The 126,516-nt window shown below is 45.6% G+C and overlaps 1 protein-coding gene across 2 annotated transcripts; it reads right to left on the minus strand.

The window, feature by feature from the left end:
• Positions 1-23,269: 23,269 nt before the first annotated feature.
• On the minus strand, positions 23,270-118,563 carry tbc1d22a (TBC1 domain family, member 22a). Of its 2 annotated transcripts, none has more exons than XM_079183548.1 (14): positions 118,421-118,563; positions 117,887-117,943; positions 115,925-116,108; positions 115,566-115,806; positions 112,202-112,384; positions 99,547-99,617; positions 91,836-91,964; positions 89,416-89,481; positions 85,442-85,556; positions 69,878-69,984; positions 60,123-60,198; positions 51,595-51,722; positions 40,764-40,859; positions 23,270-25,349 (listed from the first exon to the last, which is right to left on the minus strand). In XM_079183548.1, exons 1-14 carry the CDS (start codon positions 118,480-118,482, stop codon positions 25,221-25,223), a joined length of 1,644 nt encoding a protein of 547 aa, XP_079039674.1. In that variant the 5' UTR covers positions 118,483-118,563; the 3' UTR covers positions 23,270-25,220. The 2 variants fall into 2 exon arrangements, with proteins under 2 accessions (XP_079039674.1, XP_079039675.1); XM_079183549.1 differs by lacking the exon at positions 89,416-89,481 and adding an exon at positions 90,010-90,072.
• Between the last annotated feature and the right edge of the window lie 7,953 nt (positions 118,564-126,516).

The raw sequence follows: 126,516 nt of genomic DNA on the forward strand, positions 1-126,516 counted from the left end.
AATATGTGTAATCATCCTAATGTGAACACATACAATAGCTTTAATTTAAGAGACCCCTATAGAGCCATGAGACAAAACGAAAAGTTAGTTCACAAATGTTGAGAGAGTGAGTCCCCAAATTTGACCAGGTTGGAGTGTCCACCATCATTTTCTCGGTGTCTACAGAGGCAGTGGTCTTCACAGGTTTGGAGCCTTTATGCCACTCCCACCGGCTCCGCCGCACTGACCAAAGCCGAAGTGGAGGGCGCTTGGATCGGTGCCAGGAGTGTCATGCATGTCCTGTACTGTTCTAGCAACAGCACTCACACAGCAGGGAAAAAAGCCTTCCTTCCGAAAAACCTCCCAGCAGCACAACTTCCAGCTGTCGAGCTTGAGCCGAGTGGGCCAGAGTGCAGAGGTCTCTTTCTGGGGGGGGCGCTCGCTCCCGCTGGATGCTTCCGGTTACACACATTACTCACTCAGCACAGATTATGCCCACACGGAATGAAGAAGTTCACGGAACAACGAGCCAAACCTACATCAAATAATCAAATATTGGAAAATGAGAAGGTTCCCTGCACCAAGAAACTAAAAGGCTCTTCTACTAGCAAGTCAAATGAAATCCCACCCCCCCAAAAATAAAATCCTGGCTCAAGAAATGTGTCAAAATAAAACGTCACTTTCTGGTGTCTTTCACATTTCTAAAATAACCCGAGGAAATCTGCATTTTGCTGCGTCTTAGAAAGCCACTTTTTTGAATTATGCCCATAAGGACAAAGTGTGACATTTATAATGGCATTTACAGAAAGTAAGGGTGTGGCAGATACGACGGTGTACTTCGAAATAATAAAAGAAATGTTACCTTTATCACCTGTGACATTGGGTTTGTATCCCATCTCACAGCAGACGCCTTTGACAGTTTTATTATGCCGTAAAAAAAGAAAAAAAATGCTGCAGCTTTGCACACGTCACCTTTACTTCTCCCGTGTGTAACTACGTCTGTCTGTGGAAATGGGCTCTGCAGGGCCTGTCCCCTGTGATCATGGCAGCTGATGTCACACTGTAATTAAACTGAAATTAGCAGCTTTCTTCCTGTAAAGTGACAGCAAGACAGGCAGCTCATCAAGCGACTGCAACACTTCCGGTCACACTAGGGATGTCAGTGGCTGGACCAGCCTACTATTGCAGAGTTTATCATTTCAAGCCCTCTATAATATTACTACAATAGTCCTATCATGTCTCTCTGTCTGGGACAAGCGTGGTGCAGTTACAATGAGCTGAAAACACGTCATTTCTGCACATATTCATATCGTAACTGAGCATATGATCTTGCTTTGTTGTATTTACAGCTCCTATACCTTGTGGTGTATCTTTGATTCATCATATAATGAAATATGTTCTTTTGTAGCTACTCAAAGTGAGTTTATGATGCTTTTTTTCATATTATATGATGGGGGACTGCCAGTCTGCCCAGAGCCTCTCCAGATAAGGGGAAGATATTTGTCTGCTGATGTGTATTCATAAAGCACCCACATCAGGATCACTATGCACACCCAGACCGGTGTTACTGGCCTTTTGAGTTAGTAAACCACTGGGAAACAAGAGGCCATGCATGGCAGTAATCCACACAGTGATCTACCAAACGCTACGGAAATCAACCTCAGTACAGTACCAATCAATAAACACGATTTTTTAAAAATACATATTTGTGTGACAGTAAGGAGGAGACGTTTAAAATGGCTTCAAACTGTTCTGCTAATCTTAGTGCGAGGAATAAACCTGCTGTAGTCAAGTCGGTGACAGCGAGGACGATATTTGTGTTAAGAAAAAAAACATATATTTAGAAAAAAAACATGCTGTAGAAAAACTAAATACATACTTGACAAACAAACTCAAACTCGCTGCAAATACAGAAACGCTGCAAAGTGAATAAACCCCCGAAAGAAAAATGTCACAGAAAAACGCTGGATATGCAGTCGCCACACTGGAAATCCTCCAGACGTCTTCGCTTCTGTGCGAGTGCAGCTTGAGCCTGAAAGCAGACGAGCACGCCATGATTTGCGGGGAAAAAAAAGAAGCTTCTCTGCCGTCACGCCTGGCACCAGATTTGCAGATTTGCAGATTTGCCCTTGTAGACTGTATGCACAGTGGAGGCAACTATCCCTGGAAAATCCCATCTGGCACTTATTCAAAGGGGCACTCAGATCTCTGTCGAATGTATTCTGGGAAGTATTTAACTGACAAATTCAAGTAATTATAAAATTAGCCGTTTCCTTTTCTCTCTCTCAGTGTTTTTAGAAATGAATTTAAAAGACTAAATCAACACAATCTGTCAAAACAACAAATGCTAAATGAAGGTCGGTGGACCCTTCAAGGGGTACCAGACAGACCGCATGGTAGGAAGGAGACAATGGTATAAGATGCAAAGCAAAGCCCACTCCTTATAATACATATTTTAAATATATATCCTGCCTTACAGAATACAGTAGTGGGATGTGCTTTTATGGGCTCCTGAATGGGGCCCCTTGGCCCTTGTGAGCTGATTGACAGACCTATATACTTTATGTAGATGAAAGTGTACTCCATCTGGATTTCATCCAGATATGGGACGCTTGAAATCACAGGTATAAATGGGGCAGCATATCAATCTCCTCCTGCTATTAAAAAGTATATAAGTGAATGACTTTGTATTGCATTATCTATCTCTAAACCCCGGTGGTTTTTGAGTGCCATACATCTTATCTGCCAAATGTATCTGGAATCTGTCCAGTGGAGAGTACATTTATCAAACCCTGAAGAACTCTATAGAGCTGACGGAACACCGGAGAGATTTTAAAAAGAATCTCCCTTCAAACATCAGTGTTTGCTAACGGCTTAAATCAATCCTTGAATGATGCGCGTAGGGTTGGGAGGTGAAGCTGGTTATGTGTCTCGAGCAAGGTTTTTTTTTGTTTGCCCTGCGTCAGACGTTTGTACTAAAGCATATCACCAACAGGAAGGAGGATCAGAACGAGCATTCTAAAAGTTTCACCCTCTGGACTGAAACTGTGCTCGGCCACAGAGAGACGGGGAGTGTCTCCATGGTTACTGCGGCTGCTGTCGCCTTCAATCCGGTGACCTTTTACACGCCGCAGATCAATAATAGCGAGGTATAGTCTCCGAGGTAAACAAAGGAATAGGAAGACGGCTGACAGGAGTAATTGCTGACATTTCTCAGGCAGATTATCTTCAGTCGGTAAAGCTCTTGGCTTCAGAATACAGTAGAGACTTATGTAAGGAACTCGGAGGCTCTCTTTTTGCTCTCCGTCTGCTCCAAAAATCTGACGCCAGACCAGTCGGGCAAACTTGTTCTGCTCATTTGTTGTGCTGCTCATTGGACGAAGGTGCGATTAAAAAAAACGAAAAAAAAGAAGAAAAGTCACAGAACTTTAATCTGCTGTCAGTTGTGTCGCACAATCTTAAGACTTAGCTCAGAATTAACTGTAGTTTTCAGCGCACAGTGTCGGAGACGGAAACAAATCCATAGTCAAATGAAAGGGAGATTATAAATGTGGCCATGCTATAGCCCTCTTTATAACACCAAAAGCCTTCAGACGGAGCTCGCGCTTATTCAAACCCTTCTCACGGGCTGTCGCAGAGCCGAGCGGGGCAAACCCTTGGCAGGAGAGTACAGGGGTTGCCTTGGTGAGGCTCCGTTTGAAGTTGTGAACTCCTAATTTGTTTTCCGTCCGGGGCCTGCCGAGCCAAGCCTTGTCAAGATGCCTTTTCAAGCTCGCCATGGACCAAAGTTGCTTCGGTGCAAGATGCTAGGCCGGAAAGAGGACAATGCGGAGAGAGATGGAAGGCAAGAAAGGGAGGAGAGGTTATAGGCACGGCTAAGACGGAGACACTAATGGAATCGCTTCTGGTTTTCTAAAAGATACAAAGAGCAAAAAGGGGACACCAAGCTGTTACTTTCATTCATTCTTTTGTAAGAAGGCTATATTTTTTTTATTGGCTTTTTCTTCTTCATTTGTCATATTTATTTCATATTTCCTGGTAATCGTCCAAACAGTCCAATCATTTTAGAAACGTGAACCTGACGGTGGCCTTAGAGGAAAAGTCAAGGAATCACCAGGGTCATGAGGGTTCATCCTCTGGCAACCATGAATGTCCGTGCAGGCGGTGCGTCAAATATTTATTAAGACATTTCAGTCTGGAAACAAAGTGGCTAATAATCGTGTCTCTGTGTACATACATGTAATAAATAAATAGTCACAGAAAAAAAAACTCCAGTGGGCTACTAAATGTTATAACTTTAATGAGAATATAGGTCTATATATTTGTATTTTTTCATTTAGCAGCACATTTGTTTTATTCAAAATGGCCACAGAACACACGGTTGTATACATATGAGTTTGGCTGATACATGAGGGAAAATAATCATAATAACTTTTGATTAATTGTTAAATCATAGAATTCCTATTCCCATAGAGTGTTCTTGTGTCCACGGCAGCCCTCCGACAGCAACGAGGCCTCAGCAAACACCAGGTTAATACTTGCACACGTCACTTCTGTCCAACACTACATTGCCGCCGATCTCCATGATAATGGTCTGAAGAATTAAGTACTAGCTTGACTGCATTGCCTTGGCAACTGGTATTTCATATTCAAATTGCTTTGAGTTCTCACCCCCCCCCAGTACTTTCTCCATATATTTCTTTTTTCCATAAATGGAACACATTAAACCACAGGTATCGCACGCACATTCACATTGGTACACGCAAGCCACTGCAGCACAGCGTGAGTCCTGCCAGCCGGGAGCACAAGTACAACAGGAAGGAAGAGATGAGTGAGAGCGTAAGAGGCGGGTTTATTCAAGAAAGCGGGGTTCGAGGCCGGAATAAGAGTTTAATACCTCATTTCAATTTCAGGGGAGAGACAGGGGGACTCGGCGGGGAGCCGGAAACCTGGCAGGAAAAAAAAAAAAAAAGAGGCAACAAGAGGAGCAGAGCGGAGCGGTGCGGCGCCGCAGACAGAGGAGGGTCAAGCTGCTGTTATGCTCCACTCCTAAACCCCTCTCAGTGAGGGGCCGCAGTCACTCTGAAGCCCCGGCCGCAGAGACACTCACGCAATTAGTGCTGGAGTTTAGAGAGAGGTCAAGAGACTAGAAGGCTACTTTGATGAAAATAACTAAAGTAAATGCCATACTTCTTAACTACGAATTCTGCAGTCGAGAACAATTAACTAAAAAAAAAGAAAAAGACCTTTGTAGGTGCTGTAATTGATTGTTCGAGCTTCAGTTAAAAGGCCCTGAAAATGTTGTAAGCCGTAAGCAAAGGGCTCCGACACAAACGTACTATTTATCTGCCAGTGTTTATTTTCATGCTTTTTCTTATGGATTTTCTGTATTTTCTTTGCGTTCTTCTCACTGGTCTTTAAATGGATGGGACTCTGTTGGGGAAGAGTGACGTCACAGCGGTCAGGATTTAGCAACAGAATCTGTCGACAATGATGTGGTGTTGGATGTGGAATCCGACCAAACTACACCAACAATGTCATGAGCTGGCTTTTTAAGACATCCACGTGGCATTTCTATCTAGTCTAGAAACTACAACACCTGGTCTGAATTCTTCCACACACTGAGTTCCTCCAATATAATGAATCCCATGTGAATAAAAACACCAATATTCTTGGCAATGCTTCATACTGCTATACTGCTAAAACTCGACCATGAATGGTCGAACATGTGGTTGCCCTTCTCATATATCTGCTTGGGTTCCTTTCCTTTCTGGAGCTGGGTGTGCTATTTGCTATGCTCTGTGAAGTCATGTATGCCTGACTCATGTTTTTTTTTGTGGCTGTATGTGAGCTCCATATAAAACGTGGCTCTGACTCAGACTTATTGCATCACTGGTCTCAAAAAAATGATCCTAGGAGGAACCCGAAGCTCGCTCTTCGTCAACACCGCCGCACAACATGTGACGTAAAATCACGAGGAAAATACAGACAAGGCAAAAAAAAAGAAAAGAAATCTCAATAAAAGAACTAAAATGTTCCTTTTTGAGTGAATGGTAACTGAGGCAGTGGATGAAGTCACGAAGTGTGGCAATGGATTGCCCAAACTCTTGTGCAACCCAGTGGGGTGCCTGAACAAATTGGCCTCTGCAGTGTGGAAATCCACGGCACAAATGAATAAGAGGTAATCTGGTGGGTTGCGTGCTGCACACTTGCGCAGAGGAAGCGCTGTGAAATCTTGTTCGTTACCCTTTGCTCTCTCTTTACTTTTGAACCACCTTTCTCTAACAACGTCCTCACTCGACGTTATCGTCTCTTCCAGCCCGCATTTCCTTCTCATTTCTCCCACACTCCTTCTTTCTCTTCGCCGCTCAAATCTTCATTTATTTTTCTTCTTCTTCCTCCTGCTCGAGCCTGCAAACGAAACAGGCAGCGTCTCGGCGGGAGGCTGCCGGTGGTGTTGAAATCTGCCTTGCTTCCCTCCCACAATCTCCTCCCTGCTCCCACCTTCTCCTCCCTCCAGTCATCCACAATTTACACACAGCTCACTGAAATGTTAATCCAACGAAGTGATTCCGCATGCAACATTCATGGGACCCCCTACCAAGAACAGAGGAGACGGCTTCCTCGTGACTTCATAGAACACTGTACTACGTTCAACTCCGCCGTTGGATGTTCTCTTATCCTGGAGCAGATTGACTCCATGCGACTGACAACGTGTCTCTTTGCGTTCATCCATGTGGCCTCATTTGTACTGATCTATATTACATAAACTATTCCAGTTTGTTACATTACAAAACACACTTCATTATTAATGTCATTTTATTCAGCGTTCAATTTTTTTTTAACCATGTTTTTTTTATTTACATTCGTTTTTCTGGACAGAATCTTTTTTTTTTCTTCAGAATTTTCTCTTCTGTTTTGTAAGAAGTATTTCTCGTGCAGGGACATCGATACATTCCCGTCACGTTCTTGGTGGAAATATAGCAAACAAAAAAGGTGAGACAAGAGAACTTTTGTATTTTGGAAGAACGACACTGTATAATGCTAAAATCAAGTGAAATCCATCAGAATAAAGATTGTATTGTTTTTCAAATAGCAATCCCTAACGTCTCATTAAAAAAAAAGGTTTGTTCGTTTTTTTTCATCTCTAATCAGAGAATTCTTTTTCTGAGACATGGCACATCCTGGCAAAAGTCTTGTAATCTGCACTGGCAGTTTTTCCCACTCAGCTGCCGGATCATTAAACTCTAATCCACTGAACTGGTCCACAAGCCTCCTGCATAAATTAATGGACACTCATCTTTACTTTGATTGATGTGCAAAAGTTGCAAAACGTGTATTTTTCTGTCCTGTCAAAAAAAACAAAAAAACGCTCCTCCATGTGGCTTGTGAGACGATTCCCCAGTGGGCAAATCAGAAGTCTGGTCTCATGCCATGTCCATCTTTTGCATTTGCCCACAGCAGCCCTGTTCTCACCGTCTCCCTCCTGCAGCTCCCTGACATGAAGGGAGGACCCCTCTGAGGATTACCCAGCAAGTCTCATCAAAGCCAGACAGCCAGACTGCTGACTGTCGGACATCGCCACCGCTCAGATAAAGACAAAAAAAAAAAAGAAAGCAAGAAAGTTTTCATTAGGGCACTACACTTGCTGACTAAAGCGGTGAAGAGCCGGGGTAATGAGTACAGTAGGGACCACATAACCAGTGGTGTTATACAGAAAACACGGCTTGAAGAGTTTGAATTTGTTGTAGTGTTTTAGATTATAAATGGTAGATGTTCTAAATGTGCCTTTGTTCTTGGTAAAGGTCTGAAAAGGCATGAAGTCGCACAACACAGTGATACCCAAAACAATGAATAAACATAACCCCAAATAATGTTTTTAATAAGAAAAGATGCACTTTGTTGTTCCCAAGTTGAGTCTCGGCTTGGGGAATAGTGCTCCACACAGCTGCAATCAAAATGCGGAGCCAACAAGAACAGCACAGTGGTACACCGAAGACAAAAGAAAGAAATGTTAAATATTGCACATGCCCTGTGAGTGGAAGGATATAAACTCATGGGCATTAGAAAAATCTGGAGAGTATCGAAAAAGCCATAAAACCATAATCGTGTATCAAACCAAATTCAAAATTCAAAAGAATCCCTGAACAGGGGGTGCCGATGACAATATAACATTTACTAAGATTGAATATGAAGTGAATGACAAACACAGAAACCCTCACCCATGCGTTGTGTTCAGGCACATACAGATAAAGAGGCTATAAGGGGCTCAAGCCTCCTCAATGGCAACCTTTCCTCTTGTGCTCACGTGGTTCTTTTGAATGCCCACTTGTTGGAGAACGGGGAGTGCGCCCCCGTGGCAGGAAGGTGAAGTGTGTGGAACCGGTAGTGTATATAACATGTGTGAGGTCAGTATACCACAAGGATGCAGACAAGTGCATGTGTTTGACTCATCTCGTCTTTATTATCGCATGTTTTTTGTACATGTTATTCTTACGCAACTCTTAACAGCTGCATGCCCAGCGTCTCCGCTCACAGCCACATGACATGACCTCAACAACTCCATACTTGTTTCCATTTCGAAGTGGTGCGCCAAAGCAGAGAGGCTTTCTGGAGAGAGATGGAAAAAAACACATTAGTCCTCTCTAATTAGTCAGACATGACGGCGTTCAAACACCAGGCTTTTACGCTTGATCAACCAATCAAGTCGCCAACATTCCATTTCATTAAAAACTAAAAAAGAAAAAAACATCATTATTGAAACATAGAAGTGCACGTTTGAATTAGTGCTCCTTTTGTCACAGCTAACAAGGCTCTTTGCTTCAAAACAATGCATGCACAGTTGTCTTCTAACTTAAGCATCTGCTTGTTAATTGTCTCGTGGGAAATGTACCTGGAAAGACGGAGTAAATGTACGAGTACGAAGGTGTTTCTGTGCCACTGCTGATATCTGGTTCTGTGTTGAAGTTAAGCAGAGGGGGAAGACTGTAAAAGTGTGTGACGTAAAGAGAACATAAAGAATAACTGAGAAACGACGCTAAGTCTACAGCCGTGTGAGGCACAGCGATGCTTCGAGCTAAATGCTAAAGTTGACGCGCTAACGTGCTCACAATCATATGCGCCTGCGAAAATCTCGTTGCGTAAAATAGTTTTTGAGAGCCCCGATAGTCAATCCAACAATGTAGTTACAATATCAATACCAAGGTATTTCCTCCACATCTCCCATCCTCAGCCTGTTAGCATGCAAACGTGGCTAATTAGCACAAAACACAAAGTAAAGCTGAGGCTGATGGGAATGTAATTTGGTATTTGGTCCTAAAACCAAAGTATTGGACAGATGTTACGGTAACGCATCCAGTAGTTGTTGAGATATTTCAGTCTGAACCAAAGCCGTAGATCAACCGACCAGCGGACCACCACTGCCATCCCCAGAGCATCGCCGCTAGCTAAAAAGTCACCAATGGGAAGATCAATAAACATAATTTGGGCAAACTGACAGACAACGAAGGATTAAAACAGACTCAAACAGTAATACCTTCAAACTAAAATCGTACAAGGCCCCAGTGTAGCTGTCAGAAAATAAGCCTAGCATTTGGAAATGTAAGCAATCTGCTGAGAAATCAAGTGCCAAAGTAGATGCATCACTTCAATTAGCTCAGCAGCTCCAGAATAATTGCTCTACAGAGCAGCCGAGCAGCTGCCTCGCACTCACAACAAGTCTTGAGGTTTTATCCCTCTGATGCCAGATTTTTCTGAGCAAAGCTTGTTCCACCGTAATAAAGTGGAGGAGACGTACTGTACCAACAAGGTATCACAGAGGATTTATTTTGACATTGCAGCCTCCTTCTCAATCCAAATGAGTGTGGCTGTGTATTGAAGTGAATGCACTCCCCGCCAGTTAAAGCGACACACCTGTCAACACCCTGGAGGACAGATTTCCTTCTGCTCCGGGGTTCAGTCCAAAATTGACAAGTGAGTGTTTAAAAGCAAAATAAAGTAATAAAACATCGTCGCAAATATTCAGCGATGTTTTCTTTTTTTATATATATTTATAGGAGATATATAATTTTTTTTTTTTTTCATTTTCACTTCAAGTGAGCCAGCGCCACAGGGCGTCTTCCTTCATACTAAAGAAATAACTGATGTGGAACAAATTCAACAGATTGGGCAACAGAAAGTATGGCTCCAGAGGTATGGATGCTGAAGGCAATTACAGACGGACTTCGCTGACATTTTCACCGATTGTGCTTTCAGACGTCTGAATTGTTGCCCACATCTTGGTCGCTGATTAAAAGAAAAAGTCGGAGCGGTGGCTGCATTTATGCAATGTCAGCAGAATGGGAAGAACAGGAGAAGCTCTCATTTATTTGACTTTCGTCCCATATTTTCCATGTGGTTTCCCCTTAAGTCACACAGCATAAAACAGGTTTTTGTTTTTGTATCACGTTACATATTAGTAGCAGGCCCTGCGTTATGGCCGGGGCCCTGGGGGCCAAAATCAGCAGGTTTAAAATCTCTTTCGTTGACTGTCACTTCCCTCTCGTTTCCCTTCTAATACAGAGCCGAAAGTTCAATTTGCAACCATGAAAAGCCAGCAGGCTCAGAAAACCATGTCAGTCTGTCAATCGATCTCCACCCCCCTCCCCTCCCTTTCCTTCAGTCCTCTGGACAGCACCTCCATTAAATAAGCACCGTCAACGGCGCTGTCTATGGGCCTGACAGCGCTGAGTGACACAAGTTACAGTAGAGAAGAAATGGCAAAGCGAGCATATTTACTACCTCACAATTATTCTGGAACCTTGTTTGATGTAGCGCAGACATTTCAGTTTTTCCAAACGATTAAAAGACACGTAGGTGACTTTTTGTACGTATATAAAGTGCCAGAGTGCATAAAAAACAAAGAAGCATCAAAGTAGAGCTTGCTTATCTAAAACAGGTTTACATTAAGCCCGGATGTATGCTGCCGGGTCTATTAAAAGGCAAGAAACAACAATCAAACAGCATTTAGCTCCTTATTGAGCTAAACTCATTCTATTTAGTTTTATTTAGAGGCAATTCTGGCTTTGCAGATATTTTGCCACTATAGTCATTCTGTTTGCCAAGTGGAAGATAATAGGGCTGTCACCCCCCCCCCCCCCCACACACACACACACCTCCCCTTTGATAGACGAGGGAATTACCGTTAATCAACACTAATGTTACAGATGCTATACGATAAAACACAGTTAAATCTCCTTGTAAGAAACATGACAAAGACAGCCAGAGCAGAAGCTTACGAGCTCACCGAGCTATAGGCAGCTCTTTAAGAACCCCAGGAAAGAGAACCCGTTTTAGCATTGGATCAGAGAAACTGGGACTAAAAGCCTTTTTTCTTTTTTCTTTTTTTTTTTTTTAAAGAGTCGTTTCTGAATTCAAGGTCTACAGTTTTGCAGAAAACACAAACGGTCGGTTCCACTTTGGCAAGCCCTGAGGTTTCAAGACTCTTCAGGGAAGAGCAGGATCAGAAAAATACAAAAAGGTTGCCCTTTGTGGAGAGAATGAACCTCTTTGTTGTCAGACTCCTGTCAGTGTGTGGTCCACTGGACAGAAGAGGAGGCCGGTACTTGAAATAGCCCCCCCCCCCTTGAACCTGGACCACGAGGCTAATATGTGCTGAGCCACACTGACCACTAACGGAAGCCTCGTCTATACTGAGGTACCGTTGTCTACAAATAATGAACATGCTCCAATATCTTAATTGTCTCTTTGCCTCTACTCTTTACAACGGTATTCAATCATCTCAAAGCTTCTTCTCTCACTCCGTCACATAGGTCTGAACAAATCCTCGCCAATCCCAAAAAACCAAGATCTCCATAAAAAAGCAGGCCTGCTCTGTAATTCAAATAAAGATTAATCAACACTGCTAGAAAAAAAAAAGAAAAAAAAAAGCCAGCTTGAGTATCAAGCTCTGCAACGGCTGTGTGGTTCAAAAGAGAGAGAAGAGGAGGACGACAAAGAGAAAAAAGAGGGGAGAGAAAGAAGTGAGGTGAGAAAGCCGCATCAATAGATGGAGATGAGGTGGTGGCACCCAGCAGCGTCATTTGAAGTCTAATTGGCCAGCTCACAATGAGACAAGGATTACGTGTTTGAAAGTATATATATATATATATATATATATATATATATATATATATATATATATATGTATAATGTGTGTCCAGATTATGATGGTATAATATAGGATTTTATCACAGATTGCGATGATAATCAAACACTAAATTGGTGGTGAATTTCCATTATCAGGATAATAAGGAGTATTGTCACATGAGTAGGAGAAGAAAAAAGCTGTCTAGCTTGCTTTCATAGAGAAGTGATTTTAACATAACAGGATTTTTAATTGAAGACAGAACAGTGTCGCTATTTATTCATTTCATCCATCCGTCGTTTATGCAGAAGGAACTAATGATTCATTGTTTTTCACTAAAAAGTATCTGTCATGCTATCAAAATATCTGTTTCTACCAGACTGTAAGGTAACAATATTTCCTATGTTTTATTATAGTTAATTATATTTCATTTTCATATTGTCTCATGCCTTGTCCACATGTTTAAACAGCAGCTACTCTGACGAGGAAAACATCTTGTTAGATGCTGTTCTTGTGTGGAATGGGTGACAAACGGTGACATCTTTTATTTTAAAGGCACAGGTGAAAATGAATGAAATGCTTCCGGTGAAAGAAAAAAAAAAAAAGAAGAAAAATCAAATGCTGCAACACCACACAACAGAGATACAGGGCCTTTCTCAATACCCAAGTTCACAAGTACAGAGAAGTACGCATATTGAGAAAGGCCCACAGACTCAGAACAACAACAACCACACCAGCTTTCCTGCCAAAGACTCCTTTCTTATAACTTACAAACAGCAACACGCGTCTCCTGCTGCACCTGAACGCGCCACCGACGCACTCACGTCAGTTTGCGGGCGAGAAAGCTCGTTAAACAGCATGTAAACACACCTGCTAATGTCACTTCTGGGTCCTGCCGGATGCTGTCGCGTTCCTCACTCTTCAACAGCGCCAACAACAAGGTGTCTGCACACACACAGCAGCACGTTTGTTTCCTTCATGTCCGGGCAATACGTCATCCTGCCAGCTGCTGTCAATCAAACACAGACACGCGGCCGTCTTTTCTTTTTCTTTTTTTTACTGTGAAAAGCACCTCCAGGAAGCGATTGAAGACCTTGTTTCCCACTTATCCTTCCTCAGTCTTCTGTTTGTGATGCTTGCACTTGCTTGCAGCCTCCGTGGCGCTCTGGGTCTGCAGTTTGAAGGACTAAAGAAAGGTTAATGCTGTTACATTAACTGCCTTATTATTTTCAGCTCTGCTCCGGCCTTGTTGAAGAAACATCTGAGTGGTGTTGCCTTTTCGTGAGTTATTTGCTCTCGTTGTCAGAGTGCCGTTTCCCACGTTTTCTTTTCATTTTTACCAGACGAAGGGTTGCAGCTATACACTCGCCAGACCTGTATGGTACTTCACACTCAAGGTGATCTATAAAGACTCAACAATCCTCCCGAAGTACCCAAAGAACATTTACAGTAGCTCGGCCTTTTGAAGGCCGCTGTAGATTAATCCTCTTTAGGCCATCTTTTCTCCTCAGTGGCCCAGTGGGAGTGAAGGGGTGGTAACTTGATGATCACAAACTGTCCCAGGAAGCTGCTCACTGCCCCTCCGATGGCTCTACTAGCCCCGGTAGAGAAGGGAACCGAGTCAAATATGTATTCCTGCTTGCATGTTTGTCCCCGTGCAAGCGTCCCTGGGTTCCAGTCGAACCTCTGTGACTAAACTAAAGGGGCAAACACCTTCTAACTCAGCTCACAGCCCCTCCTCACCTGCTGGCTGCTTTGGTCGGCTTCGGCCTGACTCGTCGGCAGTGTCGCAGCCTTCGGCGGGTAGACAGACATTTCTCCGAGCGATTGAGGGAGAACGTGTCATTAACGGATGACAGCGAAGCGATCCGAGACTCACCTTGTGGTTCGGCTGCACAGAGAACATTTCATTAAAAAAATGACTTCCAGCAGCGTTATCAGGAAGATGGTCACCAGATGTCTGCTTTTCAGCAGCACCAGCTGGTATATCTCAAAGTGGTCAAATAAAACACGTTGATCGATTTGCTTTTCATTTAGTCTGTTACTTCTTTTTGGTTGAATATTTTAGTTGAAGGTTGTCATTTTGTTTATGTTTAAAGTTTTCTCGTGCTATAATTGAATGTTGCATTACTTCCATTAATACCACATTTATACTTTTCAGCTCTGAAGACGAGATCATCCATCCTGCCAAACTGAATGTGACAGAAAAATCTAACCTTCATTTTAAGTTGCAGCACTTTTAAGTAGAGGAACCTCAATTCATACTGAATGAACATTTTCGAAAGTGAAAAACACAATATAGCGCTTTGTAACACGTAGGTAAACACACCTTGAACACATGTATCACGGGCCGCAGCCTTCAGCGTGACGCTTGTGCTTCACTAAAGAAAATATGCTCTGATGACATCACAGGACAAAAATGTCTGCATGAAAAAACTGCCATAAGATTATATATTAACATTATTTTCTACTTTCACTAAATTAAATGTTTAACCAGCAACAGTCCAGAACATAACAACCAAAAGTGTATTCATACATCAATGCCAGTTTGTTTCCCTGTACTATTTTTCAGTGGGATTCAATGGGGACATTTTTGTCCTTAAGGGTCTGTATTTTGGCTCCAAAGTTTATTTTAGAATTATTGGAGAAGCTGAGAGGTTGAACCAAAATAAAAAAAATCAGTAATAATAAAAATAAAACATCACAACCATGCCAACATGTTTGCCATACGCATTAACAGAATGAGGGGGAAAATGAAAAAGCCCAGAAATTACAGTTAAACCCTCTTTGTCCCTCTCTTTCCTTTTCACACACACACACACACACACACACACACACACACACACACACACACACACACACACACACACACACACAATGGCAACATGCCAGGTGGCACATTTTCACAGCAGGAGGTTTTGTGGTGCTAAAGGCGATGCAGCACGGCGGACTGTAAACTGTCATTTGGCAGAAGACATGTCAAGAGTGGATTAAACCGAGGAAGATCTTTCACTCCCTCACTCACACACACACACACACACACACACACACACACACACACACACACACACACACACACACACACACACACACACACACACACACACACACAGAGCTCGGCCAGTGCTCCTGAGATTCAAACCACGACGCTCTACGTACCCCTCTAGCGTCAGTGACGGCTTGTCAATATACGCTCGTTAAATGCATCGTGTCTTTTTAAAATACATTTACATCCGTGAATATCCTTTAATTTATCAGTTTAACCTAAATCTAATTCAACAAAGACCAATAAGAGTATTTCCCAATAGTGTGTGTGTGCGTGTGTGTGTGTGTGTTACTGAATCTACTGTCCAGGATTGAATTATTTAAGCTGAAGAGCAGGCGTAACAGTAGCACAGTAGCACACACAAACACACACACACACACAGCAGTTAATTACATATCGTAGTGTGTCGTTGCTAACCACTCTGTCTTTATCGCCACAGAGTCACTTAGGCTTAGGCCGGCGGGGTCGGCTGCTATTTCCGCTAACACAGCAGCTCGGTGGTCTGTGATAGAGGGTGTGCACACATGCACACATTCACACACATTCACACACACACACGAACACACACACAGAGAAACCACAGCGTGGGAGGGTTAAGACATTCGTATTGCAGTTTTTAAATTGATGTGGGCCTCAAATGCTAGGTATTCCTGCTCGAAGCCACTCTTACCCAATCACCTCCAAAAAAAAAAACAGCCACCGCAGCACTGAAGGGATGAGAGCAACTTCTACTGTAGCTGCTGTAAATCTCGGTAGCTTATCCGATGGAAAGGCTTCATTGCAAAAACAGAAAAAAAGCCGTGTCTATTTTGGGAAGATTGCAAACATTTCTCACTGAAACCAGGTAACACGCACAAGCCCTCACATGAACTCTAGTTACGAGCCCTTCATCGACACCTCCCAAGTTTTCATGGTCCAAAAGTGTTCAAGAATCTTCAACTGGCTTGTTATTAACTCTTGAAATACACGAGAGAGGATATTGTTCCAACAATGTTTTTGGCGCAGTCAACCATTGATCCATTAGGCTACTTTTAGCTTAACCATTTGTGCTGTTTATCCATTAACTTTAAGCTAATGGTTTGAACTATGGGGGAAGAAAAACATGGAGATTAAAGTAGCAAATGTACACAATGTTATAGTGTAGTGGACTCTCTCCATCCATCCATCCTCATCATCTTATGCGAGGCCGGGTCGCAGGAGGAGCAGCTCATTACAGACCTTCCCTCTCGCCAGCAAACTACAAGAACAAAATTCACCACATAGTTCAACACAAGCAGTGGCCCCTTAAAAGCGCCGGTGTGAAACTATGGAAAAAACGCAGTGTGTCATAGTAACTTCCTCTCAACGGAGGTCTTTGACACACACCTTCACGTAGTCAATGACAGAAGTTGTGTGTCTCTACTTCCCTGTAACTTCTACAATATTCATATTTATTTATATAATGTGTTCGTAAAAGAACACAGAAAGAACATGAAAGAAACCGCGTGTATGCATCTTTCAGAACCGTCGCGGTTCCCCCCAGAGGCCATCCTTACCATAATAACACTACCGTCGGTTTTTTTTGGAAATACTCCCCTACTCCCCTGGCGCCGTTATTATTTTTGTTTTATCTACAATTGCACTAAAACACAGAGACTCATTTTTGGAAGGTGATGCAGCATATCCGTATTGAACAAATGAGACCCGACACCACGGTTCATCTGTAAAACCTCTCAGTCTCCTTTGCTGTCAGTCTCCTCCGTGGAATACATGCGCAGCCTGAAAAAGGCGCGTTAGACGGGCACAGATTGCGAGGCGCCGGTGTGGCACGCCTAGGCGTGTTGCAGTATGGTTTAGACCTTTTTCTCTTCAGCTTCCAGAGGTGTCAAGGTGCGACACAGCATCAGTCAGTTTACTGCTTGCTGAATTTTCTGAAAAAAAGAAGAAAAACACACACAGACGCATGCATCACAGATCTAAAGCCCCTGAGAATACAGCTCGAGCTATATCATCAGCTGTAGCAGACACATAATCCACGGTGGAGCTTCCTGCGGTTGTAGCGGAGGATAACAAATATTTATCAAGACTGAAGTGAACATCTGTATTGGTGTAAAAAGAGTCACCTCTTTGATGGCACTCGTGAACACTTGAGCAGCAGTTCTGGCAAATTAGAATCAATTACAAATTGGTAACCAGGTGTGTGCAGTGGACTCTGGAGCATGGCAACTGGGAATGCAGCGATTTGTGTGATTCACTCAGAGATTTCCGTTTGCTAAGAGAAGCATCGCACTATCAAACGAGGTCGGCGAATCAAAGCACAATGCAGCGCTTAACTGTGCTGAATTCCATATTTAGAGCTCTTTTTTGTTGTTGTTGCCTCCACGCGGCTCTTAACATGACGACAAGCGAGCCGCTGGCTAGCAGCTAACGGTGCTAACCGCAGCAACAGTGCAGATAACGGCAACAGTGCAGCAAACAGTGTTAGCCTGAAGGGGAACCGGAGGGTGGGGTGTGGGGGGGGGGAGGGCTACGCTTCTGTGATGACGTCGTGAGTCGGGATGCTGTTGTCAGCGGTAAGCGCCGTATGAGCGCAGCGCAGAGTGGCGGCCATTAGCTAGCCAGTGGGGCACGCTCACTGGGCCTCACACACGCTAGCATATCAAACTAGCTACGTAAACACACACACACACACAAAGGGAATGTGAATTAATTCTCCGCTCAGCATGACATCTCCACCACGTCTTTTACAGCAGTCACTTTATCCTCTAGTGATATGAATAGCATAATTACCCTGATCACGTTACAAAGTAATGTACCAGGGTAGGGGGGGGGGTGCGCTTGCGCCTGCATGCTGACCCGATGCAGCGCTAATGTCTGTCTGAACGCGGTCAGACCCTGGGGACGGATTCAGAGTGACACGCGTGTAAAAGTCAAGTCGATCCCGGTCACCGCGACGCCGTCAGTGTTGATGAGGAGACATTCAGTGGATCTGATGGGAGCTCAGTCACGCTGAAGTTCATCTCGATGTGATGGCTAAAGAGTCAAAGTTAATTTGGTAAATGTATTCCTCACAGGTCTCCTGAGCCTCTAGTCATGCTCTAATTGTGTGAAGTATAAATATTCACTTCCTGTGTAAATCCGCGTTACTGACAGTGAGCAGCTCTCACCCACTTACGGTAAAACAGATGCCATGTCGAAGTTCATAGCCGCTCAGCTCCGTAATTGTCTGCACACAGCTCTTCATTCGAGTCGTCTGACGCTCCGATTTGAAAATGTGACGGAAGACATTAAAGGACAGATCAGCTCTTTGTTGCAGGAGTTCAGATGGAGTGCATTCTTTAAATATCCCTCCAATGTAATCTCCCAGGAACACACTGTTCCACATCTTAAGAGCAGGGAACTTTTTCAGCAGTGTCAGTGTCCCGGTATTACAAAGCTTTTACTATTGTACCAACGGTCTCAAATAAAACACGTCTCTTAAAGTATTAAAATACCATGAATCCAGTTTTTTCAACACGTGGGCAGCAGCCAAGTGTCTCATCGACATTGGTTTTCTTACTCAAGTCCAGTGAGAAGAGTCTACTACGCTTTTTCACACTGTTTTTGAGAATGTGTTGGTTCCTGATTCCACACGGTGGCATTTTCCATGCCAGAGTAACCCAACAGCACACGTTGGGTAAACCAAAACACACCTGCACGGCGGCCACGCTAATCTCTCTGCTAACATCGGGTGTGCCTGCTGCGTTTCTTAGCCGACGGATTATCAGGGTCAGTGTGCAGGAGTTCTGATCCATCCTCTCAGCTGGAGGAGATGATCGAACGATTACAACAGAAAACATATTTCTATTGTCAAGAACGATCGCATCACCTGATTTGACCTGGAGGCCTCAGGCTGAAAATCACATACTGCTATCCATTCTATTCAATATATTTTGTATAGCTCAAAATCACAAATTTGCCTCAGAGGGCTTTACAATCTGTACACATGCGACATCCTCTGTCCCGGGACCCTCACATCGGGACAGGACAACCCCCCCAAAAAACCTTTAACGGGGAGAAAAGAGGAAGAAACCTGAGAGAGAGCAACAGAGGAGGAACCCCTCCATCAGGATGGACAGAAGTGTAATATGTCATGTGTACAGCATGAACAACATAACAGTTACAACACATTAAATGCACATGACAGAAATTATTCATATAATGAGAGAAGTGAGCAGAATAATGATGGAAAAAGTACGACTGCTAGTGAGAACAGCGTAAGTGGATATAGTAGAATAACGTGGCAAAAGCAGTAATGGTATCGGCATTAACAACCAATGCGACTACTACTAATAATGATGGTAGCAGTGTGCGTCAGGCAGGCAGGACCACAGCAGGAGGCAAGACCAGGGTCCAGAAATAACCACGATCCACGGAAACCTGCGAGGCGAGAAAGCACAAAGACTCGGGGGAAGAAGCAAAGTTAGCAATGTGCGTTAATGGGACATGAATTCAGACCGAAGGCGCGAGAGACGAGGAGAGAGGAGCTCAGTGTATCCTAGGAGGTCCCCTGGCAGTCTGGGCCTATAGCAGCATATCTAAGGGCTGGTCCAAGGCAGACTTGAGCCAGCCCTAATTATAAGCACTATCAAAAAGGAAGAGTGGTGAGTGTGTCTGCCCCCTCCGGGACTGAAACGTGAAGCTGGTTCCACAGAAGAGGAGCTTGACAACTAAACCACGCATGTGCACAGCTGGACTTTAGTATTGTCGGGTTAATCTGATTCAGTCCCATGTATCGGTGCAATGCGATATCTCAGGAGCAGGAGAAGTTTGATTTATTTGATGCTTGTCACAGACCCAGAATGAGTATGCGCTCTCGTCTGCATCCCACACAAGGCCTGTAAAAAAAAAAGAAAAAAATAGTTTGGCCTCCAAAAGATCCATTCAATTACTATCACTCCCTCTGACAGAGTGGAAGCATGTGTCTCTGTCTAAATACCATCTTCTGGCAGCTCCGAACACAGTTAGCGGAGCTTTCCTCAATTCTAGCAGAGAGAGGAATCGTTCTCCAAATTAACATTTCTTTTCCTCCTAAAAGTGCGACCCTATACGTGCGTTAACCCGAGGACTTTGGGCCTCTCGGGACCGACCCAGTCAGGAGCTGTAGTTCTCTAACAGACCTACTTTGTGGATATAATGGAGACACATTTTTTTACTCCTTGAGAAAAGGTGCAGAATGACTTGAAGGGGCTGGAACCGGTACAAAGACGGCGTTGGCGCGTATGTATGTATTTTGTGCCAACTGTAAAAACATTAAATAAGCAGCCAGGAGTCATTTTTCCATTCACCGCCCCAGCGCGCCTGCTCCCCTCCGTTGCCTCGGCACAAACTTGAAATTGAAACGGATTTGCATCACAGTTGCCAGTGTCTCCGCAGTGCATCTGAAATCCTCTCCGGAGACATCCTCAATCTGCGTGTTATCCTTCATTGTGACAATAACGCCGTCGCCGTGCAGCTCCTTCTCTTTCAGAAAATGAATCAGGAAATTGATTTTCAGGGGGGGTGGGGGGGGGGGGGGGGGCGCGGGCTTGAAGAATCCACAAAAGTGCCGCGACGTCTGCCTTCGACATTTGTGCCTCGGTGATCCCAGAATGATCCAACGTTTTGCCAGTGTGAGCCCTCGACGAGAAGGACTCACGCTGGCATTTGACGGCTTACAGGCCCGCACATTGGGGGGAGTTAGGAGGGCACTGGGAGGTAAAACAGCAGAGGCTGATACTGTAACAGTGACATACTGAACAAATAAACAGCTCCAACAGCATGTAGAGGGAAATGGCCGAGAGGAAAACAGTTGATTTTGCTAATATTTGCACTAGATCTGGGTTTTTTTTTTTGCTCCAGCTGGTCTTTTGTTGGCAGCTCTTTCATCCTTCTTCACACATTAGCGCGTGCGTGTGTGTGTCTGCGCGAGCCTTCCTGCGACCATTGTTGGTTTTAATGTATTTTTAATTTCCCACAAAGTGACTGGAGTCCTCAGTGACTGGCACTCCATAATTGGCTGCCTGTGTAAACATCAGTCAGCCTAACGAGAGCGCGGCAGCCTCTCCTGCGGGCTGCTGCATGTGCGCCCGCCCACACACACACACACACACACACACACACACACACACACACACACAGGTATGTACTGTCATTTGCAACTGAATGCAGCCTGGCTCTGTTTTTTGTCTCCCTCCCGAATCACACATGCACTGAGAGAGAGAGGGGGGGGAGAGAGCGGGATCTCATTAACCAAGCTAGCGCTGCCATTTCCTCCAGGGGGGGTTCAGGCCAGAAGTGTTTACCTGTTACACCGTGTATATGGGAATGGTGTGTGTGTGTGTGAATACAGCGGACACAATTAGCTACATGTGGCACATTAGCGGAGCTTTTAGCCGCGGCCCAGGCTAATGCATGCGCAGACACGCGTCTGCGTTGTTTCTTCATTTTCAGTGTATTACAGAACGGCATTCTGGGAGCATTGAAATATATCACACCTCGAGAGTGACTGCAAATGCAAATGCAAACACACACACACACTCCAAGAAAACACATAGACACAGCACGACGCCTTATTCAAAGCAATTTTGTCATATATAGGATTTATTTACACTTTCTATTTACAGATTTTTGTTTCAAAATCTTCTCTGTACACATTTTTAAATTCGAGAACCACGACTCCGGTCGCCCACACGCTCGAGTATTATTAGATTTTGTTTTCTGAGTACTCAAGAGGCAAAAGACATGGGAGGGAGGATTTTCTTCTTTTTCTTTTTCAGTTTGGTTTTCATAAACATATTTTTCACGTCTGGAGAAGAAGAGCGAGAAGAGAAACAAAGTTTAAAAAAAGAAAACTGAAGAAATGAAAGCAGCTGAAAATGTTACTGAAGGACACCCTCCTGAAGATGCTCCAAAGAATGTTTGAAGCTTGCCTGTGTCTGTGTGTGTGTCTGTGTGTGTGTCTGTGTGTGTGTGTCTGTGTGTGTGTGGGCTAATAGAAAAAATGGGCTCCAGCCAGATACCACCCAGGCCTTCATCACCATGGAGATGTGTGTGTGTGTGTGTGTGTGAGGAGACGGTGGGTTAAGGGCCGGCTAATTTGAGATCGGTAGCGTCGTGTGAATGTGTGCTTGTTAAACCATCTCTTTTCACAGAGTAGACAGCTACGTCTTGTTAAGGGGGAGTTACTGCGATATGAATCTCTAAGACGAGGGGGGGGGGGGGGTTAGTCTACCCTGTTGGCCCGCGACTCACACACAAACACACGCAAAGGCGTACCTCTTTCTTTATGTACATAACCTGTAACCGCACAAACTAATGTCGTTAAGCTAATGACTTTACCTTTTTGTGTTTTTGGTTTTGGAAAGGATAAAATAAAAAAAAATAAAAAAACTCACTACAGCCCCGATGCACACTGACTGCTTCAACAAGTGGAGGAATCCAAAGGTCGACAGGCCGGCTGTTCATTAGGGGGGGGGGGGGGGGTACCATCAGGTTTGAGCCATTCAAATGCCCAGAGAATTATTAAACAGTTCATGTTGGTGGCTGACCACCCCCCCCCCCCCAAAAAAAGTCTGTCTTTTCACAGCAAAAGCAAAATGTCACAAATATTGCTTCCAAAAAAAAATGTAAATCCTCCCAAGTTCATTTGAGATGAAGAATATAACTAAGACGTTCGCTCGTGTCTCCAGAGTTAGGCACAACTTAATAATAGGCTCGTCATGTAAACAGCATAAAAAAATAAAAACCAAAGAAACCAAAAACAGACAAATCTTTTAAAACGCTGATTGAAAGAATGAATCGTATACAAAAAGAGAGAGAGAGCGAGAAAGAAAGAGTGAGAGAGAGAGAGGAAAAAAGGCTGTAGACTTTCAAATGAAGTGCAGTTTTTCCTTGTCAGAGAGCACGGGAGATGAGGGGCTGGTGAAACCGGTGCAGATTGGGTAAAAAAAAAAAAAATAATAAAATTGTATCCCAAGTGTGATCAAAGACTGACAGCTCTCACAGAAAAAAGCGCTGAAACTTCAAAAAGATACAGAGCCCCCCCGCCCCCCCCCACCCCCGTCCCCTCTCTCTCCTTCCATCTCCCCTTCACACACCTACGCACACCCGTCTTTGCGGGCCGGGGTGACAATAATGGATCCTGGCGGAGACGCGACAGCAGACTCCAGACGTTAACAGCTCTGTGTTATGTCATGAATGTCTGATTCACCCCCCCCCCCCCCCCCCCACACACACACACCCACCTCCCAAGATTACACCAATATGGTGCTACTGACTTTGGGTAAGCTGCTCTATATGAACGGAGCAGCAGGGGACAGGTATTGCAACGGTGAGACTGTGTTAAGTGTGTGTGGTGGGGGGATGGGGTGGGAGAAGCAGGTTCTGGTTCAGTGCACCTGCCGCTGCTTTTGTTCATTTACGTGCAGCTCGCTATAACGCAGAAGTAGTTTACATTAAAGGGTTTAATAACTGCTATCTGTCGAGTCGTGTTTCTGCCACTGACGTTTAAAGCCATGATTCTGCTCGACTCCCGTTTAGTTACATTAACAGCAAAGCAAATTGGAATTTTGAAAATTTCAAAATAGAAAGAAATGTGCCAGTTGGAGGGCCAAAAAAGGAAATGGCGCACTCGGCTACACATGATTTATCGGGCTCAGATTACAGTTGTGTGTTTTTTTTAAAAAATTGGAACTACTTTTTGGAGGGTTTGCAATGAAAGTGTTGTATTTGGACTCCTTCTGTAACTGATGCACAAGCACTTCACACATCGCATTTGGGCTTGCTGTTGGAATCCCCAAACCTCTCCGATGGAGCGACTCCTGGAACAAACTCTCAGTGAAATATCAAAGACTCGTCGCGCCTCCACCAAGAAACTGACAAGACGTGTTGGAAGGTTGCGCTTTTTGCGTTTTTTTCCCCCCTGCACCCCTTGAAGACGCGGCCCAAAAGACAGATGGAGAGGAGGGGAGAGTAAACAAAGACAGTATGTTTTTCTTAATTAAGGCAAAATTGTTCATTCGGAACTCGACTACAAAAACAACCCCGTTGAGAAGAAGCACTTTTTTTTCTTTTCTTGCGAATTCCAAATTTGACTTCCGCGAGGGTGATTGGACCCCGTACTGGTGTGTGTGTGTGTGTGTGTGCACGTTTCTCAATTTGACGACAACTGTGTTCTGAGGTAGTCCAGGGTTCGGGAGGAGGGGCAGTTATAAGACATTAGAAGCATGTTGAGCGGGGATAAGCAGCTTTCCTCCTCTCTCCACGGCTCGTCCTACAGCGTGATGTCGCAGCGCCGGGCCGATTGAGTTGGTGGTTTATAGAAGGAGGGAGTCGTGTTTCCCCTCAAAGACTGACAGTCTCTCTCTCTCTGTGTGTGTGTGTGTGTGTGTGTGTAGTCCTAGTGTGGTAGTTTGTCAAGAAGGAAAACAACAGCAGGAGGAGGGAAAAGAAGAGGAAGAAAAACAGGAGAGGGTCATGTTCCTCTCCAGGTGGTGTTGTGACCAGGAGAGCGGGCTCAGATATGTAAACCACCTATTGCAGTGCCCTTTGGCAATCTTTCTTTGTCTTTGCAAAAAAAAAATAAAGGTCACACTTTGGCCTCTGGAAACAAAATGCAATGTATTGCCATGGTGTTGGACTAAACTCCCGGCGGCGCTGAGCTCACGGTCCTGCATCAGGCCTGAGCTCGTACTCTGGAGGAGTCGGCTTGAAAAGAGAAAAAAACAGAACTCGTGGTCGTCAGTGATGGAGAGGGTTCTGCCCCCCCCGGGGACTGAAGGAGTGCACATCAGAGAGAAAAATAATTTAAAAAAAGAAAAGAAAAGGCTCAACGTCGTCATGTTAAAATGCTACGCCGCACGTCCTCCCGCTCATTGGTTGATTCAAATCTCTTAGTAGCTGAAAGTGTGGGGAAAGGGAGGTTAAGAAAAGAAAAGGGGGAGGTCCTTCCCTGTAGGAATAGAGGCCTGGCAGTTCAGCAGACGACTGCAGGGGCAGGAGAGGAAGGAGAGGAAGAGGAGGAGGAGGAGGAGGAGGAGGAGGATGAGGGGCAGCTGCAGAGAGCCACGCTCATCATCTCTTGTAGTGGTTGGGCGCGTCCGCGAAGGCAAACTTCAACCTGTAGGCTTCAGCCAGCAGTACGCTCACTTCCTCGTTGCCCCAGTGCATTGTGGGAAGGTTCTGCAGGAGGATCATCAGACCCTGTTAGGACGAAGGAAAAAAAAAAATTACAATTAGAGCTAAGTCGATTATTTTGATCATCGATTAATCGTGTAAGACTTTTTTTTTTTTTTAAACAGGATTGCCAAACATTCTCTGATTCCAGCTTCTCTCTTATGTGACGTTTTTTTCTCCCTGTAGGTGGAGCATCGCTGGGTTTTGGATTGTTGAGCAGCCAAAACAAGACACCACGGGTTTCTGGTGAATTGCGACGGCCATTTTTCCCACCGTTTTCTTACGTTTGATGATCAAACGACCAAAACGTAGAGAAAATAATGGCGTGAGATTTGAAAATGTGCCGGCCGTACACACTGTGTTTCCCCCACTGAATCTCTCTCTGAATGAAAACTACAGAGCCCAAAACTATGCTAAACTACCCAAATGCATCTACGGTATTATCACAAGCTGCAGTTGGATTTGGGATCCCACAAAGTACACCCTTTGAGGGTAATGCTAGTGTGGCAGACAAGCACAGTTCCACTTGCTTTCTGCCTCTTCCTGAGAGTGTGACACAGATGTTATTAACTCAGTCAAAGTGGGTTAATAACAGCTGGGAGAGAAAGAGAAAGACGATTAAGAGGCGGGGATCGAACAAAAAAAAAATCAGGAAAGACGGAACAAAGTCAAGTACAATTCAGTGGAGCTCAAGCCTTCCCCCAGATTCTTGTTCTGTACATTACTATGTTAGTAAGAAGACAGACAACAGCAACACACACACACACGTTTAATCTCACCATCTAATGCCTCTCTCTCAAAGGGGAATGAGACTGGTTAGCTGGGAGGCAGTGTGTGTGTGTGTGTGTGTGTGCGCGTGCTGCTACGGATCAGAGTACCGGGAGCTTTCATCATCATGGCTGAAATCATTGCCGTGACAACAGGGTTTACAACCAATCACGGTGCTGATAGTCACATCGAAAGTTCAAGTCGCGTCGGGTCTTCTGGTGTCGGCGCTCATCCGACTCCAGAGCCGTTCGCTGCCGTCCGAGAGGACCCCCGTTACAAAAAAAAAGAGAGTATTTCAACGCTGGTTGACCTATTTGAATGTAAAAAGGATCTTCCTTCCCTCGGCGTCAGAGTGTCAAAGTAAATATTCCGATGCATATTCCACCCTCGTCTCTCGATCCGCTACGGCGAGGCCCTTTTCTTCCTGTTACCCTCCTACGTAATAAATTGATGGTGTTTGGCTCCATTCATTTTTTTTCCCCCTTCCACTCCGGATAAACTCAGAAGGTGGATCTCAGTTTTGACACATACTAGGTGTTGAAATTGTGTTCTTCGTCTTCAGTGAAAAGATTATTTTGTCGGCTGACGGGTCACGGGGCGGTGAGCGAGCGCTGCGTCAACTTTAAACAGAACGATCAGATTCCCTCTACCGACTCCTTATCACTACCATCAAAATCCATCTGCTTGTTAATTCTGCACGCCGTCACAGACGCCCCTTTGAGAAGGAGACCTGGACCTTGACTTTGAAAGGGCTGGACTTATAACATCCCACCTCGTTAGTTCGGAAAGACGCACTTCTCTGAAGTAGGTTTCTGTTTTTTTCCCCCGCTGTGAGGGATGGAGAGCGGAGGAAAGAGAGGAGGCAGCCTGATCAGAACTCAGCTCGCCTTTCTCTCATCTGTATTCAATAGAGAATCACTATCAGCCCCCCCCCCCTCCTCTTTCATCACTCACCCTCTCTCCCGTTCTCACACACACACTCATGCACACACACACACACACACGCAATGGAAATGCAACAGTGTTGCTCACAGCTGAAGGACTGCGTGTCAACACGGGTGGGTTCACGTGTTGCGTATTTATGATTGTGTGATGTCTGCTCCACGTGACAACAATCAGATGCTCGAGAAAACAATACAAAAAAAGAAAAAAAGAAAAAAGGGCCCCCGCTGAACATCTGTCAGGCACACTGAGCTGAATACAGACAATTATTTCATTTAAACAGAACAAAGAGGGAGCAGCTTCCAAAAGAAGAAGAAGAATGCTCCCACTATAACCGTCAGTCCCACTTAAAGAGCATGTGGATGTGTGGTGTTTACAGTATGTGAACGCGTTATGGTAAGTGTTCTGTGCATCGCCCCGGGGGGTCCCGGATGCCTGGGGCTGGACACCGTGTACCTCCCTTACTGTACTTCACTGCCGCAGGCTCTTCAGGGGGGGAAAAAAACACACAGGAAAAAAAAACTCCAGAAAGTTTCCCTATAGAATAACAACACTGTATCCTGGATACACGTGACTTGTAGTGAAAGTAATATATGCCGAGGAGCATCGCTACACTAAAAGAGTTAAAATTCATTTTGAAGGCTCGAATTCTGCGGAGATTTAAAAGCCGAACGAGACAATTACGATGCTGTCATTTTAAAGCTAAATGCCTCGATAAATAAATAAATAAATATGAATAGTGATGACAGCAAAAAAAAAGTCACACGCTGCAGACAGTTGCACCGGGAGCCCCGCCCCCTTCCCATTAAGAAACTGCCTAGAGAGACAGCCAGACCTCATGTATAAGATGTCCTGTGTCAGCCTCCACCAGGGAAATCTACCATGTGCTACCATGACGTAGCACATGGTAGATTTATATTAATCAATAATAGGGACTCATTTTCTTTGCTACAGACGAAGGACCAACCACCACGGGAGTCTAATGAAGTCCCGCTTCGAGTGCTTCAGCCGCTGGGCAACGCACCTGAACAAACGAACGCGCGCGCGCACACACTCGTGCGATCGTCCGCCGCACAAGCACACACCCTCAGTGACTGAGGAGCTTCATTAGGAGCGTATTTCCGCGTGGCAACCATCTGCTGGCTATCACGTCTGTTGGGCTAATGACTTTAACACGGTTTAATTGCATACATCTCGCTGTCGGGGGAGGGGAGGGGTGGGGGGGGGGCGCACTCACTCCACTCCACACAGGTGGCAACACTCCACGCTGAGGGGCCACGAGTGTTTGCATGAATGAGTGTGCGAGTGTGTGCGCAATGCATTAAAGTCGATGTATGGTTTGTGAGTAGTAAGTGTGTGTGTGTGTGTGTGTCTCTGGGTATTAGGACTAAATCAAAGAGAGAAAGAGATGATACAGTTAATTAAAGGTACAGGCGCGACAGAAAAAGGACACGGAGATGTGTGTGTATGTGCAGTACAGGTGTGTAAGGCGTTCATGTAGGCAGCTTGTTATGTGCTATGTGTCGGTGTAAGTGTAAGTGTGTGTGTGTGTGTGGGGAGCTTGTGGTTATTCGGGCATGAATACCCATTTATCCCACAGAACTAACAAACACATTGATCCAGCATTACTGTATACAGTAGGCTACAAAAGAAAGGCAATTAGCTCTCCATCTCCTAAACCCGGCAAGGCTTAAAGTGGTTAATGGCTATTGATAGTGAGGGGAAAGCAGATTGTCAATAGAGTCAGTGCTAAGGCTCTTTCTTCAGCAACAAAAAAATAAAAAAGTGAATGGGATAACGTAATGACGAGACAGCTGTCGACTGAAATGCGCTCGCCCTGTGTGTATAGTCACTGTTTTAACCTCCATCTGACCGGTGGTGGGTTGATACGCTCCGTCCTCGTCACCCGCTTCACATTCGTGAAGTTCGCACATGCTCGGTGGCAAATCCTCCACCTCGGCGAGTGAGAAGAAGCTGCTGATTCACTCCGTGGGAACGTGGCGTGGGGGAGCGGAGGAAGTAAAGCAGAAAGCCGGGCAAAAAACCTGGAGGCAGAGCAGAGCCGTCTGAAAACGCGCTCTGCCCCCCCCGGTTTATTTTCGCAGCACTGGGTCGGATGAGTGTGCAGTGCACGCAATTTGAGTTACAGACGACCATTAGTCACAAGAGCTGAAGCTTTAAATGGGGTCTCAGAGAAATGTTACTCCAAGTACCATTAACGCAGTGGCTGAGGCCCGTCGGCAGTCCTGCTGAACTCACACGCACACACACACACAGATATAGATAAAACACACAATTAAAGCCCACTCTTCCTGTGAACCAAATAGCCTATTTGCCGGCAGAGTGAGATGGTGCGAAGTGAAGTGAGTACAATGTCTGACCAAAGTCCTGAGAGGTGCTTCGCCGCAAGACTACGGCTCCCCCACAGCGAGTGGCAAAAGCCCGGGGGGGGGGGGGTAGTTACAGGTGTGGCGCTATATACTATTCCACCTCCGACCTCCTTCAACCGACACATCTACATGAGCGCACGCGCATTGGGAGAGGAGGCTGCCTCGCGCACGCGGGCCGTCACCTACGCGCGCACAAACACGGCGGGCTGCCGGATGGCGGTAATGGTGTTTTGCAGCACCCCCGAGGTGTAATGGGCCTAGGCACGGCTCAGTCAGGGCCATTAGCTTGCTGTAGTTCGTATAATTACACAAAATGGGCACTCTGGCAAACAGTGGGTGCTAATGTAGGAGCGGGGCACTGCGGCGTGCGGAGGTAGGAGCTGACGTAGGATGGCAAGGCCAAGTTGTCAAGTAAAAAAAAAAAAAAGGGACGCGGGTACAGTGGCAAGCCTGCCACGCGGCGACGCGCCACACCTTGAGCCGCAGCGTGGCTGCCAGCTCGCACGCAAGGCTGTGCACAGGACATTTTAAATGTCTGCTGTCTCAGAAGATAAGAGGAAGTTGTGTTATTAACTTTGCTGCCACGCAGCCACCTGTTACTCTGCCGAGTGGCAGCCTGGTAGACCTCCGCTTAGTCCTCTCCCGCTCTCTGTAGACACCTATGCGGACAGAATAATCTCCACGTAGCGGGTCCAATTAACATGTTACGTTTCCGTCGTCAGAAAATGGAATCGGTATGAAACAGGGTGTTTACCAAGAGTCGTTCCAAAGCTTCTGCAATTTGATAAAAAGTACACAAGATACACTTTCACGCCTATTCCTTAAATTTTCCTTTTGCGTGGAGTTACTTTTCACCAGTTTCATCAGCAGTACCAAATTATTCATGCAGTACAAACCCGTTCTGACGTTGTAGTGATGGACCATTCGGGGTAACTGTGCTGTGCAGGCGTGTCAGGTTCAGTTTAGAGCGGACGGAAAACAGAGACACATTCACACCTCGCCTGTCTTTTGTCTTGGCAGTGTCAACCGGCGGTCTCTCTGGGGGGCGCTTCTTTTTTTTTTTTTTTGTAAGTGCCTGGGGCAAGGGAGGTGGTTCAACGTTAAGAGGAGACAGTGCAGCTTCTCGCCTTTCTTTCTTTTTATAGCTCTGAGCCACATTGAACCCGTCACGCAGTACAACTGTACGCCATTGTTCCATTAAAGGGCCTGCATTCATATGTAAATCATCCACTTAGCTACAAGTGATTCATACATACATTCTATATGATATATATATATATATATATAGTATTTTCTATATCTATGGAAAGGATATTAGATCTTCAACTTCAGCATGAATAAAGTTCACGTACATTTTTCAAGCAACGGAGGCAAAAGTGTTGCCGAAATAGATGCAAAACAAGCATTTTATAAGCCCACCGCGTCCCCACTTGAATAGATTGATGGGAGAAAGCACAATTAGTAATGAAATATGATGACTTGTGCGTTAACAGAACACGTTTTCGTCATTTTTTTTTTGTATATTTCACGCAGCCCTGAGAAGTACTAGAGAGAAACCGTCATTTCGACGTGCTTAATGTGCAACACAAACAAATTCATTAAGTCCTGCACTGTTTCTTGACAAAAGGGGAAAAGATAAGGGGACATGTGGGATGTGGGTACAACCTTTGGTCATGTAGATACGGTGGGAGTGTGAATAGAGAACGGGTGGCAGATTGGTTGAAAGCTCGGAGTACGAGTGAAACCAACAGCGTGGGCGTTTTAGAGTCGGGCGGATCGTTTTGATACTCCAACTCCCACCGACACCTCATAGAATAATGCCTTTCAATGGGTCTTAATTAAAACAGATAAATAAAAAAGTAAACAGATATTCCCTCTGTGAGGAAAAATAACTCTGGATTTCTTTGCTCTCGGCGGTCCACGCTGCTGCCTCGCACCCATTGCTGCACCAGTCAATGGCAGATCAATGACAGGTTCACCACCTCTGGAGAGAATGCAGCAAGAAGCAACCTTGAGTACTAAAACCGGTGTGTCTGTGCTTTCCTCCGCGCGTTGAAGCATTTCGCGGTGATATTTCACTCAGCTCGACTAGTTTAACTTTTTTCGGGCACGTACAGACTTCAAAAGTTCAGGAGCAGTCGATATTTAGCCTGTTTGGCCCCTTCTGCTCGCACCGTTACCGCCCAAACGTTCTTGTTTCCACACCGTCTAAAACACGCAAAACACGACTTCAGAAATGTGTGAGCCGGTTGCTCTGCCTGCTGAATATCATGCCGACTGACTGCCGCGCCGGCAAAATCAGGCAATTCGAACGCGCAACGGGCACACTTGACCAGAGGCCATATATGCATTTTGGAATACTAGATTCTACAAAAGAAAAACAAAAGCGCCTCAACAGTATTACTCCAGCCGTCACCCACTGCTGAGTTCAGAAAGTTTAATGCCACCCTAATCAACAGTTCACGATCCCTGAAAAAAACAAAAACAACCAGGAGCAGAAACGCCTCAGTTCTTGCTTAAGAGCATAAGAGCATTTAAATCTAAAATTCAATAGTTATGTCTCAGTTCATGCCCCGGCCCATTCCTCAAATCTTCCTTTTTTTTTCTCTTTTTCTTAAAACAAATCTATTCCTCCCTCCTCCTGCTGCTGCTTCAGTCTGTTTATTCCTCACAAGTGGGTCGATACTGCTGGTTTTTTTTTTGGGCATTTTTGTGTCTTAACTGAGTTGAGCAGGGGAGCATGCAGTTGGCTTATGGGCTGACAGAACATCAACTGTTATTCCGTTATCTAAGGGCAAATAAAACGCAGACTCTTCCTATCTCTATTTCCCGCTCTTTGGTGGATAAACCTCAGCCGGCGATAATGTCGGTGATGAGAAACTCAGACCGAAAGCCAATCATCCCACACCCGATTGTCCTGAGCTGATAAACGCGTCTACGAGGCTCCCGGCAAACTTGTGCTCGCACGAGCCGATCAACACAACAACGTGTCTCTGCCGCGCTGCTAATCAACAACTGCGCTTGTGCACATTTCTTTTTTTTTTCTTCCTACCTCGATGGCAACGCCGTGACTGATCGCTACCGACTTTTCCAGGCAGCTTCGGTCATCAAAACCGTACGCAACGATGACTCGGCGTACGTGCCCGCGCGAGTTAGCTTCACGGTGAAACTTTTTGGCTGTGGATGATGAGTGATGGAGAGCAATGAAAGAGGGATGTCACAGAGTAAAAGGCCGGGCGACATAATTAACTTCCCACATATTAAGTCCACTCTCTTTCTCTCTCTCTCTCTCTCCTCCTATTGTTTGGGCACAAATAGATTCATATGCCACATCGGCGCGGGCACTCAATCTGCCGGGTGATTATTAAAAGTTGTTTACCAGGGGTGGCCTTGTCTCACTTTCCACGCTATTGACTCCGGTGCCATCCATCAGAGACGCTGCAAAACCCCTGAGCGGGTTCGGCTCCACGCCGGCCAAGTTTTTCGGGGAGAAAGTTATGGGGGAGAAAATGAGGAGGTCTTGTCGTGATGAATGGGGAGGGAAGAATGTGGAATTAATCAGAGGCGGGATCGAGCTGCAATGCAGGCCCGTGGTGATGTCGACTAAAACTCAAATTAGCTGCAAGGACACAATGAATATTGCCCTCCATAAGTGATCCTCAGAGCTGCACGGAGCGTATTAAGTCATTTCCTTTGCGACAAGTAACAGTAATATAGACACATATGTAATACAGTTAGTGACCAAGGCATTGGTGGCTAGATTCTACGGGATGATTGATATCTTTTTAATATATCATATCATAAAATGGACAGAAATACAATTTTACATGTAGAATGCACTCCAGTGAAACCAGAAGAGGTCCCTGTGGGTTGTTTGAAACACACTGCGGCATTGGTGTTGGCAAAGTGAAACATCTAGAGCGACCAGATGTCCCGATTAAACCGCGCGAGTTCCAGTTTTCAAGCATTTGTCCTGGCGTCCTGACAGGGACACACTTTGTTTTCCGATAATTAGACTGAGTGAATTTAGTTTGTCCCAAAATAAACATTAAAAAGAGGTCTTTGTGAAATGTGTCGCTAGGCACAACAATGGTTTTATTAGGACAATGGTTGGTGCGAATCGACGCTTGAATGTCTTTCTTTTCAGTATGCAGCGGCAGGGAAAGCACACATATTCATTGAACGTGCATAACATTAGCATTTTTCATGTTGGAGATAAGTTAATTGCGTGCCATTTTCTCCCAACAGAAAACAGACGGCAAAAGACAACGGCCCAATTCACATATCTTTGTGTCTCCGTATGAATGTATCGGGAGTTTTGTTTTAGTCTCTAACAAGGCTTTCGGCTTTGCGAACCCGTGTCATTTGGGGTACATTGTGTGTGCAGATGCTGCAGTTACTAACCGAGGCTTCAAATAGAATATACATAATTACTGTCCCAGCGCCACAGAAAGTATAATCAACTAAGTGGCAAACAAACAATTTCCCAAGTTATATGCTAGACAGAATTTGAGTTTTTCATCTTCTGTAGAATATAAGAATGAATCTTCAACAAAGCCTTCCCATTGAAATAGTGCTGACATTTCCGGAACACTCCAGTTCCTCTGGAGTGCCCTCCTTTCCTTTATTGGCGAGGCAGCCTAACCCAAGGCGTTCTCCACACGTAACTGATCTGAGGACAGACGCTGACATTTACAAAAGGTCCACAGCTTTTCACACGCCATTAATTAAAGTGAAAACAAATCGTGGCCTCCCTCGTTCACTCTTCCACCCGTCGCCTTCGTTTCCTCACTTCAGCTCCTCCTGCATGTCTGCGGGAAATACTGTAGCGACAGTCAGATTCCATTTACACCGAACTAATAGGTTTCGCTTTCACATAAACGCTTGGCCTCACATTAATGATCGCGACGGGGACTATTCAGCACCGCTTACTAATGAAATCTCAGGGAGGCCGAGAGACGGCCCGAGATCAAGAAGTTCCACGGGTGGCCGTGAAATCAATGCTGACGAACGCGAGCTGGCTTTTTGTTTGTGGATGGACACCGATGTGAGCGTGAACTTGCGAGTGTGGTTCATTTAACAGATAGTATAGTGTCATATCCTTAAACATGCTAAATCTAAATCAACTTCATACATTAGACAAGTTACATTTATTCAAAAATAATTGGGTAGGTCATAGGGTGCGAAATTAACAGCCAGCTGGTTCTTTAATCACCTTTTATTATGTGCAAGGATTTAAGTATGCACCTTAGTAATTGTTATGGTGCAAGAGTAGGCAACATGTATGGTATAAAAAACGGACGGAAGGCAACAGGCATGCGTGTTAAACTTTAGTTTTACATTACCAAGTGCAGAGGGGGTCTTATATAATGTATGTAAAGGTGCTCTGATGCATTAAAAAAAACAAAAAAACATGCTAATAGGAGTTGTACACGTCAATAAATATTAGAGATGGAGACAGAGAGCATATAGAGGATATAGTGTGTGTGCCTCGTTTTTAAACTAAAATGCAATATAGCACCCTTTGCTGCACATCACTGCCAACTTCAAAGCATATGAGCTCCAGTTGAATCATACGCGTATGCCGAATACTTTGAGAATAATGAAGAGGAATAATTTAAACACATATATATATATATATATACACATATATATATATATATATATAAGTAAATAGTAGTTTACACGGGCAGCAGCAAGCGCCAGGAAATATTGCAATTGTGAAAATAGTAAATTGAACGACTACTTCTGAGGCCGTCATCTTGGGAAACAAATTGCGAAAAATGGCTAAATTGCAAACCGAGCAATGATTCCCTTTCGTTCTGGCATGCATAACAAGTTGACATTTGTGCTAAAGCCTGACAAGAACCCTCGTCTCGCTGAATTTCGGGCTGTCGGGTTGTGTCTTATTACTCCATTTCAAAATATCGCTGAAAAACAAGGTTATTTGCTGCATCTGAACCTCGAGGCGGTTTTTCGAAAAGGCAGACGGCTCCATTGTCTCATTTTCCCGGGATGAGGTACAGCCCCACAAAACGCAGGGTTACGGGCCAGAGTGCGGATGTTTTTCATCGTCATTTAAATGCAGCTCTCTGCAGTGGCCCTGCTGGCATCTGCAGGTGGCACGGACTAATGGGAAATGGCGCCGACAGTGCTGGCCCGACTAAAAACAGCAAACCTGCATAATAACTCTGCCCGTTACGGTGTGCTGAAAAGTGAATAATATTGTACGGCGTGAGAGGGAATTGTGTAGGAGCATGTTTATGTTGTCGTGGCTTTGAGTGACAGAGAAAATAAATGAAAATGTCTGCGTGTGTGTGTGTGTGTGTGTTGGTGGACGCCAAAACTTATCCAAGCAGTCCGGGCCTGCAGTTAGCAGTGGTGTGCTAGCTGAGGTGGAACGGTGGAAGGCAGATTGCTTGGGGAGTGCCACACTTCCTCCTGCTTTTCATTTAGCAGCTTAACCAATCCAATCCCACAACCAGGAGAGGAGATTCACACTCGCTCTCCTCACTATGTTCGATAACAATGCACGAATTAGCCTTTTGAAATTACTTTCTGCGTGGGTTTTTAAATTAAAACTATTAAAAGTGGTTTAATCCCTCTCAGGACCCCAAGGCATGTAACTCGCCAGCAGTTTGTCATACGTCGCCGCTCCCCGATTCCTGTATTTCACATTAAAGACAATTAGCTGAGTGACTACACTGCAATGGGTGAGCAGCTTTAGAGGGTTGCATGTATCAAACAGAATGACCTCAAAAGAGCAACTTTTGCATTTGAGAGTTTTAACCGGTAACTTTCCAATCTAGTCTCTCTATAAATTAGAAGAGGTGGTGGAATCTATGACAGAGTATTTAGATTTCAAACCAAGATGTAGGTAATTAATGTATTTCAGCAGAATGAACACAGGTTCCCAACTCAGCGAAGCACAAATCAATCAAAACCGTAATTTCCATCTATTACACAAAACAACAAGTTGTTAATATTGTGCTGCGCTAACTAGCTGCAACACATCTAGTTAGCCTCCAGGCCTGGGGAAATGGGTGTCGCAATTCAGTGTAATAATACGTAGATTGATGAGAACAGGTTGGAAACCTTTATTATATTGCTGCAAGGGCATGTTGTTTCTGTGAAGGCATGTGCTGAAAAGGCACGACCGATTTGGGTAAATCGTTAATGCGTGTGTTGGATTGTCTGTTTGACTGCCAACATGTTATTGCCTTTGGACAGTTTCAGGGCTCTATACTATTGGATGCGCTCTCACAAACTTTAAGCAGAGAAGTTTAGGATCTCTCTTAAGCAAGTTTCAAAATTCATCCTGTTAAAAATAATAAAATTCCATGGCAATCATTTTAATAGTTGTTGAGACCTTTCACTAAAAACAGACATGGTGGTGCTACAAAAAACTCAAGGGATTACCAATGTCAGATATTCTGGGGACTATGAATATCTATATTACATTTTATAGCAATTTGTCCGATAGTTGTTGAGATAAATCACTATAAAACAATAATGTCATCTTCATGGTTTTGCTAGAGGACATGTCAGTATGATTAATCATCTGGGGACCATGAATATCTGAATAAAGTATTGTGGCAAGCCATCTATTACATGCTGAGATATTTCATTAGATAAGTGAAAACTTTGACTTGCTGGTGCAGGTAGAAGAAAACTCAAGGAAATACAGAGGTCAGTTGGCTTCATCCTCTGGGGACCATGAATGTCTGTACAAAATGTCAAGTGTATCCATTTATAGTTGTTGAGAATTTTTGTTTTTTTTACCACGGATGTAAACCTCATTGTCGCACTTGAAGGATCACCAACGTTGGTATGCTTGGTCTTCTGGGGACCATGAATGTCTGTACATAATTTCATGGCAATCTAACCAAGTTAATATTTCAGTCATCAGACCGGACCAAAGTGGTGGCCCAACCGACTGACACACATTGCCATCCCTAGAAACCTACAATCATGAAGTCAACGATATGTGCCAAGTGTAGGAAAGAGGGGGGGGGGGGGGGGGGGGGGGAAGAAATACAGAATGGAAGACGGAGACGAAGGGAAACAGTAACACAAATCAAAAGATGAAACAGAGCAACGGAGACATAGAGAGTGGCAAAAACAGAGCAGCTGGGAATTAATAATGGCAAGAGAAACAGAGTGACAGAGATGCAAAGAAAGACAGGAAGAGAAAGAAAGGCAAATACGAGAGGAAAGTGATGCCGTGAGGGTTCTTGGATGAATCATGTTGAGATAAGAGCTGTTCAACAGGCCCTTAAGAACCTGGCAGGCCCACGTTTGAACTCTGAGGCTCAGTGGATCCCAGGCAGAAATCTCTTGAAATTAAACTACTAAAGCTGACAAGAAAAGAAATCTTTCTCTTTCCTCACCGACGCTAATCCATGTAAAAAAAAAAGTTCTTAGTAAAATGTATTATTTTTAGTTGATCAATTTGTGAAAATTAAACATTTTTTCTCAAATCCCTAGAGAACCATCAGAAAGTAAAAGAACATCAAAATATATTAAGTGACGAGCTTGTTTGACAAGAGAGTGACAAGAGAAACAAGGTGTATGGCGTGGCTGTTGAAGTTAATGCTATTAGGAATGTCCACTATACTATATGCAATTTCTTATATACGTGATGAAAAATATAGAGGAGAATAACGTTTTTCTTTAATATAAAGCTGTTTCAAATAAAGGCCCAGTTCTCCCTGCAGTTGAAGCCTCTCCTGTATCTGCAGAGCCTTAGGAATACCAGTGGGATGAGTACTTTTCAAAGTGTTTTCTTTAAGTTTCCCGCAGCCAGTGAGGACTATATACTATTCCCATCATATGTTCCATCATTTAAGAGTCTGGAGTCCTGCACTAGTACTGCAGAACAGTTTGGACTGACAGTGGGGTGCATGCCTGAGTACGTGTCGGAGAGAGCCACTGTGGACTTAGCTTTCACACATTTGAACTCTGTCTAACAGCAGAGACACATTTTAACAACCAGACTAAATCGACAGCCATGCTGGCGGATCTTTGAGGTTGTACTCACAGCGGTGCTTTGAGCTAAATGCTAACATCAGCATGCTAACATGCTCACAGTGACAGCGTTCAATTGCTAACGCGTAGCCAGCATAATGCGACGTTCACCATGTTATTTTTGCTAATTAGCACTAAACACAAAGTGCCATGAGGCTGATGGTGAGTCATTAGAATTCATCATCTGGGGACCATGAATGTCTGTACAAGATATGCCAATCTATCTAGCAGACGGGATGTTTCATTGAATGAGGGAAAGCTTTGACCTGCTGCACTAGAAGAACATTTAGGACAATGGATCTGTACGACTATACCAATCGGCATTTCACAAAAAGTGAGGATTGGGATCAATCCTCTTGTGACCATGAACGTCTGCAGAAATGTCCATGGCAAATCCAACCCAGTAGTTGTTTAGACATTTTATTCGGGACCAAAGTGGTGGACTGACGGACTCACTGACATTGCCATGCAGAGAGTCATACTGTGAGCATGACTAACAAGCAGAAAGGAGGAAATTATAATGTGATGTTTAGTCACCAGCCTCTATCATGCTCGTGAGTGCAACGAATGAAGCTGACCTATGTTTCTTCAAGCTGATGGCGTTTAGGAACTTCCTGAATTCATAATGTTTCTCAAGTCTGCCATAGCCAACTCCCCCACGGGCTCTGTCTGCTCTCAGCACGCCTGCCAAGTCCTGTTCAAATTGTGAACATTTCCATAATTATTGTTTCTTTTTTTTTTTTTTTTTACCATTTTCTCGCAAGAGCGGACACACTTTAACCACACAAAAGGTTAGCGAGGCTTTTTCTCTGTGCATAGCTCAAATATGCCGCAGCAATCCATTACAAAAAAAAAAAAAAACTATAACCGTCTTAAGTTCAATCTGAAATGGGATCCAACAAAAAGCAGCAATCTTATTTGAACTTGGTTTAGGAGAAAAAAAGGCGATAGAGAGGGCGTTAAGACGAGCATGAAAGTAAGAACAGATGAGTCAGTTGATGCCTCATCTTCAAACTCCGACTGCCTCCAGTGTCTCACTCGGTGGGTGAATCGGCTTTAATCTACCGGCGTCCATCTAAAACACAGGTTCTTTAGAACTGTAACCCTCTCACTGCTATCGTCTTTGAAGACGTCTTCTGATGTATTACATGGTGGGAGTGACAGAAAAGACGGAGTGGCCCCCCCCCCCCCTTGTATAAGCTGTAATTGTTTTATAACCACCTGCGGGGAGCTACAGTAGACATCGGATGTGCAGGACGTCGGGAGTGCCGAGAGTCATTTCTCATTCGAGTTACTGAATAATGTCACGATACTGTGATTCCAATAAATAAAAACCAGCAGGATGGCAATCGTCGCAGGGAATGCTACTCTGATCCAAGGTGTCATTCACAGCAAATTGCTCACACTGTGGGGAAACGGTTATTTTTACATTTGTCACAAAAAAAAAAGAAGCTTTGTTAACAAGTGGCAGCGCAGGGTAAAATCACTTTACCTGAATATGTTTCTTTATGAAACATTAAATACACTCAATGTTGTTCTCTTGAAACTCCTACAGTAAATAAATCCTCACTGAGTTCACATATCTAGTATTCCCCCTAGCACAGCTTGTGAGAGGGAGACAACGGTCTGTAAAGTTAACTTAGAGGTCACTATTGACTCAGTTGTCTGCAATCAGGCATTAGTTTGCACTAATAACTGATTTCCTGTATTTCCTCTTAACTCTTTTCTTCTTTCGCTGCTTTTTTTTTAAAAACGTTTCCAAAAGCGTGGAGCGATGGAAAGTAGGGAGACATGAAACGACTTGGAACGGCAGAGGAGAGAACGAGTGCCACGGCAAAAGTGAATCAACGACGGAGAACGCCAAGGAACGACACGGAACGAGAACAGCGGGAGCGGAGGAAAACGTGACGCACTAATGAGGCGAAAGAAGAGAAGAAGAGAGGGCAGCCAGAGAGTGGAGCTGATGTTTTGTATGGGATGATATTAGACCGTGTTGCTACTGTTAAGAACCCCCCCCCCCCCACCCCCAGTGAGCTGGCAACCAAAGTCACCTTCTGGCAGCTGTCTACTGTCATCTACTAATGCACTCACAACGACTTCTGAACCTCCCAGTTAATGACCGGGGAAGGTAATGGAGAGGGATGTAGGCCACGGACAGCTCTACGCTCTGGATTTTTGGGTTGTTTTTTTTTGTTGCACACAACCGGGGACAACGTCACCGGCTTGGGTGTGAGAGCACGTATGTGGATTAACGGACGTGCGCGCGCCTCAGTCCTGAACACAGAGCTTGTGTGTCTTTTTGTGTGCACGTTACCTGAAAGTCCCTCTCCTCGAGGATCTCTTTCCTCCACCTCACCAGGAAGGCGGCGCACACGTAGAGGTGGAAATGGGAGAAGCCCTCTGGTTCAGCCTGGAGAGAGAGAGAGAGAGAGAGATATTAAAATGTTAATTTACAACAAGTTTAACATTTCACACACACAGCGGTGTTACATTGTTAAAACAGAAGCTCAGGATTCCTCAAATAGCTCTCGCCCTTTTTTTTTTTTTTTATCACATTATATTTTAAGATGAAGAAGCGTTTCTACATGATGTATTTAGTCTGCCCTCTACACCAAAAGAAGGAGAAGAAGAAGAGAGATAAAACATTTATCTCTCACAATCCCGAAATTTTACATTCGCAGGGCGACGGAGACACAGAAGGATACAAATCCCCCTCTTCTTTTCACATCTTTTTATTTCAGCCCCTCGTTTTGTTTGGCGAATCAAATTTTTTTTCTTTTCATGACTCGGCAATGAGCGGGGGAATTAAAGTGCGAGAGAGACAAAAAGGATGAGATGTTCCTTGTTCCCTCCGGAGCCCTATCAGAGGGAGGATAATTACCGGGGCCCTTTAAATGTAAGTGAATAGGGAACGTATGCCGCCCCCCCCCCCCCCCCCCTTTAAAGGTGGCATAGAATATCAAAAGAGCATTTTAATGTGTGAGCTGTTCTCAATGCGTCCTGGCACGCTCGTCCGGGGGTTTAGTTAACCACATGCTGCGCGTTATTCCAGCTTAAAAATTCATGGAATTAGAATGTGGAATTGCACTCATGAATCCCGTGTCTCCACTGTCTGTGCGTTTCACCCGACTCGCAGATGAACTTGAGTGGAAGTAACACACAAATCACAATCGCACTCTTAGTAAACAGCATGAAATCATGAATGTATTCATGCGTGCTCTCGGATGCGTCTACTTCGATAGTTTTAGAAGCGATGCCGCATTAATATAATCCCACGTTTTTGTTTTTTTACAACCCCGGGCATCATTTACAGTTTTAGGAAGCTGACCCTCACACTCTTTAATTCAACAGTATGCTCTGCAGACTCTTTGGCACAGGTGAGTGCACGAAAGAGCCCGGGGGCGGCACACATGTTCCAATCACTCAGCCACGTTTATCGCATTTTTTACATCTAATTTACAGGCCTGCAATTAGACGGAGGGGGCTGCGGCGTTAACTAATTTCCACTTTTCTCAGAGTAACCGAGCGCTGCTCTTTAACCACCATGCTCATTTGTGTAGAACAGCGAGCCATAACTCTGCAGGAATTAACAGGAAGTGCCTTTCTGCTGTGATAATTGAATTTCCCTCCAGGAACGAGGCAAGAAATGATAGCGGATGGACGGATTTAAGCGAGAGGCGCGATGCAGAAATAGTCATAAACCAGCTGTGTGTCAAGCTCTCCCTTCCGCACTGCGCCCGTCGCCGTTCTTGTGTTTTGGTTTTGCCAGACGGATTGATCCTCCCTACGCCTTCGTGTACGTCTCCCGTCGTTTGGCTTTTCCTCTTACTTCACCCACTTAGTTCAACCAATTTTCTGAATTTCCCAACTGAGAGTGTTTATGTGTGTTTGTGTTTGTGGGGGGGGGGGGGGGAGAGAGTGAGTAGTAGAAATAGAAAATGTGTGGCGAGAGAGAGAGAGAGAGAGAGAGAGAGAGAAACAATAGGCGTGTTTGTGAATAGTGAAGCGAGGCGTGATGGGAGTTGTAAACTGGCAGGTGATTGGCTTGTTGGTCTAACCTTGCATCTACAATCCAAACAAAACAGAAACAAGCAAACACTCCCGCGCACAAACAGAGGAGTTAGTATACGAGTGGCGTACGGCGGCGCAATGTTTATCGGCCCACAGAAGCTTCCCGCACTTTTAATTTCCTTTCTTCTGTGTGTGTGTGTGTGTGTGTGTGTGAGTTCATGGTTGAGGGCACCGATGAACTCTCAGGGACTGTGAAACTCTGAATTCCAGTCTCTCTCCCCGTCTGCCCGCTCTCCCTGGTTTTCAATCACCTCTCCATCTATCCTCGGCTCTCACAATCTCTCTCTTGCTTCAGTCTCATTCTCCGTCCGTCCGTCCACCAATCATTTGAAACAGTTTGCCTCCATTGGCCGCTGCAGGAATGGCGGCTTGACAGATGACAGAACGTACGACTTTGTTGCCAACTTTGATGCGTTTCTGGCATAAAGCTGTCACTGTATCGGATCGTCACCGGGCGATCGTGGCCAAAATAATTCACAAAAATGTCGTCAAAGCGCAGAACACTATAGTGACGCTGCTTTATTGCATAGTTGCCTCGAAAAGTTGGTCTGTACTTGACTGACAAGACGTGAAAAGCGTCCATGCGTTGATCGAAGAAGCTTTAAGCGTACAAATATATCTATGGGTTTTGGACTGCAAGAACAAGCATCATGGTAGGCTGTAAAAAATAGTTATACTCACTATTTCTTTATATTTCATACACTGATTCATCGCTTAATCCAAAAAAAATAAATCATCAACAAATGATGGACCATGGAAAGCACAATTTATGATAAACTATGTCACTGTGAACACTTTATAGTGCTCACAGTGGATGCACTCAAGACTAAAAGGCGGCCAGACCAACAGGTCAAATCATTTAAAGGGACAGTTCAACATTTTGGGAAACGCACCTATCGGTCTTCTTGCTGACTCAGAGAAACTAACCACTCTCATGTCTTGCGTGTTGTGCACGACACCAGAGATGATGACGATGATAGCACGATGGCAATCGCCGTTAGCGGCAGTCCAACTTGTTATCAACATTTTCTTTACGACTGAAACAAAAGACAATAGAATGCACAGCCTGAAACCGTCTTCCTCTGTCTGACCACACATCGCTCTCGTCCTCCATTCCTCTTTCTGACAGCCCCTCCTGCCCGATCCATCCGCTGCTGCTGCATCAGCTGAAGGCTTTCGCATCATTACGATCTGCTAAATAAAGTTTGTGATGGGAGTCAAGGTAACTCTGTCAAACTCGCCTCTCCCTCTCCTCCTCCCCCATTGTTATGCCTGGTCTCCCCCCTTGTGTCAGAGCAGCCATATTAGCTGAGACACGCGAGACTCTGACTGACAAGTGCTGCTGATCAAAGTGGGGAGAAGGTGGGGGTGAGAGGAGGGGTACGGGGAGAGGAGTCGATAGGGAGAGGGGTAAGAGGGAGTGCACGAGAGTACGGAGAGGATAGGAGGCAAAAGGTGCACGGGGGGGGGGGGGGGTGAGAGTGAGAGGGAGTGTTGCAATGTCACGGTGTCTTCAAACTGCTGCGCTGGCTGTCTGACTAGTCTCATCGCTCCAAAACAAAGCAGCCTGACGCGGGACTAACTCGATACCCTGACGGGCCGACTCCAGACAAGGTGAAAAGGTGGCGTTGCTGGGGGGGGAGTGATGAGAGGCGATGAACGAGCAGATTTGATCAGATTTTTTGAAAAGCGCCCTTTTCTCTCTCTCTCTCTCCCCCCCCCCCCACTGTTTCAGAAGAACAAGGCGACGGAAGCGATTTGCCGACGGATGACATTAACCGCTACAAGCTGTACAAGGACTCCTGCGTGCCACCGCTCTCTGAGGGTTCGGGACGGTGCGCACGCTGTGGGGTGTGTGCGACCGCAGCATACATTAAAAAAAAAAAACACTAAACGAAGGCAAAGAGTGAAACGTAAATTACAGTGAGAGATCTCAGAGAAAACAAAAGAGGAGGAGGAGGATGAGAGGCGGCTGGTCATGATGAAATCCATTTAAAAAGCAGGAAACGGGGGCGTGTTGAGGGAATAAATGCCAGAGGAAATAAATATATATATATTCAAAATTAACTTTCATAGTTTCTGTCCCTGTGTGTGCTTCCGTGTCTCGCTTAAGGCTACATTTTAAATTGCCAAACACTAAGGTTAATCAAAAGGGGGGGTGGAAAGCAACATTAACTAATAATATCAGATTTCCCATCCCTCCAACCTCCCTATGTTTGTGTCGCACTTGATGAGAAACCAACGGCGGCACATTAAACTCTGCGATAAACGCTACCTTTGTTGAAACTTATATTGTGCGCTGAGACCTTGTCAGAGTCAGACAATAAGAGAGAAACAGGGAGAAGTACCGATGCTCATGTCAGGGAGGAGAGTAAGGCTCGTGTGTGTGTGTGTGTGTGTGTGTGAGATCGGGGTCCTGTCTGCAGAGGCCTGGTCTCGTTGTTGACCGTGACCTGCGAGGCCGACCCTTACTACAGATAGGAGACACAGAGGGAGGAGAAGTGAGGAGGGCCACTTCCCTTCTGGGACGCTCTCACACAATCTCCCTCTTATTCCGTCGGCAGGCAGGTGTTTTATTCACATTCAAGAGAACCCCGGTGCAGTCTGATAAAGATAAGAAGGTCTGACGCACGGCCTTTAGAAGGCTTAGTCCTCTTGGTTTCACTTGAGAGAGAAAAAAATATATATATGTTTTTGATTAAATAATGCCGTGAAAAGAAATTCAAGCTCAATGGGAGAATTTAGTTCACTGAGGAAACGGTTCTTTCTTTCCCGTCATTCATCTCCATGGCACTAACACTGAAAGAATCTGTCTGAAGAAGGCCAGGAAACAACGCAATGTGTTGGTTTTCATTGTGCTAGCGGATTGCATATGCAGTGTCGTATTAATCTGCTGGTTATTTTGTGAATTTGTATTTTAAATATCAGCAAATTTCCATATTTCCTGTGATCAAACCGCTCACTTTGTCTGACTAACCGCCTGAAATGTAAAAAAAAAATGCCGGTTCCAAGCCACATATGATCTGGAGCATTACAATGTAGTAGAGTAGAAGTTTAGAGTAGGCTGAGATGGAATCAAAGCAACGCACGAGGACCATTGTGAGTATTTGAGTCATTTAGTTTGGCTGTTTAATCTCAATCTGAGCTAATCTCCTGACTCTTGTTGCAGTAAATTACCACGCGTGTTGTTGTTCTTTGCATTACGAATGGGCACATTTAATCACATCTTGCACAATGGTTTTAAGCGGGGGCCACTTACAAACGCTGAACAGCTCCCTGCCTGGTAAATACAACCGTCCGTATGGAAAAGGACCATATTTCAGAAGCTGAAAAGTGTCAGCGTATCCTTTTAACAGCCATGCTAATGCTGCCACACTGAGCTACTTGCTAATTTCATGCTCCACGCAACAGGGATAATTTGGTCCCTGTCTGTCTGTCCTTCTGTCTGTGTGTGTGTGTGTGTGTGTGCCAGGCAGAAAACGTGTGCGTCTCTCCATGTGTGAGTGTGTTTCTCTCCACATCATTCATGTTTTTCCCTCCGTTTCTCCCTCTCCTCCTCGTCATGAGATCAATAGTGACAAATGGAGAAAAAGTGACAAAGAGGGGGGAGGGGGAGGGGGGGGAGACGAAATGGGAGTCAGACGAAAATAAATATAGGAGGTAAAACAAAAGACGGATATGGAAAAGAGACAGAAAGAGAAGATGACGAAGGAAGCCTGTCTTGTGCTGGATCGGGCAACCGAACAGATGGCCGCACCGCAGAGACACAGGACCACAGCGGAGACATTACAACGCTCAGGTTAAAATCTCCACTGGAACACGCACGTACGCACACACACACACACACACACACACTCAGTGGAAAAGAGCAAGGTCTTTCTGTGTATTATCTGCGTTTGTGAGAGACCCCAAACACTCTAGGTTCTTTTGTTTTTGTTTTCGCCAACATCTTCCCCCAACTCGCGGTGTGTCACGGACGTGCGTTAAGGACGTTTGTCAAAAGAAACGCTGCTTTCATCTAGTTTGGAAATCCAGGTTGTTTCGACGATAATGAATAATGCATATTTCGTCGCGTTGAAAAGGGGCCCGGCGTACAACAACCAAATCATCTCCCAAACAGAGGAGAGAGAGAGAGAGAGAGAGAGAGACGTTCTTGCCTCGGAGGTAAAGTCGGTAAAGCATGACAAGAGCAACACAGGGAAGCCTTCTGACAAGGGAAGGAACACAAAGGTTTTAATAGCTTCAAGAGCATCGTCCCCTGAGCGGAAGTTTGCCAAAGAACCGACTTCGTCAAAAAGGATGAAATCACACGCCACCGGCTTCTTTTTTTTTTTTTTTTTTTGTTGCGCAGCATATCCAATTAATTGAAGCACTCCAAATCTCCACCTGGTTACGCGTTGTTGTCGACTGTCTCTCAAAAAAGCGTCATTCAAGCGTCATTGACGAGGGGAAGAGACAGGATAGAGGAGGACATCGCAGGAGTGCGGAAGAATGAGAGAAAGGTTCTATAAAGAGTTCTATAAACGATAGCAGACCTCGCCGACAGCCTCCACTGAAAGTTTCATGAGAGGAAAAGTGGCCTAATATACCGGGGGGGGGGGGGGAGTGGAGGTGAGGGACTGTGTGTTGTTTCTGAAAGGGACGTGTTAAAGAGGGGGGGGAGGCAAACGACATTGTCAACCATCAAATATTCAGAGGATGGATTACAGGTACAACGTGTACTCGGGCTGCCGTCAAGTCGCGACAAAGAAACAACACTGCTTAATCATTCATTCCCGCTTCTCTTTCTTGGACTCGGAGTAAACGCGCACGTGTTGTGCGCTCACAGTACAGCGTGTACCGCAGCACTACCTCAACAGGTTTCGTAAGCTGTAAACTTAAGTGAGAGGACTGCACTGTGGTGAAACGAGTCAATGCCGGGTGTTAATATTGACGTTCATTTTGTAAAATGTAGAACAAAAATCTGCATTTCATCGTTGAAAACGGCTGAAAACGACATCTATACCGGTTTGAACCCGGCAGTTATCAGCCCACTCTTTCCCAGAGAAGGAGTCTCCGTTGCATTTGTCTTTTGATAAACAGTAAATGTATATAATTCAGTCACTATTTCACAAACTACCAAACATATTCAAAACACACTCGTGTCCATAAACTACCATTTGAACACTTGAGCCCTTTCAGAAGGCAATGTTGTCCGTTTTGGGGCGCTCTGCTGTAAAGCCAAGTCGGTCATTCTCAGCTATGTTTAGCTGGAACATCTTGGGTTTTCCAGGTGTGCGGTGGGAACCCTGTTTGATAATCAAACAACCTGTTAAAAGCCACCAAAATACAGGAAATGATAAGAGAGGACCAAAGGCCCCGGTCAGATTGTCCCGCCCACATTTTCAACGCTTCCTACGCCCATGGACGCTTACAGATATCGTCGTAAAGAATCCTGGTAATTATGAACACTGTATCCTTCATATTCTTTATTTACAGACTATCATGTCAACACACTGCATCCACCCGTCCAAACCCGGTCCGGCTCCATCAATCCTGGTGAACTACGGTACTTGAACTCTTGAACGGACTCACTTCCAACCACACTGAAGCCATCTACGCTTTTCCAGCAGCGGGTCCAATACCACCGTGCTGTTGTCGGGCTGCTTGAGCAAACCTGTGTGTAAATCAATTGCGTAAACCAAATAATTCAAAGTCCTAATGAATACAACTTAAAGTGAAGCGTCCAAGTGGCTTTAAGTCATCCATCAGTGTTCCCACTGCTCTGACAACAAGGTGTAAATCACAGTCACAAAATGACACGCGAGTTGTAATTAAATGTCGGGACATGGTATTATGTTTTACGACGCTGTAAATCCACTTTGAAAGCAGCACTCCTCTGTTTCCCTGCGTGTCGTTACTGCATTCGTCTCATTGGCTTCCTTCTATCACTCTTTTTCTCTTTTTCTTTCCATCTTTCAGCAGTGGTGGTGATTAGATTTGTCGCTGAGCTCTTAAACTGTTGACGCGCGATGAAAAATAACTGCTTGTTACTATGGACACCGTGCAGACTTGACGTATAACAGAGCTGGCTGAGGCACAGAGCGGTAGCGGGCCAGCGAGTACATCTCAATAACCACGAGCTTGTGTTGCATTTACTTTATGAGAGTAATCCGGAGGACTGTGAAGGTAGGCTGTACGCCACTAGATATGTCTGTCTTTCCTGCCAGCTGGCTGTGGTTCAGTAAAAAAAAAAAAACCCGTAATGAATTAGTATCAATCCCCCAGTAGACACACGACGCCCGTCGGTATCTTTAAAGGATGGGCTGACCAGGAAGCGGGTCCATGAAAACATAAGCGCTGCTGTCGGGGTCAGCCAAAAGTGTTCCTTCCCGAGACAAATGGGATTCTTTGGCTTCCTAATCGCCGATGTCCACATGAGTCATGTGAGTGGAGGAGAGGCTGCACTCAAACCGGAGGACTCGGGAGTTGTTTTGATTCTCGGGTTCACGACCCGGCAGCTTCGTGCCATCGAGAGCGGAGAGAGTGAGGAGGATCTATGGCGACGGGGATCAATTACCGTGAGTGGGATTTTGGGTCCGCAACGACTAATTGATTAGAATCAATCACAAAGAAAAAAATAGTTGGCAACGAATCTGATCATCGATTAGCTTTTGTTATGATGCACGACACGCGCTGTAGCGCCAGCCAATGACGAGGCTTTTGGAGCTCAGGTGACGAATTACAGGAAATGACGCCGTGTCCTTGGTCTCTCCTTCGTCATCCGGAGTGAGCGATTGGAAAGTGTGGGAGTCAACGGACAAAAGACAAAAATGCATGATTACAAGTTCTAGAAACAAACGGGACGAACGGAACCGACAGTTTTTAAATCAACCTGCAATCGTTTGTCGATCAAAACGAACCAAACTCTCAGATTAATTGATTAAAAATAGCTGTCAGTTGCAGCCCGAGTAGGTTCATGGTAATATAAATATTTGGAAGCAATGGTAATGCTGAAAGTTAAAGTGCTCATATGATCGTTTGCATTATTACAATTCAAAAGGACTCAACGTTTCATAAGAGGATGAGAGAGAATATATTTGGCTCCGCCCTGAGCATGCGGTAAAGGAAAAGGTTATGTATAATTAGTCAAATATATATATTTTTTACAAGCCAGCAGTGGTGTTCTATCTATCAGCATCCGAGGGTGCAAACGCAAACTAAACCTGACACAAAAATGGCCGTGGGGTTCTTAATTCAAGGAAGGCAAGAAAAAGTTAGGTGGCTTTCACCTGTCAGCTGCAATCTACTTCATGCCGCCCAAAGTTCAGTCAGTTAGAGTTCAGAAAGATTCAGACGAGATGTATTCGGTGTTCATTCATCCAAGCTATGGTTTTGTTGAAGGCTGTGGACTAAGCACCGAGTCTTTCCATCTCGAAGTTTCCTCTCTTTTCGTCTCTCGTCTATTTTTTACACCTTTCTCTCCCCTTTCATCCTCGATTTTCTTCAACCCCCCCACTTTACTCGCTGATCTCTCTTAATCTGAATGCGCTTCCCGTCCACTAACTTCTCTGGTCCTGCTGGAGCTTTTCTCCCTGCAACCCAAAAGGCACGCGCACACAACAAGGTGCGGTTACTTGACAGACGTGGTTGCGTTTGTGTTAACGGGAAGCGACTGCACTACATTTATCACACGCTGACTTCAGAGCTGTGGAAATGTCCGAATTGAGGCTTAAGGCCTTTACGTGCCTTTACGCGCCTTTCACACCGAACACGAATATTGCGCGGAAAAAACAACCCGAAGTAATTTGGGGGGATTTTTCTGATCTTTTGCACCCCGAAAAAAAAAGGCACCAACCAATCACATAGTGCGGAACGGACAATCTTATAAACTCAAGATGTAAAGACCGGATCCACTCCTTCCGTCGTTACCTTTCACAATAAAAGCCCTGCGCAAATCTATTCAAACCTTTAATTGAAAAAGTACAAAAGTCACAAATTTCCAATTTTGACGCAAAATATTCACATGCGAGTATTCTGCATTGTCTGTCATTTGCTCGTCACGCAAAGGCCAAAGATGCCGAGGATGCTGAGAAGCGGCGGCAGAAAGAACAATGGCGGCAAGACAGCTGCAGACACCGAAAAGTTACAGACACATGTTCGCGCAAACAACTGCCGCGGGTTCGGAAGTGCCACCGGCCGAGAAGTTCATTTGGAACCCTGCCACCGACTCTCAATTCATCTCTGGGGCTCCTTCTCTCCTTCTCATCCGATCAAACAGTGCGACCGCGCGTCTTACACTCAACCTCTGCATCAGCTGGAAAATCCATTATATGTACTTAGCTCAAGTCCCGGACTACCCACACGCGTTCCAGCCTTGTGCACACACACGCCCCGCTGAATCAATAGCAGACATTAGATGATATTGACAACGCCAACCGAGGTTAACAATCTGGTGTAACTGTAGGCGCCGCCTATTAAGCCGTGTGTAGATGTGAAAGGGCAGCGGAATGAAGCAGGTCCAGGTGTGTTTGAATGGGATTAAGATCCCGCTCGCGCTTCTCTCACATTTACACATCTAGGTCAACACAGTAATAGGCTCTACTTTGAACCGAGCAGCCATAAAATCAAACCGCATTTTAAATTGCAGAAAAAAAACGACAACTTTTGTTTCATGGACGAAAGGGTCCTCTGACATCTTTTGTTTCATTACTGAATCAACTAATCCTTTGCAATCCCTTATTCGCAAAGTCTTCGAAACAAAATCAACCGCTTCTGTTAAAACGAACAAGTAAAGTGGGAATTCTTCTGCAGCACGGCTGCGTGAAGGGGGCCGAGCGGCATAGTTAAGGCCGTATTATAAGCTCTCTATAATTAAGAGCGCGCGGCGAAAGGCTGTCATGATTGCATACCTTCAATAAAAGAAATGTGTGTTATGCTGCATCGTGCCTCCTGGGTTGGTAGGAATTAACAAAAAGGGCCAATCATAGACGTCATTATCAGAGAATATCCCCGTTTCTGAGATCCAAGGCAAAGCCAGATAATGGTCAGATAACAGCTGCTTTTGCTGTGTGTGTGTGTGTGTGTGTTTTTACCTGGTAGGTGTCCCACAGTCTGATGGTGCAGCGTAGTGGCAGCTCCCTCATCAGGAGGTTGTTCATCCAGCGGAAGGCAAACTGCAGGTACTCCACCTCGTACTGCTGCATGTGGCGGTGCACGGACTCTGTCAAAAATAATAATAAATCACTATTAAAAAAAAATATATATATATATATATATAGTAGAGATGCAGATGTCAATAGTGACAAGTGTGTCGACAGATTCCTTCGTAGCTCCGCTCTTTGTTAATAACTGCTGCAGCCGGTGTCACGCACACACAACACGCGCGCACAACCGCGCGCACAACCCGCACGCACGCGGCCTCTTCCTCATAATAGAGATGTAATTACCGAGCGATCAGAACTGTCGGAGAAAGGCTACACACCGAAATGAAACTCCAACAGCATGTCAGCGCAGAGAGGAACGGGGTGCACACACCGTAAGTCAGGAGCACCCAGAGGTGAGGACAGGCAGCATGTTTATGTCAGGTACAGCGCGGGTTTATTATTTCTGGGACGTTTTTTGCGATTAATACTGTATTTGTGTTTATCCTTGTCACGCATCTGTGCAAAACCTGTTAGAATATAAAATTGTGACTATTTATCTTTTTCTTTTTTTTTTTTATGGGGAAAGTAGAGTGATTTTAATATTGCACCAGCTCAGCACTGATTTGAACCCTAGAACACACTCACTGGACCTCCCATCATTCAAACGCTTTGTATTTGTTTTAAATGGATCTCTTCAGTTTTCTGCGAGTCAGGCTGCATTTCCTGTTCAGCCTGTTTAACAAAGGTTACATGAGTTTCCTGCGGGAATAGTAAAAAAAAAAACACAGTGATTTGGAAATGGTAACGATGCTTGTAGTTGGAGAATGGCAAATATTTGATGATCCGCCTCTGGAATATTAATCGTGTCCACATGGGCCTTTACTGTCAGTTTGTGTTTAGTTTATTTAGGCTGCAGCGACTGAATCTCAGGCCAACGGGCTGATAAACAAGTCGCATTAAGACAAAGAAAAGCTGGTTTATTGGGCAGAGAATCAGTAACCGGTCACCACTGAGACGTTGGCAGGAGGAGGAGGATAACCAGTGGAAAAAAACAGGACCGAAAAATGGGTTTGTCCATCACTCAATATGACAGGATACAAGAAAAATCTTTAAAAGCTTTCATTAAAAAAAAAGAACTTCCAAAACAGCTGGGCACTGTAGTTTTTGGCAAACGTTACTCAAACAGGAGTAAATGCATTTGTTGGGAACTATTTTCACGGCGGATTAATACACATTTGGTTTGATTTTATATAATTTTGGCACCAGACTAAACTACAATGCCCATGTTTCTTGTAATGTGGGAACATGTCTCCTTAGGTAACTGGCTCATTGATGTGCTTTCAGTAGCTTTTTTTTAAACAATGGAGAATAAGATACTTTAGACTTCAGCTTCACAGTCAATACTTGTAAGTACTGATTGTTGTTTTGGGGGGGAAAATATAGAATACCCCGAGATGTTACGGTTCTGTGCACATTACCGTAGTTGAACTTCTCTTGTACCATTAACAGCTGAGATAATCACCACCAGCCGAGGCTGCAGTTTCCACCCAGTTTGTCTCGTTGCCTCCAAACATAAAGATCAGCTGGCTATTAGACGTCCACATTTGTCTCCCTACCTCCATCAAATGCGTTTGGTTTTCTCCCCCCTGTAATTGGTTCACATTATGTTCTTCCAACAAACCACACAGGGGAGAGAGAGAGAGAGAGAGAGAGAGAGAGAGAGAGAGAGAGAGAGAGAGAGAGAGAGAGAGAGAGAGAGAGAGAGAGAGAGAGAGAGAGAGAGAGAGAGAGAGAGAGAGAGAGAGCGAGAGAGAGAGAGAGAAAAAGCCATTCGTTGCATCCGGCGATCTCAATTTGCTCTCAATGTGGAGTTCAAAAGACGGAGGCAATGTCAGGGTGGCAGCCCGGCGGGCTGGCACGAACGCTCGCAGACGAGAAGCGGATATGCCGGCCGAAAGATTTGCAGAGTGTGAGGCTGCGACGCGGGGGGAATGGCTGCCTATTGTTTCCCTCCTCTGTTCTTGATAAATGTTTGTTTTATGCTCCTTTACATGACAAAAGGATAAAAATACCACTCGGTATTCAGCGACTCCCTATTTCATTGCCATCACACCAGTGACACTCATTCTCTCTCTCCTCACACACACACACACACACACACACACTCGTCACAAAAGAGCTGTAATTAAAGAGCTGTCAGAGAATCTATGAGGGGGGGGGGGGCTACAGCATCCTCTTCTCTCACACTCTTAATCAGGGCTGACTGACAAACACTCACACACTCAGATACAGCTTTAATAAAGCTTTAATTGGGGAAACATGGAGGGTATTCCGAGCCAAAAACATACACATTAGTGCCCACACACACACGCACACACACACCACACACCACACACAGCGACCCCCTTGAATGGCACCTGTCTTCCATTGCTCACACATGCATGTTTTAACAATCATGCACACGCTCCACCACATGAGCAGGGCGCGAAGCAAACACAAAGCGATTATTTCACGCTCGTCTCTGCAGTTTAATTATCACACGCTGCTGTAAAAGCATAAACAAGGCGAGCTCATTAACGGCAAATGCATCACGGTGGCAGATCTCAGCTCGCTGCCAAACGGAGGGGGAGAGAGTGGAACAACTTTAGACAATGTTAAATTACACTAATGAACTTGCTCTGCCTAATATTAGCGACTCCACCAAACACGGAGAGGGAGAGGTGCACCATGGGGGAGCGGTGGAAGGGAGAGTCGTTTGTCACGAGGAGTTATCGCGGCAGGAGAGGAGAGGAGACGGGGGTTCAGGGGAGGGCAGGAGAGGAGAGGAGTTAGCAATGAGGAGAGGAGAGAAGTTAGCAAAGGGAAGGAGAGGAGGGAAGTTAGCAAAGGGAAGGAGAGGAGAGAAGTTAGCAAAGGGAAGGAGAGGAGAGAAGTTAGCAATGAGGAGAGGAGAGAAGTTAGCAAAGGGAAGGAGAGGAGAGAAGTTAGCAAAGGGAAGGAGAGGAGAGAAGTTAGCAAAGAGAAGGAGAGGAGAGGAGAGAAGTTAGCAAAGGGGAGGAGAGGAGAGAAGTTAGCAAAGAGAAGGAGAGGAGAGAAGTTAGCAAAGGGAAGGAGAGGAGAGAAGTTAGCAAAGGGAAGGAGAGGAGAGGAGAGAAGTTAGCAAAGAGAAGGAGAGGAGAGGAGAGAAGTTAGCAAAGGGAAGGAAAGGAAAAGAAAAGAGGGGAAAGCAAAGGGAAGGAGAGGAGAGAAGTTAGCAAAGGGAAGGAGAGGAGAGAAGTTAGCAAAGGGAAGGAGAGGAGAGGAGAGAGCAAAGGGAAGAGGAGACGGGAGTTCAGGGGAGGGTAGAAAAGGGGAGGTGGGGAGGAAAGGGAAGGAAAGGAAAGGAAAAGAAAAGAGGGGAAAGCTAAGGGAAGGAGAGGAGGAGATAAATTAATAATCGTGAAAACAAAAAAAGAACAGGAAAAAAAACACATGAAGGATGAAACAATGAGATGAACTAAGGCGCTAAAACTTGTGACTTTTAAACCTTTGGTTGCGGCCCAGCTGGCGCCGGGACTCGGCATGCTGGGTAGCGTAGTTGTGGGGGCCGAGGGAGGTCGAGGATGAGCTTTCTCACAGACAATGATTGACTGATGAGTCTTGTCTTCCCTCCCACTGCCGGTTAAAGTTTAGGACGGAGGCCACGACGCCGGCTCGTCTGCTCACCACAGCCCGTGGCCGGTGAAGAGCGGGTGGACAGCTGGAGGTCAGAGGTCGTGCAGTGACTAGTGAGCGGCTCCCAGGATTCTGCTGATGAGGCCAATTCTGCCCGACTTCGTGCTCTTCTTGGTGCCAAACGTAATTACAGTTACACTCGTCCAACTCTCCTACTGGCTGTTTGTTTCTTTTGTTTCTTTCACCATTTAACTTTCGCTCAATCCAAAAAAAAAAGCTACTTCGTTTTGAATCTTTTCTGTCATTTATTCATATTGCTTCCTGTCTCTGTAAATATATAAAAGAGAATGTTGTCATCCCACTGTAACCTTTTATCCATTCTTTTACTCTTGCCAGCTAGCTTTAGGACAAATTTAACCAAATCCTACTGTGGATCCTACAAGTGTACGTACACGCCGAATGTGCCCACTTCAACATCTGTTTCATTTATCTCAAGTGTCGTCGCGATATTGAACCATATTATCGCACATCGTCCTCATATCGACCTATTGTACTTAACGTGTATTTGTCACCTTTTGTGTCACTGCATTTGAATAATAATACATGTGTGCATAGGATGTTGTCTGTACATATATTTGCGTGTCCCCGGTCGCACTGTGAATATGTTTCTTCTTCCCTCTGGCGAAGACGCAGCAATACGAGGTAAAAAACAATCTTTTAATAAGCAAGTCAAGCAGAGGAGATGGAGTTCGCTGGGTGATGCTTACTTATTCCTCTCGCACAATAAACAAGCAGAAGGTCACACGTTTTTTTTTTTTTTTTTTTTCCCTCACTGATTGCCCGAGGGAGACTGCGGAATCTGATGTGTTGTGATGGCGTCACTGTACACATAACTGTATGTGCGTGCAATGTCAAACATCAGCAGGGCGGCTCTCCGCCCAGAACATGCGAGATAACAAGGATGGCGTGCAACGCGGCGCAACGACGACACGGGGAACGGCAGGCCTCAGATGTGCGCGTGTTCATTAGAATACTTAAGTTAGCATAATTAACACATAAGAAATGACATGTAACGTGAGGAAACACAATCTATTCTTCCCAAGAAATGCAGCAGCCGAGAGCTAAAGCCAGGCTTTGGTACAGAGTATTAGAGAGACATACTGTATTGTTAGACAGCTGTGGATTTATTTTAATAAACTGCAACATGTATTATTTCAAGAATGTGAAAAAGTTAAACTGCTGCGAGGCAGAGGGAGCAGAGTGCAGGCACATTGTAGTGGTGATGTCTGGAGTTTGTGGAGGACTGTGTGGGAAGACGGGGGAAAGATGGTGTGATGGACCTCGGGGCCCGGTTAAAAAAAAAAGAAAAAGACACCAGAACAGGTCTACTGACGTCAACGCGGCTTTAAAAAGTGGCACCACAGATCCCCCCCAAAATGTACAAATCCCCCCCCCCCAAATAAAACCACATAGAAGTGTAAATACACACAGACCGTCAACGATTCAGTGCTGAGAGAGCGCGCGCAGCCAGCGCGTCCCCTCATTTGCATAAATACATTCACCTTCGGGCAATTTGCATGTTGATGAACTTGTGCTAATGCACTCGCCTGCAACAGATTCACAGAAAGAGATAAGGGAGCGATAAAGAGATCAGAGGAACGGTGCAGGCACGCCGACAAAGTGCCTTGTCTTTTTGAGGAGGTACACATGCTAACGTCAAGCAAGGCTAATGGGAGTTAGCGTCACTTATTACAAGTGGGGTGATTACACAGAGCTGTAAGAGAGAAACAAAAAGATTTCAAAGTGAAAGCCTCCCGACCATGTCATCCAACTGAAATAATGAAAGTAAAGCCACAAAGAGCTTTGATTCATTTGAATTTTTAACAAATTGTTGGCTTCCTTACTTCGAGTTCAATTAGCGCTTACACGAGAGGACTGAATTCACAGAATGAATGTCCAGCGGTAGAAAACGTTTGATCATAAAAGTGTCTTTCAGCTGAGTCATGCGGGGGAAGGTGACTGAGCTACACTTGAGGGGGGAAGGGTTTTTATATTCAGCCATTTCAGGACTTACACTGGCGGTAACACGGGTTACCACATCTCGTCCTGGAGACTTTGTAATCTATCGGAGACTCTTGAAATCGCGCCGTTTTGATTCTGTTAGACATGTCAGCTGCCTTTTGACACAGCCGATCACTCTATTCCCCCCCCCCCCCCCGAGTAGATCGCTTCATTTACTTCCATCAAATGTGCCCTTTAAAGAGTCGTCCACGTCCCCCCCCCCTGCCCAAAAAAGTTAGGTTACATGGAGAGAGAAACGGGGAGGAGTAGGAGGAGAACATTGTGGGAAAATGGCTTTGACCTCAGGGCAACAAATCAAGTCTCCCCCACTGTGCTAAAAGATATAGCAGGTAATGGACAGCGGGGATATGGTCATAAAACCTGCACATTATCTCTGTGAATGTACAGTATGTGTGTGTGTGTGTGTGTGTTTTCTCTCCAGCTGACAGATATAGGAGGAGCCAGGTGCAGTAGCTTTAAAGAAGCAGAGAGAAGGTGACAAGAGACAGCGGTGCGAGACAGATCAGCTCTGTCCGAACACTACTGACCCGGTACTGTGAACAAGCATTCGGTTAGAAATACTGAGCTGAGGTATAGATATAAAAAAAAAAAAACTCCCTGCTTCCCTTATCTCTCCTCCCATTGGCTTAACAAATACCCAATCAACTACTAGAGCTGGATATCACTGCTCATTATCAACGATCATCTTTGTGCCCAGATCTAGTGCAACAAATAAAGTGTCTATTCAAAGTGTTTATTTGTTACATTTTGATTTCAAGGTTCGGGAAGCCATGGTTAAGTCAAGGCATACGGCTGATTCATTTAACACTGGTACCGGCCGATACCCAAAGCCCAGCCCAGGACTTAAAATAGTCGGATTATTGCATCCATGATTGGTACCAGCAATGTCATTTTTTTTAGCGATACCCGGCCCTATCAACTACTCACGTTCCTGTATCGGATACCCGACCGACACAAGGCTGAAACTGAATACCCACAGCAACAGCTTAAGCGTTTTCTTTTCCCTTTTTTGCGAAGGTTACAAATAGATTTGTTCATTTTTGTCCAACAAATCTGAAATGAACGAGCTGCAAGGTTAAGTACAATTAGTGCCGGTAATGTAATGAATTGGTGATCTCAAAAGAAACATACAAAACACATTAACACAGAGAGAGAAACAATAAAGAAACAATAAAAAAAAAAGATCGTAAAATAGGGTTCTCCAACGTGGGATTTGTATCAGGAGTGAAACGGTAATATTGGTAAATCTGTACCGGTCGCTGCAACACCTGGCCTGTTGTGAGAAGAGCCCAACCTTTATCCAACTGCACAACACCGTGGATAACCCTGCATCTGATAAGCGCTGATAGGTAATTTTGGAAGAGACGAGAGGCCATTGTCCCCAAAACAGATGCGGTGTCGACAGCGGGGCGAAAAACAATCCCGTAACACGAGATAAAAGCTATCTGTGATCTCATTAGAGGTGGTAATGTCAAGCTAGCGAGGTAGAAAAAAAACGGCTCTGCCCCAACTATGATGACGGGGCACTTATGGAACAAGATACAGTAAAAACGTCAAGTCATTTCTTTATGTCTGTGCCGGGGTGTGGCGGCGGCTTGGGAGGACTTTGCCTCTTCATTTTGTCAATTTATTTTCTCTAAACAGAGAAAAGACACACACACACACACACACACACACACACACACACACACACACACACACACACACACACACACACACACACACACACACACACACACACACACACACACACACACACACACACACACACACACACACACACACACACACCTACAGTATATGTTTCTTTTTCACACGCAGAATACAACAACAGGCACCGACACACTCACACACTCGCCCTCTCTATCGGCAAGTTTACTCCGTCATGATCACACAAACGGACAGGCCGGCATATGCACGCTAACTTTCCCTGACATTCACACCCCCGCACACACACACACACACACACACACACACACACACACACACACACTCTCTCTCTCTCCATCCATTTGGATGCAGCGGGTGAGTCCTCCCCTCCCTCTGGCTGACGGGATGGTCGGACAGCACCAAGGTTAGCCAAGAACACGGCCATTGTACAAAAAGGCGCGCTTCGACAAGACCTTGCTCTGCACACGGCGCTCGTGGGCCGCACGAGCGACAACGATACGTTTGTATGGAGAATAATCCCTTTTTATATTAATACATTTATTGTTTTGATGACATGAGAAAGAGGTGGTGGAAAAGCAGCACCGCCAATTAACACCACGGTTGTGTGTTTGAGTACGAGCCGTGCGCCTACGTTAACATCCAGTCCTCAGCAGGCCGTCATTTTAGCGCTAACAATCACCAACACGTTCACACCCCCCCCCATGACAGACGAGTGGAATGACAATCAGTAATGGCGGTGTCACGGAAGAATCAAGCCGTGAAAACCGAACGTTGCTTCCTGTTAAGTATCTAGTTCTGACACGTGAACTCAAACGATCACAGAAAGTTGAGAGTGTTAAGAAAACTGTGTCCTCATTAAAAAGGGAAACGTTGCAGATTTCCATCCGGCTGTGGGTGCAGACCAAAGATTCCTGTTGCCTGGCTGAGGAAACATAACTACGACCTTTAAAAACAAGCGTGCCCGAACACTGAAGATACAGCTGACACAAGGAAAAAGGAGGGATGGATGGATTGATTGACTGGTGGATGGGTGAGTGGTTGGACGGACGGACAGAAAGCAGATCACTCACCGTCAATCCTGCTGACGAGCTCCTCCAGGGCCTTGACTTTCTTCTGGATGCCTGGCTGGGCAAAGGTATAGTTGTCCTGAGGAGAAGAAAAACCAGACCGAGTCAATACGGACAGAGGCTCCCGTCTGTAATATCTAATGTTCATACTTTGAGGCATTATAGCTGATTCCAAAAAGTGAATGAATGCAGGAGTTCAATCAGTATGAGCAACAACAAGGAGGACGAAGGTCCCACTACAGCCTGAAATGACCAGATAAACAAAAAAAGGGTGCAAGGGAAAGCATCACAAACAAGAGCTAATGACATCAAGCAGAAATTTGTATTGCAGGAATATTTGTGACATTGCTCCGTAACTTCTCAGATAATCTGTGGCCGACACGGATTAGTTTCCCATTTGACGTTTTTGCAGCCGAGGGTTCGAGATCTCCCATTTTCACTTTGAAGAGGAGAGGGGGGGGGGGGGGGGCTTTTTTTTTTTTCATTTTCAGAAAAGAGCAGGAGCCGTTTAAAAGAGTTGAAGTGTTTGCCAGGGCTCATTTCACACCTCGCACAAAAGCCCGGAGGCGCCTTTTTAAAAACAGCAAACAGAGAAAATAGGCCACCTAACGAACACCGGCGTGACGGCGGCGGCGGCGGCGGCCTTGAAGACAAAAGGAGATGGCTGACTGCGATTGCGGCTGAAGAACAGAGCAGGGCAAGCTGTGAACGGGTCCCGGCCTCGGAATTGTTGGTCTCAAGTGGAGGCATCGTAAAATATCCCAAAGATCTGAAGCCCTTCATTTCACTATTGTCCCCCTCAAGTGGTTGGTGTCCACCTGAGACCAGCTGGTGGACAAAGAGTGCTCGTAATAACGGCCTCCATTGTGTGCACACACACACACACACACACACAAAAAAAAGATAGAAGATATCATGATTAGATATTATATTACGGATTTATTAACGCTGTGACCATGAAGGCTTTGACACACCGTGTGTTATTATGCAAGTCAATTTGTTTCGTTGAACTGTTGTTTTCCTCGTGAATACTCTCACAAAAGAGAATGAATATTTCACGATGTTCGGAGCTTTTGCACCACAAATAAAAAGGCATCAGGGTGGAGCGGACATATTGAAAACGTGCAAGAACCAGGGAGGCTTCGAAAGCAAGAAGAGGCGACTGAGCGACGAGTGGCGCTGTGGTGAACATACATGTTGACAATGTAGCACAGAACATGACTCAACAGAATTATTTTGGGACTATATCGGGATACGGAGACAATAACTGAACCTGGAGCCCATGATGAAGATGAGCGGGGGAGCGGCTGTGGGTTGAACTTGCAGAATTCAATACGTGTGAGAACATGCACGTAAGTATTGTGTGTGTGTGTGTGTGTGTGTGTGTGTGTGTGTGTGTGTGTGTGTGTGTGTGTGTGTGTGTGTGTGTGTGTGTGTGTGTGTGTAAGACACACACATATAGGGATTACGTTTCCTTGAGGGGTCATTTCAGTGTGGCTGGAGAACAGCTGATGTGGCAAACTATCCACCAGATGGAGAGAGGGAAAGAGAAAATGAGAAAGAGAAAGAAAGAGAGAGAGGGGGGTGTGTGGGGGGGGCATTTAGCACTAAACAGCTCCAGTTGTCCTTCAGGCTCAGCAGAACCGAGGCCCACGTGTCCTCCCGAGTCCATCGGAGGCTGGCGGGGTAGAAACCGCATTCTCTCTTTCTGTATTATTACTCCATCTATAGCATCACTTTTTTGTCATCCCTTCCTAGCTGCGGCTAAAATGTGATTTATTTTATTACCAAGTATGGATTTCAATGTTGGCCTCAACAATCCTTTTTGGGCTATCATTATCAAACACACTATTCCTACTCCAACTCCCACCCCCCTTGTTGTTGTTGTTGTTGATCCTATATTTAAACACCGTCTTTCTTGTCTCCCTTCTATTCCCACCACCCCCCGTGTTCATGTGGTTAGGAGCTAAGCGAGTGTGAGGCCCAGTACAAGTAATTACATTTGCATTATTGAAGCTGCTGGCATTAATCAACTCTCTCTCCCTCCCTCCCTCCCTCCCTCCCTCCCCCGCTCTACCTACAACTCAAATGGTCTCTATACCTCTGCTCACATTCTCTTCTTCTTTTTCCTCCCCGTCAGCGTCTTTATTGCTTTTGAATCCGTCTTATTCTCCCTCTCTGTTTGGTCTCTCTCTTTTTTTTTTATTAGAAGTGTGCCTCGCACTTTCTTTAATTCACATTCTCTGTCTGGCAGCTATCGTTGCGTCTATCAACTTGTAAAAGCGCTGCTCGTACGGAACACAAATGTTGTTTTTGAAAAAGGTACGACTCATTATTATTGCTGTACGTTGGTGATTCGATACAGACGGTTTCTTCTTTTAGCTTCTATATCTTCATCTACCTCCATCCACAGAATCACAACAAAAAAAGAAAAAGACAGTAATGCATTTGAAGGTCAGGAGGTTTTCCAGACTCATGTTTGTCGGTGCTTTACGGTTCTTACATTCATTCGTCGTTCATCTCTCTCTCCTTCCTTTCTTTTCCTCTCCTCTTTCTTCTGTGAATTTGCATATTTTCTCTCTTTCCACACCCATTCATTTCCCTCTAAATCTCACTCTGCTCCCCTCCACTTTCTTCATTTTGAAATCCCTCCACAGCCCTCCCTCCCCTCCCTCTCATTCCTTCCCTTTCTCAACGGCTCGTCTCCTCTCCCACCTTCTGCTCTCCGTCTCTTTGTCTATTTCCATCACTTTGGTGGTGCTAATGAGGCTCGACTTGACTAAGTGTTGTGAACATGCTATTATGTGTCCTCTGCTTTGTTTTGTTCCCCGGTGTTTCATTTTGCTCCATGCTGCACTGCATTTTATTTTGGTGACTGATTGTTGTTTAGTTAGATCTTTTTTTTTCTTCTTTTACTTTAGACACATTAGTGACGCGGGTAAGACGCTAAAAGGAATTGAGCCTTAATTCACATTTATTCCTTTTCTTCCCCTTCCTGTCTTCACTGCGTCTCCTATTTCCTCTCTCCACCTTTTCACTCTCTCACCTCCTTCATTCCTTTGTCCCATTTTCTATGTTCTCCCCTCTTACGCCCGTCCTCACTCACTTCCTCTCAAATCCAATATGTCGGATCTTTGATCAGCTGAGGCAACGGGAGGAAATAAACTTGTACGCCTGCATTATTCATACGTTCGCCTCTTCTCCCGCCATCTGACCGGGCGGCGGAGTCGAGCACGCCCACGTCTCAGCCGCTTTGACGAACGGACGCGTCGCGAACATTGAATTCGCCGTCTCTCTTTCTCGGCCAGGTGTCAACAGCTTCTCGTTCTCTCCTCCTTTTGTCCACTCGCTCCGTCGCTCTCTCTCTCTCTCTCTCCTTCTTCTCTCTCAGTCCGCTGAATCAATAGCTCTTCACCTCTCAGTCCATTCTATTAGAGACAACAATGGCTCCATGCCAGACTAAGATTGCCTTCCTATTGTGGAACAGGATGTCTATCAGCAAGTTGGACAGAATCAACACAACAACGCTGTGAGGGAGTGAGAGAGAGAGAGAGAGAGAGAGTGAGAGAGAGAGAGAGAGAGAGAGATGTGAGGACAGAGAGCGAGAGAGAGAGAGAGAGCGAGAGAGAGAGATGTGAGGACAGAGAGCGAGAGAGAGAGAGATGACAGGTCAAGATAAAGGGCAGACAATAAACTGAAGGACAGGGCAATGATCTGTCATCCTCTGGTACGTCTGTGTGTGAGCGTGTGTGTGTGTGTGTGTGTGTGTGTGTGAGAAAGAGAAGCTGAAAGTGATTGTGTGAGAGAGATGACAGGTTGTGATAAGGTGTAGACAAAAGGTGTGGACAATTACAGTTGTTCAGAGCTACGGGAGGAGCGGCCGGATTTCATTCTGTTGCTTTAGTGCGCGCTTGTGTCCAGCTCCAGGGTCGCTGAACTGGAATGTGTATCGGCAGCACAGGAGGGTAGCTAGTCCATACGTTTGGGACGCAGCAGAGGTATAAAAAAGGTACAGGTTTTTTTTTTTTTTTGGTACTGACAAAATATGTGTCTGCAGCATGGAGTGTCGACAACACTGAGAGTCTACAGTTTATTCTGAGGGGGGAAATGTCATGGCAATAGAGCCAGTAGATGAGTCTGTTGTTATAATAAGTATATGGAATCTGGAGCTTTTTTGTTTAGTGAGGTCAACCTTTGACCACCAAAATCCAATCAGTTCATCCTTCCGAGTCCAACGCGGACGCTTGTTCCCTCCGGGGCGTTCGCACAGATTTCACATTCACAAGGAAGGCACGGGCGACTGACGAGGGCGGGGAAAAAACAACAAAAACTAAATGAGGTGAGGTGAGGGGCAGATGTAAAAAGCCGGTCACCGGGTTCCTCCAATTCCCCTCCCCAATTACAGAAACCGTGTTTCTCATTTATGTGACATTTAAGAAATCAGGTCAGTGCTGAAGGCAGAGTGTAACCTGGCTCATGCGTCTCTTGGAACAATTAAAACGTGAGACATCATTTTCTGAAAGACGAGGAAACATTCTCCCACAACCTTTCCGCCGCCTTATTCGAAGCGTTCACGTCGCGAAGTGGCTCGTTTACCCCGAGAGCGAACCGACGCCGATGACTCAGAAGATCAAATGTAAAAGCTTTCTTGTTAGATCCGCAAGGAAGTACAAGGAAGTAACAGTTGCAGAGCGATTAACCTGCACTTTGAGACTGCCTTGGTGGATGAGTTATGGAGCATAAAGAAACCTTGCCGTGCCTTTCATGACCACTGATGTGATCAGGACCACTCGTCGCTCTGAAAACAATGTTTTCATCCAGCAGAAGGCTGCACACGCTTTCCTTTATGCCATTCTTATTGCATAAATGTCTCCACACCAGCCCCTCCCCAGCAGCTGTTACTGCCACCATGTCCACTGAACTGCATGTGAACTAGTTTAGCTTTAACATGAAAGAACGACGACGAGGGAGGACAAAAAACAATTACTTAATATATTTACATGGAAATCCAATTATCTTTTCTTCCTATGAAACTAAATATTAAGTCTGCTCATGTGAGCTATAGTGACAACCAATGACATCATGACTTCCATCCATCAGACTGGAACTTTTAGCGATGACAGAGGTGTGTGTGTGTGTGTGTGGGTGGAGCCACAGTCCTCCACAGCCGGCCACTTTCTTTAGGGATTTAAATCCCTCTTGTGCGCACACACCGCTCTAATATTCCGCTTCACGAGGGAATACGTCTAAAGACGCTCTAACGTCCGGTACACACCGGGACTTTCAGGTCAACGGCGAGTCGTTATACATTTACACGCACACACCAGTGAGTCTTGGAAGGCAGACAATACAAACACATGCACATGTACAAACAAGCTGTCAAGCATCTCTCACACACACACACACACACACACACACACACACACACACACCAGCTGGCAGATCACTCCTCCTGTGTGTGTGTGTGTGTGTGCGTCGGATTGAGTGACAGCCCACTGTGACAGTGGGGGACCCTTGAGGGAACCAGAACAGGACACGGCGTCTGGTTCGGTCAGGCTACCGTCTGCTAGACGTCGGTCCTTGGACCCCTGTTCCCATCCGAGGGAGACCCCGTCTCTAGCTGGCGCCGTGGAAACAGATGGTTACCTTGACAATGAGCGGGCACAGTCCGAGGGAGGGGCTGGAGGCGGGGGGAGAGGGAGCTGCAGAGCGTTGAATCTGTGTTTTACATGAATTTAACGTTGATTGTTTTATCTCGCTGGCGCCCGATTGAAGACATGAAACGGAATTGAAAAGCAGCCAAATATCATTTTTGCTCGGTCATCTCTGATAGCGTTCCAGTCAAAAAGTTGTGAATAAAGACATCCTTGATGTGCTGCACTCTGTGGCTATAAATAAGAATGGCTCTGAAGTGGAATTAAAGGGAGTCTGATGAATAACATCAACATCTCCTGATAGCTCTGCGTCGTGTCAGACAAGTTTTCCTGTTGAACTCCGCATTTGTCGAGGCCGCCGCCCGAAAATGTAATAAGTTCAGATCTCGAGGTGAAATTACATTTCTAAAAAAAAAATACATTTAAGAGCCCCCGCCGTAAAAAAAAAAAGGCGTATCTGCAGAATTAACATAAAAGGAAGGTTTTCATCTGCTGGCTTTAAAAGCGGAGAGCCCGTGGGGATGTGCTGCAGGAATAATGGACTTTTTGACTTCATTTCCCCCTCTGGGCATAAGCAGGTGAAGACACCGGCTCACAGCGCAGACTGGAGCTGCTACACACGGAGAGTGAGAGTTGTGAGCAGCTATACCTTACAAAGACTTTCTGCTTTTACTGCCGAGTTTACTGACGTATTACGGTTTTGGGGGGTGAAAGGGACATGTTTAAAATCAACAACACGGTATCGGGCAGAGATGACAGCTATGGAACCGTTTTAACAAGTTAAATCAGCCGGGTTAGCCGGAGGCGCCGCCCAATTTAGCACGAGTACGAGCCTAATCGGCTGCTGGAGAGACCGGGGCGACGTCGAGGTCGACTTACCTCGGAGGTGCGTCTCACATTGCTAGGCGTACTGATCGGTAGAAATAACATTTTTTTTTGTATTTTTTTTTTTTTTTTTGTCCATTTATTTCAGGTTAAGCTGCCATTTGAATTCACCGTTATTCTAAGAGAATGATGATAGTTTAGAGGCAGAGTCATGGATAAAAGCACTTTAGTGGATCACATGGCTGGATGATCATTTCCAGTTCAGTGCCGTGTTTTTTATTTTTTTTTTATCTTGTCAGAAGTAGATGTGGCCAACGTGCGCAGCCTGTTTGATGTGTAAATGCGCTGCGGGGGGGGATGCTTCTCCATTTAACAGTGCCTTAAAGGTCGTGTCAGGACAGAAGAATGGCTGTCTTCACTCATTTAGCCCTGAAACTGTCACTCGCTGTCTGCTAACGCAATGTGGGGGAAGTGTGCGACATGTGGTTCACTGGTGTGTGTGTGTGTGTGTAGTCCTGGATGTCAGCCTGACGACACAGCTTTAATTTCATCAATAACACACACACACACACACACACACACAAATGTAGCTCTCCAGTCAGTCCCCAGCCGTTAAAAGGGGTCATCCTACGATGGAGCAATTCTCCACATTTTAGTGCTTCTTGAAGTGTGAAGATTAACGGGAAATAAAACATCCTCCTAAACAACTCACATTTGTACAACTGGGACACCTACACACCTCATACCCAGGGCCTGCTCCTGAAGGAAGAGTGTGTGTGTGTGTGTGTGTGTGTGTGTGTGTGTGTGGAGGGGGGCTGCCGTGTTGCCAATTAAAGCAGTGGCTCATTAGCGAGGCTGCTTAAGCGAATTGACAGTCAAAATAGCTCGTTCTCCTTCTCTTAGGTGGGAAAGAGGCCTGGTAGTGAGACAGTGAAATCACAGCTAATGGCCAATTTGCCGCATTATAAATGAGGAAAACTTTCAAAAAGTATTTCCACTGTACACCAGGTACCGTAATGATAGGAAACCACACCAGCTGTTTCATGGGTGAATCTTTTTTTTTTTCCCCCAACCCTGTTTTCCAAACCTCCCCACTTATGAGTTTGTTCCGCATTGTGACGCAATTAAAATCCGTTAAATATTTTACACAAATTGGTCCGAAACAAGTGGACACCGGCGTAGCACCAGTTATCCAGGAGGTACTGGAGATATATATATATATATATACGGTGCTTAAAAGGCAGTGAGCATATGCTCCCCCAGCCTTCAGGCCCCTCAGTTAAGTGTAATAGTGGATAGTGGATGTGAGAGGGCTGGAGCCGAGGTCAGAACAAGGATCACCAACTAATTATGGTGCGGAGGCACTCAGCCTCCGTCACATTGTTTAGAAAGCATTAAGGGGGGGAAGCATAGGCTTCCCTGGTGCATTGCACGTAATTAGTTTGGAGCCAAGGTCACGAACAAACACAAGCGGGGGGGGGGTTACGACAAACAGCATCCGCACACTCCATTCTTCTCTTCTTACCTCCTCTGTCTCGCCTCTTTTCATTTCCTAAATGAATAGCCGACCAATTGATAGTTATTTATGGATGATCACGCTTTATGCACACCACATGCTCCTCGCTATTAATTACCTTTAGTGTGTGGGGTGGGGTGGGGGGATATATATTGAGTGTCACGACATGGAGTATATCTTTAATGCACGAGTGTATTAAACATGAACTCTTAGAAATGTCCGATTAAACGCCATCTTTCCTCAACCAAAACGTCACCTCGCCATCGAGGTTCAGGGTTTTTCTTTCACCCCTGAAACACTTATTTCCATACAACAATAAGCATATCGCCGAATCAATACACTTAAGGACTAACTGCTGTGGCCATCCTCTTAAGTGTTACTTTAGATTAGGGTCACTGACCCGACCGGAGGAGGGGGGGGGGGGACTTGGCGGATGCTTCTTTAACTGTGCCAGGACGTACAATGATAAGAGTAGCCGAGCTAAAACATGGCCACAAGAGACAGAACGGTGACACCCGGGCCACGACTGTTAGAGCCAAACAGAGTTCTGACATTAGCGGGGAGTCACAAGGTGCCCCAACGTCAAACAAAGTCAAAAAAAGAGAAAAAAGGGTTTTTGGGGAAGAAATGAGGAAACAAAATGAAGTTTGGTGCCGCGGCCGGGACGCAATTATCTGGCCTGCGGACACTCGGACCTGCTTGAGAATATGCGAGACAGTCACATTTACTGAACCCACAGCTCTGTACACAACGCTGCAGCGCTGTGTGTAGAACTATCTGCAGACGAATGCACTTGACCGAGCACCAATACTGCATCGTTATGAGCATTCTTCCTTCTCAGGGATGTTACGCACACGACGAGGGTTACTGACGTTACTTCCTTGTTATAAAACGTGGCGAGGAAACCCACAGGAGCAAATGCCAAAAGTTGAGTTTTCCTGAAAACAAGAATGATGACTGGTGCGTTTTCACACACACAAACGGCCTCCTAAGTTACCACATGAGCGGGACCAGTTGTCAGCTGTGTGCCGCTGCAGAATGAATAGAGGGGGGGGGGGAAGACTTGCAAGCAAAACAAAACATGATTAAAAAATGAGTGAGTGGGAAAGCGGCACGAACAGTTCTGATGTGATTCCAGTTTTCTTCAAATGCTAACGACAGACCGGGAGGGGGCGGGGGGGGATCTTTTCATTCCTTTTTCACACATTGTGCAGTGCGGCGTGACCTCGACAAGTGTGTATCCCCGACTATACCGTCCCTGAGAGCTGTGTAAAAGCTCCAGTCAGAAAGAAACTTCTCGATCAGACAAGATCCAGACCGGTATGCCAACCAGTGGAGCACATGACCTCCTGTGATGTGAAGCGGTTGCTACCAAGCCGCTAACGCCGCCAGAGAATCAACACCTCAGCGTGCAGCTGAACACGGCTTCCAGCCACTCTCAGGCTCGCCGTTTTTTGGATCGACGGGCTGTGCGGTTGGGGGAGGTCTCGCCCTCGGGGTCACCATCCGACCCACCTCGTGTTAACCTGCAGACACACCGCGCTGCGAGCCGACCGTGCGGCTCCTGACCGGTGCAAACGGACGGGGAGCTGAGGTAAACAAGTGGCAGTTAGAGGAACACTTCTCTTTATGAAGAGCAGGATCAGAGAAGCGAGTAGACGAAAAGTAGAGGGAGAAGAGAGGCTGGTACAGAACCATATGTGGGCATTTGTTTTATTCTTAGATATTCTAAGACATCTTTGTCGACACGTCCGCGTGCTTACCTGGATGCCGTCCAGCAGTTTGCTCATGCACCAGAAGCTGTCAGCCTCGATGTTCCTCAGGGCCTCTTCCTGGAGACTGGACACGTCAAAGTTTTCCACTTCCTCCTCTGGAGAAGACAAAAAAGGGAGAGAGAGTGAGAAATAAGCAGCGCATGGGGAAAGAGACAGGTGAAACGGAAATGGGAGAGAAAATGTAACAAAGGTGGAAGGAGCGAAAGAAAGAGGACTTCAGGTCTACCGGCACAGCGGGGGGGATGGAGGTTATGAAAGAGATGTATGGAAAGGAACGGAGACGAGAATAAAGGAGGGATGAACCGAGCAGCGCAGGCAGCGTGGCGGCTGAGCGCGTGGGAGGGAAATAAAACTAATCGCCGAATTTTAGAAAACAGCGGTTCAACCTTTTCCCACAGCTGCACTGAATATGCAGAAAATGTCACGCAGCCGCCGCGCGCACGGCATCGTTTGTACCGTTGCTTTTCTATCTGCTTTGTGTCGAACTTGCTGGTCGATTAAAAAAAAAATAGGCACAACGGCATTTGCGAAGAGCGTAAAGAAGGAAGTACGGGCTAGGACGAGGGCAGAACACTGCTGCAGAAGAGAACAACATCCGAGCGATGAGCACCCCGAGTCCCCCGGTCGTCTCCAGCGGGGGTGACTTCGACGACGGGTGTCATCAGATGTCATTAACGGCAGCAGTGTGTGACGGACTGCAGGGGCTTTTGACGGGCTCCTGACAAGCCGCTGACAGCCAGCGGAGAGGAGACGGGACAAGACTGATTAACAATGATCTACAGAGAGACGGAGGAAAAGGGACGTGCTGGCTGCAAACAAAAAAAAAAAAAAAAACTGGAGTTATGCATTTGTGTGAGTTCTTGCATTCCTAATACTCACTTGCACACACACACACACACACATACACACACACACACACACACACACACAAGACCCGGCAGCTCTGCTTGGTATCCTTGGCAACCCCGGTGGAATGTTGTCAAGGTTGTAATGAGCATGCTCAGACTGACGGACGGACGGCGGGCCAGGACTACAAAGCCAGTTACAACTAGGCCGCGTGTGCGCTGGTCCAACACCCCGCCACGCACGCGCTCGCATCACTGTCTCGTCGGCTTGAAGTCAGGTAAGTGAGGACGGACGGGAGGCGGACGGAGAGAGAGGCCGCGGTTCCTTCATTTCAGCGAGACCCTTTCATCCCGTCGCACCCGGACAGATCAAGGAGGTCCGCACACTGCGTTCACACAGCTGCCAGATCTTTAATACCAGATGCGGACGTGTGGTCGGGGAGGGGGGGGGAGGGGGGGCCGGGTTGTGATCAGTTCATTCTGACCACAGTACGAACGCAAGGCCGCGCACACAACCGACGTTATTAGTGCAAACACGCACGGTATTCATGAAAAACCCCCATTTTTTGGAGCGACGTCTAAATGAAGAAAGAAAACCAGACAGCTGATGGGATGAAAGCATTTCTGCCCTGCTTAAATTGGGGCTACAGATGAAGTCAACTACAATCAGCTAAAGATAAATGCGGCGCCGGCACAGCTGTTGGAACGGCACAGAGACAACAGCGGCCGCCATCTGACCAATGTGAAGTCAGTATTCGGTTTGATGGCTTCTCTAAAGCGACGCAGAAGACAATGACAACACATGAATGCGTCTCTCTCTCTCTCTGTCTCTCTCTCTCTCTTTGGGCAACAGCGGTGCCATTCAATTTGTAGTAGAAAAGATTGATTATAAACACGCTGACTGGCAATCCGCGTGGTGTCGTTGCTGATTAACAAGGCGGTGAGAGTGCCGCCGCTCCGGCGTTCTGGGGGGACCTTGGGCATCCCAAAGTCTCAAATCAGTCCTTGTCGCCCCGGCTGAAGCCTCGCTGTCGGGCTCGGTTCCAAACCCGGACCTCGACTCCGGGGCAGATGAGAAGGGACGGCTTCCAGGAGTCCAGTGGTGGCGCTGGAATTGGGGCGTAGCTCATCACAATAACAAGGACACACTAGAGGAAGGGCCCTGGGGCCAATGCGGTGGGAGCGCCTGATCAGTGCAGCCGGATCACATAAGGCAACAGTGCCCCCTGTGGTCGCTGGCGGAACCGCTGCTGACCCGCACACACACACACACACACACACACACACACACACACACACACACACACACACACACACACACCGGCTAGACACTGATGAATGCTTAAAAAACAGCCGGTCATTAGTCACTTCCGTGGCCAGGGAGTCCAGACAGCTCATTCTGTTCACTGTTTAAGAGGACAAAAGAATCAAATCTGTGTGCTGAATGCCTGATGACATCACAACCTGTGGCTGGGTTTCATTCTTGATGAACCACTTGATCCACCTTATGAACGAGGAGCGTTGTGGACCAGCTGACGATACACATGTCCGGCGGAAGCTGAGCACAAACACTAGACGCCTGCATGCAAACGCAACTCTAATAAAAAACACACGCGCGCATTCAAAGTGATCGCAAAGCGCCAACTGTTCACTCGAAAGTGAACAGAATCCAAACTTCCTCCGACAACCCGGATTTAAGGTGACCTCTTATTCTCTTCTTGACATAGTTACAGCTCCCCCCCCCCCCCCCCCCCCCCATCAGTCTGCTGCTCCCATCTCTTTATACACCTGGATTTTCCTCTGATAGTCTCTTGATCTCTCTCCTCCTACACCAACGCTTTGCCTCTCTATTCTCCCTCCTCCCTCGTTTCCCCTCTACACACCCATTTGACATCTCTTCTGTTGCTATTGCAACCCTGCCTCTCCAAGCTGTTCTCCTCTCTCCCCCTCTGCCTCACCTCCCTCTTCCCATTGGCTGCAGAGCCAGTTTCCTGCCAGGCCTCGGGGCTTATTTCCTGTTTGTCCTGGCGCAGGGGGCAACTTGTCCAGGGAGACCAACTGCTTGGTCGCTGCCAGCTGTGAGCACTTGGCACGGCTTGGCATGCAGAGCCGGGGTTACACCTCCGGAGACCGAGTGCCCGGGCGCCTGCACACACACACACACGCGCTCGCGAGTATACACAACACGGGCGCGCTCGCGCCAGTGCCGCCATCTGCCCCCTACAACTATGGGCCACAAGGTAATGTGATGTAAGATGATGAACGAGCTAGTTTAGCCTGATGTAATCATAAAGCGTGCGTGTGTCCCGAGTGTGTGCGAGCGTGTGGCTTTGCAGACAGCAATTGGCAATAAAAAAAAAAACAGTCCCGTTTGACAACCTTCTGTTGGTTCAGATTAATCACAAGCAAACCTGAGTTTTAGTTAGAGAGAGAGAGAGAGAGAGAGAAGAAGAGAGAGAGGAAGAGGGAGAGAGGGAGAGTGAAAGAGAGAGAGAGCGAGAGAGGAAGAGAAAGGGAGAGAGAGAGAGAATGGGAGAGCGAGAGAGAAAGAGGAAGAGAGAGAGAGAGGAAGAGAGAGGAAGAGTGAAAGAGAAAGAGGAAGAGAGAGAGAAAGGGAGAAAGGGAGAGAGAGGAAGAAAAAGGGAGAGAGAGAGAGAATGGGAGCGAGAGAGAGAAAGAGGGAGAGAGAGAGAGAAAGGGAGAGAGAGCGAGAGAGAAAGAGGAAGAGAGAGAGAAGAAGAGAGCGGGAGAGTGAAAGCGGGAGAGAGAGAGAGAGGGAAAGAGAGAGAGAGAGAAAGAGAGAGAGAGAGAGAGAGAGAGAGAGAGAGAGAGAGAGAGAGAGAGAGAGAGAGAGAGGGAGAGTTTTAACAAGATTTCCTCATCCACAGCTCATAAGATCACATGAAGTGGTGCAGTCATTACTTATAATTTACAGCGGCGGTTTCGGGTTAAATCCAATGAATCTAACGACTTACAATTGGGTTTGCCGAATTCCAAACATGTCGCATTCCACTTCCCACCTTCAGAATCACACCCAGGTGACACAGCCGAAAAAAAGGCTCGACAGTTTAAAAAATGGGGCACGCGTGTCGCTGCTAGACATGTAATACTTCCACTTCCACCCCCACCGCAACCTGCACCGACACAAATGCGTCCACCGTCGCACAGTTAGTGTCATAACACCGTTGGTAATGAGAGCTGAACACGGCAGTCCTACTGCTGGATCAGTAAGAAGAGAGCCGGCCTGGCAAACCTGGTGTCGCTCACGCATCAGGAACGTTACGAGGACAGAACTATGGCTGTGTGTGAAGCAAGATGTGAAGATATGGTGGAAGTGATGTGAGTAGAGGTGAAAGTAGGAATAATTGTGTTTTTTTTCCCCCCTTTGAGTTCATGAGACTGTAACTTATCCAAAGTCTCCTGTCTAGTTTCCCCCCCAAAAAAGAGAAATCTAATCAATGAGACGTTATCCAGCGTCTTCATTTCATACTTCTTAGATGTTAGAAGGTTTTTTTTCTTTCTTTCTTCAAAGTGCACCACGAAGCTCACTCATTGAAAGCACTGAACTTCAGCCTCGCCCCGGTGATAAGGATACGCTTCGGGGCCGGAAAATCGACACAATCACTCCAACAATGTTCTCATCTCCCACTATCTGCACTGTAAGCCATGTGTCCATACATCAAACAGCAGGGGGGGGCCCCCACAGCTGCCGGCGAGATAATGGGAGCCCTCGACATCAAGTGGAATACAGCCATTAATACCATATCTGCCTATGTGCAGACGCATAACGATCCACTTGGCCCTCGAGGTAAGATGGTGTCTTGTACGAGGAAGCTTTAAGTGCGTAATGCTGTAGTAAGGCCACGCCGCATCGCATTAACTGTTGCTGCTGCTGCCAATATCTCTTTCCCCACGTTTGTACGGCACAGATGCGTTGTGTGTGAAAAGTGCGATTTCAACCTGCTCGCAGCTGGCGACGCGCCAGGCAGACGCAACATTGCCCCGGGACGATGTGTGTTTGTGCGTTCCTCCACGGCTAACGGCGCTAACACACGCGGGGCGGAGTGGGCATTGGCGACCGATCGGCTGCGCTGCAGGCGTGCGCCCACGGGAGGAACACTTTCTTTCCAGCTAAGAGACGTTAAGGACGATTTGCCAGAACATCGTGGCACGTAATAGGAAAAGTGGGGACAAATAATAAAAGTTAGTGTAGGATCCAGGCTTTTAAGGGCGTGGCAGATATTAGTATTTTTTTGGGGGGGTTTGGACAGTTTGACGGACAAAAGAAGCAATTTAAAGACATCACCTGGGTTCCGGGGACTTACTATAGACAGCTCAAAGAGTAGCAGAAAAAAAGGCATTCATTTGATAAATAATCATTCGTTAAACCCCTACTTTGATCCCAACATAACCGCTGGAAATCACTGCAATTATTATGTCCCAAAAGAGTATACGTGTCAGCAGGTTAATGCGTCATACTCGGGTTTCCGGTCACAACTTTTGGTTTAAAAGTCAAATGCGTGAAGCAGACAAACGTGATGAACCGAAGCACGAATCTACGGTCGCCTTTTTATAAGCCGCCTCCTCCTCCTTGTACAGACACACGTAAACACGTTTTTTAAAATCACGCCCGATCCACTCAAGGCGCAGTAAATCTGCCCGGCTAATGTTCAAAGACACATTTGGGAGCGGCGGGAAAGTTTCCCCGAGATGGAAGTGAAGGATCAGTCCATTAAGTCATTAGTGTGTGTGTGTGTGTGTGTAATCTGCAGGCTTAGTTAGGAAAAGGCAAACATTAGGGGGAACAGTAATAGGCAGACATTATGACTGGCAGCTGACACATTGACACACACACACACACTAAGCAGTAGCCCTGTGGTGTTTGTGTGAACATGTGTGAGGATCCTCTCTCTCTGTGTGTGCGTGCGCATGGGTGAGTGCGTCTCCGTGCGCGGCGGCTTTGTTTCAGACGCCCTACAAGTCTTTGTGCGCCAGCGTGATGATGCAACCGCCCAAACGCTGCACGCCGCCACGGCGGCAGCGCGGTAAAAGATGACTGTTTCAATTGCCTGCAATTGCATCAGGTCAAGCGGAACGCGTCTCGCTGGTGAATGATAAAACTGATTTTTTTTTTTTTCTCTCTCTCTCTCCAAATGAAAAGGGGCTGACAGAGAGAACGAGAAATAGAGACTTGGAGAGATCTGAAGCTCCGCGGTGAGGAGAGCTTCAATTTATGGCTTTTTATAGTCAAGTAATTAACTTAATCTAAAAATATTCAATAACCCCCGTTGCGATTATTCACAGAAGATAAATCATCTTTTGACAGAACTATTTCTCCGGATCATTTCGGAGCTCTATTGCTTTTTATCAGGAGCAATGAAGGAGGATCTCTGGTTAGACGGGGGGGGAAATAAGATCAGGTCCAGATGAAAGCACAGCTATTGATTCGCAGCTTAATGTATGCTACTGTGGAGGGCTGACAACGGACTCCGTGGTTTCAGCGGCCATCTCCACACCGAGGGCCGAAACACGGGACGGTTCCCGACACGCAATTTAAAAAAAAAACGACAACAAAACGCAGCGCAATCCCCTTTGCACATGGTTCTCACGCGGCTTGAAGAGATTTCCCATTTTCTGTAATCGTGTCCACGCTCGGCAAAATAATTACCATATTTGTGTCCTGTTCTCTGCCACGTGTTTTTGATTTTAGTTAACAGCAGCATGCCCCCAAAAAATGCAACACACTTGACCAAATATTCACTCAAATTAAACTAGAATTAAAACGGGCTTTAAATAGAATACGACAGAAACAACGTGTTATTGATAGAATTGAGGCATGTGAAGACTAAAAGTTAATACAACTTATTTCCATAATGGTCCTGGCCTTTACAGTCAATTTAAGTCATTACAGCAAAGATTGCTGCGGCTCTGCAACATTACAGACTTTAATTATATATATTTGTCATATTACAAATCGTACATGTTCACTCTAATACTAAGAACATTCAGCCGACTCTCCGCTTCCCATGTCCTTCAATAGAAAGGTTGTCCACCTCATTTAGCGTCTGTTCAGCGGATCCAGATTTGAAAGCACTGAAAGGATTTTCACTATGCTGAATAATGTTTCCAAAAAAGTTTCCAACTTTGTAGGAGAATACAAAGTGTCGTGTTCTAAGCTTTGGTAGACCAGAGAATATTGAGATTACAAAAGGTCACTGGTGCTGTTTTATCCCACTGGTAACACTGTAACTTTAAAGTTCATTCAGTGGGGTGTCTTGTTACCTTCTAGGACTATATTTTATTAAATCGGGAAATTAGTTCCGTAACAAAAATAGTCTTAAAAACCAACATGAATTAGGATTGTGATAACATCATGGATCGTGATCCCGCATGAAAAGAAATAACAATTTTATAAGTTTTTGCCACATCGCCTACATCTATATGAGAATACTGAATGCAGCCTCTTTAAAAGGAGAAACAAGTAGACACTGAATGCAAAGTGTCAACCCTCAGAAGTCTGAAAGAAAAGAACATACTTCAGGGGAATGAAAGAGAGACATTTATAGAGAGAAAGGTGGAGCTAGACAGCGACTGAGGGGTCAGAACCACACATCTGATTCAATCCCTGCCCGTCCAAATGCTATTACTTAACCCCAGAAACATGGTGATTGCGTTCTGAAACCAAATAGAGCAGTGGAGTATGAGACAAAGCTCCGGCGGGGAGAGAGAGAGAGAGAGAGAGATAAAGAGAGGCGGCCCTCAAAGAGAATTGAAGAACAAATCTCAAACAAATCTGCCGGGGGGGAGAATGAGGCCTACGCCGAGTCAATAATCTCATCCAATGATTAAAGCTGGAGAAATTAGAGAAAGCTAAAGTTGATAAGGAACAAAGTAGAACAGACAGTGTTGCTGCTGGAAGACGGCAGCCGCGCGCGGGGCAATCGCTAAGCAGCTCATTAAGAGCTCATTCCAGCCGTTAATCAGAGGGAGACCTGGAGTAGAAGGCTCGGCCGACACCGGTCAGACCGTCGGGAGGACAGAAGCCGATATTAGCCAAGACCCACTCCGCTGGATTGCTCAATCTATAGACGGACCGACGGGGGCGGATGGGAAACACAAAAGGAGGTGGAATCACGTTCACAATGAATGTCGTCTAGCGGATCACTAGTTTATTGTTTATGTGAAGTAAACAATATATGCAAATCAATATTCTAAAATGATTTGTGTTATAATATTTGTAGGATTAGATTCCATTGGCGGGTAAAAGTGGGAACGTTTCCGACTCGTGTGCTACGAACATTTCCGATAACTCGGGAGCGTTGTGGAGTTCAAAAGTCAACATTTGTTGACAAAAGAGCGACGCAATAATTAAAAAAATTCACATCATGCTTTTATTTTACGCAACATTTTTGCTTCAATGCATATTTGACTGGAAAAAAAAATAACTGCTCCCGCACGCACCTGAATTATCGGGACGGACTAGCAGCAATCTAACAGCACCATTAATTGCATTTATAACCAAAGAAAATGATGTTTTTTTTAGGGCTCTGACACCAAGAAATATAACAGACAGTCAAATCGTCATTAAAAGAAAATCCCTCAACAGAAGCGTTCAATAAAAAACCCCAAAAGGAGATGAAGTTCAGCCCTATTAGCTGCATTAACAACAGAGTGAAACTTCATTACGGCTCCCATCTGTCGGGTGACGTTAGAAACAGTAACACTGGAGTCACTTAAAAAAACCACCGGATGACAGCGACTCCCGTGCTACCGACACCAGAACACAACCGAGTCTTCAAGGCTTGGCACTTTCTCTCTGTGACCACACGTGTTGGGCCAATCATCACACGGCGGTTCAGCACCGTAATCCCCCCCCCCCCCCCCGGTGCGAGGACGCAATTGAAATACAAATGAGTGTGGCACAGCGCAGCGTGGCGTGGCAGGGCTCACTGTGCCACAGCTGAAGCTCCGTGCCAGCAGACAAACAACAGATCAGAGAGGAGATATGAGGGGGTAAGGCAGACGACAGAAGGGGGAGAGATGTGAAGACAAAAGGGCCAACAGTGAAAGCCTGAAGTAAAAGCAAAACCGCAGAATAAGACGGTGACATTTCAGTTGCAGGAGGGGAGAAATCTGAATTCACAGACACGGCTTCTAGTGTCATCCAGTCTGATGAGACGCTCCTCTTATAGGAGGCATCGGCTTCAGTCTGTGTTCTCTGTGCGAGTCTGTATTCGTAATAGCTCACCTCGCCAGTCTGGGCCCCGTGTTTGTGTGTGTGTGCGTGTGTGTGGTTTCACGCTCCTGCAGGCATTTCATCACAGCTGACTGACAGTACGCTTCCATCTTCCAAGCTTTGTCCCTGGATGCCCCACCAAGCCACCCCTCCTCTCTCCACGCACGCACACGGTAACAACGCCGGGTCTGTGTGTGTGTGTGTGTGTGTGTGTGTGTGTGTGTGTGTGTGTGTGTGTGTGTGTGTGTGTGTGTGTGTGTGTGTGTGTGTGTGTGTGTGTGTGTGTACGTGTATAAGAGTATCTGTATCTGTCGCACCTCGACTGTCTCAAAGAGACCTCCAGCCGAGCCTTTTTTTTAAGGAGCATTACAGAATCAGAAACTAATTGATCCCCCGGGGACAATTCGGTCACATTTACATTAAAGAGCGTCATTAATTTTTGTGAATTATTTATTCACAGTATGCCAGGATCTGAGTGCCTTAACTGTTAAAGTAAGAATCATGGCGAAAGAGCAACTGTTGAATGTTTTATCATTTTCAAAAAATAAATGCGTTTTCTTGGGTTTTTCCTCGCTGTGCCGCAAACCGTGGCCGCTAAACCGAGGTACATATCCAACTGTGTGCTTTGTGTACGGTTACACGTCTACTTGCAATCGATCTTTGGCGCGGTCTGAACCTGCAGTGGGAGTCTCTGCGTGAACGCTGTGGAGAGAAGGAGTCGCCGTCCAGTCAGGTTTTTGTTTTATTCCGCTCAACTACACGCTTAAAAGTAAAAGTTTATGAGTTTAAATAGCATTCCTGGCACTTTTATGCTAACAGAGAAAACATATAGTTTGAATCTTGTCTTGTTTTTTTAAATGCAATCCTCTCCGGGGGCCAGTGTTGCAGCACTAGAACATACCTGCTTCTTCTTATTTGTGTAGATAAATGCGAATTCAAATATTGAAAATGATGTGTAAGGGCCTACGTTTGTACCTCCGACAAATTCTCCCGACCACAGAGCGATAGCAAAAGGCAGCCGTGTGACCTACGCGCAGTGAAAGAATCGCAATGGATCAAAATACGACAGCCGTGGCGAATAAAATAACAAATATTGGCAACAAATACGAGTTGCATAAGAGAGAAGAAGTCCATGCAAAATATAGGCTGCACTCCTTCCACTGTTCACCCTGCCTTTTTTTAAACCAGAATGTGTGTCCGGGCCAAATGCAGTAGTAAAGTTCACAAGTTTGAACATTTTTCGGTTAAATGCATCAATCTGGAGAAACTTTAAGAGCAATGTGAAGAGTCTGGATCTCCGAGGAACGTCGTTACTCGCTGCTTTGCCGATTCAGATTCTTAATACAAAACACAAATCAACCGATAAACTAGGATGCATTATTAAGTATGTCATTATATAAAAGGAGTTAAGATGAGCTTCAACTCTGCCCGCTGCTACATTAAAGTAGCCGCCGCGGCGGAAACGCGAGCGGCGGAGGGTCAGCCAGATTCGATGGGAGGAGTAGGAAGACTTTTGGGTTCATTACGAAACTGTGGCGGGACAAGCTGAGACTGTGGCGGGCTGCCAGTTTAGGTAATTAATGAGAAACACAGAGTGACCTAAAGCTCTTACTTCCTAAAAGCTGCATGTATAATTCACAAATGTGCCCTAAGGAGACAGAAGTTGCCTCGCATAAGCAAGTGATAAAGAGGATAAAAGGAACTTTTGGCTGGTGAAAGCTTCAGAGAAGCCCGTAGAGAAAAAGGGGTGTGTCCAGGGATCTGAAGGGGTCTTTATGTTTCACTCACACACACACACACACACACAGCGCTATCAGGACCTCCATCACACCGGCATATTGCTCTTTGTGCTGCTCGTGCCCTCTCCACCGACGACTTCCCTTCTTCAGTACTTTCCCCGTTGCCATTTGGAGATGAGCCTCTCGCTTCTGTTGCAATAAAAAAAACGCATTTAAATTTTAAAACGTACTTAACCCAGAACATTTTATGCTTGTCCTGAAGCTTCCGTCCTCAAGGGTTGCTGCTCAGTAAGCAAATTACCTCGCTTCTACGGGGACAACAACATATGTCGGCAAAATGGTCGAAAGACGTTTGAGAACTGAGAGCACTTTTGTCAAATGCTTAAAAAAAAAAAAAAAACAGACTCTTCACTTCTCAAATATCAAAACCAGACAGGGGGGGGGGCTTTCTAAGTCGGGTCATTTTGAAAATCTTCCTGCTCTGTTGTTTGTCCCGCTCTGTCATTCTCTTTCTCTTAAGCCACAATGTCTCGCTGCCAGGAGACACACTTATATTCCACTACTCTGTCTTCATTCCAGCTGTGCTTCTCCGTCAAACCCTCACCTCTCTGAATTTCGTTCCAAAAGGCACTACTTCATTTCTCCCCCCCCCCCCCCCCCCCCGTCTCTCTAACCCGCTCCCTTGTCTTCATCTGCCTTTCTTGGAGTGGATCCATACTCAGACACGGGCATGCAGATTACATTATGGATCCGCTGGCCGATCAATGGCCGCTCCACATTAAAAGGAGGACCGACCGACCGCCCCGCCCCCGCGCGCTCCTTGGCCCGTCATGGCCCATCCTGGCCCTTAATTAGATGACTTTTATTGTCGGCTAATGGGAGAGGCGCTGCGGAAGACCAAAAAAAGCAAAGCGAAGCCTCACAGGTGGAGAACGATGGACTCTCTGAATCAATTCCTCCTTTGACACAAAGGAGGCCTGCTAGATTGCTTAACAGTCCAGGTGGATACACAACAACTTCAGTGGGATTTTTCTTTTTTTTTTCCCCCTCCCTGAGTTTATCAATAATCCACCAATGGGAACTTTTCACTGTGGATTAACAGTCAGGTGTTAATGAAAGTTGGTGACGGGGGGGGGGTGGGCGGATATGTGGATGGCGTGGTTAAGTGGTCGGGCCATCACTCCGCGTTGCATCATCTGAAGGTAAATGGAGTGCATGGCGGCTGAACGAGCACTGCAGCGCCAGACCAAGGCTCTTTTCTGACTCAGTAAAAGGAAGCCGGAGAAACAAAGCGAGAGATCTAAGAGGAAAGAAAAAACGAACTAAAAACGCAACGACAAAGTGACAGATATGAATAGTGGAACAAAAAGAAGACAAGTAAGTAACGCAACCAAACAACTCTTGTGGGCAGCAGAGTTTGTGTGTGTGTGTGTGTGTGTGTGTGTGTGTGTGTGTGTGTGTGTGTGTGTGTGTGTGTGTGAGATTGGGTTTCTTTTTCCTGCCCTATCCCTACCTGCTATTAGGGGGCAACCATTACACAATATCAAGTGAAAATACTACGTCAATAAATCAATGAAGAATCACAAAAAGACAAACTAGACGGAGACAGGAAGAAGAGACGGGAAGAGAGGAAAGAAAATGGCCAAAAAAGAAAATGACAACAGAGACAACACACAACATGGAAGAGAGAATAGACAGAAAAGACTTCGAATTCAACATTAGTGTGAAGAACAAATGCATTTCTAAAGACACTTTCTGCTCTGCGTTTGGCTGCTTCGTCACTCGATTCAGCTCCGCAGGACATGAGCCTGTATGGGTCTTTGTTCTGCGGCGCGCCGATGTAAGCCGCTTTTCTCAGCGCTCCTCGTTTGGTTTTACAGCTTTAATGGCTACTGATCGGGTCACTGTACCATAATGTGCACTATCAGGGCCCACTTCCAACAACAGCCAATGTTGAGTCCATTAAACAGACATCTGCAGAGTAGACTTTGTGCGGGACATAAACGCACAGGGCCCCCCCCAAATATACACAGGATAATGTGGTTACTGTGGCGTCTACCGGTCTCATCAGCGTTCCTTTCAGAGGCAGCCGGCAGTGAAAAAAGCTCTAAAAAAAGCATTGTAAGCTAACTGCTCAGCAACAAACGGCAAGACCGACAAAATAAGCAATATGGCGGCGCATTGAGCAGCTAAAGAGCCAGATCTTTGTCTCGGGAGTTGGTGGAGACCAAAACAGAGCTAAACGGGGTCAATGTTGACTCCGAATGAGTGTCGATGTCGCTCCCTATCTGCTCTCTGAGTGTCTTGAAACACTCAAGCTGATATGTCGGCGCTTACAACTTGCTTCAAGCTTAATTTCACAGCCAAAAGTGGCCCTAAAACATCTGCCAATGCAGATTTAATCAACGATGGTCAATAGTGTCAATGATAATCTCCTGGCATTAGGGTACAAATGAGCACTCTTCGCTACAAACATTCCTCCTATTCTAAAAGGAAAGATGTAGCAGTTTTAAAAAGAACACTGAATTATTCAATTATTTTTTTTTGCTTGTGATTCTCTACGTCGAGGGCCTGGGGGCCGTGTTTCTTAAGAGGGCAGTGTCAGGATTTGAGTAAAAGAAAAGTAAGACAGATGGACAGTTCTGGTGTTTGACCTATAAACACATTCAAATGTTACTATTTTTAGACTTGTCTATGTCTACATCGCCCACGGTGTGTGTGTGTGTGTAATATATCCATTTTTTAATCATTCTTTAAGGAACTAATTCTGACTCGAGAGACTGGACCTACCTTCACCATCCACTCGTGAGCTCACGTACAAAAGGGAGGGAGAGAAAGAGAGGGGGGAAAGGGGGGGGCAATGCGGTATAGAAGACGGTAAAATAGACGGCAGGAGAAGAAGAAAGAGCGAGGGAGCACGACGGCACCAGAGAGAGTGCGTCTCACACTTCCTACCCCTCCACAAAAAGGAGCGGAATTAGTCCTACCTCATGAAAGAGCCAACGCTCGCTCTCTCTCTCTCTCTCTCTCTCTCTCTCTCTCTCTCTCTCTCTCTCTCTCTCTGCGTCAGAAAGCAGGAACACCAAACAACAACAACAAGGCAGCACGTCAACCCCGCCGTGTACGATGTCAGCCCGGGCACGTTTGAAGGTTTTGCTGGCCGTGTTACGTTATTGGAGGCTCATCAGCGCATTGGAGATGCAGGGGAACAAAGAGCGGCGTGGCGCCTTGAAGATCTGACGAGACGTGGGATTCGCCCACAGAGAAAGGCAGAGAGAGAGAGAGAGAGAGGAGAAACAAATGCAGGGATGGAGAATGTAGAGAACGACGCGCGATAGAGGAAAGCAGACGCGGGAGAACAAAAGATAAAGGAGAAAAGTGGAAAGAGGGAAGGACAGGAGAAGCTAAATAAAGAGGAACCGAGTCACAGGAAACGGCCGTTTGTTAGGTTCACCGAGCTAAAAACGAATGCAGTCTAACACAACCAACAGCCCCGTTCATGAACGCTTGTTCATTTAGTGTTTGTTGTTGATCCAACTTCATTTTGGAGGCTGCACGGTTTGCATTATGCTACAGGAAGTGAACAAAAGTAGAAAACACCCTTTAATAAAAGGAGCACTCATTAGTCCGGAGTAAAAGGCCACGTGTCCGAAGCAGTGCAGAGAAGCAGAGGAGTCTGGGAGTCCAGCCGCATTGCGCGCTTCCCACCACTTCAACTCGTGGATCCCTAATTGTGTCGCTGCGACCACACAAAGTGACCGGAGTGTGCGAGGTTTAGTCCGCAGAGCATTGCGGTTTCCACTCGGCGGCTCTGTTTTTGAACGGCTTCAGAGAGAGCTCGATGGGCCGAGGCACAGCACAAAAAGAAACACAGCGTACATGTGGAATGTATATATGTATATGGCATGGAAGCTCACATGCATGCAGAAACATAAAGAGCTGTATGGCCACTTAAAAACGTTATAAACCGCATGGGGGCAATTCCCAATCGCTTACCGTTTGGACGCTTTCTACAGTATATTCTGGAAAAAACCCATAAGAACTCCCAATAGGTGATTGAAAAAGACTATCAGGCCTCTATTCTTTGGAGAAAAAAAAAAAAATGTGCAATAAGAGGAAATACCAGGAACCTAAAACATTAGTGGCGTTCATCCTGAAAATAACCCAATGGAGGATTCCCTGACTCAAAAACAGAAAGCATTAACTAAATAAGTTCTGCACCTCCACTCATTTTGCGATGCTATGCATTCTAACAGAAGACAATTATGAAATACTTAAAAAATGAAATTTACAAATAGCATGTGCCAGGTTCAAATGCAGCCACAGGCCTTCATTAAATGTATCGCTTCTCTAGTGTCTATCTAATTACTAGAGTAAATGTATTATGATGTTTATTTTTAGCTGTTCATACATTAACAGCCGTATTAAAACCATCCGTAAAAACGATGACTTTTCACGACCGTGTTTTGTACCCGACACAGTACGTTTGTACTGGGAAAGAAATGGAAGTCGTGGGATTCAAATAAATGTGGCGCAACGAGCGCACGCACGCCCGCCCACCGGTTAATGCGCCGTCTCGCACACGTACTGTATTGCTTGGATGTAAGGGACTCATGAGCCATTTGAAACAAACACACAGAGACTCGAGCGCCTGGTAACTCAAAAGAAGATGAGGTAGATGGAAGAAAAAAGGGGGGGGGGGGGGGGGGGGGGGGTGTCGGGTGATACTTACCGATGTACTCAAAGACGTAGACGACAAAGAACGGCGTCACCAGGTCGTTGATGCCTTGCACGTAGCCGCTGGCTGGATGGCGGATGGCCCAGATGAAAAGGATCCGCTCAAAGATCTTGCACACAAAAACGGTACACAAGAGAGACACGGTGTCAAAAAAAAGCACAACTGCATTACAGGAACTAATGCATAAAGGGCAGCTGATTGACGACGGCACGAGAGCAAAACAGTAGCGACGGAGAAGCTTAAGAGTCAGGAAAATGTCAGGTGAAAGTGTCAATTTTGTCAAATTTTCGCCCGACAAGACGAATTCATGAACTGTTATGTTAATAATGACGCGTGTTCACCGACGCCGTCGATAGTTGCTGTCTGACAGACGAACTTTAGGCCTTTTTGAATGACAGGTTTTGATCGGTTTAGGGAAGTGAGCGAGGCGCGTGAAGGCAGAAATCAGAACAGAGCCGAGCTGGTGAAGGAGGAAAGCTGCGGAATGCTTTCTGTGGGAGTCCGGCAGGAACACCGCAGATTGTGGGTATTGATCTTAGCTTGGTGTAAACTCTTGACTTCACAAGAGCAATCACCTCCATGATCACAGAATTAGAATGCATGGGGTATGTATTTGTGGGATGTGTGAGAGCTAAAAAGGTATCCCTGTGGAAGTAATTACTAGCATCGCTCTGGAATCGGCGCCCGAGGACGCACTCAGACTTTTATGGACTGACGGTAACACGCAAAATAACGTAGCGAAGCGCTAACAAAGACACGTAGGAAAAGGACCGCAAGCTAGGAAATATAGATTAAGCAATTCAGGATTTACATAATGAAAAAAATTAATCCGCTTTGCAAATGTTTTCTGAGGAAGGAAGTGCACTTAAATTGTCGGAGACACTGTTAGAAACACTGACTGCTTGATTACATGACAGCTCCACGTGGTGCCTTCAATGGCATACGTTCTAATAACAGTTTAATAATATTGACTTTCAAGAAAAAGAAATGCATCAAATGCACTTTCTTAAAGATGACATTACTTCAGTGAAACATCACATCATTGCGAGCGATGAGTCTGAGTTTGAACCTCTAGTGAAGCGTTTAATGTGCGTGTTGTGCGTTCTATTTTCTGCGTTTGTGTTATTCCACCTCTACCCTCCCTTGCTATCTGGACCTCGTCTGTATTTATCCTGGCGTTCATTGTCTTTATGTCTGTCACACAAAATGCAAGCCAAAAACTTCTGTTGCTGTGCTGCAAATTAGGTGGAATCGGGTGAGCCCAGCTCAAATACATTTTCTCTTTCAGCACAGAGCAACACCTCAGTCTTTTACCTCTTTTCAGCTGCATTTTTGTTTTTGTGCACAAAAAAGAAATCTCTCTTTGAACTTTATTCTCTGCTGTGGTGTTGGTCTCCTCCTCACTTTGTCTCCGTCTCTTCCCCCTCTGAGTCCGTCTCCTCCTCCATCTTCCTCTCTCTCTCTCTCCCTGATTCTCAATATTTTTTAGCACGACCAACACTTCCATCTTCGTTATGGGGGCGTCTGCTTAATGCTGCCGGGCCCGGTGAATTAAAGGGAGGCTTGATGTTCAGCTCAAAAAACACGCACCTTGCTGTACCACACCCATCGTGTTGGAGATATGTCATGTCCCTGTCACTTTCTAAATAACCTCATAGCTCATTGTTTTATGGCGAGGGAGAACAAAAGAAAACATGGTCATGTTGAGGGGTTTTTTTTTTTTGGAAGCTGTGCCCGCAAAACGTCTCATTTTCTATTTGAAGTAATTCAATCAATGTTGAGATGGCCAGGGAGAGATTGGTAAGATGCAAGTCTCTCCCTGGCTTTCTCCCTCTACACCTTTCTCCTCGAATCCCTTTCAGCAGCCTCCACACCTCCTCTTTCCTTATCAAAGCCCCATCCATCAAACACGGAGAGGTGCTGCTGCTTTCAGGGCGTGTGGGTAATGGGACTCTCTCTCTCACTCTCTTTTTTTTCTTCTTTTTGTTGTGCGGCCTCTTAAGCTGCCATGCATGTGTCACGCCGGCACCTACGCAGCGAAACCCACAGCCGGGTTTACTACGGGGCAAGGAATGTGTGTGTGTGTGTGTGTGTGTGTGTGTGTGTGTGTGTGTGTGTGTGTGTGTGTGTGTGTGTGTGTGTGTGTGTGTGGGGGGGGGTATCCTCGACAGGTAGCGAGAAAAATGGACGCAAACAAAATGGCGCCGAGGGAAATAATGAATCTGACACGTAAAAAAAATGAAAAAATCAAACGTAGCTTTAGAGGCTTTAAAACGTGATTCCTCTGTCAAGATATCATGGGCTCAATCGCTCAAATAGCCCACGCGTTCATCAACGGCCACTTTAAACTGCGGAGTTATTCATTGAAAAAGATTCCTCGATAACGGCAGACGGTGATGAATCGAGCGCTTTCAGCCTCTGATCACAATTCGGAGGCGGTAAAAAAAAAAAAAAAAGAATGTTTTCTTTTCACGTTCGGGAACTCGTAATTGCTGATGATCAACTTCTTGCGAAGGCCGCATTGTTCTCCAGAACGAGAAAGTCAAACGCTTAAGATACCACTTATGAAATCACCGCAGCATTGCTTCAATACCCCCCCCCCCCCCGGACAATGGAAAACACTGTTGACTGCCTTCCGTCTCGACTAAATCTCTCCAGGCCCCACAAACAAGTGAAATAAAATGAAGCAGGGGTGATTTTCAGGTGGCGCCGCTGCAAGCATAATCATATTTTGAACATAAATAAAATAAAGGGTGGCCTTTGGATATATGAGGTGCACGCTGCTTGGATATAACGCTGGCTTTTCTTTTTGCATTCAAAGATGGGATGAGAGGGAGAAAGAGTTCTGTGAGAGGGGAAAAGGACATGTACAGTAGTAACACACACCATACATCCCTCTCATCTCATCTCCTCTCCCTACCCGAGTGGCATCCCGTACAAGACGGGTGCAACGGGAAGGTGGCGTCGCCTGTGGCGCTGTGTGTGTGTGTGTGAGTTAATGTGCACTGATGAATGCTAGCATGTCTCCTCGCTGTCCCCGGTGTGTGTGTGTGTGTGTGTGTGTGTGTGTCTGTGTGCTCACACACACACCTCTGTGTAGGTGTATACACAGAGCCGTGGACACCTCATTAGCCTGCGCCTCATTACGGGATTTTTATTTGGGGCTCTGTGCTTCTCAGGCCGCTGGTTCTGCGTGTGACAGGACCTCCCAGAAGCACCGGAATAATAAGATAGACCTAACCTCGTATAAATGGAGGGAATCAAGTTCATTTCCGTGTTAAGTTGCATTGGGAAGCCGCGCCGATCGTCCCTTCAGGGCGGTCGAGGCGACTCCCCGCACCGCTGCAGAGACAAAAGTGACTTACACCGCATTTACATTTTAAGTATTTAAGGAACCGTTATCCGAAGCAGCTCGCAGCGATTTAGTAGTTAAGGATTCCAGTAATGTAGGCCTCGCCGTATGTTGTTCCTAATGTGCCCTAACTACCGCGTTGTTGTTGTTGTTCTATCAAACATACTTGCTTAGCAGGGTTTTTAGATAATTAGTTCCCTAAAACGCCCGACTAACAGGAAATGCTTCGTTCAGTAGCACTAACAGAGCGGAGCAAAGAGTGTGTGTGTGTGTGTCTGATCACATACAGACGACTGAAGGTAGTGTAGAATTCTATATGTAATCTTTGTTTGTGCCTCTGTGTGTGTGTGTGTGTGTGTGTGTGTGTGTGTGTGCCATGCCAGACCATGCAGTAGCGAGGGTTCCCCCCCCCGTTTCAAACTCCCAGGCAGACAAACTTTCTTTAACTCTGAACTTGTCATTCAAGCCACTGTGATTTCATTTTTAACGGACACTCGTCCCAACAATTTGATGGCGTTACCGCCCATATCTGCCCAAAAGGAGATGGGAGGGGAGGGGGGGGGGGGGGGGAACCCTGCTATAGGTGAAGAGGTGTGTGTGGTGCAGCAGGTCTCACCTCTTGGACAGAAGCTTGTTGAAAGAGAGGAATAAGAGGATTAGTTCTCGGTATGTCAATGTGAATCTGCAGAGAGAGAAAGAGAGAAAAAAAAAAGACAAACACTGAAGCAACGGGCAGGTTAGCACAGATCTGGGCATCACAGAGACGGAGGGAGGGAGGGAGGGAGAGAGAGAGAGAGCATCAGTTAGAGGATTGGTGTCCTTGACTGAATGCAGACGGGGCTTCCTGTGATCTGAAATGGATAGCAGCGGTGGTCTTGAATGCAAGTGTGCAGATTTGGAGACGCCTCTTGCGACATCGTGCGCACGGGAGGACATTTTGTGCGTGCCGGACCGCGCTCACACCATTTCAGAGTGTCTGCCCCGCAGACGGACGATAGGACAGGAGGACAGATCCATCAGAACGGAGCCAGGCGGATTGCAGGGCAGCGGTGGCGGCGGCGGCGGCTGGAGCCAAGCCGGCCAGGACCGGACCAGACCGGACCGGACCGGACGGGGGACGGGGGGTTTAGTGAGAGTGTGTGCGGCTTTGTTGCCGACAGGACTGGGGATCGAGCTGTACTCACAGTCCTGTCTGCTCGGTCAGCCTTACCTCTGTCACCTTTGGCTGCAGCACCAAAGACTCAGGACTCATCCTGGGAATGTCTATTTGGATCTGACATTGGAGAGAAGGGTGTTAGAGAGACACACACACACACACACGCACGCACACGCACATTGATACTTAAAGAGTAGCAACGTCGTCGTCCCCCTACATGTACTTGTCCTCAACGTTCAACAATTAAACATGTGTTTGGTCAGCTGTAAGACCTCCCCAGATGTTCCCAGGAAGGGGTTTAAACCCGAAATGAGAAAGTTCTGACGTAAAGGGAAATTCTGCCATTTTTAAACAAGGGTCATGATCTCATGACCGTGGCCCGTCTCACTAATGTATAGTTGCAGTTCGCCGCGATGGGTAATTAGTGGGGCGAATAAGCCTGTAACACAACAAGGCTCTGCCACCGTGAGTGTGTTTAAGGAGGATTACTGAAGTCTTTTTGCCCCCTAGTGGGGACACAAAGACTGTTTGAGGCCGTCTTTACCAGCACAACTCGATCAGCTGTTTCAAACACACAACTCCGGTCTACTTCCTCTGTTCGCCGAAATAAAGCTAGAGTCGGTTTCTTCAACACTTTCTCTTGGGATGAAACTAAACAGCAGCAGAACTTCAAAAAAAGCTCGCCGTGCAGGCTGGGACTTCTACAATGGCTATATGCATAAAACACACACACACACACACACACATTCTCACACAAGCTGTTTGGGCAAGTTCCCAACGACATAAACAGATATATATATAAAAGAGACAGATGGAGAGACACAAGAAGAGACACTAGCCACGGGGACAGATGGCGAGATTTGCACCAGCTGAAGGATCAGCTAATATGAGCACACACGCAGACAAACATAAAGACATATAGATACATGTAATGTGTGCAAATACATCTACAGCCACTTAAACATCATATACACAACACCAAACACATACAAACCCACCGCCGTGTGCGACTTGAGTGCCAAACCGACATATGTGCGAACACACGTAATCTCTCAAACACAAGCACGGCGGCGGGGGGGGGGGGGGGGGGGGGGAGAAAATCACTTAAAATCACTGCACAGTCCGTCAACACAAACAGTGTTGGAACAGGCAGAATTTGGCAGAAAAAGAAGCATCAAGACGCGATCCAAACAGCCATCAAAACTAAGTATGCCAGCTTTCTGGCACAGGGCGCAGCAGATCAATGGGAAATTGGACGGAATATGAGAAATGTGTGCGGTTGTTGTTGTTGTTTTTTTGTTGCCATCGACAGCCCAGTTTGATGTTTCTCATCGCCTTGAAATGAATGGGAAGTAGTGGAGTGTTCAAATGAAAGCTTTTGTGAGGTGGTGAGAGAGAGAGAGAGAGGGAGTGTAAAAAAAAAAAGTAGATATTATTTTCAAAGCCAAAGAAAAGTGTTCATTTAAGGCGCTCCCTCTGAAGCTCGCGGCTGGCTGTCTCTGCTCTGTGAAGCTCGACCACGTTCCCGCCGTGTCAACACGGGACGGACAAACGGACAGCAGCTCTGAGAGTACATGAGGGAGGAAGAGGAAGAGCACGGGGCCTGGTTCCAGTAATCCTGTCTGTGAATCCTGTCAACACACACACACACACACACACAAGCAGCCACGTGTCCCGTCTGTACTGAGGGGATACATTAGTGACGAGAAGCTGTTCCTGTAATTGAAAATGGAGCTTTTTTCTAGTTTCTTTCATTCTTCAGGTTCTGGGATTCAGACGTGTGTTTAATCAATCCTTTTAAAACACACAATGAGTAAACAGGACCCGAGAGCGTGCGAGTGTATGCGCTTACATACATACACATAGATATATATATATACCTGTCTGTATGTGTCCTGATGGTTCTCGTCGTTGCGGGAGTCATAGTATTGCTGGATGAAGCCGAAATATTCTTGTCTCTTCCTCTGCAGGACGCTCTCTCTTCTCTCTGCATTAGCTGGTAGGTAGCCCTGGAGGAGAGAGTCAAATGGTGAAAGATGTGTTGTCGTTAGAGGTCATCAGTCAGCCAGACTCGTGCTGCGTGTCTCCTTGTTCCCAGTCTTTACGCTGAGCTGAATAGAACTCTCAGTGAGAAACGTATGTAAATTGCCAAAAAAACGGCAAAATTATTCCTAAATGTCAAATGTCTTACAATGTGATTCATGTAGAGCTGCAGAAAAAAAATATCTTCACACTGCGAAACTGAGACGTGGAAAAATTTAATTGTTTGCAAGAAACCATTTGTTGCTTTTATTACATTTTCTTTGTATTTATTGTATTGATGTGTTTTTTTATTGCTTTTTATCAACTGTACTGTTTCATCCGTGTTTAAATATGCAATATATTTTCACTGGCTATCCATGGTTACATTACCTTGTATATCGCTGTTTATTTTGTTATATAAATAAATAATGCTGCTATTTGCATCTTTTATGTACACTTTATCATTAATCTGGTTCTTTAAAATTGCCATAACTATCAACATGTATTAATCCTTAAACCACTGCACTTATTCTAGTACGGGCCCTTATATAAACTTTAGCGAGTAGCTGGTAATAGCCTCCGAGCTAATATACCTGTCTATTTGTGACACGGACTCGCTCGTGTGTTCCACACGGGACTCATTAACTCAGCTCGGCGGATACTCCGTAAAACCGTCTTCTCTGAAACCGAATGTTCATTACATGTCACGTCTCTCTCTCTCGCTCGTAATTATTTGTCTGCCAGCATACACCGGTTAATGAGCCTCTTGGTCTTAAAAAAAAACAACCTCGGCTGCGAGTTCAATCACAAACCAAACTCTCGGGATCACGCAGTCTGTGAATGACACACTTCACTTTGCAGAGAAAACTTTCTGCTGCTTGACCAAGCCTCTGAGGGGAGGTACCTTTCTCTCTGTGTGTGTGTGTGTGTGTGTGTGTGTGTGTGTGTGTGTGTGTGTGTGTGTGTGTGTGTGTGTGTGTGTGTGTGTGTGTGTGTGTGCTTCTGGGAATGTGTTTGTCAAGACAGTTCATGTGAGCATGCAGGCATTTGGGGAAGTGTGTATCCTTCTTGTGCAGTCAGGCTTATGCAATGAGGAGCAAGTCAACTCCAAACTGAACAACAAATCTAAAGTCTATTAAAAGCGAGAGCTGGGACCGGGGGGGGGCTCTGAAATATTCACACAGTTTAAGTCTTCTAAACAGAACTCAAAAACACGACTGCTGGCTCGCAGGAACTTGTCCCCGTGATACATAAAGCAGCGATGTGTGTAGCCGATAGAGCGACAAAAGGCCCTTTTCCTCTTCATGTTGTGCATATTACCTGAAGTGTAACTGGAAGAGTTCATACATGGATAATATTATGATGAAAGTCAGTTACAGGTTATTAAGTTCAGTTTTCAGGGACCTTAGTTCAAATAAATCGATGACTCGCTCGTCTTTAGTGATAATAAACTGAATATCTTTGAGTCTAAACAAGACACAGAATAGTTTGACCCCTTCTTGGCTAAAAGCAGTAATTTGAGAGGTTTCTTTCCCGTCTGCATCATTCAATGTGAGAAGAATTCCTCCTCTCCGATTCCCTGGTCAATGTCTTTTATTTCCGTGCTGAGCTGCAGAGCAGAAGTGCTTTAAGTTCAGCTACATTAGCCGACAAAGACCCAAGGCCGTCTGCTGAAGAAGACCAGGTGGTGCGGCTGAAAGCTCCAAAAGAAAAAGGGTCAGGACTGAACCTCCACGCTCAGATCTTAAAGAATGTTTAGCCAGAGAGACGCAGTGCTCCGTCTCTTCACCACTCTGTCCGTCTCTTACATTTATTCGTCTCGACTTTCAATTTAAACTGAGCATTTTTTATTTATTCTTTTATTTTCCTTCTGAGAAGCCATTTGGCTGCTGCTCAGTCACATCTGAGAGCAGATCTGTTTTGGACCGGCTTGAGTGGAATCGCCATCAAACTAAACTCGTCGTCTGCGCCATCAAAGACGGTCTGCGCATCAGGTCGATAATGACCGTGTGTGTGTGTGTGTGCTATATATATATATATATATATATATATATATATATATATATATATGTGTGTGTGTGTGTGTGTTTGTTATCTAAGTGCATCCTTGTCTTTGTTGTGACTCTGCTGTTTGTTGGGAAGCTGGTCGCCACTTTTTGGTAACACGCCAGCGAGCATATCGGGGGGAAAAAAACACACACAAAGTATCAATTTTGGGCAACTGTTTAGAGGAAAACTAATAAGAGCGGCAGCAAAAAGTTGCTCTCTTTTATGGTTATTTGATTCTTTTTTCTTTCTTTTTTTACCTACACAAGGCCTCTACTAGAGAAGCCTGGAGAGTCTGTTGCAGACGCAAACACTTGGCTAACACACACAAACACCTACTCAGGGGTTGTAGAAAACACAACACATGTGCACGCTCGGACACATAAAACACACACTTCCATCTTCCCCTGCCGGCCCGTCTATCTCCTCCAACTTCAATAACACCGTCATTCAAAGCATTGTCGTCCCCCTCCCCCCCCCCATTCTCTTTATTGGATTCAGTCACGACGAACCGCGACAAACCGAGAACACGTAGAAGGAGGCGGACAGACTCCTCACTGATCCCCACACGGACTGCTGCCAGCCCCTGCCAGACGGAACTCGGGGCTAAGATGAGGCCTGACTGGGACTTTTTTTTTTTTTTTGTCACATGTTGAAAACGCCTCCATATGCACACATATGCACTCCAAAAGCGGCCCGCTACCAAAACAGCAGTGTCTGCCAAACGAGGGAGAGGAGAGCACGTGCGTGCTGAAGGTTAATGGACACACCGCAGCTGCATCACTGCTCGATAGGACACACACACACACTCAGGGATTTGGAGGCCATAAAAGGACGCAAGCTGTGTCGCACACTCCGCTGTGATTTGAGTTTTTATTGCTACTGTTTATCGCTAATAACTGGGTATCGCGAATCAGAAACTACTTCAACGTGTCAGTGTTGGTGTGTGTACCCAGGCTGTACACTGGGCGAGATAATTGTCATTTCTTTGAACATAATAATTGTATGTGTCTAATGAATAACTGGTGAGAAGAAGAAGAAAAAAAAGGATGTGTGCCTTTCTTTTAGAAAATAGAAAATGACTGAGTATATCTCACAGTAAAGTGCATTAAGTGCTGAAGATCCAAGTGTAATTACGCTTGAACCCGAGTGGCTCATTTCCATTTCATCTGTGGTCCACTGGTTAAAAAGGGGCGAGTGGAGATGTTTTTTTTTTCTCTGATGGAAGGCAGAAAGCGAAGCATAAATGCAAGACGTCTCCGCATGACCTGCCAGTGGTACAAAATCAGTCTACCAAAAACCTCATCTCTTCATTCTTCCTCGCATCAGTCTACTCCTCCATCCTTCCATCCCTCTAATGGATCCTCCACTTCAGTAAAAAGAAAAACATATGCTTGGGGAATCCATTTGGGGGATTTAGATTAAATTGTTTGTACTTAGCAGCCGCACATCATTCTGGAAGCAGACTGGAAACAAACTTGTCCCACTGCCGGAAAGTTGAACAGATAAAACTTCACTTCTTTCTAAAACGCTCTCGTCGCTCGTGTCTCTACGCGTCGCGTTTTATACTTAGAACTAGTAAACTGAGTTTCACAACATGATTTGAATTTTGGAAACATGAGAAGCGACTTCACACCCGTGACTTACTGCAACTTGTACGGCTGAAAAGGTATTCAGAAACTTATATTTGGATGGTTTTGGTTCGACGATGTTGCCTGGAACTGCATCTGAGGCTTTCCCAACCGAATGACCATAACAGCCAAGTGAGAGGTGCATTCACCCAATCGGCTGTCGACGGGTACGCTCTCAAACTTTGCCCCGACCATATCGAATGAGCGTGAAACGGTGGTTCGGTCGAAATGAGCTTTCGATTTTGACCTTGCACATGTCCAAAAGAAATAAAAAAAATTAAATAACTCTTCAAAAATGACTTCCTGGTGGCCTGCAGCTGCACCTTTTGAAGCAACACGACTGGAAAATCCTCCTGCTCCTCTGAAGTCACCGTGATGTACGCCCAACAACGAAGGCGCCACTAACAGGAAAAAAAACAGATGGAGTAGGAGTGCATTCTCCTGCACATATGCAAACACAAAAGGCAATATATTACTTTGCATCTGTTTACAAAAAGCACTTTGCTCAGGTCTGAGGAGAGGATATTGAGAGGAGACGGCGGATCTGCAATCCTCCTAAATTACAGTGGAAGTGAAAAAAAGGCAAAAAGGAAACTAAACGCTTCCCTCCAAGGTGTGAGATGCCTCTTCAGACTGCGCATACATTCTCAAGTCCGCCTCACATAAAGAATAAAGTTAAAAATCATTGCCCTCTTCTCTCAGGCGATGGGATGATGTGCACTGTTGTGAGGTAACAGTTTAAGCATAACGATATCTGAATCAGTCCCTGACACGTCTCATATAAGCCTTCAGCTTTGTCAATAATTCCACAGCCAGTTGGTTTCCTACTCCTCTCCCGCTTCACATTTAACAGCCACACTCCATTAGCAAATGTACATACTGCCCGCGGGGCGGACGTTCTTTCACAAAGCAGGAAAAAAAAAAAAAAAAAGCCATTTCATTTCTTCGTTCTCCTTCGGGCCTCGGACGCAAAAGGCTCTTTAAAATAATGAAATAAAACGGTTATTATTTCCGAAATAATAGAAAAGTTCAACCGGGTGTGTTTTCAAAAAAAAAAAGCTGGGGGCAACCTGTGGAGCCTCTCCATCAAAATAAGGAAACGGGGGTAGATGGAGCCATCCGGGGAGGCGAGTCATCGCTGTCGTTGGAGAAGTTTGTTTTTGTTTTTGTGCGTTATAATTTCCACACAAACCAATAACAGTTAAAGACAGTTAAGCACGTTTCCTGCGAATGCAGACCGCTGGGGGAGCATCACCGAGCTCTAAACCGAGTCGGGGGGGGGGGGGCCTGTTTCTCGTCTCTGGCAGGTAAAAACAAAAAAGAAGAAGAAGAGCGTGGCTCAAGCATGGCTGCCGGAGGAGAGAGAGAGAGGAAAAAAAGAAGGTTGGTGCACGCTGGTGAGCAGGAGAAGGGCACAAGGGACACCACTGGAGTGAAGTATTATTAGGTGCCTCTGCCAAGTTTATGGAACACAAGCGTGGCCTGAGAGTCTCAGTGTGTGTGTGTGTGTGTGTGTGTGTGTGTGTGTGTGCCGGACGGAGAATAGATTTTCCGAGCTTGATCCCTCCCTATCTATTTCTCCACTGGATCATGCCACAGACAGGACGGAGAAGGCAGTCAAGTGTTATGACACTTCAGAAGATATGATTGCTTTGACACTGTGCCCACTTTTCGCTTTAATCCGAACCTTGGATTTAACCCGGAGGGACAATTCCCCCCGCGCGAGGCACTAGAAATGCATCGAAAGCCTGACACGTAACCTCAGAAATGGATCTCGAGTTTTTGATGGGTCCCCCCCCCCCCCCCCCCTCCTCCTCCCCATATATGTTTATCAAAGTCATCTTGGACATAAACGTCCTCAATGAAACAAATAAACAAAATGCCTCGGCTTGGATGTTGGATAGCAAAGCACCCGCTTGTTCTTTGTAACAAAACAGCTTGTAAATCAAGTACCGAAGCCGTCTCCTAAACTGAGGACATGAAGGAGCTGCAAGGCTCTGTGCCTTCATAGCTTCGTGTAGACGCAACAGATGAGTGGACTACTGCAGCAGTAGAAGGCTAGACCCCCCCCCCTCCGCAAAGGGTTCAAGGTGATAACATTTCTCTTGAGTTCTCTTGAGCTCAAATGTCCCACGCTCCCGTCACAGACCAAATATATATATATATATATATATATATATATATATGGTATCGGATCGCAGCCGGTATTAGGTAGCATAAACCAACAGATACAAACACTTTCAGCCATTTCACTGCTACCCTCCAATAGAAAAGTCTAATAGCTTGATCGCCAACCCACGTTTGGTAAAACTTGCTTTTCATTTTTTAATTATGTACTGTATATTTTACTTTTTATTATATGTTATATTTAACTGCCTTGTGTGCGTTTTTGATATTGTGTTCACAACCACTTGCCGCTCTCTGTGGACGAATAAAGTTCTACTTGACTTGAATATTTAATATATATATATATATATATAATGAATACAATATTAAATATTTGGGGTTTAGTATGACTTTCAAGAAACTGTTTGACATTTTACCACTCTCGTGTTTGTAGGGTAGCTATGGAGCTGGAGCCAGGGGGCCATTAGATTAGATTATCAAAGCTTAGCATAGAGATTGTCAGCATGGGGGGGAACAGCTGGACTCACTCCCTTCAAAAGCTCCCAAGTGGCCCATTTCAGAATCATATCAATTTCATGATTGAATTATAATTGTTTATGCATTAATGTGTTCACTATTTCAATGTTGCAGCTGGTAAAGTTACAGCTACGTTTAACTACTCTATATACTTAATAATCAGGCTATGTACTACTTAATAATACATCATAGTCTATTTGTTGCGTTCTACTTTGTGTTAAGATTCCCCCGTCTTGGGGTGACGCAAAGTATCCTAACTCGTACTTGAGTAGCCTAAATGTACAGCTTTACATTCCACAACTGCTGGAACGCAAACTTGTTTACAAGAACACAAAGTTCCTGTAGATCTAGCCGCTTGATTTTAGCTATTTAAGTGCATCGGATTGATGCATCGAACTATAGAACGTTTCCTGTGGGGAAACACTGTACACATACAATCACATGGAACACAAACTCCAACAACACATTAATGGGGTGTGCATTAGTTAATCACCCACACACGCATATAAAAACACACACACACCCTCCCCTCCCGTCCCCAGATTTAACTTCACATGGCGTTATGAGCCCTCACTTCAGTCGAGTAGCTAACAAAGCGGCCGTTAATGGTTGAAGCACCCAGTCGGTAACCTCCCACCACCGGGGGAAAAAAACAAAAACACAAACAGGCGCGTGCACGCGTGCAAACACACACCTTTAATGACTTCTTTTCTGCGGCACATTAGCTATTGTGCGGTAATTAATGGGAGAGTCATGGTGTTCAAAAAGCCAGTCTTCTCTCTGCAGACTAGGAGCTGTACGCCACAACAATGGCTTAATGAGTAAACACGCCGCGCGTCTCATGAATAAATTATTTGTGCCTCGCAATTAATTTTCCCTATTGAAGTTTGAAAGAAAAAAAAAAAAAAAAAAAGCAGGACTGTTACCAGTCTTCATAAATCAAAAAAAAGGAGGGAGTCGGGGAGAGAGGACATGACGGCAACTTTTTGTGTGTTTGTGTGCGCGTGTGCCTCGGATCCTCTGTAATGCTGTGTGTGTGTGTGTGTGTGTGTGTGCTTTTGATGAATCTGGGTATTTACTTGCGTGTTTATGAATGAGGTTACATAGTCTGTTTTTTTTGCCTCAGAGCGTGTTTGTGTGCATGTGTTTTCCATGTTTTACACAAATTTGGTGTTTGTTTCCCCGCTGGGTGTACATTGTATATGCGCGGCACGTGTGCGAGAGTGAGCATGCCGTACGTAAGACTTACTGAAAGGAGCTTCCACGTTATCGGTCGCACCTGTCGCGGGATTCCAGACCAGCTGAGTTTCCGTAGCTCCTCTGTGAAACAAGAACAGAAGCACCAGAGGGTTTATTTTACATTCACCACGGACACACATGTATAGAATTGTGGTACAGGGATGCTTTGAGGTAAGTCTTTCTGACAAAGTCAATCATTTGACCACATAAAGTCCTCCTCTTCTGTACATGTTGCTACTTAATGATAATGAAGAAGTGGATTGCAGCACACTGTAAAACTAGTTCATCTTTATACTGACTGACTCTAACTTACAGCTTCCCTTCCCGTCACATTTCCCTTGGAGAGGTTTGATTCCTCTCTCATTGCCGCCGCACCAGACTGCATTAATACAGCTGTGCAGAGAATTTAAAATATTAATCTCAAATATCGATACTGGCGTCAGTCAAGCTCTATTCCCCTTCCCTCGTTTTGAATTTTTTCCGACCACAGACCACAAAGCTAGAGGACGTGCATTACTAGAATAACTACATAAAATAGACACAAAATCATTGTATTCAATATTTTTTTTGTTGTTTTGCCGTGTTGGTCCGTCTGCCTGACTCCATGTGAATGCAGCATTCCTGTGATAAAAGGAATCCATCCACCATGACACAGAAATTCAAAGCATTATTGGGTTAGTAAGTCATTCTTGGATACCATTCAATCAATCAACAAAGTAGCAAACCAGCCATGTCCTCGCCGCCAAGGCTCTCCCAGTCCCGTCCCGCTTTCACTGCACTGAAATGCTCCGGTGGGTTAGAAGAGGATTATTAACTAAGGCCGGGTGGGAGATCCGGCTGGGCTATAATGTAAAATAAATCTGGAGAGGTGGAAATTGAACTTTTAAATTGGCAAAGAGCAGTTCCCTTTGGGTCCATGAAGACCCAGGAAAATATGGCTTAATGTCAGGGATGCTACACAGACATCCGACCCACAGCCGTCTCTGTAACACACACACACACACACACACACACACACACACACTGTCAGTAAGACAGGATGGGTTGGGTGTAGGGATCAACAGTGATCCGACAGGAGATGTTGCTTTTGTCTTGTGGCATTTAATAACCCGTCTCTTCTATTTCTAACCTACTTCCAGTGAATCAAACATAATAAGTAGACTAGAATAAAAAAGGTGGAGGATTTCACTTCCTTGCACCAAACTGAGCTGTGTTCATGATATTCTGACCCCCACTGCGTCTCCGTGACACATTTCCAGCTGAATAGACTGATCCGAGAGGGAAGTGAGATCACTGAGCGACCGGGCAGCTTCAGGGTATTCAACACATACAGTATCTGTTTGCTTACGTTCTTTTCAGCAGCAGTTCCAGGAGGTACCTGGATGAGAACATTAACTCATCCATTATTCACAGATAGGTCCCCCTATTCCCGGGCCCAGCATGTCTACAACCCCCCCTCCTCCCTCCCTCCCTCTATTAGCATTCAACAAGACGAGTTGCCACGGCCAAGCTGAGGCAAACATAAAAACACAATGGGAAATCTCTTCACTTCTAATTGCGCTGCCACTGATTTACCTGCATTCCAAGAGAGGACAGGGGTTAGATGGGACAGGGACGGGGACGGGGGGGGAATTGATTTCCGTGCGAATGAAATGGCACAGCCTTGATATACTTTTCTGAGTTCAAAAAAATTAAAATGAAACAACTGTACCTAGTAAATAAGCCATATTCTTCCTCGACTCGAAATTCAAGGCACAGGCTGGGAATTGATAAGCCCTTCGCACGGAGTGAACGGTATTGATTAGCGCTGCCAAATGACTCCGCCTCGCCTGTTCTTCAAGGCAAATGCAATGGAGGGCCAGAGACAGATAGCGGAATAGGAAATAACAATCAGCTAAACAGCAATGGGCTAAGTCCATCGGCTAAATTGAGTGAAACGCATTAGAGCTTGTTCAGCTGATGGGAGAAGCTATTTATTCACTATATAGTTCCTGTGCATCTCCCACTTAAGATTTCTCCCTTACCTCGTCCCCGGTGACTTTAATTATATAGAAATTCAATACGGTGATGCAGTGCAAAGCACGGCTCTGTTGGTTTGGAGCGAGTCGGGGGCCCCGCAGTATGGAGAGGCTTTCAAACACCCCAAGGTTACCAGTGCAGCAGCAGCAGCGAGTCGCATTTAAAAGCACGGATGAATAGAGGAAGAAATCTCTCTCAGACATGACACCCACCATAAAGGTTGCTGCAGGTTTTCTACAGATTATCTCTGTGTCTCTTACCTCAGAACTAGAGGAGAAGGCAATGTGTGAAAGTGTGTGTGAGTGTGTATTGCTACCAGGCTATGTTGAGTGCAGACATCATTTCATTTCGCAGACATCATTTCATTCGCAGACATAGTCCAGACACAGGGAAAAAAAAAAAGCTGTCTTCTATTAAAAGCGTTTGCCTCTCACTGAATCTGTAGCTTTCAGGCAGAGATAGGACTGTGCCTGTAAATTCAATTTGCCCCTTTTCCTGAGATTGGCACTACGAGACGCTTAAACGGTGAAGTCCATCAATTCTACACATCAAAGTATGCTCACAGGCCTTGGGGAGTATCACTGCATATGCGGAAAAAGGTTGTTAGAAAGCCTTTGTGGCTCCAGAGGGAGCCGTGTGAAAGCTGATCAAAGCTGCCTCGAGTGACGTCACTCGAGTCGAAGGAGGGCTCCTTCAACTGCTGGATGTCAGAGAAGCTACGTCACCTAACTCGGTGAATTAAGGACTGTTCACCGAGTCCTTCGTTCAGAGGGATTTCAAAGATGCATGTGTGTAGCTTCTGCGCTCCTTAAAAAAAACCCACAATCGTTTGCACACGATGCATTTTCTGTCCCAGTCCCCCCCGTTTGGAAACAGGGAAACGCTATGCTAACGCTAAACAATCAGTTGCCATGGATTTTGAAAGCGGTGAGCTCACTAGACACCTGTAGCCCGCTGCCCATCTCTGCTGGAGGCTCGCGACTACATTAGCCACAGTTCGGAGTTGGATTGTGGGTAATGTAGGCAACCGCTTTTGACAAGGAAGGAGAATGCGATTGGTTTTGTTGCATCGATTTGGATCATTTCTAAAAATTCCATCAGATAAATTGATTGGGGCGCTCATTTAATGACTCATTTCCGTCAGTTTTCCCGTTTTATCAGTGAAAACTCTTCATCAACTGACACGGCATAATACGATATTGACGTCGGCGCGGTTCGTTAGAGTACATCCTTTTCTTCGCAGGCGTATGAAAGACTAATTCCAGAGCTGTGGCAAAATTGACCGACACTATTGCGCGTCAAAGACCACGTGCACACGTTTTTCAAATTCCCATCAACTTTCACAGCTCCGATTCATTTTCACCCCTTCCAATCTCTTTCAGCCAGTACCTGTGTGTGCGTGTGCATGTGTTCCTATGTCTGAACGCATGCAACCACGTCAACCTTGTAGAGCTGGACAGCCGCAGTGAAGTGACGTCGAAGGCGCTAATGACAAAGCACAAGACTTTCAGGGTGAAACGGTTGCCCCGTGTGCGCCTCTACATTCATTACGAACAGCTAATCGAGGGTGTCTCTCCTCTTGCCTCGCACCTTTTGAACCTTCATTTGCCCTGTCGGACGAAGAAATGAGTCCATGAATCTTGTGGGCTCGGGCTTAATTAAACTATGTTATATTTCCCCCCCACATGTCATTAATCTCCCCACAGGGGGGCGGGGGGGGGTTACAGAGGGGAGGGGTGAGAGAGGACGTGAGGTGCAAGTTGGCTAATAGTCTTTACATCCTGACGCCGCAGTGATCTCCAGAAAGCCCCCCGTTACCCTTTGGGCAAACACTTTGTATTTGCAGGAAAGGCTTGTGGGAGAACAAATGCGTGCACTGAAGGAGCCTGTTCTGTGTGTGTGTGTTGGTATGTGTGTTTGTGTGTGTGTGTGGGTAGAAGAGTGCGAAAAGGGCAAGGGGCAAATATTTACTCGGCACCATGTGGACCAGCGGAACAAGACCCGTTAGACCCGTACATCATACACAGAAAAGTGCAAACACAGCTCCCTCCTCCCGAACATTCGCCGTCTTCCAAACACTCTCCAGCAGAGAGATGGACCACTGCAGGACTCCCGATCACAGTTACCCCAATGAGAGCCCAGACGCCCTGTAGACCCAGGTAGTACTGATGCACTGTGCGGCTCCAGCACATGAAAGGTTCTACTCGCAAAGATGTATTCACATTTGAAATTAGTCCTGGGCTGAAAGGCTGCTTTGAAAAGGAAGCCCTGCCTAAGACAATATGTAATCCATAATCCATCTCTGAATGGACTCTGTGGCGATGCTTTGTTTGCAAAATACACTCTCATTGGGAATGGTGTCTATACCCGCTAATCCCCATTCCCCGGAGTGGGCGGTGACAGAGAGGCCAGCGTGAGCGCAGTTGGCGTACGGGCTAAATTGCAGATGTCGTTTTCATTAGCGCGTGGCCGGCTCGTCTGACTCTCTGGGGCATCTCCGGTGCATTATGAATGAGCTCCACTGGAATAAATTAAAAAGGCATTTCGTGACATTTTGGAAAATGAATCTGTTTGTTGTTGTTTTGTTTTTTTTGCTCAGCGGGCACTTGTCACAATGTGGCAAGAAAAGTTTCCCCAACTGTCCCGCGGGGCGACGAGGGACTAGCTGTCGCCGTCAGTTTCGGTGAGCCGAGTTAATAATGCAAACAAGCCATTCCTAGCTGACAAATCTGTCACTCCTCTTTAAACATAGTAATCTGCACGACTTCAAAAAAAATAAAAAAAATACTAATTGAAGCTGTAAAGACATTTCTTTAACAGGTCTCTACAGGAACAAGGCGGAGGCAACTCATTAAAGCAATTTACAGTCAATTCACCCCGCAGGCTGTCACTTCAAAATGTACGTATAAAAGTGCAAGCGGGGGCAGGCGGGAAACAGAATTCCCCTTGTGGGACCAATAAAATATCACATTATTATATACATGCTTTTGGAATTAGTGCTATCAGTATTGTGGGCGTTTTATCAAGCTGGAAGGCACACACCTCAGGGGGGGGGTTGGTTGGTTGGTTGGCTCTGGGGGAGACGGGGTACCGCCCTGGAGGAAAGCTATGTTCCCTCACAGGCATGAGGAACACCTGTAACGTCAGCAGTGTGCGACTCAAGGGCGACCGCTGCTAGTCCTTCCTCTGCGTCTGCTGTACTCCATTATGCATGAACGTACAGGGGTGCACTTTGTCTTGGCTGGAGTTAAGCTGGGGACCACGGGGGCCGATTAAGACACCACGTACCTTCTGCTGAACAACCGCCGCGACAGCTGCTCTGACGTGGTGGCCCTCAGAGGTAATGAATGCTCAACGAACTCTTGAAACATTCAGAGGGCAACATATAACTAAAAGCCATGTTTGTGGGTTTTTTTTTTACTTGTTTGGTCAACCAAGATAATCAAAAGGGTTCTGAAACAGGAGCCTCGCTAAAGGGCCCCCTCAACCGAGCCTACGTGGAGGTTTGAACCACTCACATGTGGGTCACGTGACCATTTTGGCTACGTAATGTTGTGGCAGAAACACTACCATTAAGTCGTGGCTGAAGAGACGAGACGTAGTTCTTGGAGTAGCAACCAGCGGGAAGTGTTTTAATGAGCACAAGGCAACATACAAAAAAATCCGAAGTATTAGTTCTTACTCTTATCGTCTAACTTCAGCCCCCTTATGTCACTTTCCACCAATGAAACCAGATTATATCGATTATATATGCTGGACTAGATACCAAAACAGAACATTTGAGTTAGAAAGATAATTCAAATTCACCAAAAACAGAGGCCTTCTGTTTCCAGAAGTGAAATAACCTCTCCGCCAGTTCAGACATGTTTGTAACGACAACGGGACAGCGAGGAGGTAAAGCTGTACAATTTAACAGCGGAGATGAAAGAGTTGAAAGAGTCGCTGGTTAGGGGGTCGGCTGCAGCACAGAGCTCACGGTTCACGGTTTTCCAGCTGCTATACAAGGCGACAGACTTTATTTGTTTCACCTCTGTCCCGAAAAGTCCTTTCAACCACCCTGAAGTCTGTGTAAACCATCGAAAAATTATATATGTTGTCCTTTTACTTTGTTATTGTCATCAAAAGTGGTTATTTGCATAAACACACACAATTCATATGATTAGCAAATAAAAGATTGTGTTTTTAATTGATAAAAAAAGTGGACAGAGCTTCACTGGCTCAGACTATAAGCTACCGAACAATACGAGGAGGTTGTGTTCGAAAAAATCGAATAAAAAAATCAAACGGAGTATGTGTGTGTAAGTGTGATTGTGTGTGTGTGTGCTCCTGCACTTCCTCCATGTCTGCCTGTCTCCTCACCTGTCAGTCAGTCTACCTGCCCCGTGTGCACGGTTGTGTACGAGGGGCCAGCGAGAAGAACAGAAGGCAGCGAGAAGCGCCGTCTGTCAGTCAGTGCTGGCTGAGCGGGGAGCTGACGGGAGCAGGAGGGAAGCCGGTTGGCGGGCCGGAGCCATGCACTATTCAGGCATCGTTCAGACGGAGCGCAACCACTGGGCCAAAACACCACAAGGTTCTCGGCAAAAGCTTTGGCACACACCTGCCAAAAAAAAACTAAGGGGGTTTGCACTCGGTATAGCGGTGAGCTACCTCAGCAAATCCAAAAAAATCGACATGTTTTCCACTGCGTCGTGAACCTTAAGCAGCACGAGAATCGGGTCGGGTTTGTCTCCTGCTTTAAAGTGCAGCAATAAATAATTACGATGTGTGCCACCTGTGTGATGCCCATGAAAGTCGTGGATAACATTGCAATGGCAAAAAAAAAAAAAACGGAGGTTAAATGCCGCCGTTGCGGGCGTTTTCCCAGTGAGGTCAAAAAAGAAAACAATACAATCGGGACGGACACCTTTCTCATGCAGTTCATTAAAAAGTTAAGCTCCCCTCCTATAAACCTTGAATGCTGTGAGAGAGCCCTGAACGGTCTAACTCATCTAGAGGACAAAGTGATGGCGCCAGGGAGCAGACGGCTCATAAACTAATGGCGCTCTTGTAAAAAGATACTCCCCTCTGGATTATACCTGCTCAGGAGGCCTGATGGATGGCCCAGATGGCCGGGAGAGGACACTGAGCATAGATGAGTGTACAGGTGTGACAGTGTGTGTGTGTGTGTGTGTTCTTTTGGGTGCTATAACGCAGACGTGCATAGTCAATTTCCTGAGGCGTGCCTCGCCGATAAATGATTTAGATGACACAGGTTGCAAAATACCTGACATGGTCACTTTTTTTTTTTTTTTTCTAACAGTTTTATGAGGGGATTATGGAGACATTTTGAATTTCAGTTATGTCACTTTTACAGGTAATGGTTATATTTTAAGGAATACATTTCACATTTCCGCTATTCTAAAAATGACCTCATTCATATGCTTATCAAACAAGTGGAGATTCAAAGGGTGGTAGATGTGGAATTCAGTAAAAGTAGTAATGCTAATAGGACGACACGTCCTTTCTCATGCTCATGTTATCCTCTACACTTAAATAGCCTCATCAATGAGTCAATCAAAACATTTCTGGAAATATTTAATAACCAACGAGCGACACGGCAACATTCTGCAAGTTGTTTTCAATGGAGGCCGACAGCAAAGTACAAACCGATGGCAGACACGTGCCGCCGTGTGACGGGCTTGATCGATAAACATTTTTTAAAGCGCTCCAATGACGCCGTGAGTCGTCGATATACGTTTATTATAGTCATATGTTTTAGTTTCACTCGGTTCCGTTCCATCTAGAAAAACAAAAGGTAGTTAGCTAGTTTCCGGTGCTATTTAACGGCACAACTACGTCAACCAGCTGGCCACGCTCGGCCATTTTCTGGACACAACATCACTTCCCCTGCACATAAAGCAGCACTTCCCAGTTGCCCTGCAAGAGAACAGGTTGCGGCCTTGTAAGGACTGACTTGTGTTCAGTGAAGCTTCTCTTAAAAAGAGAAACGGATGAAAAAAAAAAAAATTCACATGGAAGACCAGCGTGTAACAACGGAGTAAACTAAGCCAGACAAGCTGCGAGGCTGCTGACACGGGGAGACAGCTGGAGGTTGGACCAACCTTATTAAGTCAGGTGTTTTGCCCGGGGACATGCGAGGAATCAGCCAACGCGCGCATGAGCATCCACGCCCAGATGCATGCACACACCGCTGGAACACACAGCGGGGTGCAATTTGAAAGCAGAAAGAAAAGGGAAATAACAGAATGCCGAGACGTCGGCCTCTCTCGCAGTATCCACTTTCCGGGAGAGGACACTTATTCAGCGGTGCATTATTCTTTACTTGTTGAGGTCCCGAAATAAAAGAGGAAGCTCCTGAGAATGTTCCTGGAATCCGTTTTGCTGTAAACTTGCCACATTTTCCCCAGAGATTTTAACGATGGGAGACGGTCCAATGCTTCATTATCTCCACTTTCCACGCCAGTGACCCCCCCCCCCCCCCCCCCCCCCACACACACACACACACACCCCCACACACACACCCACACATCTATAATTATCACACATGGACTGGGCTTTCAAAATGAGGCATTAGGGCCGAGTTAAATTGAATTACATCACCACCTCCCACTTTGACGGTCGGCTTTTAACTTTGCAGGCGGCGCTGATGGTAAGCCTGTCATACGGTGGCTGCTGTGTAACAGGATTGCGCGGCTGTAGCGGCTACAGAGCGTGAAAGGAGCGGGGCCTCCTGACCGTGGTTGCTGCAGCGAGGGGCGATGGCGGTTGGGGGGAGAAGCGTGCCGTAGACGGTGGCGGAGGTGGAACGAAGCGCTGCAGCACCCCCTCAGACAGAGGGCAGGTGTGAGGGAGACTCGTATAAAGACCACAGAGAGAGCAAACAGAAAGTCTCTGTTTTTACTTTAAGAGGGAAGAAGAGGAAGAGAGAAAGACAAACAAGGAAAGCAACTAATGAAAAAGGCTTGTAAAAGATAGAGCGAGGATAAATTGCCAGGACGGAGAGGAAGGGGAAAGGACCATTGCCATAGCAACAGCGGTATTTCTGCCATCCAGCAATAACTGCTCGGTGTCACATGCCGACTCTTGGTCTTATAATCCATTTTAGACAAAAGATATGCAGGAAGTCTGTAAAGCCCACGGAAAAACAACGCCTTTTGTTTAGAAGCTGGAAACTGAGCAGCTGAATACTATTAAATCACGGAACTGTGGAACCAGCGGTTCTAAAAGTCCTTTTCTCCTTTTCCTAGACCACAAATGTAGAGACGGCAGCGGTCAAATGACCACCAAAACAGATACAGTTTGTTCGTCAAAAGAGTGGTCCTGGATCGGCTCGAGTCAAGCTGGAGAGTCAAGTAACCGGCTATTTATTCAAGTACGTTTCTCCCACCGGCGGTTGGCAACTTGCACCCGTCTGCGAATAATGCAGCCGTGGTTAAGAGTCGCATTAACAAGAAGTGAAACTGGCGAGTGGACTTTTTCCTCGCTTTTTTTTCTCTTTTTTTTTTTTAAATCCCAGCTACAATAACTCCCTCCTCGCCGAGCGTTCAGCGGGTGCTGTGATCAGGTTCACTCGACAGACAGGCTCGCCTCGGGGCATCAGGAATAATTAGCTGGAATCAGCCTCACATCAATCACCCGACTCATAGGTCGTCACCTTCTGCACGACCTTACATGCTAAACAGGCCGCTATCACAACCTGTCGCAAGGCTCAGTGGAGAGGGAGAGGGAGAGGGAGGGAGGGAGGGAGAGACTGACGAGGATGTTATAGACGCGAGTACAAAGGAAGATCACGACGGCGAGTTAGGCAGGTGAGAAAAGGTGAGAAAAGCAGGTGAAAACGTGTGTGCAAGCGTTCGTACTGTTGCCTTTTCCCACCATCTATCCCCCTCAATTAAATCCAGTCCCAAAGTCTCAAATCACACGAGCATGAGGAGTGGAACTTAACGCGGCCTATTGCACTCTGCCACCATGACAACACTAACAAGCCTGCAAAGCAAACAGGAGGGAGCTAGAATGCAAAGTTATGCGTGAGGTCTACCAACACACACACGCACACACACACACCTGTGGACTCCGGAGAACGGCGGTGCCGACATGTCGGGGGGCTTGGCCCAAAAGCATGGCTGCCCCTGCAATTAATTACACCGCTCAAGTGAGGAAGCTGACCGATGGATCATCCCGGCCCCCATCTTCCTCCGGGCTCAAGGACGGTCGGTCGACTTTCTCCTTTACATAAGGGGGCGTCGTCCCCGCTGACGGCGTCCAATGGCACGAGAGGGAACTTGGATGTTGAGCGTTATGTGTGTCACGGACGGTGACCTCTGCTTTGAGGACAAGGAGCTTAATCCGTCTTGTCACCTTCCTCTTAACTAAAAAAACTGCTAAATGTACTCATGTGTACATGAAATGTGGAAGTAGTTATGTCAGGATTTCTAATCAGACATAATACATATAATACGGTGCATTTTTCCTTCAGATGGTGGCGATTCTTTTTTTTTCGTATTGTCATCTATATCTCATTCTTTGCTGGTGCAATGACCCAATTTCCCCACGGGGATCATTAAAGTTTCATCTTATCTTATCGTATCTGCCCCTAACCCCCCCCTCCCTCCAATCCTTCACTTAATTATGTCCCACAAATGAAGTTCATCTTTCATGCTGCCAGCAGCCGGCAGCGTGGCTCGCCCGTTCTGGGCTATCTCATCATGGCGCGGAGTCTAAACTAAATTTAGACAGCCGGCTTTGTGATGCCTGGCAGGCCCTAATGGGGGCCGACACCTGGAGACACTCCGCTGATGTACAGGGTACACTCTGCACGAGCGAGGGGGGGGGGGGGGGGGGGGGGGGGGGGGCAAACCAATGTTGACTAACGCTGACGACTTGTGAACCACTTTTGTTTGCAAAAAAACTTTTCAAGGGGATCACACGTAGAGGTGAAGCACTGTGCTGACTAAGGCCGTTCCAGCTTAATGAAATCCAGCATTTACATTTTAGGATCTTAGCCAACGCTCCTTGTGTGTGTGTGTGTGTGTGTGTGTCTCTCAAAGTAATCTACATGTGGCAGTTAAAGCAGTGCCACAAATTTGCACTTGTCTTCAAATTGTAAACCAATCAGGTCAGTTGTCTGGTGACAGAACATGATTTGTGGCTGCAGGTTAACAGACTGGTATACGTAATGTACCGGTGGCAATGCAAATACCATTATCATTAATCATTCAGATTACGAAAGCCGCACAGAGAAATAGCCGAGCGTTGAAGTGCACAGATGGCCAATAAGTCAGCCAATATTAGCTCGTTACAAATATTGACGTATTGACGATTGAGCTGCGATCGGACACAAAATAAATCAGACGCAACCTTCTGTCCAAGCCTGACCCCGAGCCCCAGACATGGCAGCGGTTTTGAGACCGAGACTGATAAAGATTTCCACTGTAAATTAAAAAATGGATTTGTTTTGGAGTATGCATCTACAGCAAGCAGCAGAAAGACTGTAACTGAAAATATGTTACAGTCTACTTATACAAGAGGATGTGAACAAAAGGCTTGTTTCTAATAATAGCCGGTCTCAAATCAATGCTTGGTAGCCTCTATAGTTGTGGTAGATTAGGACCACAGCCACTGGTTGAGAATAGAGGCTACGCTATTTAAACTGTGTCATCTCCACACTGAAATATCTCCGACACGCTCTTTCTTTAGTATTTAGCATATTTAGGGTATTTAGACAGGCACATAACCCATCCTCTTGCTGAGCACAGCACTTTTTGAATTGTCTCCCCTTCTTCTCGCTTCATGCTCCCCTTCTGTCAGGCACACACACACACACACACAATGCTGCGTAAACACATAAAAAACACTAAAAGACTCTCAAATAGGCTTCTAAACAGAGATTTTTCCAAGAGTTTGAATCTACACAACTCTCATAGTTGATCGACAGATCTGTAAAACTCAGTTTCTCCACAAGGAATCACACAGAAGCACCACTTTAAATGTTTGAAATGTTTAGTGACTGCCTAAATAACAACTGGGATGTTTGACGGCATCAGACTACTTCTATATATATCTATATCTATATGTTTTCCTGTGTAGGGGTTGACCTGGATGTAACTTCAGACGCTGCTGTGAACTTTGATATTTCTTTAGACTTCGCAAACTCGTCCGATTGCCTCTTTGATGTAGTTACTGAAACTGTGAGATTGATGCAACAAGTCGGCGTGTCACAGTTGCCAAAAAGTTTAGTTTTCGGGGGCACAGAGTCAGGGGTAAAGAGGGAGAGGAAGGATTTCACGGCCACTGGGCCGGCAGTGGGAGCGGACAGTCTCTGGGGTTGGATAAACAATAAAGGCTTGTCTGGTTAGAACAAAGGCCTGTCATTTGCTTTTGTTGTTGGTGGTATTTTTTTTTTTTTTACCCCCCCTTTAATCTGCATGTCCAGATGGCTGGATGACTTCCCCCCCCCCCACACCCCACACCCCACACCCTCACGGCATCGTTAAAAAACGCAGCACAGCTGGCAGACAGAGAGTGAGCAAACTAAGAGTGAGGAGCAAGAGAGTGCGAGGAAAGAGCTCAGAGAACAAAAACAGGAGAAAAGGAGCACACACACATGACAGATAAGTGGGGGGATCTTTTGGACGAGTATCTCTTACCCAGATCCGTGTTGGGGCCGGCCAACAACTGTTTGAACTTGTCCAGACGGGACGCCTCCCTCTCGGTCATGGCCGGGGTGCCGGATGTGTTCTGGTCGGCCATGCGAGCCACCAGCGGGATGACGGGCGGCCGGTGGGGCAGAGACCGCTGTCTGTGGAGTCCCGCGTGCTCACTTGCTGCATCTGGTGGGAGGAGGAATAGTTCCGAGACAGGGCGAAGGGTTACACAAACGCATTACTGTGGTCTCTACACACATATTATAACTAGTGTAATAGGTTGTTGTTGTTTTTTTTACTTCCATTCACTGAGCCTCCCCTGACGCTGTGTGGAGCCCCCCCTGGGGAGGCCGGTCTCCCGCTTTAGAAAACTTCTGCGCTTGAGGGGGGAGGGGGGGGTCATCAAAGTTATTAACATTCATCCCGACGAGGAGATGAATGCGTGTACAACAATTTCATGGCAGCCCATCAAATAATTATTGAGATATTTCAGCCCGGACCGGCGCGGTGGTTGCACCGGCTGAGCAGACGAGACACCTCGACCCATGACGCTCGCGCGGCCAAACATTTTTAATTAGTGAACTTCACTCGGAGCACTTGACGCCGAAAGGCCCGACATTATCGCTTCCGGCTTCTTCTGAACGGTTCCCTCGATTCTGTTCGGAGGTCAGTTTTTTTTTTTTTGTACTGCTGTATAAAACTTTGATTAGCCTCTTCCTGTGGAGGGAGAAATGTTCACAGCCTACATTAGGCTTCCATTTCAGCAGGCAGTAAGGCGACACAGTAACTGCTGTGCACGGCAACTTTCAATGTTAGCGTGCTGACTGGTTAGCCAAGTTAGCAAAGTGAAGTTGAAGAACTGCATTTTCAGGTTTAGGGAGCTGATGTTTCTCGATCTACGATTGAAATCTGTATTTAAAAAAAAAAAAAAAAAAAGTACTCAAGAGAAGGAATATAGCAAAAACCGATGAGTCACATCGTGCTAAGCTAGGCAAAATTTGGATCCTGTCCAGGTGGTGATGAATGCGGTTAGTGTTAGAGGCCTCCAGGAAGGCAGCAGTTGTGGTTACGGCAAAAAAAAAAAAAGAATCCAGATTTAACTGTGAGGGCTTTATAACGGGTAGACAAACGCATTAATTCAGTCTGCCGAGTGCCACATGTTCCCCCAGATGTGCTAAAATAGGACAGAGCGAAACATTGGCACCACGCAGGCAGAGTTATGAACAAGCTGGTGTTGTCGGGACTTCATTGTGGAAAGGGATGTTCCTTCTGTCGCACTAGACACTCAGCTAAAGTTCATAAAGATCCCTGAGAGCAGCACTGCCAACATTGCTCAGCGCCGTAGCAAACCGCGACATATAAACGCGCATCGAGTCGCACAAACACTCCACAGCAATTAAGAAAACTGGAACGCTGCCGGTCGCAATACCCCTTTCGGTTTTATACAAGGACACATAAAAAGCTGCAAATCTGTTCTCAACTGTTTTATTTGCACTTACAAAAATTAAAAAAGATCATCAAAGCCTGCGGAGGCTTCTTTGCGGTGGAACCTTTTGTGCCATTTTAACAGCAAAGCCCTTTTTTTTTTATTGTCCATTTAATAACTTTTAACTTTTAAAAAGGGCCGTAAAAGACAACGCCAAGATGGAGGATTTAAGTCAGTAACGTTCAGTCACAGTTTACTGCATCATTATTATTATATTATAGGGAAGAAAGGGTAAACGACAACATGGATGCGTGTGTGTGTGTGTGTCGCTTCACTCTCTTACACACCGGGCGTGCGTGAGTCGGTAATGTTGAAGTATATGGAGGGAGTCTGGGCCTCGCTAATGAAAGCCATGCTGTGTGCCGCTATCTAATTAGAAGGGAGCGAGTGTGTTTGCGCTATTCCTTGCCGTCATCTCTCACACACACACACACACACACACACACACACACACACACACACACACACACACACACACACACACACACAATAAGGAAAAAGACTAAGAAGTAGAGCAAAATCTACAAAGAAATGAGACGCAGCAAAACCAGCAGTCAGCCTTACTGGAACTGTGCATAGCAAGTTGTTTGCCCAACCTGCCAAGTACATGTATCACGGTTTTTATATAAGCTTCGGTGAACGGCGCCGTCTCGCTCATCCCTGCATCCGACGCGTCGACGTGGAACGCATGCACGCCTGTGTGTCGTCTCCTCTGAGGAGATAAGAGGAATTGCCTGCAGGCAAAACAGGCTTCTTGTGTTATCTGCGTCGGAAGGATGGCAGACACCCAGAAGGACGGGAGAATAGTCAGCCACACGTTCGGCATGTACGGCGTCTGCTGCTGATGTTATAATCTAGGAAGCAGCGGTAGAGCCATCTCTTCTTTCCTTTCCTAGTGCGAGGAAGAGGATCAAACGGTTACACGCGAGGGTACGGTGTTGCTACACTGCTGCTGTGCCCCTGTTTTAAGTCAAAGCAACAAAACCAAAAAAAACACCCGACATATGGAGGCGGTCTTGAACAGTGACACGGGTCCAACAGGAGCCCTGACACAGAGCAGTTGTTGTGTACTACAGGGGGAACAGAGCCAGACAGAAGAGGAGGAGTTGGAGGGAAAATTGTCTCTTTCTACTGTCATCTTTATATATTTATTTATAAGATGTATTTATATAAAAGAGGAAGGGGAAGAAACAGACGTCTCTGGGATTACAATGAAGAATAGCTCTTCACAACAGCACAGGGGTGATGCAAATATACCGGTATTGGCGATAACGGATATTAAAAAATGAAATATTGATAAAAGCAGTTAAAGATCAATTAGACTTTTTTCTATAGGTATCACTATAATATCCGCACCGTGAGTTCTTTTGTCCATAATAATCATGTAGTTAAAAATGAGACATCCGACAGCACTGCTTGGCTTTTGTTTTGCTTATGCGAGAGCAGAACAGGGTATTCTGACATAAATAAGTACCCCTTGCTACACTTCCTCCTACCTGTGAACAACACTCTGAGCGCTATTGTTACGAAGGCTTTTGTATTTGCCCGTTCTGAGACTCTGTCAACACTGAGCTCTGTACACTCTGTGTAAACCACAAGCACGTTCAATCAAAGCGCGGCATTGGCAGTCTGTCATTGGCGGAATCTGCCAAATATTTTCCCCCCCTCATTTCAGCGCTGTTTGGATGCTGAACGCTTCTGTTGGCACGTCATCCTATTTGAATGCGGTGAACCGCAACAGTTGTGAGACCACAGTAAATAAATACGCCAAAGTGATCACTAGAATCCTTTTCTAAATGATATTATATTGATGGCATAGTTTTCTACATGTGCACTAAAAGTAAAAGCAGTCTAGCTTTTGGTACGCAGGTGCTCACTAACCTTTAGGAGACCCAATTGGAGCTTCGCTTTGGGACTTTACAAGGCGGCCTTCGGTGTGAGGGCTGCTCTGGGAGGCGAACGAGACCTCTGGGCTGGTCCCGTCTCCTTCATCCGCCCTGTCCTCCTCGTCTTCCTCGTCCTCCTCCTCCACCTCCTCCTGCGTGTCCTCTCCTCTCTGTTCCAGCTCTGTCGTGTCGTCCTGCCTCTGTCGCTCCTGCTGCTTGCTGTGATTCTCGATGACCTGCTCGGTTGACAGGAAAAAAAACAAGGCGTGGCACGGGTGAGCTTCGTGAACACACCAAAACATTGTGTTTTATTAAAAACATAAGTATAGAAAACCCCTTCCTCTAGCTGTTCACCTTATTGGCCGTCTCCATGACCACCTCAATGTTAAGGTTCTGTGCAGCCATGGCCAGCAACTCGTCGTCGTCGTCCCCGACTTCCCATGCGTCGCTTGTGATGCTCTCGAACTCCTGGAAGGTGGTAGCCTTCTTGGGCTTGCCTGGCGTGGCCGGAGGAGGCCTGTTGCCTGCTTTAATCAGGCTGGAGGACAGAGACGGGGACAAGAGAACAGGGAAGAGGATAAAGGGGGGAGAGAAGGAGACGAGAAGTGCTCAATAATGAATGAATTATTCAACATTCGGCAGTCTACAAAATATCAACTTTTTAACGCACTGGCTTGAATTACCACTAACAACACAGAAGACCTTAAGCACTAGAATCAAAAGCGGGTCTCGCGACCTAAAGAGACCGACTCTGGGACCTGTTCAAAAGAAACCGAGCCGCTGTCTTTGTGGTGCAAGGACACCGTTTCATTCAGCCGGAACAAGAAACGCAACAGAAAAAAAGAGAATTCAATTAAACTCAACCTTTCCTTATCATGCGATGCGGGAAAAGGGGGGAAGGTGGGAGGAGGGGAGGTGCTCTGATTTCTTACAAAGACAAGCATTACCATAATAAAAGGGAGAGACTTGTCCACATTAGCTTACTTAAGAAAAGAGAGAGTCTGAACCTATACACGGACAAAAAACAAGAAAATTGAATTCAACCCCCTGTGGAAATGTACATGATTAAACTTCAGTCAAAGGAAATGAAGGGATTTTTACCAAATAATAGACTGTTTTTCTATCTGTGTGTGTGTGTGTGTGTGTGTGTGTGTGAGTAAAATGAGATAGGTACAGTCCAAAAAGTCAAAGATATTTCCGATGCAGAACTAAATAATGGTTAAATAAAAACAAAAAAGTTTTGTACACACTTAACATTTCAAGAGCTGTACATTAAACATTTACTATAAAAAGGTCCAGGCTTTTTCTTTTAGTTAATGATTTCAATCATAAATGTTTTCATTCCCATCATTACACACATAAGACCTGTGTGGGTACCCTGTAGTCCTGAAATACTGATTCTTCCAACTTCCCTTTGAATTGTTCATTTTTCAAATCATATAACATAACCTGTTTGTACTGGACATGGTTACAAACTTTAAAATAAAACTATGTCTTTTGTCCTTTAAGTTGTCGAACCATTGTCCGGTCGGTGCACTTCCACGGACACTTGCAGAACAGCACGGGCCATGCAGTGCAGACAAAAGGTTATCAGAATTATACTGCAAGGACCAATGCATGCAGTTTCACATATGTAACCCATGTTGTAATGATGTGTAACAGCAGGGTGTCTTTGTCGAATGGCAGAACAAACACTTCCACATTCCTGGGTATGTGGCTAAAAGTATAACATGTTTTACAGTATGAAGTGAGGGGATCGGTAGCTACCCTTCAAGATGTCTGACTTGTTTCGTTGCCTTCTGCCAAACACTCATCCTCTACCGGTAATGGTGAACTGAAAGGAACTCAAACCAGTAGATGAAGTCCTGGCTTATGCTGATGTCCTTAGATTTGTTTTTACCACTTCAATAAAAGTATTGGGTAATCATCCATAAAGTAGGTGGTGCTGATCATCAAGGAAGTAGTTCTCTTAAGTAACGAGACAGACAACCCTTTAGCCTAAAACACATCAGATAAGCTTGTCTGTTTGTCAAGGCATTATGTGATTGATGAAAACTGGTCTTCCGTGATTAGGAAATACATATCTGCACTGTTTCGTGCAGAATAAATACATCACTTCCGCTTTTGAAAGTTATTTTTGGAGAAAACGTAGAGGAGAAGCGAGAACGCCAACTTCAGGCTCGGGTAGCATGACGTTTAGCAACTGAGGCAAACGGTTAGCATCAGCAGAGAAACTAGCAAGTCCAGACTAGCACCAAACTACTCCAGTAACATCATAGTGCATGAACCTACAGTGACGAAGTACTTTTAACTTACTTAGCATGGAGGAGCGGGTCGAGAGGTGGATGTTGTGCGCCGTACACATGCTGAATGCTGAGGAAGTGAAGAAGAGAGAATGTAAATGAATGAGCTAATTCAGGACTGGCTGTCAAGCTAGCCATGCTAGCTTCTGAATACCAAAAACAAAGCCGGTTAATGCTACAATATTGGGGCTAAGTGACATGAAAACGACCTGCTGCTGTAAAACCATGGCTACTTCGTGTTATAAAATGGTTATAATATAATTAGTTAGAACTCTGTGACTGCGGTGTGTGGGTAAATTGCTTAACTGTTAGCCGCTGTTAGCAACGTAGCTCTAAGTCAGCTAAAAGCGGAGAGGCGTAACCTGTAATTGAGAGCTAATTTACCACAGACAATGGCACGTTACAGGGGGTGTAACTCGCAAACCTTGTGCAACATCGGAGGACCGTCAGTGAAAGTGAAAGTTCCGTTTGAAGCTCCACAGTGCAGCGTCAGTTCAGTGAGGCTAGCTAGGCTAAGCTAGCCGACAGGAGGGAACACGTCACTCACCTGCCAGGAACCTTCGCTGCGTTTCTTTTCCAGAACTGTTTCTTATTTCCGTCATTCGACATTGTCCCTCTATGGTCCAACCAGTCTCAAACACAAACACGCAAACGCTGTCGTTATCTTTAAAACGTGAAATGTGTGTTTATTTACACCATGTACCCTCCTCCAAAACTCAGAGAGCTGCCATGTTGATACTGCCTAATCGGCAAGCAAACGCTGCTGTGATTGGCTGGACAGAGACTTCCGCTATGTGAGCCAATCACAAGTGAGATCTGCTGTTAGGTGGCACGGGAAGCTGCCAACGTCATGATCTGTCTTTGCTTTGTTAAAAGAAACCACGAGCTGTGTGTCAATCAAAAGAGAGACCATCAGCATCAGGACCAGAAACAGTGAGAGAAAATGAGGCAGATGTGTTTGTAGTTCAATATTTTTTTTTTTATTATGCACCAGTGTTAATTATCTCTAAAGTGTATTAGAAGTATTTTCAGCACAATGCATAGTTCAAATAGCGTGTCTCTCATCATGCCGGGGCAGTGTTATTACAAAGACACATTTATTGGGAATTGCGTGAGCATTTTTACCTACACTATGATTTAAGCTTAGGGCAATTTATCTAAGGGCCAGATCCAGCCTGAACATGGAAATACACTATTAGTAAAAAAGACCTCCTCTTCCCTTCTTATTACTTTGCCTCACTCTCAACGCAGAAGCCTGTTGAGGAGGTCAAGCCCACATAAACACAGTTTAGTCATCATTTGTGTTAATGCTGGTGTTTGCCACGTCACTGTCTGGAGGTTGTGCGAGGTTACGGTCATTATTAAATTCTCAGTCTGCCACAGTGTGGAGGCACCTCAGTGCTCTGAGTCATGAACCAGAGGGCCCGTGTGTTTACGCAACCCGCTGATGTAGTGTTTGTTCAACGGAGTTGCAGCACGCAGGATAAAAGGCGAGAGCTCTCACTCCTTCACCATTTCACGGTACTGCAGACGTCACGCGTGTCCATTTGGGGTGCCGGTGTTAGTGGGAAAGTGGTCAAAATTGTCATACCTCTGTCAACATTTTCTGATAAAACATCTAAGATTTAGTTATTTTTCATTGATCTCTAGAAAAAAAACTACACTTAATAGTTTTTAGTTATAAACAGCGGCATAAGGTGGTTACGAAGGGCCCCAGCGCACGCTACAATGAGGGGCCCTACAGTTCCAGTACAAAGCACACACACACTCACTCACACACATATCATTAGGCATTTATATATTTTAACAACAATGTGCTGGAAAGTCAAATAGGCTATTGTGTCGGTCACTGCTGATCAATAAATCAACCCGTACACATCTGTGAGTTGTGTTTAATGAGAAATATCAAAAAGTCTCAATGAAAATAGCAATTATTTTTTGAAATTGTAATTACATAGTTCAGGTTGCAATTTAGACTCAACTTACGTTTTGAAGTATAACACACTGGATGAATTGTTTCCTTGGCATGAACTGTCAAAAATGGTTTAAAATTAAAACAAACTTGTAATGTCATGTATTATGTTATTTCCAAAGTGTGATTGTTGCAGGACAGCCCAGTGGCCTGTGGGAAGTAGGCCAGTTTCATTTTCACGATAGAGGGAATCATCTCTCTCCCACACGATCTTTGTTTTAAGTCCCCTCTTGTCCTGGCGGCAGCGCGGGGCCAACACTGACTCAACACGCTTCAGACGCAGAGCGGCGTTCTGTCATGCGGGGCCCGTAACGAAGTAGAGATGAGAATCATCGGGCGACAGCGTCGCTAACGGCGCGTCCGACCGATGTCATGGAAGAACAAGCCCGACTACTGTCTTCGATGCTCTTTCACAAGCACAGGCAGGTAGAAGTTGCTCTGAGCCGCAGTGTCTTAGCGTGGAATGAAATGGAGAGGAGCAGAAAACGCAGCTCTGGAGTCATTAGCAACAGTGCTGAAACAGGTAAGTCCAACAAGTTGAATGAGTTTGCTTTGTCATAACATGAATAAATAAACAGCCTTTTGGGTCATATCTTTAAAACCTAAGAAGTATATGCCAAACAGCCCCAACTAATCCTGTGGAAATTCAGAGAAATAAATATTTAAAGAAAATATGGAAATGAAATATAAACACAAAAGGTCAAAAACATCAAAGGAAGTAACCATCGTTGTTTAGTTTTCATTTAAAGCCTATATATCCCTCCAAGAAATAATTTGCCTTTGGTAACCATGTCATCCATGCAAAAATAAAATAAAAAAAGTCTGGAGCAGCTGTCTTCCCACTCGCTGCACTCCTTATCAGGATCATGCACATGTTGAGGGAGCAACAGTCGGGTCATGTTGCCACTGTAGTTTAGGGGTCTGTAGCCTGACAAGAGCAGGTCACACGCGTGGGTTTGTCAGACAGAGATAAATAGGAGGCTCTTGTTTCTTACAAGCAAACCCTAGAAGAGGGTTATTTAACATGTCCCGCTGAAGGAGTTTGCTCATGCTCTCTCGTTTGTGAAAGGGGCTTTCTGCCTCGGCTGGCTTTGAGAAAAATGTCAGCTTTTTTTTTCGGGCCACAAAACAATCTTGTTTTCGGCTCGGCCACTCAACTTTTTCCGGGGGGGGGCAAAAAAGGAGGCAGAATTGGAGAGGGGCTTTATCCCTTCAGGCCTTCTTCCAGAGCCACTTGCCAAAAATTGTCAGAATACTTGATTAATTGATTGCTGTTGGGATGTAAAGACAATTTCAACAAATGTAACAAAAAAACAAATTCTAGAATACATTACTTACCCCGCTTTAATGTTTACACCCACCCACTAACTGCTGTTGTCCAGCTTAAGGTGCTAACTGATAAAAAAAACAAAAAACCTAACAATAAAGGGAAACTACGGCCATATTCAAAATTCATACGTGTTATTCCTTTAACAGTCCAAAAATAGTTAACGTGAACAACTCTCGACCAAATCCCCCAAAAACCTGATTGTCAAAACTCTTAATTTGCGAGTCTAAAGTCTGGTGCTGCTCCATAGACTATGAATTGGGAGAGATGTTGTCGATGACTTTCCATCTTTTGCATCAGACAACTTTCACTTAATCCAGACGTCCTCATAACCTCCTGAGGCTAATGTTTGTTCATCTAGATGAGTTCCCCGGTCTGCAATTACTGTACCATATCGAGTGGAGTTATTACAGCTGGCACTGCACACTTCAGTTTAAACCTGGCCATTGACCTTCCTGAAAGTGGTATCAAGCGCCCTATAATAACCTGCCATAAAGACTTCCATTTATTGAGTCAATGTTCAACGCGGCTTCACCAAAAATCTCCCCCGGCGATCGCTGCGACGAGAGCGTCTCTGTTTACCCCGGAGTCAGGAATCAAGCAAGGAGACTTTGCAGGTGATAAATATCCAGTAAGTCCAACATCAAACAGCGTAGAGCCGCACTCTTTATGAGGAAATCAATGACTGTGACTGCGTAAGCAAGCTGAAGTGGCTGATTATGTTTATCTTTGTGTACATGTACTCTTTGAGTGGAATGTGGCTATCATTAGAAGTCAGTGCGGTCGGGTTAATCAGTGACTACGGAGGTGACCATCTTTGCACCCACCCGAAGAAGGAAAACCTCCACGTGTTTCACATGTTGTTGACATGCGTCATGGACCGCACAAGCGCTCCACCCTTCCCTCTTTGTACAGTTCTCTCTCTCTCTCTGTGTGTGTGTTTGAGCTACATTTGAAGCTGTAAATCCGTGCAGCTGTCGTAGACTGATTGGTGAAATGTCCTTGAGATAACTTGTTCTGGTAGTTTGCAGGGTTGTTAGTTTCTAGACGCCAGACCCGTACCGGCACGGTCGCAGGTTCAGTGCCCATGACAGCAGAAATAATGCAAATGAATGAGTAATTAAGGAGTGGGATGGATTAGTTTTTCTTTGTTACGTACAACATCATTTTCCAATGTAGTTTACTTAAAATGGAATAATGAGGCGCCAAAACAAACCGGGGGTATAAGGGGAAATGCGACAGATAGAAGGTGACATATTAGTTGGTACACATTTAACATTTTCTATCAAACAACATTTAGAAGTCAAGAAAAATCTGTGAACCGCAGCACTGAGAAGACAGAAAAAAGTGGATCCCAGCTGATAGCAGAAATTCATGCAGCGTGACTCAAATTTGACAGGTCTTCTTTGGCTCGTATTTTTCCATTTTCTTTCTTCCCAAAATGTCTATTTCCCCGTCTAACATCAAACTGACACATGAGTGCCATAAATGCCAAGAGTAACTGATATGAGCGGTACACACCACTCCGGTCCTGATGCTCATGGTTTAGACAACGTTAGCGGATGTTACCTCCTCGACATTTAAGTGGATTCGGTCGAATCGCGAGCGTCAGTCAGTCAGTCAGTCAGTCAGATGTGCTGAGTAGAGAAAACAAGACAAGGGTTTCCGAGCCAGGAATGTTTTGTTCACACAACAGATACACACAGACAGAATCCAATCACTGAGATGGCATGACCTCTGAACCTAGAGTAAATCCTACGTCCACATAATCCCTGAGTCACTCCTCTTATACAATGCATGCTCCCATCTTGGAGGAAAATCTTCACTAAATCATGGCATATGCTTTGGAGAGCATCTCCGCTTTCCTCCAAATCTCTATGCTTTGCGAGTCGTACTTCCTCGGGCCCTCTAAGCCTGGATATCTCTCGTGGCCAGTTTTCTTCTTTTTTTTTTTTATATTTGCTTTCCCATATGGCAGAGCTGGATACTGATCCGACGTGTTACAGTCAGGGATTCACTTATAGCAATACAGGAAGTATTGGAAATCAGGCTGAAATAGGGTATCAGCATCACAGAATTTCCCCTGTAACAAAATCCCTTCGCAAAATCCACATATAACAAGTAAAGAAGCAAAACAAAGCTGCATGATTTTGTGCATCAGTTACTCGTAGAACTACAGTAAGTCTCAAACGTTTTGAAAGGAAGAAGGAAAAAGAAGACTCGAGCCACGCTAGCAGCGCTGTGTCTTCCGTGAACAACTTAAGTGAACAGTTTGACCTTTCGACGGCACCATGCTGAAAAGCCAGAGGATCAACAAAATCATTAAGTTTCATCCTCTGGGGACCACGACGATCTGTACCAAATTGCATGGAAATCCAGTCAACAGCTCCTGAGGTATCTGACGAAGGGAAAAAAAACTTCAACCTCGCATAGGCACCGGAGGAAAAGTCAGAGCATCACCGAAGTCATTAGGCTTCATCCTCTGGGGAACACGAATGTGTGTAGTACATTTGATGGCAATTTATGGAATATTTGCTAATAATGCAGATACGATATTTCAGTCTGAACCAAAGGGGGTGGACAAACGCACCGACATTGCCGTCCCATGAGCCATGCTGCTGGTGTGGCTGAAAATCCAAACGCAGCTCAAAAGAACGACTTGTGTTGACCGCTACTTTTGGCACATGTAGTGATCCAGCAGTACCATTGCACCCCTATTGACTGTTATATCCTTCCACCATTGCTGTGCTTTGTTCCTTCTCCATCTGTTTGCCTAAGCCTTGACTTAACAAACCCATTGTGCCCGGGAGGAATCCACGCGTCTTGTTTGACAGCTCACTGCCATGTGTACCCAGGCGGAGCTGCACTTTGTAATCTAAAGCGGGTGCTCAACGCACAGCCCTGTCTGTAGGTTGTGAGATGGCAGCAGAGGGAGGGAGAGAGAGAGACCGAGGAATAAACAGTGCCAGAAAACAACAGCTGGAGATCGGGTCAACCGTATTACTTTTTTTTTTTTTTACTGCTTTACTGGCAGCCATACAGGCCCTTTTCATTACAATGATTGCATTTATTTACCTGCGGCTTGGGTCTGTAGGAGCAAAGAGTAGGACCTCCTAAAGGTAATTACACAAAGAATCAATGCCCTGGAAGACGACGTGTTGGTGCGGTTGAGTGACGGAGTGAGTGCTATCCTCCACCTTGTTTGATATGAACTCATATTTTTTTAGGATATCTTGCAGTAAAACACTTGCATACATCTGCAGCTGATATCCAGCACGGGGCCAAAAGAATGCTTTAAATATTAGGTTGCATCACCCGACAACATAAACATTATCAGCCTCACGCCCTCAGTTCAATCACCCTCTTGGGCCCGTGTTGCATGCCACTTGGAAATGCAATATGTGCAAGCAAAACAGGAATGGTATGGAAACTACATAAATAGTGCGGGGACACCTACAAGCGCGAGCATTTCCTTAAGCTTGCGATGGCACATTGTCGGTGCCAAAACCTCCGTAACAATAAAGGGATTACATACTGATCCACTGTGTAAAGGGAGGGGTGCCGAGAACAACAGCAGAATATGAATATGAATATGATGACAGCTTGTTGATGTTGGGGGACAAAAAGAAGGTGAGGCCAGGCTCTGTGCTGTCACATATATCATATACACAAAAGCTCTTGTTCACACACACGCATGAAAGCATCGGATGTATCGAGTTAACATCAAATCCTGCAAGATCATCCCCAAAGCACTGTCTAGGAAACCGACATTTTTTCGGTGCAATGCCACACAGTGTTTTGGGTAGCAGGACGAGCAGGATCGTGATGTGTCCACAGATGTACCCCGGCAGGCACAGGTACTTGTTGATCCACCACAAAAGTACAAAGCAGTCTCTTAACGTTTGCACCAATTTAGTTTGAACTTCAGCTACTGCCACGAAAGTCGGTTAAGGTCGCTCATCAGTTGTCACAGGGGAAAGATACTAACCCGCCGCCACAGAGACCGAGCAGCGGTGCTTTCTACCTGAACCCATAAAGGCCCGGTGGCACCAGCATTTTAAAAGGGCAAAAGTTATTTCAACGGAATTGCCGCGATCGAAGAGCTGCATTTAACTGACCCCCTAAGCTCCATTACATTAACTGGAAGATCCTCTTTGTTCCATCGTTATGGGATGCAATCGTTCCCAAGACCAGTGGCTCTAAATCCTCGTTGAGTACCGCTGGATTTTTACCCTTCAGGTAGTTAAAGGGCCACTTCACCGATTTTACACTTTATGCCTTCTCTTATGTTCTTCTTTTAAAATGATATGCTTAAACCGGTCACATTTGCAACCCGTGATTAACCCCGTGTCTAAAGAGTCACGAGCCAAAAAGCTTGGGAGCCACTGATGCATGCAATCACGTGAAATACAAATTCACAGATCGTCTACAAGAAGTCCTTCTCGATTCCTGGACGCCAGTGAAGACAATCGAGCCTCCCCAGTTTTATTTCTTGAATACGTTTTAATACGTTTTGAGGGCTGAAAACGTCTGCTCCACAGAGGCAGCAGATATTGGGATTGTCACCGCCCAACATGTCACGCTAGCCCACTGACCAATCACGTATGGCTAGGCCAGCTAGCAGGCTCGGACACGTCAAAGAATACGCCCAACATGTCAAACTAAAGATCTGATTGGTTGAACACTATGACAATCAACAGTATTGTCCCCATTCACTTAAACTGCACATGGATTCACTTGTGAGTCTGCAGGCCTCGGGCCTCTCTTCTTACCTTCTTACCTTACTGTTGGCCCTTGGGCATCTTCACATTATCAAATCTGGCCCTCTTTGAAAAAAGTTTGGACACCCCTGGTCTACATTCTAGAGACGATCTGAAAACTGGTCCTGGCCCCTTTAACAGATTACAACAGTGCAGGTGTTAATCCATCTCATGTGGTTGGAATGGAAACCAGTAGCACCCCGTGCCCTGAGGACTTGGATGTTTCTGGCTCGCTGGAAAAAAAGGCACCAACAATGCCAGAGTTGTGGATTACATTCACACTCTCTGGGCAAAGCAACACACTGCCATTGCCAGAATTTGTGGTCCATTTCCTGTCTTGCACATTGGTAGTTGCACATGCCAGGGTTAGTCTCTGTGCTGCCTCTTGTTCTCATCGGATCCCATGTGATTGTGCCTTTGAACTTGTCCTTATTTCCATGGCCGTCAACTTGAACCTCTCATGTGGGGAACCTGAAGCTTGAACTGAAACTTCACATGTTGTTTGACATTGCTGTTGTTGTGGACATTTTGGGAAATACAATTATTTGATTTCTGGAAACAGGAAAAGAGCAAAACCTACCAGC

Source organism: Pholis gunnellus (genome assembly GCF_910591455.1).
Source record: "Pholis gunnellus genome assembly, chromosome: 22".
Classification (NCBI taxonomy): Eukaryota; Metazoa; Chordata; class Actinopteri; order Perciformes; family Pholidae; genus Pholis; species Pholis gunnellus.

Coding starts and splice junctions, on each gene's coding strand:
- tbc1d22a (XM_079183548.1), bottom strand. CDS start 118,482: ATGTCGAATGACGGAAATAAGAAACAGTTCTGGAAAAGAAACGCAGCG. Junction 99,618..112,201: donor CGGCCCCAACACGGATCTGG/GTAAGAGATACT, acceptor CTTGTTTCACAG/AGGAGCTACGGAAACTCAGC. Junction 85,557..89,415: donor AACAAGCTTCTGTCCAAGAG/GTGAGACCTGCT, acceptor TTTGTGTGCAAG/ATCTTTGAGCGGATCCTTTT.